Source organism: Tasmannia lanceolata, unplaced genomic scaffold (genome assembly GCF_043159265.1).
Source record: "Tasmannia lanceolata isolate RefF3 unplaced genomic scaffold, GAP_Taslan_0.1 ptg000002l, whole genome shotgun sequence".
Lineage (NCBI taxonomy): Eukaryota > Viridiplantae > Streptophyta > Magnoliopsida > Canellales > Winteraceae > Tasmannia > Tasmannia lanceolata.
This window is the reverse complement of record NW_027518679.1, coordinates 47,241,507-47,382,433: the sequence shown is the minus strand read 5'-3', so window position 1 is coordinate 47,382,433 and position 140,927 is coordinate 47,241,507. Positions and strand designations below refer to the sequence as shown.

At 38.5% G+C, this 140,927-nt stretch overlaps 16 protein-coding genes across 20 annotated transcripts; all 16 read right to left on the bottom strand.

The window, feature by feature from the left end:
* Positions 1-5,765: 5,765 nt before the first annotated feature.
* LOC143876133 ((-)-germacrene D synthase-like) lies at positions 5,766-10,163 on the bottom strand. The gene is made up of 7 exons (XM_077377805.1): positions 9,954-10,163; positions 9,269-9,530; positions 8,812-9,187; positions 7,876-8,097; positions 7,154-7,292; positions 6,809-7,057; positions 5,766-6,194 (listed from the first exon to the last, which is right to left on the bottom strand). The coding sequence occupies exons 1-7, from the start codon at positions 10,095-10,097 to the stop codon at positions 5,904-5,906; spliced, it is 1,683 nt and encodes a 560-aa protein (XP_077233920.1). The 5' UTR covers positions 10,098-10,163; the 3' UTR covers positions 5,766-5,903.
* Positions 10,164-16,346: 6,183 nt separating this feature from the next.
* On the bottom strand, positions 16,347-16,859 carry LOC143892513 (putative mitochondrial protein AtMg00860). Its single transcript, XM_077397181.1, has one exon. It carries the CDS (start codon positions 16,857-16,859, stop codon positions 16,347-16,349), a length of 513 nt encoding a protein of 170 aa, XP_077253296.1.
* A 4,664-nt stretch (positions 16,860-21,523) lies between these two features.
* LOC143876126 (uncharacterized) lies at positions 21,524-24,549 on the bottom strand. 2 transcript variants are annotated; one of them, XM_077377780.1, is made up of 8 exons: positions 24,411-24,549; positions 23,281-23,454; positions 23,017-23,194; positions 22,711-22,797; positions 22,549-22,629; positions 22,381-22,467; positions 22,009-22,299; positions 21,524-21,928 (listed from the first exon to the last, which is right to left on the bottom strand). In XM_077377780.1, the coding sequence occupies exons 3-8, from the start codon at positions 23,084-23,086 to the stop codon at positions 21,660-21,662; spliced, it is 885 nt and encodes a 294-aa protein (XP_077233895.1). In that variant the 5' UTR covers positions 23,087-23,194; positions 23,281-23,454; positions 24,411-24,549; the 3' UTR covers positions 21,524-21,659. The 2 variants fall into 2 exon arrangements, with proteins under 2 accessions (XP_077233895.1, XP_077233904.1); XM_077377789.1 differs by having other exon boundaries at positions 21,524-21,910.
* Positions 24,550-31,820: 7,271 nt separating this feature from the next.
* LOC143876119 ((-)-germacrene D synthase-like) lies at positions 31,821-36,222 on the bottom strand. Its single transcript, XM_077377767.1, has 7 exons — positions 36,013-36,222; positions 35,326-35,587; positions 34,869-35,244; positions 33,933-34,154; positions 33,211-33,349; positions 32,866-33,114; positions 31,821-32,249 (listed from the first exon to the last, which is right to left on the bottom strand). The coding sequence occupies exons 1-7, from the start codon at positions 36,154-36,156 to the stop codon at positions 31,959-31,961; spliced, it is 1,683 nt and encodes a 560-aa protein (XP_077233882.1). The 5' UTR covers positions 36,157-36,222; the 3' UTR covers positions 31,821-31,958.
* A 6,183-nt stretch (positions 36,223-42,405) lies between these two features.
* On the bottom strand, positions 42,406-42,918 carry LOC143892506 (putative mitochondrial protein AtMg00860). Its single transcript, XM_077397168.1, has one exon. It carries the CDS (start codon positions 42,916-42,918, stop codon positions 42,406-42,408), a length of 513 nt encoding a protein of 170 aa, XP_077253283.1.
* Positions 42,919-47,582: 4,664 nt separating this feature from the next.
* Positions 47,583-50,608, bottom strand: LOC143876105 (uncharacterized). Of its 2 annotated transcripts, none has more exons than XM_077377750.1 (8): positions 50,470-50,608; positions 49,340-49,513; positions 49,076-49,253; positions 48,770-48,856; positions 48,608-48,688; positions 48,440-48,526; positions 48,068-48,358; positions 47,583-47,987 (listed from the first exon to the last, which is right to left on the bottom strand). In XM_077377750.1, the coding sequence occupies exons 3-8, from the start codon at positions 49,143-49,145 to the stop codon at positions 47,719-47,721; spliced, it is 885 nt and encodes a 294-aa protein (XP_077233865.1). In that variant the 5' UTR covers positions 49,146-49,253; positions 49,340-49,513; positions 50,470-50,608; the 3' UTR covers positions 47,583-47,718. The 2 variants fall into 2 exon arrangements, with proteins under 2 accessions (XP_077233865.1, XP_077233872.1); XM_077377757.1 differs by having other exon boundaries at positions 47,583-47,969.
* Positions 50,609-57,879: 7,271 nt separating this feature from the next.
* Positions 57,880-62,276, bottom strand: LOC143876098 ((-)-germacrene D synthase-like). Its single transcript, XM_077377739.1, has 7 exons — positions 62,067-62,276; positions 61,384-61,645; positions 60,926-61,301; positions 59,990-60,211; positions 59,268-59,406; positions 58,923-59,171; positions 57,880-58,308 (listed from the first exon to the last, which is right to left on the bottom strand). The coding sequence occupies exons 1-7, from the start codon at positions 62,208-62,210 to the stop codon at positions 58,018-58,020; spliced, it is 1,683 nt and encodes a 560-aa protein (XP_077233854.1). The 5' UTR covers positions 62,211-62,276; the 3' UTR covers positions 57,880-58,017.
* A 6,183-nt stretch (positions 62,277-68,459) lies between these two features.
* On the bottom strand, positions 68,460-68,972 carry LOC143892500 (putative mitochondrial protein AtMg00860). The gene has a single exon (XM_077397155.1). It carries the CDS (start codon positions 68,970-68,972, stop codon positions 68,460-68,462), a length of 513 nt encoding a protein of 170 aa, XP_077253270.1.
* A 4,664-nt stretch (positions 68,973-73,636) lies between these two features.
* Positions 73,637-76,662, bottom strand: LOC143876087 (uncharacterized). Of its 2 annotated transcripts, none has more exons than XM_077377716.1 (8): positions 76,524-76,662; positions 75,394-75,567; positions 75,130-75,307; positions 74,824-74,910; positions 74,662-74,742; positions 74,494-74,580; positions 74,122-74,412; positions 73,637-74,041 (listed from the first exon to the last, which is right to left on the bottom strand). In XM_077377716.1, the coding sequence occupies exons 3-8, from the start codon at positions 75,197-75,199 to the stop codon at positions 73,773-73,775; spliced, it is 885 nt and encodes a 294-aa protein (XP_077233831.1). In that variant the 5' UTR covers positions 75,200-75,307; positions 75,394-75,567; positions 76,524-76,662; the 3' UTR covers positions 73,637-73,772. The 2 variants fall into 2 exon arrangements, with proteins under 2 accessions (XP_077233831.1, XP_077233841.1); XM_077377726.1 differs by having other exon boundaries at positions 73,637-74,023.
* A 7,271-nt stretch (positions 76,663-83,933) lies between these two features.
* On the bottom strand, positions 83,934-88,345 carry LOC143876080 ((-)-germacrene D synthase-like). The gene is made up of 7 exons (XM_077377703.1): positions 88,136-88,345; positions 87,441-87,702; positions 86,984-87,359; positions 86,048-86,269; positions 85,326-85,464; positions 84,981-85,229; positions 83,934-84,362 (listed from the first exon to the last, which is right to left on the bottom strand). The coding sequence occupies exons 1-7, from the start codon at positions 88,277-88,279 to the stop codon at positions 84,072-84,074; spliced, it is 1,683 nt and encodes a 560-aa protein (XP_077233818.1). The 5' UTR covers positions 88,280-88,345; the 3' UTR covers positions 83,934-84,071.
* Positions 88,346-94,528: 6,183 nt separating this feature from the next.
* On the bottom strand, positions 94,529-95,041 carry LOC143892492 (putative mitochondrial protein AtMg00860). Its single transcript, XM_077397142.1, has one exon. The coding sequence runs from the start codon at positions 95,039-95,041 to the stop codon at positions 94,529-94,531; it is 513 nt and encodes a 170-aa protein (XP_077253257.1).
* A 4,663-nt stretch (positions 95,042-99,704) lies between these two features.
* Positions 99,705-102,730, bottom strand: LOC143876068 (uncharacterized). Of its 2 annotated transcripts, none has more exons than XM_077377683.1 (8): positions 102,592-102,730; positions 101,462-101,635; positions 101,198-101,375; positions 100,892-100,978; positions 100,730-100,810; positions 100,562-100,648; positions 100,190-100,480; positions 99,705-100,109 (listed from the first exon to the last, which is right to left on the bottom strand). In XM_077377683.1, exons 3-8 carry the CDS (start codon positions 101,265-101,267, stop codon positions 99,841-99,843), a joined length of 885 nt encoding a protein of 294 aa, XP_077233798.1. In that variant the 5' UTR covers positions 101,268-101,375; positions 101,462-101,635; positions 102,592-102,730; the 3' UTR covers positions 99,705-99,840. The 2 variants fall into 2 exon arrangements, with proteins under 2 accessions (XP_077233798.1, XP_077233806.1); XM_077377691.1 differs by having other exon boundaries at positions 99,705-100,091.
* Positions 102,731-110,000: 7,270 nt separating this feature from the next.
* On the bottom strand, positions 110,001-114,391 carry LOC143876061 ((-)-germacrene D synthase-like). Its single transcript, XM_077377675.1, has 7 exons — positions 114,182-114,391; positions 113,501-113,762; positions 113,044-113,419; positions 112,108-112,329; positions 111,386-111,524; positions 111,041-111,289; positions 110,001-110,429 (listed from the first exon to the last, which is right to left on the bottom strand). Exons 1-7 carry the CDS (start codon positions 114,323-114,325, stop codon positions 110,139-110,141), a joined length of 1,683 nt encoding a protein of 560 aa, XP_077233790.1. The 5' UTR covers positions 114,326-114,391; the 3' UTR covers positions 110,001-110,138.
* Positions 114,392-120,580: 6,189 nt separating this feature from the next.
* LOC143892484 (putative mitochondrial protein AtMg00860) lies at positions 120,581-121,030 on the bottom strand. The gene has a single exon (XM_077397129.1). The coding sequence runs from the start codon at positions 121,028-121,030 to the stop codon at positions 120,581-120,583; it is 450 nt and encodes a 149-aa protein (XP_077253244.1).
* A 4,858-nt stretch (positions 121,031-125,888) lies between these two features.
* Positions 125,889-128,913, bottom strand: LOC143876053 (uncharacterized). The gene is made up of 8 exons (XM_077377663.1): positions 128,775-128,913; positions 127,645-127,818; positions 127,381-127,558; positions 127,075-127,161; positions 126,913-126,993; positions 126,745-126,831; positions 126,374-126,664; positions 125,889-126,293 (listed from the first exon to the last, which is right to left on the bottom strand). The coding sequence occupies exons 3-8, from the start codon at positions 127,448-127,450 to the stop codon at positions 126,025-126,027; spliced, it is 885 nt and encodes a 294-aa protein (XP_077233778.1). The 5' UTR covers positions 127,451-127,558; positions 127,645-127,818; positions 128,775-128,913; the 3' UTR covers positions 125,889-126,024.
* Positions 128,914-136,183: 7,270 nt separating this feature from the next.
* LOC143876045 ((-)-germacrene D synthase-like) lies at positions 136,184-140,564 on the bottom strand. Its single transcript, XM_077377650.1, has 7 exons — positions 140,355-140,564; positions 139,678-139,939; positions 139,221-139,596; positions 138,285-138,506; positions 137,563-137,701; positions 137,218-137,466; positions 136,184-136,612 (listed from the first exon to the last, which is right to left on the bottom strand). The coding sequence occupies exons 1-7, from the start codon at positions 140,496-140,498 to the stop codon at positions 136,322-136,324; spliced, it is 1,683 nt and encodes a 560-aa protein (XP_077233765.1). The 5' UTR covers positions 140,499-140,564; the 3' UTR covers positions 136,184-136,321.
* Between the last annotated feature and the right edge of the window lie 363 nt (positions 140,565-140,927).

The window sequence follows — 140,927 nt, the reverse complement described above, 5'->3', positions numbered from 1 at the left end:
GGATTCTTGAGACGGGGACGGTTCCAAGAAATTTCCACCTCCAATGGAGTTTGGAGATTTTGCGAGTTCAGCCTCTAGATCTTTTAGGATCGCCATTTTTGTGCGAAGAGAGAAAACCTCATCTGTATTGCTAGTCTTTGCAAGATTTCAGAGCACAAGAAATTTGTCACTAAGATCTTTCTCGTTGTTCAATTTAAACCGGATAAAGTTTGTAAATGTTACCTGTTGATGATCCCCAACATCCAGAGGGATGCAATCCCCGTCTTCACCTTTCTCTTCCTGAGAGATGCAATCCCCTTCTTGACCTACCTCTGCCATCAGATTTCACCTGACCCTAGCGAAGCTATGCCGGAGATTGATCGGGATCCATGGAGGTATCCCGGAAAAAAGATTGGAGAGGTTAGTAATGGAGACTAACGAATGACAATCCGCGTAACTTCAAGCGGCAAATTTACAGGTTGAAGCTAGCAATTTTGTTGATTTTCCTAAACCTAAGGTGGCACGTCAAAAAATAGGCCCAAAAGTGCTTTTCGGATGACCAGCTCCGTAGCCACCATGAGCAACCATTCTTCACATAGGATAAAGCACACTAACCCAATTCTATGTTTGCCCACTAACTCATCATGATGAAAGTAGTGACAAGTGTCCAAAGTATTATGACACTTGTAGCAACTAATTCACACATCAGAAGCTTGGACTTCCCAAATATACAAGAGTAAACTTCTGCTCCAACATAGCACCTGGATCACGATTTTTTTCTCAATGAAAGCTGAAAATTTTCTCCTCAGCCTCCCAATGTAGCAATGTACGTGAACCAGAACCTTGATTTATGACTGTTTGGCAACTAGTGACTATTTTTTTACGTGTGTGTCTGACACTCTCCCGATCCTTAGTCCAAGAAGCCTAGGAGAGGCTTGCATAAGAAAAAGACAACCTTCAATGCTTATAAGGAAGAGTGCCCTTAGTTGATCTTGCTTCTGATGTTGGGAAGGCCAAGTGCATCACATCTTGCTGCCCCTCTTGCCAGGCGAGGCATGGAGGCCCAGGAGGGATAGAACAAATTGGATCTTGATGAGCAGCCGAAGTTTGCAACCGCATCTGCAACTGAGTTTCCCTCTCTGAATTGGGGATTGCAAGTGGAAGACAAAATGCAAAGGAGTGGTTGAATCTCTTTCCAGAGATATTGGATTGCTCAGGATTTGCCCTTTCCCGTCGATGAGATCGATTAGAACTTTGCTATCTGATTCCACGATCATCTTGCTCATATTAAAGGCCTTGCAACAGCGGAGCCCGTCCAAGAGCGCACGAGTTTCCGCAACCATGTTAGTGCCTTTCTCGTAGTAAAGAAAGAAAGCTAAGATAACCGTTGATTTTTCATTTCGAATAACTCCTCCTCCCTCTCCTTCTCCAGGGTTCCCCTTCGAAGCTCCATCTATGTTGAGCTTAAGAGTTCCTTTATGGGGTCTCTTCCATAGAATCCAGCAATCCTTTTGAATCCTTGGACGGCAAGGAGAAATGCCAAGCTGGGACAAAGAAAGAACCTCTAACGCATTCGATCACTTCCCTATATTTCAACTCCAGATAGTCAAGTTCTAAATACTTTCATTGGCACGGTATTCAATGTTTAATGAGCAACCATTCTTCACATAGGATAAAGCACACTAACCCAATTCTATGTTTGCCCACTAACTCATCATGATGAAAGTAGTGACAAGTGTCCACCAAAGTATTATGACACTTGTAGCAACTAATTCACACATCTGTTTTCAACAAGCATGGACATCCGAAATATACAAGAGTAAACTTCTGCTCCAACATAGCACCTGGATCACGATTTTTTTCTCAATGAAATTGTATGGCAGCTGAAAATTTTCTCCTCAGCTTCCCATACGTGAAACAGAACCTTGATTTATGACTGTTTGGCAACTAGTAGAACACCACCGAGCTGCTTAAAGACTATCCAGAACTGAACCGTGGTAATCTAAGTGGAGAATTTTGTGTGGAGCACTATTTCTTCACTTGAAAATCTTTAAACCTGGGATGAATTGGAATTTCTGGCCAGCATCAACATTCCAAGGCCAAAGCATATCAAAAGATTCTTCAAATGAAGTAAAATTATGGCACAAACAACAACCGGATCTTTTCAACTTCAATTTGCCTCTTTCAAAGAAACCTTAATCGAACAAATGAGTTGAACGAAAGGACATTCAAGCTCTGTTACAGTGATGATAGATCCTTGTACAGAGTCAAGGTTTTGGTAAAAATAACCAAGAAGGGCTTGAATTACAAGCTCGAAACTCTCCTTGATCTAGAATCTAGTATCAGGTGTTCAGAATTAAGAATACAACCTCTCATCCTTCTCCCTCTTAAATCGAGTAGTTTCAACAAGCTTTGAGTGTATAATCGTAAAACATATTGAATCCATCCAGATTGACAATAATAATGAGTTTCAGATCCGAATCATCCGATGGATAGTTTCAGAAATTCCAGATCCAGAACTCAGTTTTTTTAACAACTCTCAGAGATTTGTTAAGCAGAGAATGAAGCTTCAATTGGATCTTTACCAAATGATATCAAAGAAAGTACCCGGACGAAGAGTTACTTAAATTGGATCTTTACTGCGATTTTTTTTTTGTTTGACACATACTTCACCATCACCATTAATTGATTCTTGAGCTCTCTCCACCAAATTGCTTCACTTCTCTACAGATCTGCCTTCCAAGAACGGCAAAGATTGAGAGATCTCTGCTGCTGTGCTCTTGATGTGGATCTAGAGAGTGGCAGCGAAAGAGTTTTCACACCAGAAAATTACCGCAGATATACATGATATTTCATGGAGAAAAATTCAAGAACAAGCAGAAAAATGACAGGGAATGATATATTTAATGAGAAAGAAAGGGAATTTGCTTCATTTCTACTATGAACTTCACTAGTAGAGTGGAAAGAACAGAAGAAGACCTACACAATTTCAAGGCTCCCTCTATTCTCCATGAAGAATTTCCCAAGAAACTCCAACAAGAACAAGCAAGAACTAGACCCTAAATTCCCTCCCAAAACGTTTCAAAAGCTCGTACCCTCCCAAAAAACTACCTAAATCCTGTTAGAATATGTGAGATCCACCGTTGGATTAGGTGTAGATCTCACCGTTAGATCTTCTTGTGGGAGATTAGGCAAGTTGGTTAGTGAGGAAACCCATTAGAATAGGCACCTAAATTTAATTAGTAAGTAGATTAGATTAGAAGATTCCATCATTATCTCTTTACATTGTCTGCTTGATCTCTTTCTATGTTTATCATGTATGTGCTCAGTATAAGCACACCTTGAGCTCTATAGTAAATCATCCAAGAATTAGTGAAATATTCTAAAATTCTTCATGGTATCAAAGCAAGAAGATCCAATCCGGGCCTGACCACAACAGTGTTGATTTCGTTCTCCGGCGGACGGTCACTATAGCCGTCGGCCGTCCACCCAGTCTCGTTTGATCTCATTGATTTTTCTTTTAACTTTAATGCAACCATTGCTTTTTTTCCTTATTTTATCCTGCACCCCAAAACACCATCAGCCCTTGTTGACCTCAACAATTCTTCTTTGAATCCCAAACCCAGAAGAGCATGCCCACCAATTCTCTGTCGTAGAGGGCCAAGTGTTGCTAAAAAAAAAAATGGGGAGAAAACAATTGATAGGACTGCCTCTCATGGCATGATCTCTTCCTTCAAGTCCATCTTTCCCCGCCACCATCGTTGCAAACCCTCAAATTTTTTATTTTTTTGAGAAATGATGATATGAGGCATGTGAAAAGAGAAGGGATGGAAATCATTTAGATGCTAAAAAGAATCTGCAACTTCCCACAGAAATGAGTGGGTTTGACAGCTGGTGTTTTCCCTCACAGCTTTTATACAATAAACCTTGATTTGGTGATGGCACCTCCTTCCCTTATCATTTACCTTTTTCCAATCCATATGATTTTGATGGTGGCACCTATTCCAATTCCTTTTCTTTTTCTACTTCCCTCTTGCCTTATCATATGCGAAAAATGCATACCACCATATTTGATATGCACACATCCTCTTGATAAAAAATAAAAAAAAAAATTCCTTCCAATGTCCCAATTTTTCTTTTGCAAAGTTTCATATTTGCCGCGCAAGACATTAATTCCCACCAATCTCTTCTTCTTTTTTTCTCTTCTTTGTTGCCCATTCAGGCATTTGTCCATGGTTCGACATTGGTCCATCGTGACCCATTTCTTGCCCATTCCGGCATTGGTCCATAAGGACCCATTTCGGCATTGGTTCATAGTGACCCATTTCTTGCCCATTCCAGCAATCTTGCCCATTCTGGCATTGATCCATAGTGACCATTTTCTTGCCAATTCTGGCATCGGTCCATAGTGACCCATCATTTCTTGCCCATTCCGGCATCGGTCCATAGTGACCCACCCTTTTCTTGCCCATTCCGGCATCGGTCCATAGTGACCCACAATTTCTTGTCCATTCCGGCATTGGTCCGTAGTGACTCATTATTACTCGCCCATCGAGGCTTGAGTCTTCTCTAGGATCTATAATCCATTGGCTTTTATAAGCCCTCTTGGCGGCATATCAACAAGCGGCGTTTCATCAACAACATCAGGATATTATAACATCAAGGGATATTCATCATCAAAATTCGTCAGTGTGCTCAAATCATAGGATTCTATTTTCCTATGGGAATTTCAAGTGGAGGTTTTTATTTTTCATATTGAGGATTTTTATTGTAATCAAACGTATATTGATTTTCAATCCATATACGTTTGAGGGGGCATGTTAGAATATGCGAGATCCACCGTTGGATTAGGTGTAGATCTCACCGTTAGATCTTCTTGTGGGAGATTAGGCAAGTTGGTTAATGAGGAAACCCACTAGAATAGGCAGCTAGATTTAATTAGGGAGTAGATTAGATTAGAATATTCCATCATTATCTCTTTACATAGTCTGCTTGATCTCTTTCTATGTTTATCATGTATGTGCTCAATATAAGCACACCTTGAGCTCTATTGTAAATCATCCAAGAATTAGTGAAATATTCTAAAATTCTTCAAATCCTACCCCTATGCTCTATTTATAGGGAAAGAGAGTTCTAGAATCTTCCACACGACATATGGCCCACCTCCATGTGGTCCCATGTGATTCTCCAACCACCACTCCACATCATCACCCTCCATCTTCCTCCTAATTACAAATTTATCCTCACTACAAAAAGACCACTCAACATACTACTACTACAAAGAGAAGGCACACTATCAAACTAATACTAAACCCTAAGTGTTTTGACCAGGACCCAGTCCACATCAGCGAGAAATCAGAGAAGGACGGCTGGTCCGCTTCTTCTCTTGTCTCTCATCTAGAATTTTGAAGAAATCGTGGATTCTAACATCCGCATATCCAAACTGCCCCTTAGTTATTGCTGACAATAGTTGGCATTCGTTTAGTTGATTTACTTTATTATTCATTGTAGTCCAGTTGTGACATTTAAGTTAGCTTCTGCAGTTTACTTTTTCTCATGACAGTTGTTATGCTCTGTGTAATGCATGCTTTGAGAGATGCCTTGCATGTTTGCGAACTTGTGCTCATGGACATGTGCCGCTGTTGCCTGCCTGGGCCGGGTCTCTGTTTGGGGCGTGACATATTTTGGTTCAAAACACACATCACGTTCAAAAAACATGGTAAACACGAAGTATTACTAACTCTGTTAAAATATTAACAATCATAAGATGATAAACGACTTAGACATTCAGCCAACAAAGTAAACACAATGTATTATTAACCCAATTACATCACGTTACATAACATTTGATAATAATAAGATGATAAATCTCTTATTCAAACACATCCCAACCATAGGACCGACTTAATAAACCATGTATGTTCTTAAACAGGAATGGGATCAACAAACAACGAGGTTATACGCTCCTTGGTTTTGCCTTCGGAAAAAGTGTATCCATCTTCATATTGGTATAGTACTTCTATCACAACTGCGAGATTGACGATTCGCATAAGGAGAGTAGGGGAGACAGGGAATTCAAGGCATGCTTGATTTATGCCTTTCCATGCAATCATAATCATTTCACGGAGCTTATCGCACGCTTCCTGCTCTGTGGCCCCATGCTCCTTCACATAACTGTCGATAGTTGATGCAACATGTGCTCGTTCTTGTTCAAACTTCAAATGTCAAAGATTCAAAACAATGGTGTTAAAGTTAATATAGAAAATAGTTAGGTATTTTATCATTTTATCCCATGCACAAATAGTTGATGATTGTGTTATGTTGTGGATCTCTCTCTCTCTCTCTCTCTCTCTCTCTCTCTCTCTCTCTCTCTCTCTCTCTCTCTCTCTCTCTCGGGGCACCAAAGCTGACTTTAATGGCTTTTATAAAATCTAGATGATACGGTTAGATTATAAAGAATGTTGTGTTCTCTTTTTGTATCTTCATATTATTTTTTTGAATCTAAGAGTATTCGTAAGGATATACTAAAGCATAGGCCCTTTTTGTTTAAGATTATGACAACTGATTGTGAGTGATAAACTGATTATTGGACTCAAAATTACAATTAAATTTGAGTCCAACAGCAGTCACAATTGGTTGACATAATCTCAAACGAACAGGGCCATAGTAATTAAGGGACGAAAAAGCTTGATTGTTTCCCTACAATAAGAGACGCCGGAATAATAAGGTAGTTTCAAGGTTCCGTCATATTTTTACGTCCACTTAGCCTATTTTATCTTCTCGTTGGGATTCTTTTTTCTCTGTGTTTTCACATGAATCAAGATCATACCTTGTAACCAACGATGTCATCTTGTAGTCGACCAATTATTGATGCATCCACAACAGGCTTAGGCCTTCTGCTTGCCCAATCAAATGCCTCCTTTGTTGCAATTTCACCCATCCCGACGAAACTAGTGATAGTGGCCAGAGGGTAGCCACAACTGATCAATGATACAGTTAAATGCTCATTGAATAGAGGTACATATCCCTTATTAAGCCATTCGGCTTCAGCCAAGTATGCTCTTGTTATACCTTTAATCTATATTAAAAGGAGGTCATTCACCGTTATATTAGGAAATAACTATTATAATAGAGAACAAAAGATAGGGGAAAACAAACATAAGATGTCTCATACTGCTTCTTTTAGGTATTGTACACGATAGGAGTTTCCTTCAACAACAAGTTCTTCTTCTATTTCTCTGACAGTATTCAGGAGCGCTAGATAACACACTTTTATATATTTTGGAAGTAGATCTATGGCCTCAAAATCCCACCTGAAATTAATTTGACATTAAATTCTCAGATTTTCAGCAACTGATGATTATTCCTAAATGGAATTAAGAAGTGATTTTCCTACTAGAAATTGCCTTGGAACTATTTATTTTGAATTTCCAAAATTTGAAGGGTAATTTTTAAAACCCATGCCATCAATTTCCTCGATGAATAAGAAGATTACCTCTAGTGAGTGTACGTACATGTCGTAAAAGTCATCGATCATGGATGTTGTATGTAATACTTTTCCCATTCCTATTCTAGCAGAGTATCATCCTCCATTCTAACTTGGGTGATAGACACTCTCCTGAATTCTAGCAGAGTATCATCCTCCATTCATTTAGTTCCTATCTAAATGAATGGAGGATGCACATGAGAGAGAGAGATGATTTGAGAGTTCAAAAAGCAATATCACTCTATTAGATTGAATCATGTGATGAAAGTCTCATCTGAGTAGAGAATTAACTTAACTTCTTTCTATGATGTGCCACTACTTACAGTCAATTTCCATATTAAGTGAAATACTACAATTCAGTAATATCTAATAAAAGCATTAGAAAGAAAAGATACATGTAAATCAAGTACCTATCGATGGCATCAGTGAATATTCGTAATTCCTCAATTGTACCGTGTACATCATAAATATCATCAATCACTGATATAAAGGATATAATTTTGGCATTTATTATTCTAGCTCGAGAGTATTGTGGTTCAAAGTACACTGCATTCGACCAAATGAAGTATAATTCCACTATTCGGTCCCGAGCAAAAGGCAAGTTTCCTATTAGATCCATGTCCTTCCACCACCTGTCAGAGATATCAATATAAACCACGTTAATTAGTAAGGGGTTAATCCCATTGTAATCCTGTAATTTTCCTTTCTCATTTTGGAAGATCACATTAACACCTTTTCATGTAGGCCTTTATATGGAACCACAGAAATTGTCTTTTTTATCTGATGCCCACTGTGTCATTGTTTTATATTGCCTATGAACGTGGTTATTAATCACATTTTTGTCTGTCCATTTTCTACAGTATGTAAACATTTATATTAGTAATTGTTATCGAAAATATGTAATATAAGATATTTAATAGAAATTAATAGCAATATTTTTTTGGTAGGTAAGTTTTGATAGAACCTGCGACCTCAAGGTTTGAGATACAATGCCTCAACCATTGAGCTACTACAGACCCAACCCCAATTTTCATAGCTATATGTACCTTGCAGATACATATAGCCCTATTTTTCCCCATTATAGAAAAAATAGATAATATAATGATGATAAAGAACTCATTTTAAGATATTCAATAGGAATTATTAGCAATATGCACCTTTCACAAACGCAAGAAGATAACCATAATGTTTTCACATTATATCTAGAATAGAAAATGTGATGATAATAAAGTACTCATCTATTTTACATATAGAACCACCAGCCTTGATAGTTTTGTCCAGATCTCAACAGTGGAAATTTTAATAATCCTATTGAAAATAATCTTTACATAGTTAAAGAAACTTACTTCGTAAGATCCTTTAACTCTCTTTGGTGCAACGATTGTAAGAGATTGAAATCCAACATTGCAAGCTCTAGCAACAAATCATTCCGTTCCTTTTCTTGTTGGTATATCGAGATGTAGTACCTATGCTCTAGCCTTGGTAAACTCCTACACAAGGGTAGTTCTAAGGCGTGTTCTATCTGTATTGCAAGAAGCACACAATCAGGGTTGTTTATGCCAGACTTCAGATGTTCTCGAGTGAAACTAATGGCTTCATCTAATACATCTTCTCCTTGTGTACTGAGATGTGCCGCTTCATACAAGCTTAATAGGCCTCTCATATCACTAATTAAGGCTGCATTGAACTTTCCGTGCTCGTCTTTGAACTTGTTAAATACATCTGTATAAAATTCAGCCATGTCATGACATGCATAATTTCCATTGATAAAACTAGTGAGAGTAGAAATGAAAAAGGATTTACCAGAAGACACATTAAACCCATGTTGTCTTAGTAATCGAAATCGGAGAGCAACGACAAATAGATCATTGTCAGTAGCATATGTATGGGATTCAAATATTTGATGTAGTGCCTCGTTGATCTCCTTTTCAAAATGATATGCCACTCCCAGACGTTGAAGCACGTCAATCAAATCGATTTCTTGCTTTGATCCCTTGGAAATGCTTAGCATTCTCTTCACTTCTTCCTTCAACTCTTCAACCTGCTTAGTCCATAAATCTAACTTCTGCATGGTACCATTTAGAAGCACAAATAAATTAGCTATGTTAATTATGAAAGGATATAATTCAACTTAAATGATCTCTTTCTCCCTTTCTCTCCCTCTCTTACTTCCCTACTATAAACATAAACCTGCAATTTTATATTCTGCTAAATTTTCTAACATGACCCTTCTTGCTTCTTTTCTAATCGAAACAATATAAATAGCAACAATAGAAAGGAAAAAGAGGTGAGTATACCAAAAAAAATAAAAATAAAATATTGAACAGAGCATTTCCTATCATCATGTGTTCTATCAAGAGGCATGAGCCACACAACTTTGGCTATCCATCAACAATCATAATGAAAGTTAATAATTGAATCTCTCTCTCTCTCTCTCTCTCTCTCTCTCTCTCTCTCTCTCTCTCTCTCTCTCTCTCTCTCTCCTTACAATTTGGTCATGAGAGTAGGAGAGGAAGTGATCGCCCCAAACGCTTGGGTGAAACACGCTTGAGTTGCGATTGATTTGCGGCTTCCCATCTTCTAGTGAATCGACGATGGAACCAAAAGAAGGGGTTGAAGTTATAAGATCCATAGTAATCTCAAGGTTGGGATATCAAACGAAGGAATATAAGGGCAGTAATGTATTTTGTAATGGAAGTGTCACAAGAATCGGTATTTATAGGCAGCAAATGGAGAGCCGGTATAATTAAAAATCAAAATTATTAGGGTGGTAGGAAAATAAATTAATAACATCTAGCTAATATTAACACATCAAGTGACATAGAACTTATATGATGTGTGGCCGTGAGAATAGGAGAAGTCTAGAAAGTATGGTACGCCAACAACAGAGAATTAATAAGAGAGATAGTCAGCATGGATCATTACCAACAACTAATTATTTTCTACATACTTTATTTGATTCCTTGTATACTCTGGCACGTAACTCCGTTCTTCGTACAATTAAGGTAGGAGACCAAAAACACGATTCATATGAAAAGATACGTACAACCACTTGATATACCGAGAAATTATACGGTGGCCGTGCAAACACGTGATTTTTAAAAAGTGCGGTAAGGCCCACTCCATACAATGATCCAAACCGTCAATTTGTTGGGCCATAACGTAAATAGGTTGTGCCCCAAAAATTATTTCCATAGGATGATCCTTACCCTTCGATCATAAGCATGGAAAAAATTCTATAGTGCAGGCCATGAAACACTTGCATGGCCCAAAATGTAAATTAATCGTTGATCAATAGCATTCTCTTTTTTGGTACACACAGCACAGAAGCTGTTGAACAAAAATGGCGCTAAATGCATCTAACATTTACTTAATCATTGTACTAAAATTTGTCTAATTGTCTTCAAACTTGTCTGAGTTGACCCCACTCAATCAACAGTTGACTCAAGTCGTTATGCGACTACCCGAGTATATTTGTTTTCTTAGGAACTTGACCTAGTCGAGTTGAAAAAACTAGATCGTTCTTCCCGAGTAGATGATCGTTGAATATTTCTGACTTGCTAAGTATAAACCTATTACTTTTTTCTAGAGAGACCCAAACGTACAAAATGAGAAATAAAGGGGAGAGGGACTGAATGAAAATATAGGAAGAAAATTCTTGCATAATGGTTTAAGAGTGACATCAGATCTATCGATCTAGGATTATCATACGGAAGATTTGAAATCAAGGGGAAAAAGTGAAGGACTATGTTTTTAGTGAATTTACGTCTTGTTTTTGTAGACGGTTTGTGAATTTATCATTAAGAAAAATATTACAAAATATTTTGATAAAATAGAAGATGTAAATAACCAGTAGATAATCCAATATATTGGAGATCTTTTCGAAGTGATTTTGCATTTCAAACTGTGTTTCAAACTATTTTCAAAACCAGCCTTGAGACCCATTTGTATTTCATGGAAAACATCACTCACAAGTCTCAAAATGTATTTTGAAACCTTGGGCAAAATTCTGAAGACCATGGCCCAAGTCTTTAAGGTTTTTCAAAATTAAACCAGTTTTCAAAACAGGGCCGGTCGAATGGGCAACTTGGGCGACCGCGGCAATGGTGCTGGAAACCCAGCACCCGACCAGAAAGCTTGGGGCGAGCGACCGGGGTAAGTCTGGTCGACCGTAGATGGGATACTGGATATTCTAGAATCCATCCAGCATGGCAACCACCATGGCCCGGTTAATCATGTTCCATCGGGATTCAAAAATAAAAAGGGTCAGCACACCAGGCGCGATTGATCGACCCTCCATGGGCAACCGAGTGTGTGCGGAAAAGTAGCCGTTGGAGCTCAAATGGCTAGTTAATTTTTTGACCATTTTGACTCTTTTTCTTCCCATTTCCCCCCAAACGGTCATAAATCATATGAGGCTATATATATGTGATATAATATTTCAATATTTAATAATTTTTGGACCTATAATCTCATTTGAGCTTAAACTTTGAAACCCATTTTGATTTCTTCAAAGAGCTTTGAACTTGCACATCTACTTGAAAAAAATCTCCATTAGGCTTTCATTGTATTATTATTTGGAGAGTTTTGTGAGCTTTATCATTGTTATATCGAGCCTTTTAAGAGGCTAAAAGAGAGTTCTTCCTTGAGAAAGGCGAATCCGGTTTGTAAAGAGGGTCTTATCCCTCATTGGTGGTGATTGTACATCGCCCTCCGACTCGGGCTTTGTGTGGCGTCGGATTTAGAAGAGAAAAATCTCAAGGAGAACCAACTTAGGGAGTGGAGTAGGTCTTCAAGGTGGAAGACCGAGCCACGATAAATCTTTTATGTCGTCTCCTTTTTCGTATTTGTCTCTCTTTCTCTATATTATCTCCCTGTATGGATGTATTGTAAATACCCAAAATATCCCTCCCTCTAAAAAATTCGTCCCCTTGTGAATCAAGGGTAATTTTGTCATTTGACTTAGATTAGAATTATGGCTTCTTTAGAAAAAGCCTATAAATTGCCTCTCAAGGAGAACTGCACAACCATTAAGAAACCCTAATCTCTTCTACAGCCCTAAAAGAAAGAGAAAATCCAATTGAAGGAGAAGAAGATCAAGACCAATAAATCGGAGAAGCAATCGTAGAGCCTTCGACCGCAAATCCGGGAAAGAACTTTGAGTATTCTTCGTTTGATACGAACTAAAAAACAAGATTGATGGATTTTGATAAAGTTTAAATCAATTAGAACTTGATGTTTGATTGATCTAAGGGAAGAATTAATGGATCCCTAAGGGAACTTTGATTTTAGAACTGTAATTAGGGTTTAGATCGATCCCTAAAAAGTTTGATTAATTTTTGGTAATTAGATCTGAGAATTTTTTAGCTGAAATTAATTATATGGATTCCTCTTATTAATACGAGTCCAACGGATCCAACCACGCACGAATTGGATGTCAAACGAATGAGTTATGGCCGTTTTAGTGTCAAAACCAGTGAAAAATCGCGTTTCGGGAAAAACTGGGTCCGCGTGGGGGCAGACATCCTACTGAAATCTGTCAGGCAAACTGAAAGTTTCCCGGACGTCCGGAAAAGTTCCCAAATGTCCAGCGTGACAGTTTTTCCCCCAGCAGTTCAAACTTCAGAAATTTATAACTTCTTCGTTTCTTGTCTGTTTTCGACGCTCTTGTACTCTACGGATATGCCGGAAACGCGTTTTTTCTTTTAAAAATAGTTTCAAAAAGTTTGTGAAAACTTTATATGGATGATAATTTCAAAATACTAAAAAGAACACTAGGACGATTTGCCGATTCTTTCTCGAAGAGGCACCAAAGGGTATATTGTAGGTGATTATGGAAAGGGAAACAGTTCGATATTAAGGTATGTAATTTCGTACTACTTTAGTATTGCGATTTACTATTCGATATCATATCTTTCGATCATAGTTTCCTAACATCTTTTGAACATATGAACCTTTGAATAGAATTTCAGATCTTTACTTGGGTCTTGCATGCTTTACCCCTCTCTTTGAATGAACTCTATTGAATCTTGTTTTTTGATATAATGCTAGAGGCATTACTTTGGACTTATGGAACCCCTATCAGTTTTCCTAACTATATGAACCTTTGGAATATTGTATACTCTCTATTATATGAAACCATTATGGAACTCATGTGAGACACTCACTTCGAATCTTGAACACCTTTTGAACTATGTGAACTTTGAACACCTATTGAGAGGCTTAGATTATGTGAACTCTGAAAAGACCCCCGCCAGTGGGGCATAGGCATTAGCCTATATGTGAATAAGAACTGTGATCCCGCCAATGGGGGATAAACGTTGGCCCTGTCGACAAGTATGTGAACCTAAGAACCAGTTCTGACACCGTGGGCGGTCGGTGTAAGCAATAATTCGCTTTGTGGACCCGTGGGCAGTCGGGGTGAAAATAACTTGCTTTTTAGACCAAACCGATGACCTCAGGGTGGTATTGTACCCATATTGATTACCTTCAGTGATCCTTTGAATATTGTGACCTTTGATGTGATACTTGACTTGTGCCCTTATGAACCTTTGCTCCCTCCTTATTGAGCTTGTGTTAATCACTTATGGCTTATACCTTTTATTCAGTTGTGAACCTTCAATGATCCCACTTTTGTAGTGCGTTTTTATGGACTGAGCTTTTCAGCTGACTGTGGCTATATTAACATTTTCAGAGTTTGATCCTCGTGGAGTCGGCGAGGAGGCACAGAAGTGATCTCTGATTTCTGATTATCATTACTTTCCAGTACTTTTACATTCGTTAGATAGTGAGTATTGTTTAGGATTTATTGAGACTATGTCATTTGATTACGTACTTTGATTTTATGGGATTATAGGTTAGATGAGAGATTTGGAAAGTGATTGAGATTTGATTATTGGATTAATGTAAGACATTTAGATTTGGCTATTTAGACTATTGCAGATGGTTTTGATATTTGCTTTGCTAGCCTTGTATGCTTGTGAAGCTTGCTTTACAGGTGTGCGGCATTGTCGCACCGTTAAGCCTTGTGTTGTGGTTATGTGTGTATGTGTATGGCTTGGGGGCGTGACATGTATGTAGGTTGCTCTTCAAATGACAGTTCTTCTCTCAAATTCAAAGGTTCCAATTCAATCACATGGTTCGGATCCAGAATATACTTTCGTAACATAGACACATGAAACATATTGTGTACTCCAGATAATGATGGAGGTAAAGCCAATCGATAAGCCACTTTTCCAATCTTTTCTAATATTTCATAAGGTTCTACAAATCTCGGGCTGAGTTTCCTCTAACCCCAAACCACATCACTCCCTTGATGGGTGATACTTTCAAAAGTACCTTATCTCCGATCTGAAATTCTAGTTCTCTTCGTCTGACATCTGCATGGCTCTTTTGTCGGCTTTGTGCCGCGCAAAGATACTCTTTAATCAACTGAATTTTATCCATGGCTTGTTGAACCAAATCTGGGCCTAAGAGTCTTCTTTCACCTACATCATCCCAACATATGAGTGATCTACATCTCCTTCCATAAAGGGCCTCAAAAGGTACCATCTGAATACTAGCTTGATAACTATTGTTGTAAGAGAATTCAATCAAGGGAAGATGATCGTCCCAAGATCATTTCAAATCCATTACACAAGCCTTGAGCATATCTTCTAAAATTTGGATGGTTCTTTCATATTGTCCATCTGTTTGAGGATAAAATGGTGTACTGAACTTAAGGGAAGACAATATTGCTGAATGTAAGCTATTCCAAAATTAGGATGTAAACCAGGTGTCTCTATCAAATACAATGGCTTTAAGCACACCATGATATTTAACTATCTGTTCAACATATAATCTAGCCAACCTTTTAGGCGTCAGGCCGGTTCTAAGGGGTATAAAGTGAGTTATCTTTGTCAATCCGTCTACAATTACCCATGCGGAATCATTGCCTGAGGGAGTACGATGTAAAGCCGACACAAAGTCCATCGTAATCTCTTCCCACTTCCATTTTGGGATAGGAAGCGGTTGCAGTGTTCTGGGCGGTCTCTGATGTTCTGCCTTAATCACCTGACACGTTAAGCATTGGGATACATACTGAGCTATTTCCCTCTTCATATTATTCCACCAGAAATTTCCTTTCAAGCACTTGTACATTTTCGTACCTCCAGGGTGTAGAGAATAACGCCAATTGTGCGGTTCCTTCATAATTTTATTTTTCAAAACAGAGTCATTCGGAACACAAATGCGGTTACCAAACATCAAGGTACCGTCATTGTGAATTCAGAATTCAGATTCAAATCCTTCTTCTAAGTTATTTCTGATTTTACAAAGTTCTGGGTCGAATTCCTGAGCTATCCTTATTCTTTCCTGCAATGTGGGCCGAACTTGGAGTGCTATCATTAGTACCCCAAAGTTTGGACCACGAATTTCTATTTCTGATCTTCGGAGGTCTTCCAAAATATACTTCTGAGAAGTAATCAAAATTGTCAGATTTGCAGACGACTTCCAACTTAGAGCATCAGCTACCACGTTAGCCTTTCCGGGGTGATAGCTTATGGTTAAGTCGTAGTCCTTCAATAGTTCTAACCAATGCCTATGTCTCATGTTAAGTTCTTTCTGAGTAAATATATACATCAAACTCTTATGATCAGTAAAGATTTCACATGGTTCTCCATACAGATAATGCCTTCAAATTTTCAAAGCAAACACGACGGCTGCCAATTCCAAATCATGAGTCGGATAGTTTTCTTCATAAAGTCTCAACCGGCGCTGCATACGCAATCACTTTGTCATTCTGCATTAACAAACAGCCTAAGCTTTTCTTCGAGGCATCACTGTAAATTCCAAATCCCATTCCGCTAACAGGCAAAGTTAGGATGGGAGCGAAAACTAACAATTACTTCAATTCCTGAAAGCTCTTTTCACAATCCTCAGACCAAACAAATTTTGTCTCTTTCCGTGTCAAACGGGTCAAAGGGGCAGCTATACGCGAAAAGTCTTCAACAAAATGGCGGTAGTATCCCGCCAAACCCAGAAAATTACGAATTTCAAGAACATTATTCGGTCTATTCCACAACATTACTGTCTCAATCTTCTTTGGGTCTACGGATACTCCGTCTTTAGAGACCATATGTCCCAAAAAGGAGATTGAGTCGAACCAGAATTCACACTTCTTCAGTTCTCCATATAGCTGCTCTTTTCTTAAAGTTTCTAAGACAACTCTCAAATGACTCTCATGCCGAAGGTTTCTTTTGGAAGTCCCAAGGCCTCGGACTGGGTTTTTCGGGAGAATTTCAAATTCGTCCCGAAAACTTCTCCCGAAAACTTCAAAAGGCCATAACTTCTTCGTTATAGTTCTGATTGGCGCGTGGTTGGATTCGTTGGACTCGTATCGACGAGAGGAATCCATTTCATCCAATTTCACGCTCCAAAAATCTCAGATTTATTTATCATAATTAATCTAACCTTTTAGGGCATAAACCAACCCTCGATTCTTAAAGTTCCAGAACTAAATTCTTAGTTTATTAGGGATATTTAAATTCATTACTAAATTCTTATGCAATTTTTACGCAAAACCGACATAAATCTCACCTTAATTCACGGCTTCGACTCTGAAATCGCGATCTCCTTGATTTTCTTCCTCTCTTTCTCTAATTTATTTCTCCAGGGCTGAACAAAAAGTTTAAAGTTTGTTTTAGCCACGAAGCAATGTACTTATAGGCTTTCTTAGGAAGCCCTAACCAAATCTAATTCCCAAAGACAAAAACGCACTCTTTACAAGAGAGGGACGAATTTTTGTAAAGGGAGTTTTTTTGGGTATTTACAGCCCCGCTAAACCCGCAGAAAGCCAAGTCCCCACTAAACCTATGGGAGATCTTGTTCTCACTAAACCTGTGACGGACCACATCCTCACTAACCCGTAAGAGAACTCATCCCCGCTAAATATGTGGAGGATAACTGCTCGCTAACTTACGAGAAATCTTATCCCTGCTAAACTTGCAGAAGATAACTTCCCGCTAACCTGCAAGATATCTCTGTCCTTGCTAAAACTGCTAGAGATTATGTAACGGTGGCTTCAACCAAGACACTGTGTAAATTAGAGTGTTCCACATGTATACTGCTGATCCATCCGAATCCATGAATATCCCATAGGGATGTCTACTATTTTATACTAATATCGGACACACCCATGTCCCACTGTATTTCTCTGACTAATCAACATCAACACTGGCATAAACATTTGATTTGATAATTCCATAACTGGAAATATTTCAAAGAAAAATAATGGTGGACAAGGCTACAGGTCATGAAATATCGTTCAATATATCATAACAAAGATTCTATTTGCAATCCAAAATATCGTTCAATATATCATAACAAAGATTCTATTTGCAATCCAAAAACTTACTGTTTAATCAAAATAATCATAGCATATGCTCAACTTGCATAAAAATCATATATTAGATGAAAACAACTAGAAATAGAACAAGTCTTCTCACTGAAATACCAATCAAGGGTTTTATCACACCCAAGACCTTAACCAAAGTTTTCCAACTTTCCACTAAAGTCACCTAAAATTCATATTACCCCAAATTAGGATCTAAATAACATTTTTAGGGAGTTTGTGAGACTTATACAGATTCCAAAAGCCCTTCCGAGGGTCGTAAACCAAATCGGCGGAGCCAACCCGAGCCATGCACCAGAGAAACTTGTCGGCCGTCCGACCCCTACTCGGTCGGCTGTCTCGGTTGACCGACTAGTACCTTAGTTAGCCGTCCTAGTTCGGTTCAGTCAGCAGAGAGTGCGTGTTGGCAGGGGCGGAGGCACATATAGCATGAGGTTTTCCCGGTCACTTCACCCTCATCTCCACTTGGAGACACCAATTTATCATGGAAAAAACAATCATGGTAGCCAAACCAAACGTGCCCTAAATGTCCATGGTTCCCCCCTTTTGTAGGACCCAAATATTGTCTTTTACCGTTGATCCTAAAACTCCGTGTGTAATCGTTATCAGTCTGTTTTTTTGTGGGCATAACAGCGACAGTGCAAGAGGCAGCTGATCCCATACACCAATAATGCGAGTAAAGGAAGAGGTAATAATGGGGCATCATCTCGATAACCGGAAAGGGTGAAAAAGGTTAGGTTTTGGGTTGCCAAAAGCTAGGTCCTGGGTTCCCATTTTTGGTTCTAAGGGTAGTAATGCACTCAGACTATCATTAAATGCACCCCTGGTCACCCCACTCGAGATTTCACTTTATATGAGATACCTAAAATGCCCCAAATACAGGCCCACAACCCCCCATGTGATGTACCAAACCTTCTTTTCGTCTTTATTATGGCTCTAATCTTTGCACGGAGGCATCTTTTTTATCATTATTTTTTGAGAAAAGTAGGGAATGGGGGGCTGATGTTTGGAGTAATTACGGATTACGGGTACCTTTTAAAACAAGAACAAAAAAGGGCTAATCTTCAAAATTGGGTGTTCAAAAGACCCTGATACCCTTCTGACATCAACAAAGTCCTCCTTTTTCATTACTACTTATTAAATTGGCACGCTTCACGAGGATTCTTTTTGTTCGTTTGAATGGATATTTGAACCGAAAGAACCTTGGGTTCGTTTCTGTCATTGCCATCGGAAATAACTAGAGACGGATGGATACTTGACACATGTTGGAAAACTTAAACTTTTTGGAATGCTTACGTTATTGAATACTTTAGTGAGCAGCGTTATCTTTTCTCACTTCTCTTTTGGCTTAGAACGGTAACGTTATTGAATACATCTCTTTTAGCTTAGAATATTTTCCCTTCTCTTTTGGTCATCATTTTTAACGCCAGCTTACCCCATTATTTAACGCCGGCTTCCCCATTAATTACGCCGGTGTACCCATGTATTCCGCCGGCGTACACCCTATTTCCGCTTACACCCTATTTTCGCAGGCGTACCCCATTATTTACGCCAGCGTACCCGTTATTTCTGCCAAGGTACTCATTAATTCTCTTTTGGCTTAGAATCTTTTTCGTTCTCTTTTGGTCCTCATTATTTACGCCGGCTTACCCCATTATTTACGCTTTCCGTCGGCGTACTCCATTATTTTCTCCGCCGTACCCATTCTTTCTCTTTTGGCTTAGAATCTTTTCCCTTCCCTTTTGGTCCTCATTATTTACGCCGGCGTACCCCATTATTTCCGCCGGCGTACCCATGAATTCCGCCAACGTACACCCTATTTCTCTTTTGGCTTAGAATCTTTTCCCTTCTCTTTTTGTCCTCATTATTTACGCCGGCTTACCCCATTATTTACGCTTCCGCTGGCGTACCCCATTATTTCCATCGGCGTACCCATGAATTCCGCCGGCGTACACCCTATTTCTCTTTTGGCTTAGAATCTTTTCCCTTCTCTTTTGGTCCTCATTATTTACGCCGACTTACCCATTATTTACGTTTTCCGCCGGCGTACCCCTTTATTTCCGCCGGCGTACATCCTATTTCTGTCGGCGTACTCCTAAATCCGGCGGCGTTCTCAACCAAAAGATACGTGAGAAATAATAAAATATTCAATAAAGTCGTCGTTCTAAGCCAAAAGAGGCGTATTCAATAACGTTACTGAATAAACCAAAACAGAAGTGAAGACCAAAAGAGAAGTGAAAAGATAGAAACGAACCTAAAGCCAAAATAGACGTATTCAATAACGTTACCGTTCTAAACCAAAAGAGAAGTGAGAAAAGATAATGATTGACTTTGGATTGTCAGCATTCCAAAAAGTTTTTCAACACATGTCAAACATCCATCCGTCTCTATATTTCCGACACGAACCCAAGGTTCTTTCGGTTCAAATATGCATTCATACGAACCAAAAGAAGCCTCGTGAAGCGTGCCAATTTAATAGGCAGTAATGAAAAATGAAGTTGAATGACGTTTCTGTCGATGTCAGAAGGGGATCAGGGTCTTTTTCCGACCCGATTTTGAAGATTACCCCGTTTTTTGTTCTTGTTTTAAAAGGTGCCCACAATCCGTAATTACTCCAAACACCAGCCACATTCCGTACTTTTCTCTTATTTCTTGCTCTCTCTGTCTTTTGCATGGTCTTTCCACGAATTATTGCAAGGAGACCTATTTTTGTTGTTTAGTTAAGAGTCTTCCTTCAAGCCCAGTTATCCCTTATGCTTATCTTAACTCTGAGCAAACAAAGCTTTTACTACCGAATGGAATAGGGACCCTTCTATCACAAGCCATTATTCACCCATTTCTATCAGTACTGACATTAGTTTCTGGAGGCATCTACTGCACTGGCAATACCGGTACATGGATTGATATCTACTACAGTTTTGTTTTAGTGTCGATACACATGTAAGGGGATGCTTTTGGTGCCACCTCATAGAATGACTTGTGAGAAACTGACACCATAAAGACTGCATAAGGTGAAGTAGCAAGCCTAGGTAGTTTGATGCATGACATTAGGGAAATGAAATTTTATGCTGTGATGTCACTGTGATTATTTGTTACGGTTACCCAATTCAGCAGTTTCCCAAACATTTGTGCATTAAATATTTGCAAATTTCTTCAAAAAATTAAAAAAGGAGACGTTCACAAATTAAAAGACAAGTTCTTTTTGGGAAATGATAAATGCACCCCTTTTCATCACTTGGGACACCCAGCTGCACTGTACGTGGCAATCAGGTCGTTCACTCCTTCAAATGTGAAGTACATCAGCCGATTTGCAGTCATAGATACACCGTAGCTGGGTGTCCCAAGTAATGAAAAGGGACACATTTATCATTTCCCTTCTTTTTACATCACAAGAATTTTCCAACATAATAAAATGAGTTGCTAGAAGCTCTTGATTTGGATAGACGATCAGCCAAATCTAAATCGTTCGCGCTTCTAAGAATGAGTGAAAAAAGAGACACACATACTGTTTTATTACATGAGATTAGTGAGTCTCCACAGACTGTCCCTGATCCTTTTAGCCTACGAGAGACTGCTAGAGGAGTCGCTTTCAAGTTCTAATCTGCCTTCTAATAGTTCTATAGAGAGCAATAAACCTTTTCATCATACATGGAAAAAAGTCCAAGTGGTCGACCGGAAACACCATAACTATAGAATATTTCTCAGGCCCATTTAGAAAAATAGACTGTGAATGCTACAATCGTCTGGGTCAATTTTTTCGAAATGCTTACAAATCTATCATGGGTATTTGAGCAACTAAGGAAATTAGCTTGATGACATCAAAATGAGTGATTTGACAACTGAAGCCTCAATGTCTTTTGTCTGATCCTTCATACTTGATTGATTCACGTCCTCGAGTTTCTCGGAAACACGCTGAGTAACATCATCACCTTGGGTGGTGGAAAAATTCTCAGTTGATCGCTCTTCATCATTGGGTGCTGAATTATCACCCATATTGACGCCACCAAATTCCTTCAAGTTGAACTTCTCCATATGTGTAGACTTCCCAGCTGCATCTGATAAAGCGTGCGAATCTGTAGATATAACAAATAAGTTCGCTAAATGTATTAAGTAAAATCAGAGGAGAGGAGAGGAGATACATTAAATAGTTCACCTTGTGTCTGATCGTGCTTGGTCCTGTTCATTTTCACTTGCAAACTCGCCATAATTGAATCCATATCGTCTGCTATCTGATCATATATACTTGATTGATTCATGTCCTCGAGTTTCATGCAACAGCACTGAGTAACATCAGCACTTGGGGCTGGGGTGGGAAAATTCTCAGTTGATCTCTCTTCAGAATTTGTTACCAATATGTCACCCATATTGATGTCATCAAATTTTTTCAAATCGAATTTCTCCACATATAAAGAATTCCCCACTGCATTGGACGAGGTGTACGAATCTGTAGCCATACCAAATGAGTTCACAAAATGTTTCAAGTAAAATCAAAAGAAGGCAGAGAAAGATGCATCAAATAGTTCACATTGTGTCTGGTCCTGCTTGGTTTCCTTCAAATCGAATTTCTCCACATCTATAGAATTCCCAGCTGCATTGGACGAGGCATGTGAATCTGCAGCCGTACCAAATGAGTTCACAAAATGTTTCAAGTAAAATCAAAAGAGGGTAGAGAAAGATGCATCAAATAGTTCACCTTGTGCCTGATCCTGCTTGGTTTCCTTCAAATCAAATTTCTCCACATATATAGACTTCCCAGCTGCATTGGATGAGGAATCTGTAGCCATACCAAATGAGTTCACTAAATGTTTCAAGTAAAATCAAAAGAGGGCAGATAAAGATGCATCAAATAGTTCACCTTGTGCCTGATCCTGCTTGGTTTCCTTCAAATTGAATTTCTCCACATATATAGACTTCCCAGCTGCATTGGACGAGGCGCGCAAATCTGTAGCCATACCAAAAGTTCACCAAGTGTTTAAGTAAAATCCAAAGAGAGCATAGAAAGATACATTAAGGCCCTGTTTGTTTCAGATTATGACAACTGATTGTCAGCCCGAAACCTATTGGTGGACTCAAATTTAAATATAATTTCCAGTCCAATAATAGGTTTTGGACTTGTAATCGGTTGTCATAATCTCAAGCCAACAGGCCACAAATAGTTCACCTTGTGCCGGATCCTGCTCGATTTTCTCCATCTCAATCTTCATCTTGGCAAGTTCGAGTTCATACTTCATGGAAGATAGTGCTGCTTCTGACTCGATCCATAAATTCTTTTATAATAGAGTTCGAGGATGATTCTCTCCCTCATCACTCATATTTTCCTTCATAACCTTCTTTACAGCCTGTAGGTTAGAGTGTCCATATAAATTTGATGAATGAACAAGGAACTAGCCAGAGTAGGTTATATGCAGAGAAGTCCAAATCATACCTGTGTAATCCCATTATCTTTCTGCAGATCCATATCAGCACTTGCAGAAACAAAATCATGGGACCGATTTTCTTTCTTACTAGACATACTAGAACACAACTTTTCCTCGATATGTTGACTCAAATCATCATCAGCCTCTATTCCCAGAACCAAAGACCTGCCAGAAGCAGATCCCTAGAGAAAAAACTTTTCAGTCTCAAAATAACATGTTAAAGTAAAATGTCAAAATAACATGTTAAAAGTAAAATGTGATAACATGCCAAAGAAGAACGAAGTGAAATGCAATGAGTTAAAGGTACACCAATACATGGAGCATGTGAGACGAATCTTGAAAAAATGCAGATAAAAGCAATGCAATTTGAAAACCTTGCACCATTTTGAGATGGATTCTTGAGACAAAATAGTATCATGAAAATGTCTCATCATCACAGCCACCAAACAAAATACTTGAGAGAAGGAAAAAGTGGGATAATACACTGCTGACAAAACTTACTTTACCGACGATGGCATGTATATATTGTAATCACGTAATTAACTGATTCAAAAGGTCTCCTGCAAAAAAATATACTGTAGGCCTAACAATACCATCAACATTAGAATGACAAGGCATGCACAGAAAGATGCCACAACATTTCATAAACAAAAAAAATCCATTATTTCTCAAAAACAGTAAAACTTTTTATTAAAAAAATTGCTAATGTATCACAAGATGTTTAGAAAATTTAAATTTCACTTTGAAAGAGTCAAGCGTATTATTGGCCTTTACCTGAATAAAGGGTGGCTTTTAGTCCATCAGAAATTGAAAATAGGGCATCAATAGGAATCACGACATGTAAAATGTAAAAAGAATCCGAATAGATACATAAATCACCCCTATCTTTATTTAACAGGTTGCCATTTTTCTAAAGAGCTTCACAACTGGAATTTAGACGCATGGCCCATGTAACTCTTCAATAAAGCTAAACCATATCTTGAAATTAACTACATTTTTCAGTTTCAAATTAGAAAGGCACAAATTTTCTTCTTACATCTCATCTCAATTCAATTTAAGGATGCTAGCAGTAACTTGAAGAGCGCTACCCAAAAAAAAAATCAGGATACATGATGTGTTTAGAGGCAAAATATCATACCTTGTGAAGATCAGTTGGCTTCCTAAAAGAATAAGAACTGCCCAACTCAGGAAATGATCCGGGCATCGCTCTCATTAACCCGACCTTCTTGGCGACACATGCATAAAGATTTCCAATTACAAGCCGAAGAACATCATAGTCCTGTTCTTTCAATGAATTTACCTTACTATAATTACTGCAAAGGTGCAATTCTGAGAGATGATGAATTGTCTTAACCAGCAAACACGCATTATTGTTTGGAAGTGAATGGTCACTTGAAATATCAGATGCTCCATTATGTTCAGTAAACTCAGTGGAAACACTAACTCCATTATTTTCAACAGCTTGCTCAAATCCAAATGAAGGATTCTGAGAAGCTGAGGCTCCTTTCCAACAAGGTGAATCCACAGCCGGGTTATATTCATCAAATGTCTGAGAAGAACTCTGCAGAAAGGCATTAAGAATGCTCAAGGTGGGGATTTTAAGTTTAGATTTTTCCATTGGAGACTGACCCGAGTGATCTCCGGAGACTGATTTGTGGTTTAAGGACAAATCTTTTTTTGTCAGAGTGGAATCTACAAAACTATGATCCTTTCTTTTCATGCCAGTACCACCAACTCTGCCAGGGTTCGCACAATCCCCACTGACATTGCTGGAATCTACGGGTTGATCACCACAATTTGCATTTTTTGACATTGGCCCTAAGCCTTGGACCACAGAAGAATATGATGGAGATGAATCAAGATTTGTAACGAATCTATCTTGTGAAGTGTTTAGATTAATGGGATCCCAGATTTTTCTTAAAGATTCTGTGTTTGGTATCAGTGAATAAGGGAGTACTGGACTCGAACCAAAAACTGATGTTCCAGACATGTCATAAGGGATGATGACATTCTCCTCAGAGATATATGGGCATTTCGTATCTTCCCATCCTGAACCAATGCATTTTGATCCAATAGAGCTTTCACCAGCAAGACTTCCTGCACAGTAACAAAATAAAAAAAGCATAATATGAAGAATGGATGTCATATAGCTTAGAGGAAATGCAAATCTCCGGCCTCCCTATTACGTACAATAAGATTGAAAAATTCACACAGTTTTTTTTTTAAATCTTTGAATTCATTGACATGTTATTAATGTTTCCGCAAATCTTGATAGGTAAAAATGTAAAATAACAGAATTATTTCGAACTTGATTCTTGGTCTGGTCAATATTTTCTTGGGAGCACACATAAGTTATCTCTAATAAATTATTCTAGCGGGCTTTTCTTTAGAAAAATCAGGATCAAGCATTTGTGTAAAAACTGCTTTTGAGAGATATTAACACATGTTTTGAATAAATGAGATTACCGTAGAATGGTTTTGATCTGGTATTGATATTAACACATGTTTTGAATAAATGAGATTACCGTAGATTACCGTACATATTAACACGGAAGGAACAGACGGGAGGAGATGAAGCAAAACCAGAAAAAACAGAACCCTTTTTCAGTGCCTAATTTAATCTCAGAAACATTGTCGTTGCCTTCGTTTTCCCTAGCATCCTTAACTGAGGTTTCTCTAGATAGGGATGCTCTATCATTCTCAACTGGAGAGTGTCTTACTTCAAGGTTACTGGTTTGGGGTATCTGGTTTTTACTGGCAGACCTCTCAATTGATGAGGAGCTGGATTCTTGAGACGGGGACGGTTCCAAGAAATTTCCACCTCCAATGGAGTTTGGAGATTTTGCGAGTTCAGCCTCTAGATCTTTTAGGATCGCCATTTTTGTGCGAAGAGAGAAAACCTCATCTGTATTGCTAGTCTTTGCAAGATTTCAGAGCACAAGAAATTTGTCACTAAGATCTTTCTCGTTGTTCAATTTAAACCGGATAAAGTTTGTAAATGTTACCTGTTGATGATCCCCAACATCCAGAGGGATGCAATCCCCGTCTTCACCTTTCTCTTCCTGAGAGATGCAATCCCCTTCTTGACCTACCTCTGCCATCAGATTTCACCTGACCCTAGCGAAGCTATGCCGGAGATTGATCGGGATCCATGGAGGTATCCCGGAAAAAAGATTGGAGAGGTTAGTAATGGAGACTAACGAATGACAATCCGCGTAACTTCAAGCGGCAAATTTACAGGTTGAAGCTAGCAATTTTGTTGATTTTCCTAAACCTAAGGTGGCACGTCAAAAAATAGGCCCAAAAGTGCTTTTCGGATGACCAGCTCCGTAGCCACCATGAGCAACCATTCTTCACATAGGATAAAGCACACTAACCCAATTCTATGTTTGCCCACTAACTCATCATGATGAAAGTAGTGACAAGTGTCCAAAGTATTATGACACTTGTAGCAACTAATTCACACATCAGAAGCTTGGACTTCCCAAATATACAAGAGTAAACTTCTGCTCCAACATAGCACCTGGATCACGATTTTTTTCTCAATGAAAGCTGAAAATTTTCTCCTCAGCCTCCCAATGTAGCAATGTACGTGAACCAGAACCTTGATTTATGACTGTTTGGCAACTAGTGACTATTTTTTTACGTGTGTGTCTGACACTCTCCCGATCCTTAGTCCAAGAAGCCTAGGAGAGGCTTGCATAAGAAAAAGACAACCTTCAATGCTTATAAGGAAGAGTGCCCTTAGTTGATCTTGCTTCTGATGTTGGGAAGGCCAAGTGCATCACATCTTGCTGCCCCTCTTGCCAGGCGAGGCATGGAGGCCCAGGAGGGATAGAACAAATTGGATCTTGATGAGCAGCCGAAGTTTGCAACCGCATCTGCAACTGAGTTTCCCTCTCTGAATTGGGGATTGCAAGTGGAAGACAAAATGCAAAGGAGTGGTTGAATCTCTTTCCAGAGATATTGGATTGCTCAGGATTTGCCCTTTCCCGTCGATGAGATCGATTAGAACTTTGCTATCTGATTCCACGATCATCTTGCTCATATTAAAGGCCTTGCAACAGCGGAGCCCGTCCAAGAGCGCACGAGTTTCCGCAACCATGTTAGTGCCTTTCTCGTAGTAAAGAAAGAAAGCTAAGATAACCGTTGATTTTTCATTTCGAATAACTCCTCCTCCCTCTCCTTCTCCAGGGTTCCCCTTCGAAGCTCCATCTATGTTGAGCTTAAGAGTTCCTTTATGGGGTCTCTTCCATAGAATCCAGCAATCCTTTTGAATCCTTGGACGGCAAGGAGAAATGCCAAGCTGGGACAAAGAAAGAACCTCTAACGCATTCGATCACTTCCCTATATTTCAACTCCAGATAGTCAAGTTCTAAATACTTTCATTGGCACGGTATTCAATGTTTAATGAGCAACCATTCTTCACATAGGATAAAGCACACTAACCCAATTCTATGTTTGCCCACTAACTCATCATGATGAAAGTAGTGACAAGTGTCCACCAAAGTATTATGACACTTGTAGCAACTAATTCACACATCTGTTTTCAACAAGCATGGACATCCGAAATATACAAGAGTAAACTTCTGCTCCAACATAGCACCTGGATCACGATTTTTTTCTCAATGAAATTGTATGGCAGCTGAAAATTTTCTCCTCAGCTTCCCATACGTGAAACAGAACCTTGATTTATGACTGTTTGGCAACTAGTAGAACACCACCGAGCTGCTTAAAGACTATCCAGAACTGAACCGTGGTAATCTAAGTGGAGAATTTTGTGTGGAGCACTATTTCTTCACTTGAAAATCTTTAAACCTGGGATGAATTGGAATTTCTGGCCAGCATCAACATTCCAAGGCCAAAGCATATCAAAAGATTCTTCAAATGAAGTAAAATTATGGCACAAACAACAACCGGATCTTTTCAACTTCAATTTGCCTCTTTCAAAGAAACCTTAATCGAACAAATGAGTTGAACGAAAGGACATTCAAGCTCTGTTACAGTGATGATAGATCCTTGTACAGAGTCAAGGTTTTGGTAAAAATAACCAAGAAGGGCTTGAATTACAAGCTCGAAACTCTCCTTGATCTAGAATCTAGTATCAGGTGTTCAGAATTAAGAATACAACCTCTCATCCTTCTCCCTCTTAAATCGAGTAGTTTCAACAAGCTTTGAGTGTATAATCGTAAAACATATTGAATCCATCCAGATTGACAATAATAATGAGTTTCAGATCCGAATCATCCGATGGATAGTTTCAGAAATTCCAGATCCAGAACTCAGTTTTTTTAACAACTCTCAGAGATTTGTTAAGCAGAGAATGAAGCTTCAATTGGATCTTTACCAAATGATATCAAAGAAAGTACCCGGACGAAGAGTTACTTAAATTGGATCTTTACTGCGATTTTTTTTTTGTTTGACACATACTTCACCATCACCATTAATTGATTCTTGAGCTCTCTCCACCAAATTGCTTCACTTCTCTACAGATCTGCCTTCCAAGAACGGCAAAGATTGAGAGATCTCTGCTGCTGTGCTCTTGATGTGGATCTAGAGAGTGGCAGCGAAAGAGTTTTCACACCAGAAAATTACCGCAGATATACATGATATTTCATGGAGAAAAATTCAAGAACAAGCAGAAAAATGACAGGGAATGATATATTTAATGAGAAAGAAAGGGAATTTGCTTCATTTCTACTATGAACTTCACTAGTAGAGTGGAAAGAACAGAAGAAGACCTACACAATTTCAAGGCTCCCTCTATTCTCCATGAAGAATTTCCCAAGAAACTCCAACAAGAACAAGCAAGAACTAGACCCTAAATTCCCTCCCAAAACGTTTCAAAAGCTCGTACCCTCCCAAAAAACTACCTAAATCCTGTTAGAATATGTGAGATCCACCGTTGGATTAGGTGTAGATCTCACCGTTAGATCTTCTTGTGGGAGATTAGGCAAGTTGGTTAGTGAGGAAACCCATTAGAATAGGCACCTAAATTTAATTAGTAAGTAGATTAGATTAGAAGATTCCATCATTATCTCTTTACATTGTCTGCTTGATCTCTTTCTATGTTTATCATGTATGTGCTCAGTATAAGCACACCTTGAGCTCTATAGTAAATCATCCAAGAATTAGTGAAATATTCTAAAATTCTTCATGGTATCAAAGCAAGAAGATCCAATCCGGGCCTGACCACAACAGTGTTGATTTCGTTCTCCGGCGGACGGTCACTATAGCCGTCGGCCGTCCACCCAGTCTCGTTTGATCTCATTGATTTTTCTTTTAACTTTAATGCAACCATTGCTTTTTTTCCTTATTTTATCCTGCACCCCAAAACACCATCAGCCCTTGTTGACCTCAACAATTCTTCTTTGAATCCCAAACCCAGAAGAGCATGCCCACCAATTCTCTGTCGTAGAGGGCCAAGTGTTGCTAAAAAAAAAAATGGGGAGAAAACAATTGATAGGACTGCCTCTCATGGCATGATCTCTTCCTTCAAGTCCATCTTTCCCCGCCACCATCGTTGCAAACCCTCAAATTTTTTATTTTTTTGAGAAATGATGATATGAGGCATGTGAAAAGAGAAGGGATGGAAATCATTTAGATGCTAAAAAGAATCTGCAACTTCCCACAGAAATGAGTGGGTTTGACAGCTGGTGTTTTCCCTCACAGCTTTTATACAATAAACCTTGATTTGGTGATGGCACCTCCTTCCCTTATCATTTACCTTTTTCCAATCCATATGATTTTGATGGTGGCACCTATTCCAATTCCTTTTCTTTTTCTACTTCCCTCTTGCCTTATCATATGCGAAAAATGCATACCACCATATTTGATATGCACACATCCTCTTGATAAAAAATAAAAAAAAAAATTCCTTCCAATGTCCCAATTTTTCTTTTGCAAAGTTTCATATTTGCCGCGCAAGACATTAATTCCCACCAATCTCTTCTTCTTTTTTTCTCTTCTTTGTTGCCCATTCAGGCATTTGTCCATGGTTCGACATTGGTCCATCGTGACCCATTTCTTGCCCATTCCGGCATTGGTCCATAAGGACCCATTTCGGCATTGGTTCATAGTGACCCATTTCTTGCCCATTCCAGCAATCTTGCCCATTCTGGCATTGATCCATAGTGACCATTTTCTTGCCAATTCTGGCATCGGTCCATAGTGACCCATCATTTCTTGCCCATTCCGGCATCGGTCCATAGTGACCCACCCTTTTCTTGCCCATTCCGGCATCGGTCCATAGTGACCCACAATTTCTTGTCCATTCCGGCATTGGTCCGTAGTGACTCATTATTACTCGCCCATCGAGGCTTGAGTCTTCTCTAGGATCTATAATCCATTGGCTTTTATAAGCCCTCTTGGCGGCATATCAACAAGCGGCGTTTCATCAACAACATCAGGATATTATAACATCAAGGGATATTCATCATCAAAATTCGTCAGTGTGCTCAAATCATAGGATTCTATTTTCCTATGGGAATTTCAAGTGGAGGTTTTTATTTTTCATATTGAGGATTTTTATTGTAATCAAACGTATATTGATTTTCAATCCATATACGTTTGAGGGGGCATGTTAGAATATGCGAGATCCACCGTTGGATTAGGTGTAGATCTCACCGTTAGATCTTCTTGTGGGAGATTAGGCAAGTTGGTTAATGAGGAAACCCACTAGAATAGGCAGCTAGATTTAATTAGGGAGTAGATTAGATTAGAATATTCCATCATTATCTCTTTACATAGTCTGCTTGATCTCTTTCTATGTTTATCATGTATGTGCTCAATATAAGCACACCTTGAGCTCTATTGTAAATCATCCAAGAATTAGTGAAATATTCTAAAATTCTTCAAATCCTACCCCTATGCTCTATTTATAGGGAAAGAGAGTTCTAGAATCTTCCACACGACATATGGCCCACCTCCATGTGGTCCCATGTGATTCTCCAACCACCACTCCACATCATCACCCTCCATCTTCCTCCTAATTACAAATTTATCCTCACTACAAAAAGACCACTCAACATACTACTACTACAAAGAGAAGGCACACTATCAAACTAATACTAAACCCTAAGTGTTTTGACCAGGACCCAGTCCACATCAGCGAGAAATCAGAGAAGGACGGCTGGTCCGCTTCTTCTCTTGTCTCTCATCTAGAATTTTGAAGAAATCGTGGATTCTAACATCCGCATATCCAAACTGCCCCTTAGTTATTGCTGACAATAGTTGGCATTCGTTTAGTTGATTTACTTTATTATTCATTGTAGTCCAGTTGTGACATTTAAGTTAGCTTCTGCAGTTTACTTTTTCTCATGACAGTTGTTATGCTCTGTGTAATGCATGCTTTGAGAGATGCCTTGCATGTTTGCGAACTTGTGCTCATGGACATGTGCCGCTGTTGCCTGCCTGGGCCGGGTCTCTGTTTGGGGCGTGACATATTTTGGTTCAAAACACACATCACGTTCAAAAAACATGGTAAACACGAAGTATTACTAACTCTGTTAAAATATTAACAATCATAAGATGATAAACGACTTAGACATTCAGCCAACAAAGTAAACACAATGTATTATTAACCCAATTACATCACGTTACATAACATTTGATAATAATAAGATGATAAATCTCTTATTCAAACACATCCCAACCATAGGACCGACTTAATAAACCATGTATGTTCTTAAACAGGAATGGGATCAACAAACAACGAGGTTATACGCTCCTTGGTTTTGCCTTCGGAAAAAGTGTATCCATCTTCATATTGGTATAGTACTTCTATCACAACTGCGAGATTGACGATTCGCATAAGGAGAGTAGGGGAGACAGGGAATTCAAGGCATGCTTGATTTATGCCTTTCCATGCAATCATAATCATTTCACGGAGCTTATCGCACGCTTCCTGCTCTGTGGCCCCATGCTCCTTCACATAACTGTCGATAGTTGATGCAACATGTGCTCGTTCTTGTTCAAACTTCAAATGTCAAAGATTCAAAACAATGGTGTTAAAGTTAATATAGAAAATAGTTAGGTATTTTATCATTTTATCCCATGCACAAATAGTTGATGATTGTGTTATGTTGTGGATCTCTCTCTCTCTCTCTCTCTCTCTCTCTCTCTCTCTCTCTCTCTCTCTCTCTCTCTCTCTCTCTCTCGGGGCACCAAAGCTGACTTTAATGGCTTTTATAAAATCTAGATGATACGGTTAGATTATAAAGAATGTTGTGTTCTCTTTTTGTATCTTCATATTATTTTTTTGAATCTAAGAGTATTCGTAAGGATATACTAAAGCATAGGCCCTTTTTGTTTAAGATTATGACAACTGATTGTGAGTGATAAACTGATTATTGGACTCAAAATTACAATTAAATTTGAGTCCAACAGCAGTCACAATTGGTTGACATAATCTCAAACGAACAGGGCCATAGTAATTAAGGGACGAAAAAGCTTGATTGTTTCCCTACAATAAGAGACGCCGGAATAATAAGGTAGTTTCAAGGTTCCGTCATATTTTTACGTCCACTTAGCCTATTTTATCTTCTCGTTGGGATTCTTTTTTCTCTGTGTTTTCACATGAATCAAGATCATACCTTGTAACCAACGATGTCATCTTGTAGTCGACCAATTATTGATGCATCCACAACAGGCTTAGGCCTTCTGCTTGCCCAATCAAATGCCTCCTTTGTTGCAATTTCACCCATCCCGACGAAACTAGTGATAGTGGCCAGAGGGTAGCCACAACTGATCAATGATACAGTTAAATGCTCATTGAATAGAGGTACATATCCCTTATTAAGCCATTCGGCTTCAGCCAAGTATGCTCTTGTTATACCTTTAATCTATATTAAAAGGAGGTCATTCACCGTTATATTAGGAAATAACTATTATAATAGAGAACAAAAGATAGGGGAAAACAAACATAAGATGTCTCATACTGCTTCTTTTAGGTATTGTACACGATAGGAGTTTCCTTCAACAACAAGTTCTTCTTCTATTTCTCTGACAGTATTCAGGAGCGCTAGATAACACACTTTTATATATTTTGGAAGTAGATCTATGGCCTCAAAATCCCACCTGAAATTAATTTGACATTAAATTCTCAGATTTTCAGCAACTGATGATTATTCCTAAATGGAATTAAGAAGTGATTTTCCTACTAGAAATTGCCTTGGAACTATTTATTTTGAATTTCCAAAATTTGAAGGGTAATTTTTAAAACCCATGCCATCAATTTCCTCGATGAATAAGAAGATTACCTCTAGTGAGTGTACGTACATGTCGTAAAAGTCATCGATCATGGATGTTGTATGTAATACTTTTCCCATTCCTATTCTAGCAGAGTATCATCCTCCATTCTAACTTGGGTGATAGACACTCTCCTGAATTCTAGCAGAGTATCATCCTCCATTCATTTAGTTCCTATCTAAATGAATGGAGGATGCACATGAGAGAGAGAGATGATTTGAGAGTTCAAAAAGCAATATCACTCTATTAGATTGAATCATGTGATGAAAGTCTCATCTGAGTAGAGAATTAACTTAACTTCTTTCTATGATGTGCCACTACTTACAGTCAATTTCCATATTAAGTGAAATACTACAATTCAGTAATATCTAATAAAAGCATTAGAAAGAAAAGATACATGTAAATCAAGTACCTATCGATGGCATCAGTGAATATTCGTAATTCCTCAATTGTACCGTGTACATCATAAATATCATCAATCACTGATATAAAGGATATAATTTTGGCATTTATTATTCTAGCTCGAGAGTATTGTGGTTCAAAGTACACTGCATTCGACCAAATGAAGTATAATTCCACTATTCGGTCCCGAGCAAAAGGCAAGTTTCCTATTAGATCCATGTCCTTCCACCACCTGTCAGAGATATCAATATAAACCACGTTAATTAGTAAGGGGTTAATCCCATTGTAATCCTGTAATTTTCCTTTCTCATTTTGGAAGATCACATTAACACCTTTTCATGTAGGCCTTTATATGGAACCACAGAAATTGTCTTTTTTATCTGATGCCCACTGTGTCATTGTTTTATATTGCCTATGAACGTGGTTATTAATCACATTTTTGTCTGTCCATTTTCTACAGTATGTAAACATTTATATTAGTAATTGTTATCGAAAATATGTAATATAAGATATTTAATAGAAATTAATAGCAATATTTTTTTGGTAGGTAAGTTTTGATAGAACCTGCGACCTCAAGGTTTGAGATACAATGCCTCAACCATTGAGCTACTACAGACCCAACCCCAATTTTCATAGCTATATGTACCTTGCAGATACATATAGCCCTATTTTTCCCCATTATAGAAAAAATAGATAATATAATGATGATAAAGAACTCATTTTAAGATATTCAATAGGAATTATTAGCAATATGCACCTTTCACAAACGCAAGAAGATAACCATAATGTTTTCACATTATATCTAGAATAGAAAATGTGATGATAATAAAGTACTCATCTATTTTACATATAGAACCACCAGCCTTGATAGTTTTGTCCAGATCTCAACAGTGGAAATTTTAATAATCCTATTGAAAATAATCTTTACATAGTTAAAGAAACTTACTTCGTAAGATCCTTTAACTCTCTTTGGTGCAACGATTGTAAGAGATTGAAATCCAACATTGCAAGCTCTAGCAACAAATCATTCCGTTCCTTTTCTTGTTGGTATATCGAGATGTAGTACCTATGCTCTAGCCTTGGTAAACTCCTACACAAGGGTAGTTCTAAGGCGTGTTCTATCTGTATTGCAAGAAGCACACAATCAGGGTTGTTTATGCCAGACTTCAGATGTTCTCGAGTGAAACTAATGGCTTCATCTAATACATCTTCTCCTTGTGTACTGAGATGTGCCGCTTCATACAAGCTTAATAGGCCTCTCATATCACTAATTAAGGCTGCATTGAACTTTCCGTGCTCGTCTTTGAACTTGTTAAATACATCTGTATAAAATTCAGCCATGTCATGACATGCATAATTTCCATTGATAAAACTAGTGAGAGTAGAAATGAAAAAGGATTTACCAGAAGACACATTAAACCCATGTTGTCTTAGTAATCGAAATCGGAGAGCAACGACAAATAGATCATTGTCAGTAGCATATGTATGGGATTCAAATATTTGATGTAGTGCCTCGTTGATCTCCTTTTCAAAATGATATGCCACTCCCAGACGTTGAAGCACGTCAATCAAATCGATTTCTTGCTTTGATCCCTTGGAAATGCTTAGCATTCTCTTCACTTCTTCCTTCAACTCTTCAACCTGCTTAGTCCATAAATCTAACTTCTGCATGGTACCATTTAGAAGCACAAATAAATTAGCTATGTTAATTATGAAAGGATATAATTCAACTTAAATGATCTCTTTCTCCCTTTCTCTCCCTCTCTTACTTCCCTACTATAAACATAAACCTGCAATTTTATATTCTGCTAAATTTTCTAACATGACCCTTCTTGCTTCTTTTCTAATCGAAACAATATAAATAGCAACAATAGAAAGGAAAAAGAGGTGAGTATACCAAAAAAAATAAAAATAAAATATTGAACAGAGCATTTCCTATCATCATGTGTTCTATCAAGAGGCATGAGCCACACAACTTTGGCTATCCATCAACAATCATAATGAAAGTTAATAATTGAATCTCTCTCTCTCTCTCTCTCTCTCTCTCTCTCTCTCTCTCTCTCTCTCTCTCTCTCTCTCTCTCTCCTTACAATTTGGTCATGAGAGTAGGAGAGGAAGTGATCGCCCCAAACGCTTGGGTGAAACACGCTTGAGTTGCGATTGATTTGCGGCTTCCCATCTTCTAGTGAATCGACGATGGAACCAAAAGAAGGGGTTGAAGTTATAAGATCCATAGTAATCTCAAGGTTGGGATATCAAACGAAGGAATATAAGGGCAGTAATGTATTTTGTAATGGAAGTGTCACAAGAATCGGTATTTATAGGCAGCAAATGGAGAGCCGGTATAATTAAAAATCAAAATTATTAGGGTGGTAGGAAAATAAATTAATAACATCTAGCTAATATTAACACATCAAGTGACATAGAACTTATATGATGTGTGGCCGTGAGAATAGGAGAAGTCTAGAAAGTATGGTACGCCAACAACAGAGAATTAATAAGAGAGATAGTCAGCATGGATCATTACCAACAACTAATTATTTTCTACATACTTTATTTGATTCCTTGTATACTCTGGCACGTAACTCCGTTCTTCGTACAATTAAGGTAGGAGACCAAAAACACGATTCATATGAAAAGATACGTACAACCACTTGATATACCGAGAAATTATACGGTGGCCGTGCAAACACGTGATTTTTAAAAAGTGCGGTAAGGCCCACTCCATACAATGATCCAAACCGTCAATTTGTTGGGCCATAACGTAAATAGGTTGTGCCCCAAAAATTATTTCCATAGGATGATCCTTACCCTTCGATCATAAGCATGGAAAAAATTCTATAGTGCAGGCCATGAAACACTTGCATGGCCCAAAATGTAAATTAATCGTTGATCAATAGCATTCTCTTTTTTGGTACACACAGCACAGAAGCTGTTGAACAAAAATGGCGCTAAATGCATCTAACATTTACTTAATCATTGTACTAAAATTTGTCTAATTGTCTTCAAACTTGTCTGAGTTGACCCCACTCAATCAACAGTTGACTCAAGTCGTTATGCGACTACCCGAGTATATTTGTTTTCTTAGGAACTTGACCTAGTCGAGTTGAAAAAACTAGATCGTTCTTCCCGAGTAGATGATCGTTGAATATTTCTGACTTGCTAAGTATAAACCTATTACTTTTTTCTAGAGAGACCCAAACGTACAAAATGAGAAATAAAGGGGAGAGGGACTGAATGAAAATATAGGAAGAAAATTCTTGCATAATGGTTTAAGAGTGACATCAGATCTATCGATCTAGGATTATCATACGGAAGATTTGAAATCAAGGGGAAAAAGTGAAGGACTATGTTTTTAGTGAATTTACGTCTTGTTTTTGTAGACGGTTTGTGAATTTATCATTAAGAAAAATATTACAAAATATTTTGATAAAATAGAAGATGTAAATAACCAGTAGATAATCCAATATATTGGAGATCTTTTCGAAGTGATTTTGCATTTCAAACTGTGTTTCAAACTATTTTCAAAACCAGCCTTGAGACCCATTTGTATTTCATGGAAAACATCACTCACAAGTCTCAAAATGTATTTTGAAACCTTGGGCAAAATTCTGAAGACCATGGCCCAAGTCTTTAAGGTTTTTCAAAATTAAACCAGTTTTCAAAACAGGGCCGGTCGAATGGGCAACTTGGGCGACCGCGGCAATGGTGCTGGAAACCCAGCACCCGACCAGAAAGCTTGGGGCGAGCGACCGGGGTAAGTCTGGTCGACCGTAGATGGGATACTGGATATTCTAGAATCCATCCAGCATGGCAACCACCATGGCCCGGTTAATCATGTTCCATCGGGATTCAAAAATAAAAAGGGTCAGCACACCAGGCGCGATTGATCGACCCTCCATGGGCAACCGAGTGTGTGCGGAAAAGTAGCCGTTGGAGCTCAAATGGCTAGTTAATTTTTTGACCATTTTGACTCTTTTTCTTCCCATTTCCCCCCAAACGGTCATAAATCATATGAGGCTATATATATGTGATATAATATTTCAATATTTAATAATTTTTGGACCTATAATCTCATTTGAGCTTAAACTTTGAAACCCATTTTGATTTCTTCAAAGAGCTTTGAACTTGCACATCTACTTGAAAAAAATCTCCATTAGGCTTTCATTGTATTATTATTTGGAGAGTTTTGTGAGCTTTATCATTGTTATATCGAGCCTTTTAAGAGGCTAAAAGAGAGTTCTTCCTTGAGAAAGGCGAATCCGGTTTGTAAAGAGGGTCTTATCCCTCATTGGTGGTGATTGTACATCGCCCTCCGACTCGGGCTTTGTGTGGCGTCGGATTTAGAAGAGAAAAATCTCAAGGAGAACCAACTTAGGGAGTGGAGTAGGTCTTCAAGGTGGAAGACCGAGCCACGATAAATCTTTTATGTCGTCTCCTTTTTCGTATTTGTCTCTCTTTCTCTATATTATCTCCCTGTATGGATGTATTGTAAATACCCAAAATATCCCTCCCTCTAAAAAATTCGTCCCCTTGTGAATCAAGGGTAATTTTGTCATTTGACTTAGATTAGAATTATGGCTTCTTTAGAAAAAGCCTATAAATTGCCTCTCAAGGAGAACTGCACAACCATTAAGAAACCCTAATCTCTTCTACAGCCCTAAAAGAAAGAGAAAATCCAATTGAAGGAGAAGAAGATCAAGACCAATAAATCGGAGAAGCAATCGTAGAGCCTTCGACCGCAAATCCGGGAAAGAACTTTGAGTATTCTTCGTTTGATACGAACTAAAAAACAAGATTGATGGATTTTGATAAAGTTTAAATCAATTAGAACTTGATGTTTGATTGATCTAAGGGAAGAATTAATGGATCCCTAAGGGAACTTTGATTTTAGAACTGTAATTAGGGTTTAGATCGATCCCTAAAAAGTTTGATTAATTTTTGGTAATTAGATCTGAGAATTTTTTAGCTGAAATTAATTATATGGATTCCTCTTATTAATACGAGTCCAACGGATCCAACCACGCACGAATTGGATGTCAAACGAATGAGTTATGGCCGTTTTAGTGTCAAAACCAGTGAAAAATCGCGTTTCGGGAAAAACTGGGTCCGCGTGGGGGCAGACATCCTACTGAAATCTGTCAGGCAAACTGAAAGTTTCCCGGACGTCCGGAAAAGTTCCCAAATGTCCAGCGTGACAGTTTTTCCCCCAGCAGTTCAAACTTCAGAAATTTATAACTTCTTCGTTTCTTGTCTGTTTTCGACGCTCTTGTACTCTACGGATATGCCGGAAACGCGTTTTTTCTTTTAAAAATAGTTTCAAAAAGTTTGTGAAAACTTTATATGGATGATAATTTCAAAATACTAAAAAGAACACTAGGACGATTTGCCGATTCTTTCTCGAAGAGGCACCAAAGGGTATATTGTAGGTGATTATGGAAAGGGAAACAGTTCGATATTAAGGTATGTAATTTCGTACTACTTTAGTATTGCGATTTACTATTCGATATCATATCTTTCGATCATAGTTTCCTAACATCTTTTGAACATATGAACCTTTGAATAGAATTTCAGATCTTTACTTGGGTCTTGCATGCTTTACCCCTCTCTTTGAATGAACTCTATTGAATCTTGTTTTTTGATATAATGCTAGAGGCATTACTTTGGACTTATGGAACCCCTATCAGTTTTCCTAACTATATGAACCTTTGGAATATTGTATACTCTCTATTATATGAAACCATTATGGAACTCATGTGAGACACTCACTTCGAATCTTGAACACCTTTTGAACTATGTGAACTTTGAACACCTATTGAGAGGCTTAGATTATGTGAACTCTGAAAAGACCCCCGCCAGTGGGGCATAGGCATTAGCCTATATGTGAATAAGAACTGTGATCCCGCCAATGGGGGATAAACGTTGGCCCTGTCGACAAGTATGTGAACCTAAGAACCAGTTCTGACACCGTGGGCGGTCGGTGTAAGCAATAATTCGCTTTGTGGACCCGTGGGCAGTCGGGGTGAAAATAACTTGCTTTTTAGACCAAACCGATGACCTCAGGGTGGTATTGTACCCATATTGATTACCTTCAGTGATCCTTTGAATATTGTGACCTTTGATGTGATACTTGACTTGTGCCCTTATGAACCTTTGCTCCCTCCTTATTGAGCTTGTGTTAATCACTTATGGCTTATACCTTTTATTCAGTTGTGAACCTTCAATGATCCCACTTTTGTAGTGCGTTTTTATGGACTGAGCTTTTCAGCTGACTGTGGCTATATTAACATTTTCAGAGTTTGATCCTCGTGGAGTCGGCGAGGAGGCACAGAAGTGATCTCTGATTTCTGATTATCATTACTTTCCAGTACTTTTACATTCGTTAGATAGTGAGTATTGTTTAGGATTTATTGAGACTATGTCATTTGATTACGTACTTTGATTTTATGGGATTATAGGTTAGATGAGAGATTTGGAAAGTGATTGAGATTTGATTATTGGATTAATGTAAGACATTTAGATTTGGCTATTTAGACTATTGCAGATGGTTTTGATATTTGCTTTGCTAGCCTTGTATGCTTGTGAAGCTTGCTTTACAGGTGTGCGGCATTGTCGCACCGTTAAGCCTTGTGTTGTGGTTATGTGTGTATGTGTATGGCTTGGGGGCGTGACATGTATGTAGGTTGCTCTTCAAATGACAGTTCTTCTCTCAAATTCAAAGGTTCCAATTCAATCACATGGTTCGGATCCAGAATATACTTTCGTAACATAGACACATGAAACATATTGTGTACTCCAGATAATGATGGAGGTAAAGCCAATCGATAAGCCACTTTTCCAATCTTTTCTAATATTTCATAAGGTTCTACAAATCTCGGGCTGAGTTTCCTCTAACCCCAAACCACATCACTCCCTTGATGGGTGATACTTTCAAAAGTACCTTATCTCCGATCTGAAATTCTAGTTCTCTTCGTCTGACATCTGCATGGCTCTTTTGTCGGCTTTGTGCCGCGCAAAGATACTCTTTAATCAACTGAATTTTATCCATGGCTTGTTGAACCAAATCTGGGCCTAAGAGTCTTCTTTCACCTACATCATCCCAACATATGAGTGATCTACATCTCCTTCCATAAAGGGCCTCAAAAGGTACCATCTGAATACTAGCTTGATAACTATTGTTGTAAGAGAATTCAATCAAGGGAAGATGATCGTCCCAAGATCATTTCAAATCCATTACACAAGCCTTGAGCATATCTTCTAAAATTTGGATGGTTCTTTCATATTGTCCATCTGTTTGAGGATAAAATGGTGTACTGAACTTAAGGGAAGACAATATTGCTGAATGTAAGCTATTCCAAAATTAGGATGTAAACCAGGTGTCTCTATCAAATACAATGGCTTTAAGCACACCATGATATTTAACTATCTGTTCAACATATAATCTAGCCAACCTTTTAGGCGTCAGGCCGGTTCTAAGGGGTATAAAGTGAGTTATCTTTGTCAATCCGTCTACAATTACCCATGCGGAATCATTGCCTGAGGGAGTACGATGTAAAGCCGACACAAAGTCCATCGTAATCTCTTCCCACTTCCATTTTGGGATAGGAAGCGGTTGCAGTGTTCTGGGCGGTCTCTGATGTTCTGCCTTAATCACCTGACACGTTAAGCATTGGGATACATACTGAGCTATTTCCCTCTTCATATTATTCCACCAGAAATTTCCTTTCAAGCACTTGTACATTTTCGTACCTCCAGGGTGTAGAGAATAACGCCAATTGTGCGGTTCCTTCATAATTTTATTTTTCAAAACAGAGTCATTCGGAACACAAATGCGGTTACCAAACATCAAGGTACCGTCATTGTGAATTCAGAATTCAGATTCAAATCCTTCTTCTAAGTTATTTCTGATTTTACAAAGTTCTGGGTCGAATTCCTGAGCTATCCTTATTCTTTCCTGCAATGTGGGCCGAACTTGGAGTGCTATCATTAGTACCCCAAAGTTTGGACCACGAATTTCTATTTCTGATCTTCGGAGGTCTTCCAAAATATACTTCTGAGAAGTAATCAAAATTGTCAGATTTGCAGACGACTTCCAACTTAGAGCATCAGCTACCACGTTAGCCTTTCCGGGGTGATAGCTTATGGTTAAGTCGTAGTCCTTCAATAGTTCTAACCAATGCCTATGTCTCATGTTAAGTTCTTTCTGAGTAAATATATACATCAAACTCTTATGATCAGTAAAGATTTCACATGGTTCTCCATACAGATAATGCCTTCAAATTTTCAAAGCAAACACGACGGCTGCCAATTCCAAATCATGAGTCGGATAGTTTTCTTCATAAAGTCTCAACCGGCGCTGCATACGCAATCACTTTGTCATTCTGCATTAACAAACAGCCTAAGCTTTTCTTCGAGGCATCACTGTAAATTCCAAATCCCATTCCGCTAACAGGCAAAGTTAGGATGGGAGCGAAAACTAACAATTACTTCAATTCCTGAAAGCTCTTTTCACAATCCTCAGACCAAACAAATTTTGTCTCTTTCCGTGTCAAACGGGTCAAAGGGGCAGCTATACGCGAAAAGTCTTCAACAAAATGGCGGTAGTATCCCGCCAAACCCAGAAAATTACGAATTTCAAGAACATTATTCGGTCTATTCCACAACATTACTGTCTCAATCTTCTTTGGGTCTACGGATACTCCGTCTTTAGAGACCATATGTCCCAAAAAGGAGATTGAGTCGAACCAGAATTCACACTTCTTCAGTTCTCCATATAGCTGCTCTTTTCTTAAAGTTTCTAAGACAACTCTCAAATGACTCTCATGCCGAAGGTTTCTTTTGGAAGTCCCAAGGCCTCGGACTGGGTTTTTCGGGAGAATTTCAAATTCGTCCCGAAAACTTCTCCCGAAAACTTCAAAAGGCCATAACTTCTTCGTTATAGTTCTGATTGGCGCGTGGTTGGATTCGTTGGACTCGTATCGACGAGAGGAATCCATTTCATCCAATTTCACGCTCCAAAAATCTCAGATTTATTTATCATAATTAATCTAACCTTTTAGGGCATAAACCAACCCTCGATTCTTAAAGTTCCAGAACTAAATTCTTAGTTTATTAGGGATATTTAAATTCATTACTAAATTCTTATGCAATTTTTACGCAAAACCGACATAAATCTCACCTTAATTCACGGCTTCGACTCTGAAATCGCGATCTCCTTGATTTTCTTCCTCTCTTTCTCTAATTTATTTCTCCAGGGCTGAACAAAAAGTTTAAAGTTTGTTTTAGCCACGAAGCAATGTACTTATAGGCTTTCTTAGGAAGCCCTAACCAAATCTAATTCCCAAAGACAAAAACGCACTCTTTACAAGAGAGGGACGAATTTTTGTAAAGGGAGTTTTTTTGGGTATTTACAGCCCCGCTAAACCCGCAGAAAGCCAAGTCCCCACTAAACCTATGGGAGATCTTGTTCTCACTAAACCTGTGACGGACCACATCCTCACTAACCCGTAAGAGAACTCATCCCCGCTAAATATGTGGAGGATAACTGCTCGCTAACTTACGAGAAATCTTATCCCTGCTAAACTTGCAGAAGATAACTTCCCGCTAACCTGCAAGATATCTCTGTCCTTGCTAAAACTGCTAGAGATTATGTAACGGTGGCTTCAACCAAGACACTGTGTAAATTAGAGTGTTCCACATGTATACTGCTGATCCATCCGAATCCATGAATATCCCATAGGGATGTCTACTATTTTATACTAATATCGGACACACCCATGTCCCACTGTATTTCTCTGACTAATCAACATCAACACTGGCATAAACATTTGATTTGATAATTCCATAACTGGAAATATTTCAAAGAAAAATAATGGTGGACAAGGCTACAGGTCATGAAATATCGTTCAATATATCATAACAAAGATTCTATTTGCAATCCAAAATATCGTTCAATATATCATAACAAAGATTCTATTTGCAATCCAAAAACTTACTGTTTAATCAAAATAATCATAGCATATGCTCAACTTGCATAAAAATCATATATTAGATGAAAACAACTAGAAATAGAACAAGTCTTCTCACTGAAATACCAATCAAGGGTTTTATCACACCCAAGACCTTAACCAAAGTTTTCCAACTTTCCACTAAAGTCACCTAAAATTCATATTACCCCAAATTAGGATCTAAATAACATTTTTAGGGAGTTTGTGAGACTTATACAGATTCCAAAAGCCCTTCCGAGGGTCGTAAACCAAATCGGCGGAGCCAACCCGAGCCATGCACCAGAGAAACTTGTCGGCCGTCCGACCCCTACTCGGTCGGCTGTCTCGGTTGACCGACTAGTACCTTAGTTAGCCGTCCTAGTTCGGTTCAGTCAGCAGAGAGTGCGTGTTGGCAGGGGCGGAGGCACATATAGCATGAGGTTTTCCCGGTCACTTCACCCTCATCTCCACTTGGAGACACCAATTTATCATGGAAAAAACAATCATGGTAGCCAAACCAAACGTGCCCTAAATGTCCATGGTTCCCCCCTTTTGTAGGACCCAAATATTGTCTTTTACCGTTGATCCTAAAACTCCGTGTGTAATCGTTATCAGTCTGTTTTTTTGTGGGCATAACAGCGACAGTGCAAGAGGCAGCTGATCCCATACACCAATAATGCGAGTAAAGGAAGAGGTAATAATGGGGCATCATCTCGATAACCGGAAAGGGTGAAAAAGGTTAGGTTTTGGGTTGCCAAAAGCTAGGTCCTGGGTTCCCATTTTTGGTTCTAAGGGTAGTAATGCACTCAGACTATCATTAAATGCACCCCTGGTCACCCCACTCGAGATTTCACTTTATATGAGATACCTAAAATGCCCCAAATACAGGCCCACAACCCCCCATGTGATGTACCAAACCTTCTTTTCGTCTTTATTATGGCTCTAATCTTTGCACGGAGGCATCTTTTGTATCATTATTTTTTGAGAAAAGTAGGGAATGGGGGGCTGATGTTTGGAGTAATTACGGATTACGGGTACCTTTTAAAACAAGAACAAAAAAGGGCTAATCTTCAAAATTGGGTGTTCAAAAGACCCTGATACCCTTCTGACATCAACAAAGTCCTCCTTTTTCATTACTACTTATTAAATTGGCACGCTTCACGAGGATTCTTTTTGTTCGTTTGAATGGATATTTGAACCGAAAGAACCTTGGGTTCGTTTCTGTCATTGCCATCGGAAATAACTAGAGACGGATGGATACTTGACACATGTTGGAAAACTTAAACTTTTTGGAATGCTTACGTTATTGAATACTTTAGTGAGCAGCGTTATCTTTTCTCACTTCTCTTTTGGCTTAGAACGGTAACGTTATTGAATACATCTCTTTTAGCTTAGAATATTTTCCCTTCTCTTTTGGTCATCATTTTTAACGCCAGCTTACCCCATTATTTAACGCCGGCTTCCCCATTAATTACGCCGGTGTACCCATGTATTCCGCCGGCGTACACCCTATTTCCGCTTACACCCTATTTTCGCAGGCGTACCCCATTATTTACGCCAGCGTACCCGTTATTTCTGCCAAGGTACTCATTAATTCTCTTTTGGCTTAGAATCTTTTTCGTTCTCTTTTGGTCCTCATTATTTACGCCGGCTTACCCCATTATTTACGCTTTCCGTCGGCGTACTCCATTATTTTCTCCGCCGTACCCATTCTTTCTCTTTTGGCTTAGAATCTTTTCCCTTCCCTTTTGGTCCTCATTATTTACGCCGGCGTACCCCATTATTTCCGCCGGCGTACCCATGAATTCCGCCAACGTACACCCTATTTCTCTTTTGGCTTAGAATCTTTTCCCTTCTCTTTTTGTCCTCATTATTTACGCCGGCTTACCCCATTATTTACGCTTCCGCTGGCGTACCCCATTATTTCCATCGGCGTACCCATGAATTCCGCCGGCGTACACCCTATTTCTCTTTTGGCTTAGAATCTTTTCCCTTCTCTTTTGGTCCTCATTATTTACGCCGACTTACCCATTATTTACGTTTTCCGCCGGCGTACCCCTTTATTTCCGCCGGCGTACATCCTATTTCTGTCGGCGTACTCCTAAATCCGGCGGCGTTCTCAACCAAAAGATACGTGAGAAATAATAAAATATTCAATAAAGTCGTCGTTCTAAGCCAAAAGAGGCGTATTCAATAACGTTACTGAATAAACCAAAACAGAAGTGAAGACCAAAAGAGAAGTGAAAAGATAGAAACGAACCTAAAGCCAAAATAGACGTATTCAATAATGTTACCGTTCTAAACCAAAAGAGAAGTGAGAAAAGATAATGATTGACTTTGGATTGTCAGCATTCCAAAAAGTTTTTCAACACATGTCAAACATCCATCCGTCTCTATATTTCCGACACGAACCCAAGGTTCTTTCGGTTCAAATATGCATTCATACGAACCAAAAGAAGCCTCGTGAAGCGTGCCAATTTAATAGGCAGTAATGAAAAATGAAGTTGAATGACGTTTCTGTCGATGTCAGAAGGGGATCAGGGTCTTTTTCCGACCCGATTTTGAAGATTACCCCGTTTTTTGTTCTTGTTTTAAAAGGTGCCCACAATCCGTAATTACTCCAAACACCAGCCACATTCCGTACTTTTCTCTTATTTCTTGCTCTCTCTGTCTTTTGCATGGTCTTTCCACGAATTATTGCAAGGAGACCTATTTTTGTTGTTTAGTTAAGAGTCTTCCTTCAAGCCCAGTTATCCCTTATGCTTATCTTAACTCTGAGCAAACAAAGCTTTTACTACCGAATGGAATAGGGACCCTTCTATCACAAGCCATTATTCACCCATTTCTATCAGTACTGACATTAGTTTCTGGAGGCATCTACTGCACTGGCAATACCGGTACATGGATTGATATCTACTACAGTTTTGTTTTAGTGTCGATACACATGTAAGGGGATGCTTTTGGTGCCACCTCATAGAATGACTTGTGAGAAACTGACACCATAAAGACTGCATAAGGTGAAGTAGCAAGCCTAGGTAGTTTGATGCATGACATTAGGGAAATGAAATTTTATGCTGTGATGTCACTGTGATTATTTGTTACGGTTACCCAATTCAGCAGTTTCCCAAACATTTGTGCATTAAATATTTGCAAATTTCTTCAAAAAATTAAAAAAGGAGACGTTCACAAATTAAAAGACAAGTTCTTTTTGGGAAATGATAAATGCACCCCTTTTCATCACTTGGGACACCCAGCTGCACTGTACGTGGCAATCAGGTCGTTCACTCCTTCAAATGTGAAGTACATCAGCCGATTTGCAGTCATAGATACACCGTAGCTGGGTGTCCCAAGTAATGAAAAGGGACACATTTATCATTTCCCTTCTTTTTACATCACAAGAATTTTCCAACATAATAAAATGAGTTGCTAGAAGCTCTTGATTTGGATAGACGATCAGCCAAATCTAAATCGTTCGCGCTTCTAAGAATGAGTGAAAAAAGAGACACACATACTGTTTTATTACATGAGATTAGTGAGTCTCCACAGACTGTCCCTGATCCTTTTAGCCTACGAGAGACTGCTAGAGGAGTCGCTTTCAAGTTCTAATCTGCCTTCTAATAGTTCTATAGAGAGCAATAAACCTTTTCATCATACATGGAAAAAAGTCCAAGTGGTCGACCGGAAACACCATAACTATAGAATATTTCTCAGGCCCATTTAGAAAAATAGACTGTGAATGCTACAATCGTCTGGGTCAATTTTTTCGAAATGCTTACAAATCTATCATGGGTATTTGAGCAACTAAGGAAATTAGCTTGATGACATCAAAATGAGTGATTTGACAACTGAAGCCTCAATGTCTTTTGTCTGATCCTTCATACTTGATTGATTCACGTCCTCGAGTTTCTCGGAAACACGCTGAGTAACATCATCACCTTGGGTGGTGGAAAAATTCTCAGTTGATCGCTCTTCATCATTGGGTGCTGAATTATCACCCATATTGACGCCACCAAATTCCTTCAAGTTGAACTTCTCCATATGTGTAGACTTCCCAGCTGCATCTGATAAAGCGTGCGAATCTGTAGATATAACAAATAAGTTCGCTAAATGTATTAAGTAAAATCAGAGGAGAGGAGAGGAGATACATTAAATAGTTCACCTTGTGTCTGATCGTGCTTGGTCCTGTTCATTTTCACTTGCAAACTCGCCATAATTGAATCCATATCGTCTGCTATCTGATCATATATACTTGATTGATTCATGTCCTCGAGTTTCATGCAACAGCACTGAGTAACATCAGCACTTGGGGCTGGGGTGGGAAAATTCTCAGTTGATCTCTCTTCAGAATTTGTTACCAATATGTCACCCATATTGATGTCATCAAATTTTTTCAAATCGAATTTCTCCACATATAAAGAATTCCCCACTGCATTGGACGAGGTGTACGAATCTGTAGCCATACCAAATGAGTTCACAAAATGTTTCAAGTAAAATCAAAAGAAGGCAGAGAAAGATGCATCAAATAGTTCACATTGTGTCTGGTCCTGCTTGGTTTCCTTCAAATCGAATTTCTCCACATCTATAGAATTCCCAGCTGCATTGGACGAGGCATGTGAATCTGCAGCCGTACCAAATGAGTTCACAAAATGTTTCAAGTAAAATCAAAAGAGGGTAGAGAAAGATGCATCAAATAGTTCACCTTGTGCCTGATCCTGCTTGGTTTCCTTCAAATCAAATTTCTCCACATATATAGACTTCCCAGCTGCATTGGATGAGGAATCTGTAGCCATACCAAATGAGTTCACTAAATGTTTCAAGTAAAATCAAAAGAGGGCAGATAAAGATGCATCAAATAGTTCACCTTGTGCCTGATCCTGCTTGGTTTCCTTCAAATTGAATTTCTCCACATATATAGACTTCCCAGCTGCATTGGACGAGGCGCGCAAATCTGTAGCCATACCAAAAGTTCACCAAGTGTTTAAGTAAAATCCAAAGAGAGCATAGAAAGATACATTAAGGCCCTGTTTGTTTCAGATTATGACAACTGATTGTCAGCCCGAAACCTATTGGTGGACTCAAATTTAAATATAATTTCCAGTCCAATAATAGGTTTTGGACTTGTAATCGGTTGTCATAATCTCAAGCCAACAGGCCACAAATAGTTCACCTTGTGCCGGATCCTGCTCGATTTTCTCCATCTCAATCTTCATCTTGGCAAGTTCGAGTTCATACTTCATGGAAGATAGTGCTGCTTCTGACTCGATCCATAAATTCTTTTATAATAGAGTTCGAGGATGATTCTCTCCCTCATCACTCATATTTTCCTTCATAACCTTCTTTACAGCCTGTAGGTTAGAGTGTCCATATAAATTTGATGAATGAACAAGGAACTAGCCAGAGTAGGTTATATGCAGAGAAGTCCAAATCATACCTGTGTAATCCCATTATCTTTCTGCAGATCCATATCAGCACTTGCAGAAACAAAATCATGGGACCGATTTTCTTTCTTACTAGACATACTAGAACACAACTTTTCCTCGATATGTTGACTCAAATCATCATCAGCCTCTATTCCCAGAACCAAAGACCTGCCAGAAGCAGATCCCTAGAGAAAAAACTTTTCAGTCTCAAAATAACATGTTAAAGTAAAATGTCAAAATAACATGTTAAAAGTAAAATGTGATAACATGCCAAAGAAGAACGAAGTGAAATGCAATGAGTTAAAGGTACACCAATACATGGAGCATGTGAGACGAATCTTGAAAAAATGCAGATAAAAGCAATGCAATTTGAAAACCTTGCACCATTTTGAGATGGATTCTTGAGACAAAATAGTATCATGAAAATGTCTCATCATCACAGCCACCAAACAAAATACTTGAGAGAAGGAAAAAGTGGGATAATACACTGCTGACAAAACTTACTTTACCGACGATGGCATGTATATATTGTAATCACGTAATTAACTGATTCAAAAGGTCTCCTGCAAAAAAATATACTGTAGGCCTAACAATACCATCAACATTAGAATGACAAGGCATGCACAGAAAGATGCCACAACATTTCATAAACAAAAAAAATCCATTATTTCTCAAAAACAGTAAAACTTTTTATTAAAAAAATTGCTAATGTATCACAAGATGTTTAGAAAATTTAAATTTCACTTTGAAAGAGTCAAGCGTATTATTGGCCTTTACCTGAATAAAGGGTGGCTTTTAGTCCATCAGAAATTGAAAATAGGGCATCAATAGGAATCACGACATGTAAAATGTAAAAAGAATCCGAATAGATACATAAATCACCCCTATCTTTATTTAACAGGTTGCCATTTTTCTAAAGAGCTTCACAACTGGAATTTAGACGCATGGCCCATGTAACTCTTCAATAAAGCTAAACCATATCTTGAAATTAACTACATTTTTCAGTTTCAAATTAGAAAGGCACAAATTTTCTTCTTACATCTCATCTCAATTCAATTTAAGGATGCTAGCAGTAACTTGAAGAGCGCTACCCAAAAAAAAAATCAGGATACATGATGTGTTTAGAGGCAAAATATCATACCTTGTGAAGATCAGTTGGCTTCCTAAAAGAATAAGAACTGCCCAACTCAGGAAATGATCCGGGCATCGCTCTCATTAACCCGACCTTCTTGGCGACACATGCATAAAGATTTCCAATTACAAGCCGAAGAACATCATAGTCCTGTTCTTTCAATGAATTTACCTTACTATAATTACTGCAAAGGTGCAATTCTGAGAGATGATGAATTGTCTTAACCAGCAAACACGCATTATTGTTTGGAAGTGAATGGTCACTTGAAATATCAGATGCTCCATTATGTTCAGTAAACTCAGTGGAAACACTAACTCCATTATTTTCAACAGCTTGCTCAAATCCAAATGAAGGATTCTGAGAAGCTGAGGCTCCTTTCCAACAAGGTGAATCCACAGCCGGGTTATATTCATCAAATGTCTGAGAAGAACTCTGCAGAAAGGCATTAAGAATGCTCAAGGTGGGGATTTTAAGTTTAGATTTTTCCATTGGAGACTGACCCGAGTGATCTCCGGAGACTGATTTGTGGTTTAAGGACAAATCTTTTTTTGTCAGAGTGGAATCTACAAAACTATGATCCTTTCTTTTCATGCCAGTACCACCAACTCTGCCAGGGTTCGCACAATCCCCACTGACATTGCTGGAATCTACGGGTTGATCACCACAATTTGCATTTTTTGACATTGGCCCTAAGCCTTGGACCACAGAAGAATATGATGGAGATGAATCAAGATTTGTAACGAATCTATCTTGTGAAGTGTTTAGATTAATGGGATCCCAGATTTTTCTTAAAGATTCTGTGTTTGGTATCAGTGAATAAGGGAGTACTGGACTCGAACCAAAAACTGATGTTCCAGACATGTCATAAGGGATGATGACATTCTCCTCAGAGATATATGGGCATTTCGTATCTTCCCATCCTGAACCAATGCATTTTGATCCAATAGAGCTTTCACCAGCAAGACTTCCTGCACAGTAACAAAATAAAAAAAGCATAATATGAAGAATGGATGTCATATAGCTTAGAGGAAATGCAAATCTCCGGCCTCCCTATTACGTACAATAAGATTGAAAAATTCACACAGTTTTTTTTTTAAATCTTTGAATTCATTGACATGTTATTAATGTTTCCGCAAATCTTGATAGGTAAAAATGTAAAATAACAGAATTATTTCGAACTTGATTCTTGGTCTGGCCAATATTTTCTTGGGAGCACACATAAGTTATCTCTAATAAATTATTCTAGCGGGCTTTTCTTTAGAAAAATCAGGATCAAGCATTTGTGTAAAAACTGCTTTTGAGAGATATTAACACATGTTTTGAATAAATGAGATTACCGTAGAATGGTTTTGATCTGGTATTGATATTAACACATGTTTTGAATAAATGAGATTACCGTAGATTACCGTAGATATTAACACGGAAGGAACAGACGGGAGGAGATGAAGCAAAACCAGAAAAAACAGAACCCTTTTTCAGTGCCTAATTTAATCTCAGAAACATTGTCGTTGCCTTCGTTTTCCCTAGCATCCTTAACTGAGGTTTCTCTAGATAGGGATGCTCTATCATTCTCAACTGGAGAGTGTCTTACTTCAAGGTTACTGGTTTGGGGTATCTGGTTTTTACTGGCAGACCTCTCAATTGATGAGGAGCTGGATTCTTGAGACGGGGACGGTTCCAAGAAATTTCCACCTCCAATGGAGTTTGGAGATTTTGCGAGTTCAGCCTCTAGATCTTTTAGGATCGCCATTTTTGTGCGAAGAGAGAAAACCTCATCTGTATTGCTAGTCTTTGCAAGATTTCAGAGCACAAGAAATTTGTCACTAAGATCTTTCTCGTTGTTCAATTTAAACCGGATAAAGTTTGTAAATGTTACCTGTTGATGATCCCCAACATCCAGAGGGATGCAATCCCCGTCTTCACCTTTCTCTTCCTGAGAGATGCAATCCCCTTCTTGACCTACCTCTGCCATCAGATTTCACCTGACCCTAGCGAAGCTATGCCGGAGATTGATCGGGATCCATGGAGGTATCCCGGAAAAAAGATTGGAGAGGTTAGTAATGGAGACTAACGAATGACAATCCGCGTAACTTCAAGCGGCAAATTTACAGGTTGAAGCTAGCAATTTTGTTGATTTTCCTAAACCTAAGGTGGCACGTCAAAAAATAGGCCCAAAAGTGCTTTTCGGATGACCAGCTCCGTAGCCACCATGAGCAACCATTCTTCACATAGGATAAAGCACACTAACCCAATTCTATGTTTGCCCACTAACTCATCATGATGAAAGTAGTGACAAGTGTCCAAAGTATTATGACACTTGTAGCAACTAATTCACACATCAGAAGCTTGGACTTCCCAAATATACAAGAGTAAACTTCTGCTCCAACATAGCACCTGGATCACGATTTTTTTCTCAATGAAAGCTGAAAATTTTCTCCTCAGCCTCCCAATGTAGCAATGTACGTGAACCAGAACCTTGATTTATGACTGTTTGGCAACTAGTGACTATTTTTTTACGTGTGTGTCTGACACTCTCCCGATCCTTAGTCCAAGAAGCCTAGGAGAGGCTTGCATAAGAAAAAGACAACCTTCAATGCTTATAAGGAAGAGTGCCCTTAGTTGATCTTGCTTCTGATGTTGGGAAGGCCAAGTGCATCACATCTTGCTGCCCCTCTTGCCAGGCGAGGCATGGAGGCCCAGGAGGGATAGAACAAATTGGATCTTGATGAGCAGCCGAAGTTTGCAACCGCATCTGCAACTGAGTTTCCCTCTCTGAATTGGGGATTGCAAGTGGAAGACAAAATGCAAAGGAGTGGTTGAATCTCTTTCCAGAGATATTGGATTGCTCAGGATTTGCCCTTTCCCGTCGATGAGATCGATTAGAACTTTGCTATCTGATTCCACGATCATCTTGCTCATATTAAAGGCCTTGCAACAGCGGAGCCCGTCCAAGAGCGCACGAGTTTCCGCAACCATGTTAGTGCCTTTCTCGTAGTAAAGAAAGAAAGCTAAGATAACCGTTGATTTTTCATTTCGAATAACTCCTCCTCCCTCTCCTTCTCCAGGGTTCCCCTTCGAAGCTCCATCTATGTTGAGCTTAAGAGTTCCTTTATGGGGTCTCTTCCATAGAATCCAGCAATCCTTTTGAATCCTTGGACGGCAAGGAGAAATGCCAAGCTGGGACAAAGAAAGAACCTCTAACGCATTCGATCACTTCCCTATATTTCAACTCCAGATAGTCAAGTTCTAAATACTTTCATTGGCACGGTATTCAATGTTTAATGAGCAACCATTCTTCACATAGGATAAAGCACACTAACCCAATTCTATGTTTGCCCACTAACTCATCATGATGAAAGTAGTGACAAGTGTCCACCAAAGTATTATGACACTTGTAGCAACTAATTCACACATCTGTTTTCAACAAGCATGGACATCCGAAATATACAAGAGTAAACTTCTGCTCCAACATAGCACCTGGATCACGATTTTTTTCTCAATGAAATTGTATGGCAGCTGAAAATTTTCTCCTCAGCTTCCCATACGTGAAACAGAACCTTGATTTATGACTGTTTGGCAACTAGTAGAACACCACCGAGCTGCTTAAAGACTATCCAGAACTGAACCGTGGTAATCTAAGTGGAGAATTTTGTGTGGAGCACTATTTCTTCACTTGAAAATCTTTAAACCTGGGATGAATTGGAATTTCTGGCCAGCATCAACATTCCAAGGCCAAAGCATATCAAAAGATTCTTCAAATGAAGTAAAATTATGGCACAAACAACAACCGGATCTTTTCAACTTCAATTTGCCTCTTTCAAAGAAACCTTAATCGAACAAATGAGTTGAACGAAAGGACATTCAAGCTCTGTTACAGTGATGATAGATCCTTGTACAGAGTCAAGGTTTTGGTAAAAATAACCAAGAAGGGCTTGAATTACAAGCTCGAAACTCTCCTTGATCTAGAATCTAGTATCAGGTGTTCAGAATTAAGAATACAACCTCTCATCCTTCTCCCTCTTAAATCGAGTAGTTTCAACAAGCTTTGAGTGTATAATCGTAAAACATATTGAATCCATCCAGATTGACAATAATAATGAGTTTCAGATCCGAATCATCCGATGGATAGTTTCAGAAATTCCAGATCCAGAACTCAGTTTTTTTAACAACTCTCAGAGATTTGTTAAGCAGAGAATGAAGCTTCAATTGGATCTTTACCAAATGATATCAAAGAAAGTACCCGGACGAAGAGTTACTTAAATTGGATCTTTACTGCGATTTTTTTTTTGTTTGACACATACTTCACCATCACCATTAATTGATTCTTGAGCTCTCTCCACCAAATTGCTTCACTTCTCTACAGATCTGCCTTCCAAGAACGGCAAAGATTGAGAGATCTCTGCTGCTGTGCTCTTGATGTGGATCTAGAGAGTGGCAGCGAAAGAGTTTTCACACCAGAAAATTACCGCAGATATACATGATATTTCATGGAGAAAAATTCAAGAACAAGCAGAAAAATGACAGGGAATGATATATTTAATGAGAAAGAAAGGGAATTTGCTTCATTTCTACTATGAACTTCACTAGTAGAGTGGAAAGAACAGAAGAAGACCTACACAATTTCAAGGCTCCCTCTATTCTCCATGAAGAATTTCCCAAGAAACTCCAACAAGAACAAGCAAGAACTAGACCCTAAATTCCCTCCCAAAACGTTTCAAAAGCTCGTACCCTCCCAAAAAACTACCTAAATCCTGTTAGAATATGTGAGATCCACCGTTGGATTAGGTGTAGATCTCACCGTTAGATCTTCTTGTGGGAGATTAGGCAAGTTGGTTAGTGAGGAAACCCATTAGAATAGGCACCTAAATTTAATTAGTAAGTAGATTAGATTAGAAGATTCCATCATTATCTCTTTACATTGTCTGCTTGATCTCTTTCTATGTTTATCATGTATGTGCTCAGTATAAGCACACCTTGAGCTCTATAGTAAATCATCCAAGAATTAGTGAAATATTCTAAAATTCTTCATGGTATCAAAGCAAGAAGATCCAATCCGGGCCTGACCACAACAGTGTTGATTTCGTTCTCCGGCGGACGGTCACTATAGCCGTCGGCCGTCCACCCAGTCTCGTTTGATCTCATTGATTTTTCTTTTAACTTTAATGCAACCATTGCTTTTTTTCCTTATTTTATCCTGCACCCCAAAACACCATCAGCCCTTGTTGACCTCAACAATTCTTCTTTGAATCCCAAACCCAGAAGAGCATGCCCACCAATTCTCTGTCGTAGAGGGCCAAGTGTTGCTAAAAAAAAAAATGGGGAGAAAACAATTGATAGGACTGCCTCTCATGGCATGATCTCTTCCTTCAAGTCCATCTTTCCCCGCCACCATCGTTGCAAACCCTCAAATTTTTTATTTTTTTGAGAAATGATGATATGAGGCATGTGAAAAGAGAAGGGATGGAAATCATTTAGATGCTAAAAAGAATCTGCAACTTCCCACAGAAATGAGTGGGTTTGACAGCTGGTGTTTTCCCTCACAGCTTTTATACAATAAACCTTGATTTGGTGATGGCACCTCCTTCCCTTATCATTTACCTTTTTCCAATCCATATGATTTTGATGGTGGCACCTATTCCAATTCCTTTTCTTTTTCTACTTCCCTCTTGCCTTATCATATGCGAAAAATGCATACCACCATATTTGATATGCACACATCCTCTTGATAAAAAATAAAAAAAAAAATTCCTTCCAATGTCCCAATTTTTCTTTTGCAAAGTTTCATATTTGCCGCGCAAGACATTAATTCCCACCAATCTCTTCTTCTTTTTTTCTCTTCTTTGTTGCCCATTCAGGCATTTGTCCATGGTTCGACATTGGTCCATCGTGACCCATTTCTTGCCCATTCCGGCATTGGTCCATAAGGACCCATTTCGGCATTGGTTCATAGTGACCCATTTCTTGCCCATTCCAGCAATCTTGCCCATTCTGGCATTGATCCATAGTGACCATTTTCTTGCCAATTCTGGCATCGGTCCATAGTGACCCATCATTTCTTGCCCATTCCGGCATCGGTCCATAGTGACCCACCCTTTTCTTGCCCATTCCGGCATCGGTCCATAGTGACCCACAATTTCTTGTCCATTCCGGCATTGGTCCGTAGTGACTCATTATTACTCGCCCATCGAGGCTTGAGTCTTCTCTAGGATCTATAATCCATTGGCTTTTATAAGCCCTCTTGGCGGCATATCAACAAGCGGCGTTTCATCAACAACATCAGGATATTATAACATCAAGGGATATTCATCATCAAAATTCGTCAGTGTGCTCAAATCATAGGATTCTATTTTCCTATGGGAATTTCAAGTGGAGGTTTTTATTTTTCATATTGAGGATTTTTATTGTAATCAAACGTATATTGATTTTCAATCCATATACGTTTGAGGGGGCATGTTAGAATATGCGAGATCCACCGTTGGATTAGGTGTAGATCTCACCGTTAGATCTTCTTGTGGGAGATTAGGCAAGTTGGTTAATGAGGAAACCCACTAGAATAGGCAGCTAGATTTAATTAGGGAGTAGATTAGATTAGAATATTCCATCATTATCTCTTTACATAGTCTGCTTGATCTCTTTCTATGTTTATCATGTATGTGCTCAATATAAGCACACCTTGAGCTCTATTGTAAATCATCCAAGAATTAGTGAAATATTCTAAAATTCTTCAAATCCTACCCCTATGCTCTATTTATAGGGAAAGAGAGTTCTAGAATCTTCCACACGACATATGGCCCACCTCCATGTGGTCCCATGTGATTCTCCAACCACCACTCCACATCATCACCCTCCATCTTCCTCCTAATTACAAATTTATCCTCACTACAAAAAGACCACTCAACATACTACTACTACAAAGAGAAGGCACACTATCAAACTAATACTAAACCCTAAGTGTTTTGACCAGGACCCAGTCCACATCAGCGAGAAATCAGAGAAGGACGGCTGGTCCGCTTCTTCTCTTGTCTCTCATCTAGAATTTTGAAGAAATCGTGGATTCTAACATCCGCATATCCAAACTGCCCCTTAGTTATTGCTGACAATAGTTGGCATTCGTTTAGTTGATTTACTTTATTATTCATTGTAGTCCAGTTGTGACATTTAAGTTAGCTTCTGCAGTTTACTTTTTCTCATGACAGTTGTTATGCTCTGTGTAATGCATGCTTTGAGAGATGCCTTGCATGTTTGCGAACTTGTGCTCATGGACATGTGCCGCTGTTGCCTGCCTGGGCCGGGTCTCTGTTTGGGGCGTGACATATTTTGGTTCAAAACACACATCACGTTCAAAAAACATGGTAAACACGAAGTATTACTAACTCTGTTAAAATATTAACAATCATAAGATGATAAACGACTTAGACATTCAGCCAACAAAGTAAACACAATGTATTATTAACCCAATTACATCACGTTACATAACATTTGATAATAATAAGATGATAAATCTCTTATTCAAACACATCCCAACCATAGGACCGACTTAATAAACCATGTATGTTCTTAAACAGGAATGGGATCAACAAACAACGAGGTTATACGCTCCTTGGTTTTGCCTTCGGAAAAAGTGTATCCATCTTCATATTGGTATAGTACTTCTATCACAACTGCGAGATTGACGATTCGCATAAGGAGAGTAGGGGAGACAGGGAATTCAAGGCATGCTTGATTTATGCCTTTCCATGCAATCATAATCATTTCACGGAGCTTATCGCACGCTTCCTGCTCTGTGGCCCCATGCTCCTTCACATAACTGTCGATAGTTGATGCAACATGTGCTCGTTCTTGTTCAAACTTCAAATGTCAAAGATTCAAAACAATGGTGTTAAAGTTAATATAGAAAATAGTTAGGTATTTTATCATTTTATCCCATGCACAAATAGTTGATGATTGTGTTATGTTGTGGATCTCTCTCTCTCTCTCTCTCTCTCTCTCTCTCTCTCTCTCTCTCTCTCTCTCTCTCTCTCTCTCTCGGGGCACCAAAGCTGACTTTAATGGCTTTTATAAAATCTAGATGATACGGTTAGATTATAAAGAATGTTGTGTTCTCTTTTTGTATCTTCATATTATTTTTTTGAATCTAAGAGTATTCGTAAGGATATACTAAAGCATAGGCCCTTTTTGTTTAAGATTATGACAACTGATTGTGAGTGATAAACTGATTATTGGACTCAAAATTACAATTAAATTTGAGTCCAACAGCAGTCACAATTGGTTGACATAATCTCAAACGAACAGGGCCATAGTAATTAAGGGACGAAAAAGCTTGATTGTTTCCCTACAATAAGAGACGCCGGAATAATAAGGTAGTTTCAAGGTTCCGTCATATTTTTACGTCCACTTAGCCTATTTTATCTTCTCGTTGGGATTCTTTTTTCTCTGTGTTTTCACATGAATCAAGATCATACCTTGTAACCAACGATGTCATCTTGTAGTCGACCAATTATTGATGCATCCACAACAGGCTTAGGCCTTCTGCTTGCCCAATCAAATGCCTCCTTTGTTGCAATTTCACCCATCCCGACGAAACTAGTGATAGTGGCCAGAGGGTAGCCACAACTGATCAATGATACAGTTAAATGCTCATTGAATAGAGGTACATATCCCTTATTAAGCCATTCGGCTTCAGCCAAGTATGCTCTTGTTATACCTTTAATCTATATTAAAAGGAGGTCATTCACCGTTATATTAGGAAATAACTATTATAATAGAGAACAAAAGATAGGGGAAAACAAACATAAGATGTCTCATACTGCTTCTTTTAGGTATTGTACACGATAGGAGTTTCCTTCAACAACAAGTTCTTCTTCTATTTCTCTGACAGTATTCAGGAGCGCTAGATAACACACTTTTATATATTTTGGAAGTAGATCTATGGCCTCAAAATCCCACCTGAAATTAATTTGACATTAAATTCTCAGATTTTCAGCAACTGATGATTATTCCTAAATGGAATTAAGAAGTGATTTTCCTACTAGAAATTGCCTTGGAACTATTTATTTTGAATTTCCAAAATTTGAAGGGTAATTTTTAAAACCCATGCCATCAATTTCCTCGATGAATAAGAAGATTACCTCTAGTGAGTGTACGTACATGTCGTAAAAGTCATCGATCATGGATGTTGTATGTAATACTTTTCCCATTCCTATTCTAGCAGAGTATCATCCTCCATTCTAACTTGGGTGATAGACACTCTCCTGAATTCTAGCAGAGTATCATCCTCCATTCATTTAGTTCCTATCTAAATGAATGGAGGATGCACATGAGAGAGAGAGATGATTTGAGAGTTCAAAAAGCAATATCACTCTATTAGATTGAATCATGTGATGAAAGTCTCATCTGAGTAGAGAATTAACTTAACTTCTTTCTATGATGTGCCACTACTTACAGTCAATTTCCATATTAAGTGAAATACTACAATTCAGTAATATCTAATAAAAGCATTAGAAAGAAAAGATACATGTAAATCAAGTACCTATCGATGGCATCAGTGAATATTCGTAATTCCTCAATTGTACCGTGTACATCATAAATATCATCAATCACTGATATAAAGGATATAATTTTGGCATTTATTATTCTAGCTCGAGAGTATTGTGGTTCAAAGTACACTGCATTCGACCAAATGAAGTATAATTCCACTATTCGGTCCCGAGCAAAAGGCAAGTTTCCTATTAGATCCATGTCCTTCCACCACCTGTCAGAGATATCAATATAAACCACGTTAATTAGTAAGGGGTTAATCCCATTGTAATCCTGTAATTTTCCTTTCTCATTTTGGAAGATCACATTAACACCTTTTCATGTAGGCCTTTATATGGAACCACAGAAATTGTCTTTTTTATCTGATGCCCACTGTGTCATTGTTTTATATTGCCTATGAACGTGGTTATTAATCACATTTTTGTCTGTCCATTTTCTACAGTATGTAAACATTTATATTAGTAATTGTTATCGAAAATATGTAATATAAGATATTTAATAGAAATTAATAGCAATATTTTTTTGGTAGGTAAGTTTTGATAGAACCTGCGACCTCAAGGTTTGAGATACAATGCCTCAACCATTGAGCTACTACAGACCCAACCCCAATTTTCATAGCTATATGTACCTTGCAGATACATATAGCCCTATTTTTCCCCATTATAGAAAAAATAGATAATATAATGATGATAAAGAACTCATTTTAAGATATTCAATAGGAATTATTAGCAATATGCACCTTTCACAAACGCAAGAAGATAACCATAATGTTTTCACATTATATCTAGAATAGAAAATGTGATGATAATAAAGTACTCATCTATTTTACATATAGAACCACCAGCCTTGATAGTTTTGTCCAGATCTCAACAGTGGAAATTTTAATAATCCTATTGAAAATAATCTTTACATAGTTAAAGAAACTTACTTCGTAAGATCCTTTAACTCTCTTTGGTGCAACGATTGTAAGAGATTGAAATCCAACATTGCAAGCTCTAGCAACAAATCATTCCGTTCCTTTTCTTGTTGGTATATCGAGATGTAGTACCTATGCTCTAGCCTTGGTAAACTCCTACACAAGGGTAGTTCTAAGGCGTGTTCTATCTGTATTGCAAGAAGCACACAATCAGGGTTGTTTATGCCAGACTTCAGATGTTCTCGAGTGAAACTAATGGCTTCATCTAATACATCTTCTCCTTGTGTACTGAGATGTGCCGCTTCATACAAGCTTAATAGGCCTCTCATATCACTAATTAAGGCTGCATTGAACTTTCCGTGCTCGTCTTTGAACTTGTTAAATACATCTGTATAAAATTCAGCCATGTCATGACATGCATAATTTCCATTGATAAAACTAGGTGAGAGTAGAAATGAAAAAGGATTTACCAGAAGACACATTAAACCCATGTTGTCTTAGTAATCGAAATCGGAGAGCAACGACAAATAGATCATTGTCAGTAGCATATGTATGGGATTCAAATATTTGATGTAGTGCCTCGTTGATCTCCTTTTCAAAATGATATGCCACTCCCAGACGTTGAAGCACGTCAATCAAATCGATTTCTTGCTTTGATCCCTTGGAAATGCTTAGCATTCTCTTCACTTCTTCCTTCAACTCTTCAACCTGCTTAGTCCATAAATCTAACTTCTGCATGGTACCATTTAGAAGCACAAATAAATTAGCTATGTTAATTATGAAAGGATATAATTCAACTTAAATGATCTCTTTCTCCCTTTCTCTCCCTCTCTTACTTCCCTACTATAAACATAAACCTGCAATTTTATATTCTGCTAAATTTTCTAACATGACCCTTCTTGCTTCTTTTCTAATCGAAACAATATAAATAGCAACAATAGAAAGGAAAAAGAGGTGAGTATACCAAAAAAAATAAAAATAAAATATTGAACAGAGCATTTCCTATCATCATGTGTTCTATCAAGAGGCATGAGCCACACAACTTTGGCTATCCATCAACAATCATAATGAAAGTTAATAATTGAATCTCTCTCTCTCTCTCTCTCTCTCTCTCTCTCTCTCTCTCTCTCTCTCTCTCTCTCTCTCTCCTTACAATTTGGTCATGAGAGTAGGAGAGGAAGTGATCGCCCCAAACGCTTGGGTGAAACACGCTTGAGTTGCGATTGATTTGCGGCTTCCCATCTTCTAGTGAATCGACGATGGAACCAAAAGAAGGGGTTGAAGTTATAAGATCCATAGTAATCTCAAGGTTGGGATATCAAACGAAGGAATATAAGGGCAGTAATGTATTTTGTAATGGAAGTGTCACAAGAATCGGTATTTATAGGCAGCAAATGGAGAGCCGGTATAATTAAAAATCAAAATTATTAGGGTGGTAGGAAAATAAATTAATAACATCTAGCTAATATTAACACATCAAGTGACATAGAACTTATATGATGTGTGGCCGTGAGAATAGGAGAAGTCTAGAAAGTATGGTACGCCAACAACAGAGAATTAATAAGAGAGATAGTCAGCATGGATCATTACCAACAACTAATTATTTTCTACATACTTTATTTGATTCCTTGTATACTCTGGCACGTAACTCCGTTCTTCGTACAATTAAGGTAGGAGACCAAAAACACGATTCATATGAAAAGATACGTACAACCACTTGATATACCGAGAAATTATACGGTGGCCGTGCAAACACGTGATTTTTAAAAAGTGCGGTAAGGCCCACTCCATACAATGATCCAAACCGTCAATTTGTTGGGCCATAACGTAAATAGGTTGTGCCCCAAAAATTATTTCCATAGGATGATCCTTACCCTTCGATCATAAGCATGGAAAAAATTCTATAGTGCAGGCCATGAAACACTTGCATGGCCCAAAATGTAAATTAATCGTTGATCAATAGCATTCTCTTTTTTGGTACACACAGCACAGAAGCTGTTGAACAAAAATGGCGCTAAATGCATCTAACATTTACTTAATCATTGTACTAAAATTTGTCTAATTGTCTTCAAACTTGTCTGAGTTGACCCCACTCAATCAACAGTTGACTCAAGTCGTTATGCGACTACCCGAGTATATTTGTTTTCTTAGGAACTTGACCTAGTCGAGTTGAAAAAACTAGATCGTTCTTCCCGAGTAGATGATCGTTGAATATTTCTGACTTGCTAAGTATAAACCTATTACTTTTTTCTAGAGAGACCCAAACGTACAAAATGAGAAATAAAGGGGAGAGGGACTGAATGAAAATATAGGAAGAAAATTCTTGCATAATGGTTTAAGAGTGACATCAGATCTATCGATCTAGGATTATCATACGGAAGATTTGAAATCAAGGGGAAAAAGTGAAGGACTATGTTTTTAGTGAATTTACGTCTTGTTTTTGTAGACGGTTTGTGAATTTATCATTAAGAAAAATATTACAAAATATTTTGATAAAATAGAAGATGTAAATAACCAGTAGATAATCCAATATATTGGAGATCTTTTCGAAGTGATTTTGCATTTCAAACTGTGTTTCAAACTATTTTCAAAACCAGCCTTGAGACCCATTTGTATTTCATGGAAAACATCACTCACAAGTCTCAAAATGTATTTTGAAACCTTGGGCAAAATTCTGAAGACCATGGCCCAAGTCTTTAAGGTTTTTCAAAATTAAACCAGTTTTCAAAACAGGGCCGGTCGAATGGGCAACTTGGGCGACCGCGGCAATGGTGCTGGAAACCCAGCACCCGACCAGAAAGCTTGGGGCGAGCGACCGGGGTAAGTCTGGTCGACCGTAGATGGGATACTGGATATTCTAGAATCCATCCAGCATGGCAACCACCATGGCCCGGTTAATCATGTTCCATCGGGATTCAAAAATAAAAAGGGTCAGCACACCAGGCGCGATTGATCGACCCTCCATGGGCAACCGAGTGTGTGCGGAAAAGTAGCCGTTGGAGCTCAAATGGCTAGTTAATTTTTTGACCATTTTGACTCTTTTTCTTCCCATTTCCCCCCAAACGGTCATAAATCATATGAGGCTATATATATGTGATATAATATTTCAATATTTAATAATTTTTGGACCTATAATCTCATTTGAGCTTAAACTTTGAAACCCATTTTGATTTCTTCAAAGAGCTTTGAACTTGCACATCTACTTGAAAAAAATCTCCATTAGGCTTTCATTGTATTATTATTTGGAGAGTTTTGTGAGCTTTATCATTGTTATATCGAGCCTTTTAAGAGGCTAAAAGAGAGTTCTTCCTTGAGAAAGGCGAATCCGGTTTGTAAAGAGGGTCTTATCCCTCATTGGTGGTGATTGTACATCGCCCTCCGACTCGGGCTTTGTGTGGCGTCGGATTTAGAAGAGAAAAATCTCAAGGAGAACCAACTTAGGGAGTGGAGTAGGTCTTCAAGGTGGAAGACCGAGCCACGATAAATCTTTTATGTCGTCTCCTTTTTCGTATTTGTCTCTCTTTCTCTATATTATCTCCCTGTATGGATGTATTGTAAATACCCAAAATATCCCTCCCTCTAAAAAATTCGTCCCCTTGTGAATCAAGGGTAATTTTGTCATTTGACTTAGATTAGAATTATGGCTTCTTTAGAAAAAGCCTATAAATTGCCTCTCAAGGAGAACTGCACAACCATTAAGAAACCCTAATCTCTTCTACAGCCCTAAAAGAAAGAGAAAATCCAATTGAAGGAGAAGAAGATCAAGACCAATAAATCGGAGAAGCAATCGTAGAGCCTTCGACCGCAAATCCGGGAAAGAACTTTGAGTATTCTTCGTTTGATACGAACTAAAAAACAAGATTGATGGATTTTGATAAAGTTTAAATCAATTAGAACTTGATGTTTGATTGATCTAAGGGAAGAATTAATGGATCCCTAAGGGAACTTTGATTTTAGAACTGTAATTAGGGTTTAGATCGATCCCTAAAAAGTTTGATTAATTTTTGGTAATTAGATCTGAGAATTTTTTAGCTGAAATTAATTACATGGATTCCTCTTATTAATACGAGTCCAACGGATCCAACCACGCACGAATTGGATGTCAAACGAATGAGTTATGGCCGTTTTAGTGTCAAAACCAGTGAAAAATCGCGTTTCGGGAAAAACTGGGTCCGCGTGGGGGCAGACATCCTACTGAAATCTGTCAGGCAAACTGAAAGTTTCCCGGACGTCCGGAAAAGTTCCCAAATGTCCAGCGTGACAGTTTTTCCCCCAGCAGTTCAAACTTCAGAAATTTATAACTTCTTCGTTTCTTGTCTGTTTTCGACGCTCTTGTACTCTACGGATATGCCGGAAACGCGTTTTTTCTTTTAAAAATAGTTTCAAAAAGTTTGTGAAAACTTTATATGGATGATAATTTCAAAATACTAAAAAGAACACTAGGACGATTTGCCGATTCTTTCTCGAAGAGGCACCAAAGGGTATATTGTAGGTGATTATGGAAAGGGAAACAGTTCGATATTAAGGTATGTAATTTCGTACTACTTTAGTATTGCGATTTACTATTCGATATCATATCTTTCGATCATAGTTTCCTAACATCTTTTGAACATATGAACCTTTGAATAGAATTTCAGATCTTTACTTGGGTCTTGCATGCTTTACCCCTCTCTTTGAATGAACTCTATTGAATCTTGTTTTTTGATATAATGCTAGAGGCATTACTTTGGACTTATGGAACCCCTATCAGTTTTCCTAACTATATGAACCTTTGGAATATTGTATACTCTCTATTATATGAAACCATTATGGAACTCATGTGAGACACTCACTTCGAATCTTGAACACCTTTTGAACTATGTGAACTTTGAACACCTATTGAGAGGCTTAGATTATGTGAACTCTGAAAAGACCCCCGCCAGTGGGGCATAGGCATTAGCCTATATGTGAATAAGAACTGTGATCCCGCCAATGGGGGATAAACGTTGGCCCTGTCGACAAGTATGTGAACCTAAGAACCAGTTCTGACACCGTGGGCGGTCGGTGTAAGCAATAATTCGCTTTGTGGACCCGTGGGCAGTCGGGGTGAAAATAACTTGCTTTTTAGACCAAACCGATGACCTCAGGGTGGTATTGTACCCATATTGATTACCTTCAGTGATCCTTTGAATATTGTGACCTTTGATGTGATACTTGACTTGTGCCCTTATGAACCTTTGCTCCCTCCTTATTGAGCTTGTGTTAATCACTTATGGCTTATACCTTTTATTCAGTTGTGAACCTTCAATGATCCCACTTTTGTAGTGCGTTTTTATGGACTGAGCTTTTCAGCTGACTGTGGCTATATTAACATTTTCAGAGTTTGATCCTCGTGGAGTCGGCGAGGAGGCACAGAAGTGATCTCTGATTTCTGATTATCATTACTTTCCAGTACTTTTACATTCGTTAGATAGTGAGTATTGTTTAGGATTTATTGAGACTATGTCATTTGATTACGTACTTTGATTTTATGGGATTATAGGTTAGATGAGAGATTTGGAAAGTGATTGAGATTTGATTATTGGATTAATGTAAGACATTTAGATTTGGCTATTTAGACTATTGCAGATGGTTTTGATATTTGCTTTGCTAGCCTTGTATGCTTGTGAAGCTTGCTTTACAGGTGTGCGGCATTGTCGCACCGTTAAGCCTTGTGTTGTGGTTATGTGTGTATGTGTATGGCTTGGGGGCGTGACATGTATGTAGGTTGCTCTTCAAATGACAGTTCTTCTCTCAAATTCAAAGGTTCCAATTCAATCACATGGTTCGGATCCAGAATATACTTTCGTAACATAGACACATGAAACATATTGTGTACTCCAGATAATGATGGAGGTAAAGCCAATCGATAAGCCACTTTTCCAATCTTTTCTAATATTTCATAAGGTTCTACAAATCTCGGGCTGAGTTTCCTCTAACCCCAAACCACATCACTCCCTTGATGGGTGATACTTTCAAAAGTACCTTATCTCCGATCTGAAATTCTAGTTCTCTTCGTCTGACATCTGCATGGCTCTTTTGTCGGCTTTGTGCCGCGCAAAGATACTCTTTAATCAACTGAATTTTATCCATGGCTTGTTGAACCAAATCTGGGCCTAAGAGTCTTCTTTCACCTACATCATCCCAACATATGAGTGATCTACATCTCCTTCCATAAAGGGCCTCAAAAGGTACCATCTGAATACTAGCTTGATAACTATTGTTGTAAGAGAATTCAATCAAGGGAAGATGATCGTCCCAAGATCATTTCAAATCCATTACACAAGCCTTGAGCATATCTTCTAAAATTTGGATGGTTCTTTCATATTGTCCATCTGTTTGAGGATAAAATGGTGTACTGAACTTAAGGGAAGACAATATTGCTGAATGTAAGCTATTCCAAAATTAGGATGTAAACCAGGTGTCTCTATCAAATACAATGGCTTTAAGCACACCATGATATTTAACTATCTGTTCAACATATAATCTAGCCAACCTTTTAGGCGTCAGGCCGGTTCTAAGGGGTATAAAGTGAGTTATCTTTGTCAATCTGTCTACAATTACCCATGCGGAATCATTGCCTGAGGGAGTACGATGTAAAGCCGACACAAAGTCCATCGTAATCTCTTCCCACTTCCATTTTGGGATAGGAAGCGGTTGCAGTGTTCTGGGCGGTCTCTGATGTTCTGCCTTAATCACCTGACACGTTAAGCATTTGGATACATACTGAGCTATTTCCCTCTTCATATTATTCCACCAGAAATTTCCTTTCAAGCACTTGTACATTTTCGTACCTCCAGGGTGTAGAGAATAACGCCAATTGTGCGGTTCCTTCATAATTTTATTTTTCAAAACAGAGTCATTCGGAACACAAATGCGGTTACCAAACATCAAGGTACCGTCATTGTGAATTCAGAATTCAGATTCAAATCCTTCTTCTAAGTTATTTCTGATTTTACAAAGTTCTGGGTCGAATTCCTGAGCTATCCTTATTCTTTCCTGCAATGTGGGCCGAACTTGGAGTGCTATCATTAGTACCCCAAAGTTTGGACCACGAATTTCTATTTCTGATCTTCGGAGGTCTTCCAAAATATACTTCTGAGAAGTAATCAAAGTTGTCAGATTTGCAGACGACTTCCAACTTAGAGCATCAGCTACCACGTTAGCCTTTCCGGGGTGATAGCTTATGGTTAAGTCGTAGTCCTTCAATAGTTCTAACCAATGCCTATGTCTCATGTTAAGTTCTTTCTGAGTAAATATATACATCAAACTCTTATGATCAGTAAAGATTTCACATGGTTCTCCATACAGATAATGCCTTCAAATTTTCAAAGCAAACACGACGGCTGCCAATTCCAAATCATGAGTCGGATAGTTTTCTTCATAAAGTCTCAACCGGCGCTGCATACGCAATCACTTTGTCATTCTGCATTAACAAACAGCCTAAGCTTTTCTTCGAGGCATCACTGTAAATTCCAAATCCCATTCCGCTAACAGGCAAAGTTAGGATGGGAGCGAAAACTAACAATTACTTCAATTCCTGAAAGCTCTTTTCACAATCCTCAGACCAAACAAATTTTGTCTCTTTCCGTGTCAAACGGGTCAAAGGGGCAGCTATACGCGAAAAGTCTTCAACAAAATGGCGGTAGTATCCCGCCAAACCCAGAAAATTACGAATTTCAAGAACATTATTCGGTCTATTCCACAACATTACTGTCTCAATCTTCTTTGGGTCTACGGATACTCCGTCTTTAGAGACCATATGTCCCAAAAAGGAGATTGAGTCGAACCAGAATTCACACTTCTTCAGTTCTCCATATAGCTGCTCTTTTCTTAAAGTTTCTAAGACAACTCTCAAATGACTCTCATGCCGAAGGTTTCTTTTGGAAGTCCCAAGGCCTCGGACTGGGTTTTTCGGGAGAATTTCAAATTCGTCCCGAAAACTTCTCCCGAAAACTTCAAAAGGCCATAACTTCTTCGTTATAGTTCTGATTGGCGCGTGGTTGGATTCGTTGGACTCGTATCGACGAGAGGAATCCATTTCATCCAATTTCACGCTCCAAAAATCTCAGATTTATTTATCATAATTAATCTAACCTTTTAGGGCATAAACCAACCCTCGATTCTTAAAGTTCCAGAACTAAATTCTTAGTTTATTAGGGATATTTAAATTCATTACTAAATTCTTATGCAATTTTTACGCAAAACCGACATAAATCTCACCTTAATTCACGGCTTCGACTCTGAAATCGCGATCTCCTTGATTTTCTTCCTCTCTTTCTCTAATTTATTTCTCCAGGGCTGAACAAAAAGTTTAAAGTTTGTTTTAGCCACGAAGCAATGTACTTATAGGCTTTCTTAGGAAGCCCTAACCAAATCTAATTCCCAAAGACAAAAACGCACTCTTTACAAGAGAGGGACGAATTTTTGTAAAGGGAGTTTTTTTGGGTATTTACAGCCCCGCTAAACCCGCAGAAAGCCAAGTCCCCACTAAACCTATGGGAGATCTTGTTCTCACTAAACCTGTGACGGACCACATCCTCACTAACCCGTAAGAGAACTCATCCCCGCTAAATATGTGGAGGATAACTGCTCGCTAACTTACGAGAAATCTTATCCCTGCTAAACTTGCAGAAGATAACTTCCCGCTAACCTGCAAGATATCTCTGTCCTTGCTAAAACTGCTAGAGATTATGTAACGGTGGCTTCAACCAAGACACTGTGTAAATTAGAGTGTTCCACATGTATACTGCTGATCCATCCGAATCCATGAATATCCCATAGGGATGTCTACTATTTTATACTAATATCGGACACACCCATGTCCCACTGTATTTCTCTGACTAATCAACATCAACACTGGCATAAACATTTGATTTGATAATTCCATAACTGGAAATATTTCAAAGAAAAATAATGGTGGACAAGGCTACAGGTCATGAAATATCGTTCAATATATCATAACAAAGATTCTATTTGCAATCCAAAATATCGTTCAATATATCATAACAAAGATTCTATTTGCAATCCAAAAACTTACTGTTTAATCAAAATAATCATAGCATATGCTCAACTTGCATAAAAATCATATATTAGATGAAAACAACTAGAAATAGAACAAGTCTTCTCACTGAAATACCAATCAAGGGTTTTATCACACCCAAGACCTTAACCAAAGTTTTCCAACTTTCCACTAAAGTCACCTAAAATTCATATTACCCCAAATTAGGATCTAAATAACATTTTTAGGGAGTTTGTGAGACTTATACAGATTCCAAAAGCCCTTCCGAGGGTCGTAAACCAAATCGGCGGAGCCAACCCGAGCCATGCACCAGAGAAACTTGTCGGCCGTCCGACCCCTACTCGGTCGGCTGTCTCAGTTGACCGACTAGTACCTTAGTTAGCCGTCCTAGTTCGGTTCAGTCAGCAGAGAGTGCGTGTTGGCAGGGGCGGAGGCACATATAGCATGAGGTTTTCCCGGTCACTTCACCCTCATCTCCACTTGGAGACACCAATTTATCATGGAAAAAACAATCATGGTAGCCAAACCAAACGTGCCCTAAATGTCCATGGTTCCCCCCTTTTGTAGGACCCAAATATTGTCTTTTACCGTTGATCCTAAAACTCCGTGTGTAATCGTTATCAGTCTGTTTTTTTGTGGGCATAACAGCGACAGTGCAAGAGGCAGCTGATCCCATACACCAATAATGCGAGTAAAGGAAGAGGTAATAATGGGGCATCATCTCGATAACCGGAAAGGGTGAAAAAGGTTAGGTTTTGGGTTGCCAAAAGCTAGGTCCTGGGTTCCCATTTTTGGTTCTAAGGGTAGTAATGCACTCAGACTATCATTAAATGCACCCCTGGTCACCCCACTCGAGATTTCACTTTATATGAGATACCTAAAATGCCCCAAATACAGGCCCACAACCCCCCATGTGATGTACCAAACCTTCTTTTCGTCTTTATTATGGCTCTAATCTTTGCACGGAGGCATCTTTTTTATCATTATTTTTTGAGAAAAGTAGGGAATGGGGGGCTGATGTTTGGAGTAATTACGGATTACGGGTACCTTTTAAAACAAGAACAAAAAAGGGCTAATCTTCAAAATTGGGTGTTCAAAAGACCCTGATACTTTTCTGACATCAACAAAGTCCTCCTTTTTCATTACTACTTATTAAATTGGCACGCTTCACGAGGATTCTTTTTGTTCGTTTGAATGGATATTTGAACCGAAAGAACCTTGGGTTCGTTTCTGTCATTGCCATCGGAAATAACTAGAGACGGATGGATACTTGACACATGTTGGAAAACTTAAACTTTTTGGAATGCTTACGTTATTGAATACTTTAGTGAGCAGCGTTATCTTTTCTCACTTCTCTTTTGGCTTAGAACGGTAACGTTATTGAATACATCTCTTTTAGCTTAGAATATTTTCCCTTCTCTTTTGGTCATCATTTTTAACGCCAGCTTACCCCATTATTTAACGCCGGCTTCCCCATTAATTACGCCGGTGTACCCATGTATTCCGCCGGCGTACACCCTATTTCCGCTTACACCCTATTTTCGCAGGCGTACCCCATTATTTACGCCAGCGTACCCGTTATTTCTGCCAAGGTACTCATTAATTCTCTTTTGGCTTAGAATCTTTTTCGTTCTCTTTTGGTCCTCATTATTTACGCCGGCTTACCCCATTATTTACGCTTTCCGTCGGCGTACTCCATTATTTTCTCCGCCGTACCCATTCTTTCTCTTTTGGCTTAGAATCTTTTCCCTTCCCTTTTGGTCCTCATTATTTACGCCGGCGTACCCCATTATTTCCGCCGGCGTACCCATGAATTCCGCCAACGTACACCCTATTTCTCTTTTGGCTTAGAATCTTTTCCCTTCTCTTTTTGTCCTCATTATTTACGCCGGCTTACCCCATTATTTACGCTTCCGCTGGCGTACCCCATTATTTCCATCGGCGTACCCATGAATTCCGCCGGCGTACACCCTATTTCTCTTTTGGCTTAGAATCTTTTCCCTTCTCTTTTGGTCCTCATTATTTACGCCGACTTACCCATTATTTACGTTTTCCGCCGGCGTACCCCTTTATTTCCGCCGGCGTACATCCTATTTCTGTCGGCGTACTCCTAAATCCGGCGGCGTTCTCAACCAAAAGATACGTGAGAAATAATAAAATATTCAATAAAGTCGTCGTTCTAAGCCAAAAGAGGCGTATTCAATAACGTTACTGAATAAACCAAAACAGAAGTGAAGACCAAAAGAGAAGTGAAAAGATAGAAACGAACCTAAAGCCAAAATAGACGTATTCAATAACGTTACCGTTCTAAACCAAAAGAGAAGTGAGAAAAGATAATGATTGACTTTGGATTGTCAGCATTCCAAAAAGTTTTTCAACACATGTCAAACATCCATCCGTCTCTATATTTCCGACACGAACCCAAGGTTCTTTCGGTTCAAATATGCATTCATACGAACCAAAAGAAGCCTCGTGAAGCGTGCCAATTTAATAGGCAGTAATGAAAAATGAAGTTGAATGACGTTTCTGTCGATGTCAGAAGGGGATCAGGGTCTTTTTCCGACCCGATTTTGAAGATTACCCCGTTTTTTGTTCTTGTTTTAAAAGGTGCCCACAATCCGTAATTACTCCAAACACCAGCCACATTCCGTACTTTTCTCTTATTTCTTGCTCTCTCTGTCTTTTGCATGGTCTTTCCACGAATTATTGCAAGGAGACCTATTTTTGTTGTTTAGTTAAGAGTCTTCCTTCAAGCCCAGTTATCCCTTATGCTTATCTTAACTCTGAGCAAACAAAGCTTTTACTACCGAATGGAATAGGGACCCTTCTATCACAAGCCATTATTCACCCATTTCTATCAGTACTGACATTAGTTTCTGGAGGCATCTACTGCACTGGCAATACCGGTACATGGATTGATATCTACTACAGTTTTGTTTTAGTGTCGATACACATGTAAGGGGATGCTTTTGGTGCCACCTCATAGAATGACTTGTGAGAAACTGACACCATAAAGACTGCATAAGGTGAAGTAGCAAGCCTAGGTAGTTTGATGCATGACATTAGGGAAATGAAATTTTATGCTGTGATGTCACTGTGATTATTTGTTACGGTTACCCAATTCAGCAGTTTCCCAAACATTTGTGCATTAAATATTTGCAAATTTCTTCAAAAAATTAAAAAAGGAGACGTTCACAAATTAAAAGACAAGTTCTTTTTGGGAAATGATAAATGCACCCCTTTTCATCACTTGGGACACCCAGCTGCACTGTACGTGGCAATCAGGTCGTTCACTCCTTCAAATGTGAAGTACATCAGCCGATTTGCAGTCATAGATACACCGTAGCTGGGTGTCCCAAGTAATGAAAAGGGACACATTTATCATTTCCCTTCTTTTTACATCACAAGAATTTTCCAACATAATAAAATGAGTTGCTAGAAGCTCTTGATTTGGATAGACGATCAGCCAAATCTAAATCGTTCGCGCTTCTAAGAATGAGTGAAAAAAGAGACACACATACTGTTTTATTACATGAGATTAGTGAGTCTCCACAGACTGTCCCTGATCCTTTTAGCCTACGAGAGACTGCTAGAGGAGTCGCTTTCAAGTTCTAATCTGCCTTCTAATAGTTCTATAGAGAGCAATAAACCTTTTCATCATACATGGAAAAAAGTCCAAGTGGTCGACCGGAAACACCATAACTATAGAATATTTCTCAGGCCCATTTAGAAAAATAGACTGTGAATGCTACAATCGTCTGGGTCAATTTTTTCGAAATGCTTACAAATCTATCATGGGTATTTGAGCAACTAAGGAAATTAGCTTGATGACATCAAAATGAGTGATTTGACAACTGAAGCCTCAATGTCTTTTGTCTGATCCTTCATACTTGATTGATTCACGTCCTCGAGTTTCTCGGAAACACGCTGAGTAACATCATCACCTTGGGTGGTGGAAAAATTCTCAGTTGATCGCTCTTCATCATTGGGTGCTGAATTATCACCCATATTGACGCCACCAAATTCCTTCAAGTTGAACTTCTCCATATGTGTAGACTTCCCAGCTGCATCTGATAAAGCGTGCGAATCTGTAGATATAACAAATAAGTTCGCTAAATGTATTAAGTAAAATCAGAGGAGAGGAGAGGAGATACATTAAATAGTTCACCTTGTGTCTGATCGTGCTTGGTCCTGTTCATTTTCACTTGCAAACTCGCCATAATTGAATCCATATCGTCTGCTATCTGATCATATATACTTGATTGATTCATGTCCTCGAGTTTCATGCAACAGCACTGAGTAACATCAGCACTTGGGGCTGGGGTGGGAAAATTCTCAGTTGATCTCTCTTCAGAATTTGTTACCAATATGTCACCCATATTGATGTCATCAAATTTTTTCAAATCGAATTTCTCCACATATAAAGAATTCCCCACTGCATTGGACGAGGTGTACGAATCTGTAGCCATACCAAATGAGTTCACAAAATGTTTCAAGTAAAATCAAAAGAAGGCAGAGAAAGATGCATCAAATAGTTCACATTGTGTCTGGTCCTGCTTGGTTTCCTTCAAATCGAATTTCTCCACATCTATAGAATTCCCAGCTGCATTGGACGAGGCATGTGAATCTGCAGCCGTACCAAATGAGTTCACAAAATGTTTCAAGTAAAATCAAAAGAGGGTAGAGAAAGATGCATCAAATAGTTCACCTTGTGCCTGATCCTGCTTGGTTTCCTTCAAATCAAATTTCTCCACATATATAGACTTCCCAGCTGCATTGGATGAGGAATCTGTAGCCATACCAAATGAGTTCACTAAATGTTTCAAGTAAAATCAAAAGAGGGCAGATAAAGATGCATCAAATAGTTCACCTTGTGCCTGATCCTGCTTGGTTTCCTTCAAATTGAATTTCTCCACATATATAGACTTCCCAGCTGCATTGGACGAGGCGCGCAAATCTGTAGCCATACCAAAAGTTCACCAAGTGTTTAAGTAAAATCCAAAGAGAGCATAGAAAGATACATTAAGGCCCTGTTTGTTTCAGATTATGACAACTGATTGTCAGCCCGAAACCTATTGGTGGACTCAAATTTAAATATAATTTCCAGTCCAATAATAGGTTTTGGACTTGTAATCGGTTGTCATAATCTCAAGCCAACAGGCCACAAATAGTTCACCTTGTGCCGGATCCTGCTCGATTTTCTCCATCTCAATCTTCATCTTGGCAAGTTCGAGTTCATACTTCATGGAAGATAGTGCTGCTTCTGACTCGATCCATAAATTCTTTTATAATAGAGTTCGAGGATGATTCTCTCCCTCATCACTCATATTTTCCTTCATAACCTTCTTTACAGCCTGTAGGTTAGAGTGTCCATATAAATTTGATGAATGAACAAGGAACTAGCCAGAGTAGGTTATATGCAGAGAAGTCCAAATCATACCTGTGTAATCCCATTATCTTTCTGCAGATCCATATCAGCACTTGCAGAAACAAAATCATGGGACCGATTTTCTTTCTTACTAGACATACTAGAACACAACTTTTCCTCGATATGTTGACTCAAATCATCATCAGCCTCTATTCCCAGAACCAAAGACCTGCCAGAAGCAGATCCCTAGAGAAAAAACTTTTCAGTCTCAAAATAACATGTTAAAGTAAAATGTCAAAATAACATGTTAAAAGTAAAATGTGATAACATGCCAAAGAAGAACGAAGTGAAATGCAATGAGTTAAAGGTACACCAATACATGGAGCATGTGAGACGAATCTTGAAAAAATGCAGATAAAAGCAATGCAATTTGAAAACCTTGCACCATTTTGAGATGGATTCTTGAGACAAAATAGTATCATGAAAATGTCTCATCATCACAGCCACCAAACAAAATACTTGAGAGAAGGAAAAAGTGGGATAATACACTGCTGACAAAACTTACTTTACCGACGATGGCATGTATATATTGTAATCACGTAATTAACTGATTCAAAAGGTCTCCTGCAAAAAAATATACTGTAGGCCTAACAATACCATCAACATTAGAATGACAAGGCATGCACAGAAAGATGCCACAACATTTCATAAACAAAAAAAATCCATTATTTCTCAAAAACAGTAAAACTTTTTATTAAAAAAATTGCTAATGTATCACAAGATGTTTAGAAAATTTAAATTTCACTTTGAAAGAGTCAAGCGTATTATTGGCCTTTACCTGAATAAAGGGTGGCTTTTAGTCCATCAGAAATTGAAAATAGGGCATCAATAGGAATCACGACATGTAAAATGTAAAAAGAATCCGAATAGATACATAAATCACCCCTATCTTTATTTAACAGGTTGCCATTTTTCTAAAGAGCTTCACAACTGGAATTTAGACGCATGGCCCATGTAACTCTTCAATAAAGCTAAACCATATCTTGAAATTAACTACATTTTTCAGTTTCAAATTAGAAAGGCACAAATTTTCTTCTTACATCTCATCTCAATTCAATTTAAGGATGCTAGCAGTAACTTGAAGAGCGCTACCCAAAAAAAAAATCAGGATACATGATGTGTTTAGAGGCAAAATATCATACCTTGTGAAGATCAGTTGGCTTCCTAAAAGAATAAGAACTGCCCAACTCAGGAAATGATCCGGGCATCGCTCTCATTAACCCGACCTTCTTGGCGACACATGCATAAAGATTTCCAATTACAAGCCGAAGAACATCATAGTCCTGTTCTTTCAATGAATTTACCTTACTATAATTACTGCAAAGGTGCAATTCTGAGAGATGATGAATTGTCTTAACCAGCAAACACGCATTATTGTTTGGAAGTGAATGGTCACTTGAAATATCAGATGCTCCATTATGTTCAGTAAACTCAGTGGAAACACTAACTCCATTATTTTCAACAGCTTGCTCAAATCCAAATGAAGGATTCTGAGAAGCTGAGGCTCCTTTCCAACAAGGTGAATCCACAGCCGGGTTATATTCATCAAATGTCTGAGAAGAACTCTGCAGAAAGGCATTAAGAATGCTCAAGGTGGGGATTTTAAGTTTAGATTTTTCCATTGGAGACTGACCCGAGTGATCTCCGGAGACTGATTTGTGGTTTAAGGACAAATCTTTTTTTGTCAGAGTGGAATCTACAAAACTATGATCCTTTCTTTTCATGCCAGTACCACCAACTCTGCCAGGGTTCGCACAATCCCCACTGACATTGCTGGAATCTACGGGTTGATCACCACAATTTGCATTTTTTGACATTGGCCCTAAGCCTTGGACCACAGAAGAATATGATGGAGATGAATCAAGATTTGTAACGAATCTATCTTGTGAAGTGTTTAGATTAATGGGATCCCAGATTTTTCTTAAAGATTCTGTGTTTGGTATCAGTGAATAAGGGAGTACTGGACTCGAACCAAAAACTGATGTTCCAGACATGTCATAAGGGATGATGACATTCTCCTCAGAGATATATGGGCATTTCGTATCTTCCCATCCTGAACCAATGCATTTTGATCCAATAGAGCTTTCACCAGCAAGACTTCCTGCACAGTAACAAAATAAAAAAAGCATAATATGAAGAATGGATGTCATATAGCTTAGAGGAAATGCAAATCTCCGGCCTCCCTATTACGTACAATAAGATTGAAAAATTCACACAGTTTTTTTTTTAAATCTTTGAATTCATTGACATGTTATTAATGTTTCCGCAAATCTTGATAGGTAAAAATGTAAAATAACAGAATTATTTCGAACTTGATTCTTGGTCTGGTCAATATTTTCTTGGGAGCACACATAAGTTATCTCTAATAAATTATTCTAGCGGGCTTTTCTTTAGAAAAATCAGGATCAAGCATTTGTGTAAAAACTGCTTTTGAGAGATATTAACACATGTTTTGAATAAATGAGATTACCGTAGAATGGTTTTGATCTGGTATTGATATTAACACATGTTTTGAATAAATGAGATTACCGTAGATTACCGTAGATATTAACACGGAAGGAACAGACGGGAGGAGATGAAGCAAAACCAGAAAAAACAGAACCCTTTTTCAGTGCCTAATTTAATCTCAGAAACATTGTCGTTGCCTTCGTTTTCCCTAGCATCCTTAACTGAGGTTTCTCTAGATAGGGATGCTCTATCATTCTCAACTGGAGAGTGTCTTACTTCAAGGTTACTGGTTTGGGGTATCTGGTTTTTACTGGCAGACCTCTCAATTGATGAGGAGCTGGATTCTTGAGACGGGGACGGTTCCAAGAAATTTCCACCTCCAATGGAGTTTGGAGATTTTGCGAGTTCAGCCTCTAGATCTTTTAGGATCGCCATTTTTGTGCGAAGAGAGAAAACCTCATCTGTATTGCTAGTCTTTGCAAGATTTCAGAGCACAAGAAATTTGTCACTAAGATCTTTCTCGTTGTTCAATTTAAACCGGATAAAGTTTGTAAATGTTACCTGTTGATGATCCCCAACATCCAGAGGGATGCAATCCCCGTCTTCACCTTTCTCTTCCTGAGAGATGCAATCCCCTTCTTGACCTACCTCTGCCATCAGATTTCACCTGACCCTAGCGAAGCTATGCCGGAGATTGATCGGGATCCATGGAGGTATCCCGGAAAAAAGATTGGAGAGGTTAGTAATGGAGACTAACGAATGACAATCCGCGTAACTTCAAGCGGCAAATTTACAGGTTGAAGCTAGCAATTTTGTTGATTTTCCTAAACCTAAGGTGGCACGTCAAAAAATAGGCCCAAAAGTGCTTTTCGGATGACCAGCTCCGTAGCCACCATGAGCAACCATTCTTCACATAGGATAAAGCACACTAACCCAATTCTATGTTTGCCCACTAACTCATCATGATGAAAGTAGTGACAAGTGTCCAAAGTATTATGACACTTGTAGCAACTAATTCACACATCAGAAGCTTGGACTTCCCAAATATACAAGAGTAAACTTCTGCTCCAACATAGCACCTGGATCACGATTTTTTTCTCAATGAAAGCTGAAAATTTTCTCCTCAGCCTCCCAATGTAGCAATGTACGTGAACCAGAACCTTGATTTATGACTGTTTGGCAACTAGTGACTATTTTTTTACGTGTGTGTCTGACACTCTCCCGATCCTTAGTCCAAGAAGCCTAGGAGAGGCTTGCATAAGAAAAAGACAACCTTCAATGCTTATAAGGAAGAGTGCCCTTAGTTGATCTTGCTTCTGATGTTGGGAAGGCCAAGTGCATCACATCTTGCTGCCCCTCTTGCCAGGCGAGGCATGGAGGCCCAGGAGGGATAGAACAAATTGGATCTTGATGAGCAGCCGAAGTTTGCAACCGCATCTGCAACTGAGTTTCCCTCTCTGAATTGGGGATTGCAAGTGGAAGACAAAATGCAAAGGAGTGGTTGAATCTCTTTCCAGAGATATTGGATTGCTCAGGATTTGCCCTTTCCCGTCGATGAGATCGATTAGAACTTTGCTATCTGATTCCACGATCATCTTGCTCATATTAAAGGCCTTGCAACAGCGGAGCCCGTCCAAGAGCGCACGAGTTTCCGCAACCATGTTAGTGCCTTTCTCGTAGTAAAGAAAGAAAGCTAAGATAACCGTTGATTTTTCATTTCGAATAACTCCTCCTCCCTCTCCTTCTCCAGGGTTCCCCTTCGAAGCTCCATCTATGTTGAGCTTAAGAGTTCCTTTATGGGGTCTCTTCCATAGAATCCAGCAATCCTTTTGAATCCTTGGACGGCAAGGAGAAATGCCAAGCTGGGACAAAGAAAGAACCTCTAACGCATTCGATCACTTCCCTATATTTCAACTCCAGATAGTCAAGTTCTAAATACTTTCATTGGCACGGTATTCAATGTTTAATGAGCAACCATTCTTCACATAGGATAAAGCACACTAACCCAATTCTATGTTTGCCCACTAACTCATCATGATGAAAGTAGTGACAAGTGTCCACCAAAGTATTATGACACTTGTAGCAACTAATTCACACATCTGTTTTCAACAAGCATGGACATCCGAAATATACAAGAGTAAACTTCTGCTCCAACATAGCACCTGGATCACGATTTTTTTCTCAATGAAATTGTATGGCAGCTGAAAATTTTCTCCTCAGCTTCCCATACGTGAAACAGAACCTTGATTTATGACTGTTTGGCAACTAGTAGAACACCACCGAGCTGCTTAAAGACTATCCAGAACTGAACCGTGGTAATCTAAGTGGAGAATTTTGTGTGGAGCACTATTTCTTCACTTGAAAATCTTTAAACCTGGGATGAATTGGAATTTCTGGCCAGCATCAACATTCCAAGGCCAAAGCATATCAAAAGATTCTTCAAATGAAGTAAAATTATGGCACAAACAACAACCGGATCTTTTCAACTTCAATTTGCCTCTTTCAAAGAAACCTTAATCGAACAAATGAGTTGAACGAAAGGACATTCAAGCTCTGTTACAGTGATGATAGATCCTTGTACAGAGTCAAGGTTTTGGTAAAAATAACCAAGAAGGGCTTGAATTACAAGCTCGAAACTCTCCTTGATCTAGAATCTAGTATCAGGTGTTCAGAATTAAGAATACAACCTCTCATCCTTCTCCCTCTTAAATCGAGTAGTTTCAACAAGCTTTGAGTGTATAATCGTAAAACATATTGAATCCATCCAGATTGACAATAATAATGAGTTTCAGATCCGAATCATCCGATGGATAGTTTCAGAAATTCCAGATCCAGAACTCAGTTTTTTTAACAACTCTCAGAGATTTGTTAAGCAGAGAATGAAGCTTCAATTGGATCTTTACCAAATGATATCAAAGAAAGTACCCGGACGAAGAGTTACTTAAATTGGATCTTTACTGCGATTTTTTTTTTGTTTGACACATACTTCACCATCACCATTAATTGATTCTTGAGCTCTCTCCACCAAATTGCTTCACTTCTCTACAGATCTGCCTTCCAAGAACGGCAAAGATTGAGAGATCTCTGCTGCTGTGCTCTTGATGTGGATCTAGAGAGTGGCAGCGAAAGAGTTTTCACACCAGAAAATTACCGCAGATATACATGATATTTCATGGAGAAAAATTCAAGAACAAGCAGAAAAATGACAGGGAATGATATATTTAATGAGAAAGAAAGGGAATTTGCTTCATTTCTACTATGAACTTCACTAGTAGAGTGGAAAGAACAGAAGAAGACCTACACAATTTCAAGGCTCCCTCTATTCTCCATGAAGAATTTCCCAAGAAACTCCAACAAGAACAAGCAAGAACTAGACCCTAAATTCCCTCCCAAAACGTTTCAAAAGCTCGTACCCTCCCAAAAAACTACCTAAATCCTGTTAGAATATGTGAGATCCACCGTTGGATTAGGTGTAGATCTCACCGTTAGATCTTCTTGTGGGAGATTAGGCAAGTTGGTTAGTGAGGAAACCCATTAGAATAGGCACCTAAATTTAATTAGTAAGTAGATTAGATTAGAAGATTCCATCATTATCTCTTTACATTGTCTGCTTGATCTCTTTCTATGTTTATCATGTATGTGCTCAGTATAAGCACACCTTGAGCTCTATAGTAAATCATCCAAGAATTAGTGAAATATTCTAAAATTCTTCATGGTATCAAAGCAAGAAGATCCAATCCGGGCCTGACCACAACAGTGTTGATTTCGTTCTCCGGCGGACGGTCACTATAGCCGTCGGCCGTCCACCCAGTCTCGTTTGATCTCATTGATTTTTCTTTTAACTTTAATGCAACCATTGCTTTTTTTCCTTATTTTATCCTGCACCCCAAAACACCATCAGCCCTTGTTGACCTCAACAATTCTTCTTTGAATCCCAAACCCAGAAGAGCATGCCCACCAATTCTCTGTCGTAGAGGGCCAAGTGTTGCTAAAAAAAAAAATGGGGAGAAAACAATTGATAGGACTGCCTCTCATGGCATGATCTCTTCCTTCAAGTCCATCTTTCCCCGCCACCATCGTTGCAAACCCTCAAATTTTTTATTTTTTTGAGAAATGATGATATGAGGCATGTGAAAAGAGAAGGGATGGAAATCATTTAGATGCTAAAAAGAATCTGCAACTTCCCACAGAAATGAGTGGGTTTGACAGCTGGTGTTTTCCCTCACAGCTTTTATACAATAAACCTTGATTTGGTGATGGCACCTCCTTCCCTTATCATTTACCTTTTTCCAATCCATATGATTTTGATGGTGGCACCTATTCCAATTCCTTTTCTTTTTCTACTTCCCTCTTGCCTTATCATATGCGAAAAATGCATACCACCATATTTGATATGCACACATCCTCTTGATAAAAAATAAAAAAAAAAATTCCTTCCAATGTCCCAATTTTTCTTTTGCAAAGTTTCATATTTGCCGCGCAAGACATTAATTCCCACCAATCTCTTCTTCTTTTTTTCTCTTCTTTGTTGCCCATTCAGGCATTTGTCCATGGTTCGACATTGGTCCATCGTGACCCATTTCTTGCCCATTCCGGCATTGGTCCATAAGGACCCATTTCGGCATTGGTTCATAGTGACCCATTTCTTGCCCATTCCAGCAATCTTGCCCATTCTGGCATTGATCCATAGTGACCATTTTCTTGCCAATTCTGGCATCGGTCCATAGTGACCCATCATTTCTTGCCCATTCCGGCATCGGTCCATAGTGACCCACCCTTTTCTTGCCCATTCCGGCATCGGTCCATAGTGACCCACAATTTCTTGTCCATTCCGGCATTGGTCCGTAGTGACTCATTATTACTCGCCCATCGAGGCTTGAGTCTTCTCTAGGATCTATAATCCATTGGCTTTTATAAGCCCTCTTGGCGGCATATCAACAAGCGGCGTTTCATCAACAACATCAGGATATTATAACATCAAGGGATATTCATCATCAAAATTCGTCAGTGTGCTCAAATCATAGGATTCTATTTTCCTATGGGAATTTCAAGTGGAGGTTTTTATTTTTCATATTGAGGATTTTTATTGTAATCAAACGTATATTGATTTTCAATCCATATACGTTTGAGGGGGCATGTTAGAATATGCGAGATCCACCGTTGGATTAGGTGTAGATCTCACCGTTAGATCTTCTTGTGGGAGATTAGGCAAGTTGGTTAATGAGGAAACCCACTAGAATAGGCGGCTAGATTTAATTAGGGAGTAGATTAGATTAGAATATTCCATCATTATCTCTTTACATAGTCTGCTTGATCTCTTTCTATGTTTATCATGTATGTGCTCAATATAAGCACACCTTGAGCTCTATTGTAAATCATCCAAGAATTAGTGAAATATTCTAAAATTCTTCAAATCCTACCCCTATGCTCTATTTATAGGGAAAGAGAGTTCTAGAATCTTCCACACGACATATGGCCCACCTCCATGTGGTCCCATGTGATTCTCCAACCACCACTCCACATCATCACCCTCCATCTTCCTCCTAATTACAAATTTATCCTCACTACAAAAAGACCACTCAACATACTACTACTACAAAGAGAAGGCACACTATCAAACTAATACTAAACCCTAAGTGTTTTGACCAGGACCCAGTCCACATCAGCGAGAAATCAGAGAAGGACGGCTGGTCCGCTTCTTCTCTTGTCTCTCATCTAGAATTTTGAAGAAATCGTGGATTCTAACATCCGCATATCCAAACTGCCCCTTAGTTATTGCTGACAATAGTTGGCATTCGTTTAGTTGATTTACTTTATTATTCATTGTAGTCCAGTTGTGACATTTAAGTTAGCTTCTGCAGTTTACTTTTTCTCATGACAGTTGTTATGCTCTGTGTAATGCATGCTTTGAGAGATGCCTTGCATGTTTGCGAACTTGTGCTCATGGACATGTGCCGCTGTTGCCTGCCTGGGCCGGGTCTCTGTTTGGGGCGTGACATATTTTGGTTCAAAACACACATCACGTTCAAAAAACATGGTAAACACGAAGTATTACTAACTCTGTTAAAATATTAACAATCATAAGATGATAAACGACTTAGACATTCAGCCAACAAAGTAAACACAATGTATTATTAACCCAATTACATCACGTTACATAACATTTGATAATAATAAGATGATAAATCTCTTATTCAAACACATCCCAACCATAGGACCGACTTAATAAACCATGTATGTTCTTAAACAGGAATGGGATCAACAAACAACGAGGTTATACGCTCCTTGGTTTTGCCTTCGGAAAAAGTGTATCCATCTTCATATTGGTATAGTACTTCTATCACAACTGCGAGATTGACGATTCGCATAAGGAGAGTAGGGGAGACAGGGAATTCAAGGCATGCTTGATTTATGCCTTTCCATGCAATCATAATCATTTCACGGAGCTTATCGCACGCTTCCTGCTCTGTGGCCCCATGCTCCTTCACATAACTGTCGATAGTTGATGCAACATGTGCTCGTTCTTGTTCAAACTTCAAATGTCAAAGATTCAAAACAATGGTGTTAAAGTTAATATAGAAAATAGTTAGGTATTTTATCATTTTATCCCATGCACAAATAGTTGATGATTGTGTTATGTTGTGGATCTCTCTCTCTCTCTCTCTCTCTCTCTCTCTCTCTCTCTCTCTCTCTCTCTCTCTCTCTCTCTCTCTCTCGGGGCACCAAAGCTGACTTTAATGGCTTTTATAAAATCTAGATGATACGGTTAGATTATAAAGAATGTTGTGTTCTCTTTTTGTATCTTCATATTATTTTTTTGAATCTAAGAGTATTCGTAAGGATATACTAAAGCATAGGCCCTTTTTGTTTAAGATTATGACAACTGATTGTGAGTGATAAACTGATTATTGGACTCAAAATTACAATTAAATTTGAGTCCAACAGCAGTCACAATTGGTTGACATAATCTCAAACGAACAGGGCCATAGTAATTAAGGGACGAAAAAGCTTGATTGTTTCCCTACAATAAGAGACGCCGGAATAATAAGGTAGTTTCAAGGTTCCGTCATATTTTTACGTCCACTTAGCCTATTTTATCTTCTCGTTGGGATTCTTTTTTCTCTGTGTTTTCACATGAATCAAGATCATACCTTGTAACCAACGATGTCATCTTGTAGTCGACCAATTATTGATGCATCCACAACAGGCTTAGGCCTTCTGCTTGCCCAATCAAATGCCTCCTTTGTTGCAATTTCACCCATCCCGACGAAACTAGTGATAGTGGCCAGAGGGTAGCCACAACTGATCAATGATACAGTTAAATGCTCATTGAATAGAGGTACATATCCCTTATTAAGCCATTCGGCTTCAGCCAAGTATGCTCTTGTTATACCTTTAATCTATATTAAAAGGAGGTCATTCACCGTTATATTAGGAAATAACTATTATAATAGAGAACAAAAGATAGGGGAAAACAAACATAAGATGTCTCATACTGCTTCTTTTAGGTATTGTACACGATAGGAGTTTCCTTCAACAACAAGTTCTTCTTCTATTTCTCTGACAGTATTCAGGAGCGCTAGATAACACACTTTTATATATTTTGGAAGTAGATCTATGGCCTCAAAATCCCACCTGAAATTAATTTGACATTAAATTCTCAGATTTTCAGCAACTGATGATTATTCCTAAATGGAATTAAGAAGTGATTTTCCTACTAGAAATTGCCTTGGAACTATTTATTTTGAATTTCCAAAATTTGAAGGGTAATTTTTAAAACCCATGCCATCAATTTCCTCGATGAATAAGAAGATTACCTCTAGTGAGTGTACGTACATGTCGTAAAAGTCATCGATCATGGATGTTGTATGTAATACTTTTCCCATTCCTATTCTAGCAGAGTATCATCCTCCATTCTAACTTGGGTGATAGACACTCTCCTGAATTCTAGCAGAGTATCATCCTCCATTCATTTAGTTCCTATCTAAATGAATGGAGGATGCACATGAGAGAGAGAGATGATTTGAGAGTTCAAAAAGCAATATCACTCTATTAGATTGAATCATGTGATGAAAGTCTCATCTGAGTAGAGAATTAACTTAACTTCTTTCTATGATGTGCCACTACTTACAGTCAATTTCCATATTAAGTGAAATACTACAATTCAGTAATATCTAATAAAAGCATTAGAAAGAAAAGATACATGTAAATCAAGTACCTATCGATGGCATCAGTGAATATTCGTAATTCCTCAATTGTACCGTGTACATCATAAATATCATCAATCACTGATATAAAGGATATAATTTTGGCATTTATTATTCTAGCTCGAGAGTATTGTGGTTCAAAGTACACTGCATTCGACCAAATGAAGTATAATTCCACTATTCGGTCCCGAGCAAAAGGCAAGTTTCCTATTAGATCCATGTCCTTCCACCACCTGTCAGAGATATCAATATAAACCACGTTAATTAGTAAGGGGTTAATCCCATTGTAATCCTGTAATTTTCCTTTCTCATTTTGGAAGATCACATTAACACCTTTTCATGTAGGCCTTTATATGGAACCACAGAAATTGTCTTTTTTATCTGATGCCCACTGTGTCATTGTTTTATATTGCCTATGAACGTGGTTATTAATCACATTTTTGTCTGTCCATTTTCTACAGTATGTAAACATTTATATTAGTAATTGTTATCGAAAATATGTAATATAAGATATTTAATAGAAATTAATAGCAATATTTTTTTGGTAGGTAAGTTTTGATAGAACCTGCGACCTCAAGGTTTGAGATACAATGCCTCAACCATTGAGCTACTACAGACCCAACCCCAATTTTCATAGCTATATGTACCTTGCAGATACATATAGCCCTATTTTTCCCCATTATAGAAAAAATAGATAATATAATGATGATAAAGAACTCATTTTAAGATATTCAATAGGAATTATTAGCAATATGCACCTTTCACAAACGCAAGAAGATAACCATAATGTTTTCACATTATATCTAGAATAGAAAATGTGATGATAATAAAGTACTCATCTATTTTACATATAGAACCACCAGCCTTGATAGTTTTGTCCAGATCTCAACAGTGGAAATTTTAATAATCCTATTGAAAATAATCTTTACATAGTTAAAGAAACTTACTTCGTAAGATCCTTTAACTCTCTTTGGTGCAACGATTGTAAGAGATTGAAATCCAACATTGCAAGCTCTAGCAACAAATCATTCCGTTCCTTTTCTTGTTGGTATATCGAGATGTAGTACCTATGCTCTAGCCTTGGTAAACTCCTACACAAGGGTAGTTCTAAGGCGTGTTCTATCTGTATTGCAAGAAGCACACAATCAGGGTTGTTTATGCCAGACTTCAGATGTTCTCGAGTGAAACTAATGGCTTCATCTAATACATCTTCTCCTTGTGTACTGAGATGTGCCGCTTCATACAAGCTTAATAGGCCTCTCATATCACTAATTAAGGCTGCATTGAACTTTCCGTGCTCGTCTTTGAACTTGTTAAATACATCTGTATAAAATTCAGCCATGTCATGACATGCATAATTTCCATTGATAAAACTAGTGAGAGTAGAAATGAAAAAGGATTTACCAGAAGACACATTAAACCCATGTTGTCTTAGTAATCGAAATCGGAGAGCAACGACAAATAGATCATTGTCAGTAGCATATGTATGGGATTCAAATATTTGATGTAGTGCCTCGTTGATCTCCTTTTCAAAATGATATGCCACTCCCAGACGTTGAAGCACGTCAATCAAATCGATTTCTTGCTTTGATCCCTTGGAAATGCTTAGCATTCTCTTCACTTCTTCCTTCAACTCTTCAACCTGCTTACTCCATAAATCTAACTTCTGCATGGTACCATTTAGAAGCACAAATAAATTAGCTATGTTAATTATGAAAGGATATAATTCAACTTAAATGATCTCTTTCTCCCTTTCTCTCCCTCTCTTACTTCCCTACTATAAACATAAACCTGCAATTTTATATTCTGCTAAATTTTCTAACATGACCCTTCTTGCTTCTTTTCTAATCGAAACAATATAAATAGCAACAATAGAAAGGAAAAAGAGGTGAGTATACCAAAAAAAATAAAAATAAAATATTGAACAGAGCATTTCCTATCATCATGTGTTCTATCAAGAGGCATGAGCCACACAACTTTGGCTATCCATCAACAATCATAATGAAAGTTAATAATTGAATCTCTCTCTCTCTCTCTCTCTCTCTCTCTCTCTCTCTCTCTCTCTCTCTCTCTCTCTCTCTCTCTCTCTCTCTCCTTACAATTTGGTCATGAGAGTAGGAGAGGAAGTGATCGCCCCAAACGCTTGGGTGAAACACGCTTGAGTTGCGATTGATTTGCGGCTTCCCATCTTCTAGTGAATCGACGATGGAACCAAAAGAAGGGGTTGAAGTTATAAGATCCATAGTAATCTCAAGGTTGGGATATCAAACGAAGGAATATAAGGGCAGTAATGTATTTTGTAATGGAAGTGTCACAAGAATCGGTATTTATAGGCAGCAAATGGAGAGCCGGTATAATTAAAAATCAAAATTATTAGGGTGGTAGGAAAATAAATTAATAACATCTAGCTAATATTAACACATCAAGTGACATAGAACTTATATGATGTGTGGCCGTGAGAATAGGAGAAGTCTAGAAAGTATGGTACGCCAACAACAGAGAATTAATAAGAGAGATAGTCAGCATGGATCATTACCAACAACTAATTATTTTCTACATACTTTATTTGATTCCTTGTATACTCTGGCACGTAACTCCGTTCTTCGTACAATTAAGGTAGGAGACCAAAAACACGATTCATATGAAAAGATACGTACAACCACTTGATATACCGAGAAATTATACGGTGGCCGTGCAAACACGTGATTTTTAAAAAGTGCGGTAAGGCCCACTCCATACAATGATCCAAACCGTCAATTTGTTGGGCCATAACGTAAATAGGTTGTGCCCCAAAAATTATTTCCATAGGATGATCCTTACCCTTCGATCATAAGCATGGAAAAAATTCTATAGTGCAGGCCATGAAACACTTGCATGGCCCAAAATGTAAATTAATCGTTGATCAATAGCATTCTCTTTTTTGGTACACACAGCACAGAAGCTGTTGAACAAAAATGGCGCTAAATGCATCTAACATTTACTTAATCATTGTACTAAAATTTGTCTAATTGTCTTCAAACTTGTCTGAGTTGACCCCACTCAATCAACAGTTGACTCAAGTCGTTATGCGACTACCCGAGTATATTTGTTTTCTTAGGAACTTGACCTAGTCGAGTTGAAAAAACTAGATCGTTCTTCCCGAGTAGATGATCGTTGAATATTTCTGACTTGCTAAGTATAAACCTATTACTTTTTTCTAGAGAGACCCAAACGTACAAAATGAGAAATAAAGGGGAGAGGGACTGAATGAAAATATAGGAAGAAAATTCTTGCATAATGGTTTAAGAGTGACATCAGATCTATCGATCTAGGATTATCATACGGAAGATTTGAAATCAAGGGGAAAAAGTGAAGGACTATGTTTTTAGTGAATTTACGTCTTGTTTTTGTAGACGGTTTGTGAATTTATCATTAAGAAAAATATTACAAAATATTTTGATAAAATAGAAGATGTAAATAACCAGTAGATAATCCAATATATTGGAGATCTTTTCGAAGTGATTTTGCATTTCAAACTGTGTTTCAAACTATTTTCAAAACCAGCCTTGAGACCCATTTGTATTTCATGGAAAACATCACTCACAAGTCTCAAAATGTATTTTGAAACCTTGGGCAAAATTCTGAAGACCATGGCCCAAGTCTTTAAGGTTTTTCAAAATTAAACCAGTTTTCAAAACAGGGCCGGTCGAATGGGCAACTTGGGCGACCGCGGCAATGGTGCTGGAAACCCAGCACCCGACCAGAAAGCTTGGGGCGAGCGACCGGGGTAAGTCTGGTCGACCGTAGATGGGATACTGGATATTCTAGAATCCATCCAGCATGGCAACCACCATGGCCCGGTTAATCATGTTCCATCGGGATTCAAAAATAAAAAGGGTCAGCACACCAGGCGCGATTGATCGACCCTCCATGGGCAACCGAGTGTGTGCGGAAAAGTAGCCGTTGGAGCTCAAATGGCTAGTTAATTTTTTGACCATTTTGACTCTTTTTCTTCCCATTTCCCCCCAAACGGTCATAAATCATATGAGGCTATATATATGTGATATAATATTTCAATATTTAATAATTTTTGGACCTATAATCTCATTTGAGCTTAAACTTTGAAACCCATTTTGATTTCTTCAAAGAGCTTTGAACTTGCACATCTACTTGAAAAAAATCTCCATTAGGCTTTCATTGTATTATTATTTGGAGAGTTTTGTGAGCTTTATCATTGTTATATCGAGCCTTTTAAGAGGCTAAAAGAGAGTTCTTCCTTGAGAAAGGCGAATCCGGTTTGTAAAGAGGGTCTTATCCCTCATTGGTGGTGATTGTACATCGCCCTCCGACTCGGGCTTTGTGTGGCGTCGGATTTAGAAGAGAAAAATCTCAAGGAGAACCAACTTAGGGAGTGGAGTAGGTCTTCAAGGTGGAAGACCGAGCCACGATAAATCTTTTATGTCGTCTCCTTTTTCGTATTTGTCTCTCTTTCTCTATATTATCTCCCTGTATGGATGTATTGTAAATACCCAAAATATCCCTCCCTCTAAAAAATTCGTCCCCTTGTGAATCAAGGGTAATTTTGTCATTTGACTTAGATTAGAATTATGGCTTCTTTAGAAAAAGCCTATAAATTGCCTCTCAAGGAGAACTGCACAACCATTAAGAAACCCTAATCTCTTCTACAGCCCTAAAAGAAAGAGAAAATCCAATTGAAGGAGAAGAAGATCAAGACCAATAAATCGGAGAAGCAATCGTAGAGCCTTCGACCGCAAATCCGGGAAAGAACTTTGAGTATTCTTCGTTTGATACGAACTAAAAAACAAGATTGATGGATTTTGATAAAGTTTAAATCAATTAGAACTTGATGTTTGATTGATCTAAGGGAAGAATTAATGGATCCCTAAGGGAACTTTGATTTTAGAACTGTAATTAGGGTTTAGATCGATCCCTAAAAAGTTTGATTAATTTTTGGTAATTAGATCTGAGAATTTTTTAGCTGAAATTAATTATATGGATTCCTCTTATTAATACGAGTCCAACGGATCCAACCACGCACGAATTGGATGTCAAACGAATGAGTTATGGCCGTTTTAGTGTCAAAACCAGTGAAAAATCGCGTTTCGGGAAAAACTGGGTCCGCGTGGGGGCAGACATCCTACTGAAATCTGTCAGGCAAACTGAAAGTTTCCCGGACGTCCGGAAAAGTTCCCAAATGTCCAGCGTGACAGTTTTTCCCCCAGCAGTTCAAACTTCAGAAATTTATAACTTCTTCGTTTCTTGTCTGTTTTCGACGCTCTTGTACTCTACGGATATGCCGGAAACGCGTTTTTTCTTTTAAAAATAGTTTCAAAAAGTTTGTGAAAACTTTATATGGATGATAATTTCAAAATACTAAAAAGAACACTAGGACGATTTGCCGATTCTTTCTCGAAGAGGCACCAAAGGGTATATTGTAGGTGATTATGGAAAGGGAAACAGTTCGATATTAAGGTATGTAATTTCGTACTACTTTAGTATTGCGATTTACTATTCGATATCATATCTTTCGATCATAGTTTCCTAACATCTTTTGAACATATGAACCTTTGAATAGAATTTCAGATCTTTACTTGGGTCTTGCATGCTTTACCCCTCTCTTTGAATGAACTCTATTGAATCTTGTTTTTTGATATAATGCTAGAGGCATTACTTTGGACTTATGGAACCCCTATCAGTTTTCCTAACTATATGAACCTTTGGAATATTGTATACTCTCTATTATATGAAACCATTATGGAACTCATGTGAGACACTCACTTCGAATCTTGAACACCTTTTGAACTATGTGAACTTTGAACACCTATTGAGAGGCTTAGATTATGTGAACTCTGAAAAGACCCCCGCCAGTGGGGCATAGGCATTAGCCTATATGTGAATAAGAACTGTGATCCCGCCAATGGGGGATAAACGTTGGCCCTGTCGACAAGTATGTGAACCTAAGAACCAGTTCTGACACCGTGGGCGGTCGGTGTAAGCAATAATTCGCTTTGTGGACCCGTGGGCAGTCGGGGTGAAAATAACTTGCTTTTTAGACCAAACCGATGACCTCAGGGTGGTATTGTACCCATATTGATTACCTTCAGTGATCCTTTGAATATTGTGACCTTTGATGTGATACTTGACTTGTGCCCTTATGAACCTTTGCTCCCTCCTTATTGAGCTTGTGTTAATCACTTATGGCTTATACCTTTTATTCAGTTGTGAACCTTCAATGATCCCACTTTTGTAGTGCGTTTTTATGGACTGAGCTTTTCAGCTGACTGTGGCTATATTAACATTTTCAGAGTTTGATCCTCGTGGAGTCGGCGAGGAGGCACAGAAGTGATCTCTGATTTCTGATTATCATTACTTTCCAGTACTTTTACATTCGTTAGATAGTGAGTATTGTTTAGGATTTATTGAGACTATGTCATTTGATTACGTACTTTGATTTTATGGGATTATAGGTTAGATGAGAGATTTGGAAAGTGATTGAGATTTGATTATTGGATTAATGTAAGACATTTAGATTTGGCTATTTAGACTATTGCAGATGGTTTTGATATTTGCTTTGCTAGCCTTGTATGCTTGTGAAGCTTGCTTTACAGGTGTGCGGCATTGTCGCACCGTTAAGCCTTGTGTTGTGGTTATGTGTGTATGTGTATGGCTTGGGGGCGTGACATGTATGTAGGTTGCTCTTCAAATGACAGTTCTTCTCTCAAATTCAAAGGTTCCAATTCAATCACATGGTTCGGATCCAGAATATACTTTCGTAACATAGACACATGAAACATATTGTGTACTCCAGATAATGATGGAGGTAAAGCCAATCGATAAGCCACTTTTCCAATCTTTTCTAATATTTCATAAGGTTCTACAAATCTCGGGCTGAGTTTCCTCTAACCCCAAACCACATCACTCCCTTGATGGGTGATACTTTCAAAAGTACCTTATCTCCGATCTGAAATTCTAGTTCTCTTCGTCTGACATCTGCATGGCTCTTTTGTCGGCTTTGTGCCGCGCAAAGATACTCTTTAATCAACTGAATTTTATCCATGGCTTGTTGAACCAAATCTGGGCCTAAGAGTCTTCTTTCACCTACATCATCCCAACATATGAGTGATCTACATCTCCTTCCATAAAGGGCCTCAAAAGGTACCATCTGAATACTAGCTTGATAACTATTGTTGTAAGAGAATTCAATCAAGGGAAGATGATCGTCCCAAGATCATTTCAAATCCATTACACAAGCCTTGAGCATATCTTCTAAAATTTGGATGGTTCTTTCATATTGTCCATCTGTTTGAGGATAAAATGGTGTACTGAACTTAAGGGAAGACAATATTGCTGAATGTAAGCTATTCCAAAATTAGGATGTAAACCAGGTGTCTCTATCAAATACAATGGCTTTAAGCACACCATGATATTTAACTATCTGTTCAACATATAATCTAGCCAACCTTTTAGGCGTCAGGCCGGTTCTAAGGGGTATAAAGTGAGTTATCTTTGTCAATCTGTCTACAATTACCCATGCGGAATCATTGCCTGAGGGAGTACGATGTAAAGCCGACACAAAGTCCATCGTAATCTCTTCCCACTTCCATTTTGGGATAGGAAGCGGTTGCAGTGTTCTGGGCGGTCTCTGATGTTCTGCCTTAATCACCTGACACGTTAAGCATTGGGATACATACTGAGCTATTTCCCTCTTCATATTATTCCACCAGAAATTTCCTTTCAAGCACTTGTACATTTTCGTACCTCCAGGGTGTAGAGAATAACGCCAATTGTGCGGTTCCTTCATAATTTTATTTTTCAAAACAGAGTCATTCGGAACACAAATGCGGTTACCAAACATCAAGGTACCGTCATTGTGAATTCAGAATTCAGATTCAAATCCTTCTTCTAAGTTATTTCTGATTTTACAAAGTTCTGGGTCGAATTCCTGAGCTATCCTTATTCTTTCCTGCAATGTGGGCCGAACTTGGAGTGCTATCATTAGTACCCCAAAGTTTGGACCACGAATTTCTATTTCTGATCTTCGGAGGTCTTCCAAAATATACTTCTGAGAAGTAATCAAAGTTGTCAGATTTGCAGACGACTTCCAACTTAGAGCATCAGCTACCACGTTAGCCTTTCCGGGGTGATAGCTTATGGTTAAGTCGTAGTCCTTCAATAGTTCTAACCAATGCCTATGTCTCATGTTAAGTTCTTTCTGAGTAAATATATACATCAAACTCTTATGATCAGTAAAGATTTCACATGGTTCTCCATACAGATAATGCCTTCAAATTTTCAAAGCAAACACGACGGCTGCCAATTCCAAATCATGAGTCGGATAGTTTTCTTCATAAAGTCTCAACCGGCGCTGCATACGCAATCACTTTGTCATTCTGCATTAACAAACAGCCTAAGCTTTTCTTCGAGGCATCACTGTAAATTCCAAATCCCATTCCGCTAACAGGCAAAGTTAGGATGGGAGCGAAAACTAACAATTACTTCAATTCCTGAAAGCTCTTTTCACAATCCTCAGACCAAACAAATTTTGTCTCTTTCCGTGTCAAACGGGTCAAAGGGGCAGCTATACGCGAAAAGTCTTCAACAAAATGGCGGTAGTATCCCGCCAAACCCAGAAAATTACGAATTTCAAGAACATTATTCGGTCTATTCCACAACATTACTGTCTCAATCTTCTTTGGGTCTACGGATACTCCGTCTTTAGAGACCATATGTCCCAAAAAGGAGATTGAGTCGAACCAGAATTCACACTTCTTCAGTTCTCCATATAGCTGCTCTTTTCTTAAAGTTTCTAAGACAACTCTCAAATGACTCTCATGCCGAAGGTTTCTTTTGGAAGTCCCAAGGCCTCGGACTGGGTTTTTCGGGAGAATTTCAAATTCGTCCCGAAAACTTCTCCCGAAAACTTCAAAAGGCCATAACTTCTTCGTTATAGTTCTGATTGGCGCGTGGTTGGATTCGTTGGACTCGTATCGACGAGAGGAATCCATTTCATCCAATTTCACGCTCCAAAAATCTCAGATTTATTTATCATAATTAATCTAACCTTTTAGGGCATAAACCAACCCTCGATTCTTAAAGTTCCAGAACTAAATTCTTAGTTTATTAGGGATATTTAAATTCATTACTAAATTCTTATGCAATTTTTACGCAAAACCGACATAAATCTCACCTTAATTCACGGCTTCGACTCTGAAATCGCGATCTCCTTGATTTTCTTCCTCTCTTTCTCTAATTTATTTCTCCAGGGCTGAACAAAAAGTTTAAAGTTTGTTTTAGCCACGAAGCAATGTACTTATAGGCTTTCTTAGGAAGCCCTAACCAAATCTAATTCCCAAAGACAAAAACGCACTCTTTACAAGAGAGGGACGAATTTTTGTAAAGGGAGTTTTTTTGGGTATTTACAGCCCCGCTAAACCCGCAGAAAGCCAAGTCCCCACTAAACCTATGGGAGATCTTGTTCTCACTAAACCTGTGACGGACCACATCCTCACTAACCCGTAAGAGAACTCATCCCCGCTAAATATGTGGAGGATAACTGCTCGCTAACTTACGAGAAATCTTATCCCTGCTAAACTTGCAGAAGATAACTTCCCGCTAACCTGCAAGATATCTCTGTCCTTGCTAAAACTGCTAGAGATTATGTAACGGTGGCTTCAACCAAGACACTGTGTAAATTAGAGTGTTCCACATGTATACTGCTGATCCATCCGAATCCATGAATATCCCATAGGGATGTCTACTATTTTATACTAATATCGGACACACCCATGTCCCACTGTATTTCTCTGACTAATCAACATCAACACTGGCATAAACATTTGATTTGATAATTCCATAACTGGAAATATTTCAAAGAAAAATAATGGTGGACAAGGCTACAGGTCATGAAATATCGTTCAATATATCATAACAAAGATTCTATTTGCAATCCAAAATATCGTTCAATATATCATAACAAAGATTCTATTTGCAATCCAAAAACTTACTGTTTAATCAAAATAATCATAGCATATGCTCAACTTGCATAAAAATCATATATTAGATGAAAACAACTAGAAATAGAACAAGTCTTCTCACTGAAATACCAATCAAGGGTTTTATCACACCCAAGACCTTAACCAAAGTTTTCCAACTTTCCACTAAAGTCACCTAAAATTCATATTACCCCAAATTAGGATCTAAATAACATTTTTAGGGAGTTTGTGAGACTTATACAGATTCCAAAAGCCCTTCCGAGGGTCGTAAACCAAATCGGCGGAGCCAACCCGAGCCATGCACCAGAGAAACTTGTCGGCCGTCCGACCCCTACTCGGTCGGCTGTCTCGGTTGACCGACTAGTACCTTAGTTAGCCGTCCTAGTTCGGTTCAGTCAGCAGAGAGTGCGTGTTGGCAGGGGCGGAGGCACATATAGCATGAGGTTTTCCCGGTCACTTCACCCTCATCTCCACTTGGAGACACCAATTTATCATGGAAAAAACAATCATGGTAGCCAAACCAAACGTGCCCTAAATGTCCATGGTTCCCCCCTTTTGTAGGACCCAAATATTGTCTTTTACCGTTGATCCTAAAACTCCGTGTGTAATCGTTATCAGTCTGTTTTTTTGTGGGCATAACAGCGACAGTGCAAGAGGCAGCTGATCCCATACACCAATAATGCGAGTAAAGGAAGAGGTAATAATGGGGCATCATCTCGATAACCGGAAAGGGTGAAAAAGGTTAGGTTTTGGGTTGCCAAAAGCTAGGTCTGGGTTCCCATTTTTGGTTCTAAGGGTAGTAATGCACTCAGACTATCATTAAATGCACCCCTGGTCACCCCACTCGAGATTTCACTTTATATGAGATACCTAAAATGCCCCAAATACAGGCCCACAACCCCCCATGTGATGTACCAAACCTTCTTTTCGTCTTTATTATGGCTCTAATCTTTGCACGGAGGCATCTTTTTTATCATTATTTTTTGAGAAAAGTAGGGAATGGGGGGCTGATGTTTGGAGTAATTACGGATTACGGGTACCTTTTAAAACAAGAACAAAAAAGGGCTAATCTTCAAAATTGGGTGTTCAAAAGACCCTGATACCCTTCTGACATCAACAAAGTCCTCCTTTTTCATTACTACTTATTAAATTGGCACGCTTCACGAGGATTCTTTTTGTTCGTTTGAATGGATATTTGAACCGAAAGAACCTTGGGTTCGTTTCTGTCATTGCCATCGGAAATAACTAGAGACGGATGGATACTTGACACATGTTGGAAAACTTAAACTTTTTGGAATGCTTACGTTATTGAATACTTTAGTGAGCAGCGTTATCTTTTCTCACTTCTCTTTTGGCTTAGAACGGTAACGTTATTGAATACATCTCTTTTAGCTTAGAATATTTTCCCTTCTCTTTTGGTCATCATTTTTAACGCCAGCTTACCCCATTATTTAACGCCGGCTTCCCCATTAATTACGCCGGTGTACCCATGTATTCCGCCGGCGTACACCCTATTTCCGCTTACACCCTATTTTCGCAGGCGTACCCCATTATTTACGCCAGCGTACCCGTTATTTCTGCCAAGGTACTCATTAATTCTCTTTTGGCTTAGAATCTTTTTCGTTCTCTTTTGGTCCTCATTATTTACGCCGGCTTACCCCATTATTTACGCTTTCCGTCGGCGTACTCCATTATTTTCTCCGCCGTACCCATTCTTTCTCTTTTGGCTTAGAATCTTTTCCCTTCCCTTTTGGTCCTCATTATTTACGCCGGCGTACCCCATTATTTCCGCCGGCGTACCCATGAATTCCGCCAACGTACACCCTATTTCTCTTTTGGCTTAGAATCTTTTCCCTTCTCTTTTTGTCCTCATTATTTACGCCGGCTTACCCCATTATTTACGCTTCCGCTGGCGTACCCCATTATTTCCATCGGCGTACCCATGAATTCCGCCGGCGTACACCCTATTTCTCTTTTGGCTTAGAATCTTTTCCCTTCTCTTTTGGTCCTCATTATTTACGCCGACTTACCCATTATTTACGTTTTCCGCCGGCGTACCCCTTTATTTCCGCCGGCGTACATCCTATTTCTGTCGGCGTACTCCTAAATCCGGCGGCGTTCTCAACCAAAAGATACGTGAGAAATAATAAAATATTCAATAAAGTCGTCGTTCTAAGCCAAAAGAGGCGTATTCAATAACGTTACTGAATAAACCAAAACAGAAGTGAAGACCAAAAGAGAAGTGAAAAGATAGAAACGAACCTAAAGCCAAAATAGACGTATTCAATAATGTTACCGTTCTAAACCAAAAGAGAAGTGAGAAAAGATAATGATTGACTTTGGATTGTCAGCATTCCAAAAAGTTTTTCAACACATGTCAAACATCCATCCGTCTCTATATTTCCGACACGAACCCAAGGTTCTTTCGGTTCAAATATGCATTCATACGAACCAAAAGAAGCCTCGTGAAGCGTGCCAATTTAATAGGCAGTAATGAAAAATGAAGTTGAATGACGTTTCTGTCGATGTCAGAAGGGGATCAGGGTCTTTTTCCGACCCGATTTTGAAGATTACCCCGTTTTTTGTTCTTGTTTTAAAAGGTGCCCACAATCCGTAATTACTCCAAACACCAGCCACATTCCGTACTTTTCTCTTATTTCTTGCTCTCTCTGTCTTTTGCATGGTCTTTCCACGAATTATTGCAAGGAGACCTATTTTTGTTGTTTAGTTAAGAGTCTTCCTTCAAGCCCAGTTATCCCTTATGCTTATCTTAACTCTGAGCAAACAAAGCTTTTACTACCGAATGGAATAGGGACCCTTCTATCACAAGCCATTATTCACCCATTTCTATCAGTACTGACATTAGTTTCTGGAGGCATCTACTGCACTGGCAATACCGGTACATGGATTGATATCTACTACAGTTTTGTTTTAGTGTCGATACACATGTAAGGGGATGCTTTTGGTGCCACCTCATAGAATGACTTGTGAGAAACTGACACCATAAAGACTGCATAAGGTGAAGTAGCAAGCCTAGGTAGTTTGATGCATGACATTAGGGAAATGAAATTTTATGCTGTGATGTCACTGTGATTATTTGTTACGGTTACCCAATTCAGCAGTTTCCCAAACATTTGTGCATTAAATATTTGCAAATTTCTTCAAAAAATTAAAAAAGGAGACGTTCACAAATTAAAAGACAAGTTCTTTTTGGGAAATGATAAATGCACCCCTTTTCATCACTTGGGACACCCAGCTGCACTGTACGTGGCAATCAGGTCGTTCACTCCTTCAAATGTGAAGTACATCAGCCGATTTGCAGTCATAGATACACCGTAGCTGGGTGTCCCAAGTAATGAAAAGGGACACATTTATCATTTCCCTTCTTTTTACATCACAAGAATTTTCCAACATAATAAAATGAGTTGCTAGAAGCTCTTGATTTGGATAGACGATCAGCCAAATCTAAATCGTTCGCGCTTCTAAGAATGAGTGAAAAAAGAGACACACATACTGTTTTATTACATGAGATTAGTGAGTCTCCACAGACTGTCCCTGATCCTTTTAGCCTACGAGAGACTGCTAGAGGAGTCGCTTTCAAGTTCTAATCTGCCTTCTAATAGTTCTATAGAGAGCAATAAACCTTTTCATCATACATGGAAAAAAGTCCAAGTGGTCGACCGGAAACACCATAACTATAGAATATTTCTCAGGCCCATTTAGAAAAATAGACTGTGAATGCTACAATCGTCTGGGTCAATTTTTTCGAAATGCTTACAAATCTATCATGGGTATTTGAGCAACTAAGGAAATTAGCTTGATGACATCAAAATGAGTGATTTGACAACTGAAGCCTCAATGTCTTTTGTCTGATCCTTCATACTTGATTGATTCACGTCCTCGAGTTTCTCGGAAACACGCTGAGTAACATCATCACCTTGGGTGGTGGAAAAATTCTCAGTTGATCGCTCTTCATCATTGGGTGCTGAATTATCACCCATATTGACGCCACCAAATTCCTTCAAGTTGAACTTCTCCATATGTGTAGACTTCCCAGCTGCATCTGATAAAGCGTGCGAATCTGTAGATATAACAAATAAGTTCGCTAAATGTATTAAGTAAAATCAGAGGAGAGGAGAGGAGATACATTAAATAGTTCACCTTGTGTCTGATCGTGCTTGGTCCTGTTCATTTTCACTTGCAAACTCGCCATAATTGAATCCATATCGTCTGCTATCTGATCATATATACTTGATTGATTCATGTCCTCGAGTTTCATGCAACAGCACTGAGTAACATCAGCACTTGGGGCTGGGGTGGGAAAATTCTCAGTTGATCTCTCTTCAGAATTTGTTACCAATATGTCACCCATATTGATGTCATCAAATTTTTTCAAATCGAATTTCTCCACATATAAAGAATTCCCCACTGCATTGGACGAGGTGTACGAATCTGTAGCCATACCAAATGAGTTCACAAAATGTTTCAAGTAAAATCAAAAGAAGGCAGAGAAAGATGCATCAAATAGTTCACATTGTGTCTGGTCCTGCTTGGTTTCCTTCAAATCGAATTTCTCCACATCTATAGAATTCCCAGCTGCATTGGACGAGGCATGTGAATCTGCAGCCGTACCAAATGAGTTCACAAAATGTTTCAAGTAAAATCAAAAGAGGGTAGAGAAAGATGCATCAAATAGTTCACCTTGTGCCTGATCCTGCTTGGTTTCCTTCAAATCAAATTTCTCCACATATATAGACTTCCCAGCTGCATTGGATGAGGAATCTGTAGCCATACCAAATGAGTTCACTAAATGTTTCAAGTAAAATCAAAAGAGGGCAGATAAAGATGCATCAAATAGTTCACCTTGTGCCTGATCCTGCTTGGTTTCCTTCAAATTGAATTTCTCCACATATATAGACTTCCCAGCTGCATTGGACGAGGCGCGCAAATCTGTAGCCATACCAAAAGTTCACCAAGTGTTTAAGTAAAATCCAAAGAGAGCATAGAAAGATACATTAAGGCCCTGTTTGTTTCAGATTATGACAACTGATTGTCAGCCCGAAACCTATTGGTGGACTCAAATTTAAATATAATTTCCAGTCCAATAATAGGTTTTGGACTTGTAATCGGTTGTCATAATCTCAAGCCAACAGGCCACAAATAGTTCACCTTGTGCCGGATCCTGCTCGATTTTCTCCATCTCAATCTTCATCTTGGCAAGTTCGAGTTCATACTTCATGGAAGATAGTGCTGCTTCTGACTCGATCCATAAATTCTTTTATAATAGAGTTCGAGGATGATTCTCTCCCTCATCACTCATATTTTCCTTCATAACCTTCTTTACAGCCTGTAGGTTAGAGTGTCCATATAAATTTGATGAATGAACAAGGAACTAGCCAGAGTAGGTTATATGCAGAGAAGTCCAAATCATACCTGTGTAATCCCATTATCTTTCTGCAGATCCATATCAGCACTTGCAGAAACAAAATCATGGGACCGATTTTCTTTCTTACTAGACATACTAGAACACAACTTTTCCTCGATATGTTGACTCAAATCATCATCAGCCTCTATTCCCAGAACCAAAGACCTGCCAGAAGCAGATCCCTAGAGAAAAAACTTTTCAGTCTCAAAATAACATGTTAAAGTAAAATGTCAAAATAACATGTTAAAAGTAAAATGTGATAACATGCCAAAGAAGAACGAAGTGAAATGCAATGAGTTAAAGGTACACCAATACATGGAGCATGTGAGACGAATCTTGAAAAAATGCAGATAAAAGCAATGCAATTTGAAAACCTTGCACCATTTTGAGATGGATTCTTGAGACAAAATAGTATCATGAAAATGTCTCATCATCACAGCCACCAAACAAAATACTTGAGAGAAGGAAAAAGTGGGATAATACACTGCTGACAAAACTTACTTTACCGACGATGGCATGTATATATTGTAATCACGTAATTAACTGATTCAAAAGGTCTCCTGCAAAAAAATATACTGTAGGCCTAACAATACCATCAACATTAGAATGACAAGGCATGCACAGAAAGATGCCACAACATTTCATAAACAAAAAAAATCCATTATTTCTCAAAAACAGTAAAACTTTTTATTAAAAAAATTGCTAATGTATCACAAGATGTTTAGAAAATTTAAATTTCACTTTGAAAGAGTCAAGCGTATTATTGGCCTTTACCTGAATAAAGGGTGGCTTTTAGTCCATCAGAAATTGAAAATAGGGCATCAATAGGAATCACGACATGTAAAATGTAAAAAGAATCCGAATAGATACATAAATCACCCCTATCTTTATTTAACAGGTTGCCATTTTTCTAAAGAGCTTCACAACTGGAATTTAGACGCATGGCCCATGTAACTCTTCAATAAAGCTAAACCATATCTTGAAATTAACTACATTTTTCAGTTTCAAATTAGAAAGGCACAAATTTTCTTCTTACATCTCATCTCAATTCAATTTAAGGATGCTAGCAGTAACTTGAAGAGCGCTACCCAAAAAAAAAATCAGGATACATGATGTGTTTAGAGGCAAAATATCATACCTTGTGAAGATCAGTTGGCTTCCTAAAAGAATAAGAACTGCCCAACTCAGGAAATGATCCGGGCATCGCTCTCATTAACCCGACCTTCTTGGCGACACATGCATAAAGATTTCCAATTACAAGCCGAAGAACATCATAGTCCTGTTCTTTCAATGAATTTACCTTACTATAATTACTGCAAAGGTGCAATTCTGAGAGATGATGAATTGTCTTAACCAGCAAACACGCATTATTGTTTGGAAGTGAATGGTCACTTGAAATATCAGATGCTCCATTATGTTCAGTAAACTCAGTGGAAACACTAACTCCATTATTTTCAACAGCTTGCTCAAATCCAAATGAAGGATTCTGAGAAGCTGAGGCTCCTTTCCAACAAGGTGAATCCACAGCCGGGTTATATTCATCAAATGTCTGAGAAGAACTCTGCAGAAAGGCATTAAGAATGCTCAAGGTGGGGATTTTAAGTTTAGATTTTTCCATTGGAGACTGACCCGAGTGATCTCCGGAGACTGATTTGTGGTTTAAGGACAAATCTTTTTTTGTCAGAGTGGAATCTACAAAACTATGATCCTTTCTTTTCATGCCAGTACCACCAACTCTGCCAGGGTTCGCACAATCCCCACTGACATTGCTGGAATCTACGGGTTGATCACCACAATTTGCATTTTTTGACATTGGCCCTAAGCCTTGGACCACAGAAGAATATGATGGAGATGAATCAAGATTTGTAACGAATCTATCTTGTGAAGTGTTTAGATTAATGGGATCCCAGATTTTTCTTAAAGATTCTGTGTTTGGTATCAGTGAATAAGGGAGTACTGGACTCGAACCAAAAACTGATGTTCCAGACATGTCATAAGGGATGATGACATTCTCCTCAGAGATATATGGGCATTTCGTATCTTCCCATCCTGAACCAATGCATTTTGATCCAATAGAGCTTTCACCAGCAAGACTTCCTGCACAGTAACAAAATAAAAAAAGCATAATATGAAGAATGGATGTCATATAGCTTAGAGGAAATGCAAATCTCCGGCCTCCCTATTACGTACAATAAGATTGAAAAATTCACACAGTTTTTTTTTTAAATCTTTGAATTCATTGACATGTTATTAATGTTTCCGCAAATCTTGATAGGTAAAAATGTAAAATAACAGAATTATTTCGAACTTGATTCTTGGTCTGGTCAATATTTTCTTGGGAGCACACATAAGTTATCTCTAATAAATTATTCTAGCGGGCTTTTCTTTAGAAAAATCAGGATCAAGCATTTGTGTAAAAACTGCTTTTGAGAGATATTAACACATGTTTTGAATAAATGAGATTACCGTAGAATGGTTTTGATCTGGTATTGATATTAACACATGTTTTGAATAAATGAGATTACCGTAGATTACCGTAGATATTAACACGGAAGGAACAGACGGGAGGAGATGAAGCAAAACCAGAAAAAACAGAACCCTTTTTCAGTGCCTAATTTAATCTCAGAAACATTGTCGTTGCCTTCGTTTTCCCTAGCATCCTTAACTGAGGTTTCTCTAGATAGGGATGCTCTATCATTCTCAACTGGAGAGTGTCTTACTTCAAGGTTACTGGTTTGGGGTATCTGGTTTTTACTGGCAGACCTCTCAATTGATGAGGAGCTGGATTCTTGAGACGGGGACGGTTCCAAGAAATTTCCACCTCCAATGGAGTTTGGAGATTTTGCGAGTTCAGCCTCTAGATCTTTTAGGATCGCCATTTTTGTGCGAAGAGAGAAAACCTCATCTGTATTGCTAGTCTTTGCAAGATTTCAGAGCACAAGAAATTTGTCACTAAGATCTTTCTCGTTGTTCAATTTAAACCGGATAAAGTTTGTAAATGTTACCTGTTGATGATCCCCAACATCCAGAGGGATGCAATCCCCGTCTTCACCTTTCTCTTCCTGAGAGATGCAATCCCCTTCTTGACCTACCTCTGCCATCAGATTTCACCTGACCCTAGCGAAGCTATGCCGGAGATTGATCGGGATCCATGGAGGTATCCCGGAAAAAAGATTGGAGAGGTTAGTAATGGAGACTAACGAATGACAATCCGCGTAACTTCAAGCGGCAAATTTACAGGTTGAAGCTAGCAATTTTGTTGATTTTCCTAAACCTAAGGTGGCACGTCAAAAAATAGGCCCAAAAGTGCTTTTCGGATGACCAGCTCCGTAGCCACCATGAGCAACCATTCTTCACATAGGATAAAGCACACTAACCCAATTCTATGTTTGCCCACTAACTCATCATGATGAAAGTAGTGACAAGTGTCCAAAGTATTATGACACTTGTAGCAACTAATTCACACATCAGAAGCTTGGACTTCCCAAATATACAAGAGTAAACTTCTGCTCCAACATAGCACCTGGATCACGATTTTTTTCTCAGTGAAAGCTGAAAATTTTCTCCTCAGCCTCCCAATGTAGCAATGTACGTGAACCAGAACCTTGATTTATGACTGTTTGGCAACTAGTGACTATTTTTTTACGTGTGTGTCTGACACTCTCCCGATCCTTAGTCCAAGAAGCCTAGGAGAAGCTTGCATAAGAAAAAGACAACCTTCAATGCTTATAAGGAAGAGTGCCCTTAGTTGATCTTGCTTCTGATGTTGGGAAGGCCAAGTGCATCACATCTTGCTGCCCCTCTTGCCAGGCGAGGCATGGAGGCCCAGGAGGGATAGAACAAATTGGATCTTGATGAGCAGCCGAAGTTTGCAACCGCATCTGCAACTGAGTTTCCCTCTCTGAATTGGGGATTGCAAGTGGGAGACAAAATGCAAAGGAGTGGTTGAATCTCTTTCCAGAGATATTGGATTGCTCAGGATTTGCCCTTTCCCGTCGATGAGATCAATTAGAACTTTGCTATCTGATTCCACGATCATCTTGCTCATATTAAAGGCCTTGCAACAGCGGAGCCCGTCCAAGAGCGCATGAGTTTCCGCAACCATGTTAGTGCCTTTCTCGTAGTAAAGAAAGAAAGCTAAGATAACCGTTGATTTTTCATTTCGAATAACTCCTCCTCCCTCTCCTTCTCCAGGGTTCCCCTTCGAAGCTCCATCTATGTTGAGCTTAAGAGTTCCTTTATGGGGTCTCTTCCATAGAATCCAGCAATCCTTTTGAATCCTTGGACGGCAAGGAGAAATGCCAAGCTGGGACAAAGAAAGAACCTCTAACGCATTCGATCACTTCCCTATATTTCAACTCCAGATAGTCAAGTTCTAAATACTTTCATTGGCACGGTATTCAATGTTTAATGAGCAACCATTCTTCACATAGGATAAAGCACACTAACCCAATTCTATGTTTGCCCACTAACTCATCATGATGAAAGTAGTGACAAGTGTCCACCAAAGTATTATGACACTTGTAGCAACTAATTCACACATCTGTTTTCAACAAGCATGGACATCCGAAATATACAAGAGTAAACTTCTGCTCCAACATAGCACCTGGATCACGATTTTTTTCTCAATGAAATTGTATGGCAGCTGAAAATTTTCTCCTCAGCTTCCCATACGTGAAACAGAACCTTGATTTATGACTGTTTGGCAACTAGTAGAACACCACCGAGCTGCTTAAAGACTATCCAGAACTGAACCGTGGTAATCTAAGTGGAGAATTTTGTGTGGAGCACTATTTCTTCACTTGAAAATCTTTAAACCTGGGATGAATTGGAATTTCTGGCCAGCATCAACATTCCAAGGCCAAAGCATATCAAAAGATTCTTCAAATGAAGTAAAATTATGGCACAAACAACAACCGGATCTTTTCAACTTCAATTTGCCTCTTTCAAAGAAACCTTAATCGAACAAATGAGTTGAACGAAAGGACATTCAAGCTCTGTTACAGTGATGATAGATCCTTGTACAGAGTCAAGGTTTTGGTAAAAATAACCAAGAAGGGCTTGAATTACAAGCTCGAAACTCTCCTTGATCTAGAATCTAGTATCAGGTGTTCAGAATTAAGAATACAACCTCTCATCCTTCTCCCTCTTAAATCGAGTAGTTTCAACAAGCTTTGAGTGTATAATCGTAAAACATATTGAATCCATCCAGATTGACAATAATAATGAGTTTCAGATCCGAATCATCCGATGGATAGTTTCAGAAATTCCAGATCCAGAACTCAGTTTTTTTAACAACTCTCAGAGATTTGTTAAGCAGAGAATGAAGCTTCAATTGGATCTTTACCAAATGATATCAAAGAAAGTACCTGGACGAAGAGTTACTTAAATTGGATCTTTACTGCGATTTTTTTTTTGTTTGACACATACTTCACCATCACCATTAATTGATTCTTGAGCTCTCTCCACCAAATTGCTTCACTTCTCTACAGATCTGCCTTCCAAGAACGGCAAAGATTGAGAGATCTCTGCTGCTGTGCTCTTGATGTGGATCTAGAGAGTGGCAGCGAAAGAGTTTTCACACCAGAAAATTACCGCAGATATACATGATATTTCATGGAGAAAAATTCAAGAACAAGCAGAAAAATGACAGGGAATGATATATTTAATGAGAAAGAAAGGGAATTTGCTTCATTTCTACTATGAACTTCACTAGTAGAGTGGAAAGAACAGAAGAAGACCTACACAATTTCAAGGCTCCCTCTATTCTCCATGAAGAATTTCCCAAGAAACTCCAACAAGAACAAGCAAGAACTAGACCCTAAATTCCCTCCCAAAACGTTTCAAAAGCTCGTACCCTCCCAAAAAACTACCTAAATCCTGTTAGAATATGTGAGATCCACCGTTGGATTAGGTGTAGATCTCACCGTTAGATCTTCTTGTGGGAGATTAGGCAAGTTGGTTAGTGAGGAAACCCATTAGAATAGGCACCTAAATTTAATTAGTAAGTAGATTAGATTAGAAGATTCCATCATTATCTCTTTACATTGTCTGCTTGATCTCTTTCTATGTTTATCATGTATGTGCTCAGTATAAGCACACCTTGAGCTCTATAGTAAATCATCCAAGAATTAGTGAAATATTCTAAAATTCTTCATGGTATCAAAGCAAGAAGATCCAATCCGGGCCTGACCACAACAGTGTTGATTTCGTTCTCCGGCGGACGGTCACTATAGCCGTCGGCCGTCCACCCAGTCTCGTTTGATCTCATTGATTTTTCTTTTAACTTTAATGCAACCATTGCTTTTTTTCCTTATTTTATCCTGCACCCCAAAACACCATCAGCCCTTGTTGACCTCAACAATTCTTCTTTGAATCCCAAACCCAGAAGAGCATGCCCACCAATTCTCTGTCGTAGAGGGCCAAGTGTTGCTAAAAAAAAAAAAATGGGGAGAAAACAATTGATAGGACTGCCTCTCATGGCATGATCTCTTCCTTCAAGTCCATCTTTCCCCGCCACCATCGTTGCAAACCCTCAAATTTTTTATTTTTTTGAGAAATGATGATATGAGGCATGTGAAAAGAGAAGGGATGGAAATCATTTAGATGCTAAAAAAAATCTGCAACTTCCCACAGAAATGAGTGGGTTTGACAGCTGGTGTTTTCCCTCACAGCTTTTATACAATAAACCTTGATTTGGTGATGGCACCTCCTTCCCTTATCATTTACCTTTTTCCAATCCATATGATTTTGATGGTGGCACCTATTCCAATTCCTTTTCTTTTTCTACTTCCCTCTTGCCTTATCATATGCGAAAAATGCATACCACCATATTTGATATGCACACATCCTCTTGATAAAAAATAAAAAAAAAATTCCTTCCAATGTCCCAATTTTTCTTTTGCAAAGTTTCATATTTGCCGCAAGACATTAATTCCCACCAATCTCTTCTTCTTTTTTTCTCTTCTTTGTTGCCCATTCAGGCATTTGTCCATGGTTCGACATTGGTCCATCGTGACCCATTTCTTGCCCATTCCGGCATTGGTCCATAAGGACCCATTTCGGCATTGGTTCATAGTGACCCATTTCTTGCCCATTCCAGCAATCTTGCCCATTCTGGCATTGATCCATAGTGACCATTTTCTTGCCAATTCTGGCATCGGTCCATAGTGACCCATCATTTCTTGCCCATTCCGGCATCGGTCCATAGTGACCCACCCTTTTCTTGCCCATTCCGGCATCGGTCCATAGTGACCCACAATTTCTTGTCCATTCCGGCATTGGTCCGTAGTGACTCATTATTACTCGCCCATCGAGGCTTGAGTCTTCTCTAGGATCTATAATCCATTGGCTTTTATAAGCCCTCTTGGCGGCATATCAACAAGCGGCGTTTCATCAACAACATCAGGATATTATAACATCAAGGGATATTCATCATCAAAATTCGTCAGTGTGCTCAAATCATAGGATTCTATTTTCCTATGGGAATTTCAAGTGGAGGTTTTTATTTTTCATATTGAGGATTTTTATTGTAATCAAACGTATATTGATTTTCAATCCATATACGTTTGAGGGGGCATGTTAGAATATGCGAGATCCACCGTTGGATTAGGTGTAGATCTCACCGTTAGATCTTCTTGTGGGAGATTAGGCAAGTTGGTTAATGAGGAAACCCACTAGAATAGGCAGCTAGATTTAATTAGGGAGTAGATTAGATTAGAATATTCCATCATTATCTCTTTACATAGTCTGCTTGATCTCTTTCTATGTTTATCATGTATGTGCTCAATATAAGCACACCTTGAGCTCTATTGTAAATCATCCAAGAATTAGTGAAATATTCTAAAATTCTTCAAATCCTACCCCTATGCTCTATTTATAGGGAAAGAGAGTTCTAGAATCTTCCACACGACATATGGCCCACCTCCATGTGGTCCCATGTGATTCTCCAACCACCACTCCACATCATCACCCTCCATCTTCCTCCTAATTACAAATTTATCCTCACTACAAAAAGACCACTCAACATACTACTACTACAAAGAGAAGGCACACTATCAAACTAATACTAAACCCTAAGTGTTTTGACCAGGACCCAGTCCACATCAGCGAGAAATCAGAGAAGGACGGCTGGTCCGCTTCTTCTCTTGTCTCTCATCTAGAATTTTGAAGAAATCGTGGATTCTAACATCCGCATATCCAAACTGCCCCTTAGTTATTGCTGACAATAGTTGGCATTCGTTTAGTTGATTTACTTTATTATTCATTGTAGTCCAGTTGTGACATTTAAGTTAGCTTCTGCAGTTTACTTTTTCTCATGACAGTTGTTATGCTCTGTGTAATGCATGCTTTGAGAGATGCCCTGCATGTTTGCGAACTTGTGCTCATGGACATGTGCCGCTGTTGCCTGCCTGGGCCGGGTCTCTGTTTGGGGCGTGACATATTTTGGTTCAAAACACACATCACGTTCAAAAAACATGGTAAACACGAAGTATTACTAACTCTGTTAAAATATTAACAATCATAAGATGATAAACGACTTAGACATTCAGCCAACAAAGTAAACACAATGTATTATTAACCCAATTACATCACGTTACATAACATTTGATAATAATAAGATGATAAATCTCTTATTCAAACACATCCCAACCATAGGACCGACTTAATAAACCATGTATGTTCTTAAACAGGAATGGGATCAACAAACAACGAGGTTATACGCTCCTTGGTTTTGCCTTCGGAAAAAGTGTATCCATCTTCATATTGGTATAGTACTTCTATCACAACTGCGAGATTGACGATTCGCATAAGGAGAGTAGGGGAGACAGGGAATTCAAGGCATGCTTGATTTATGCCTTTCCATGCAATCATAATCATTTCACGGAGCTTATCGCACGCTTCCTGCTCTGTGGCCCCATGCTCCTTCACATAACTGTCGATAGTTGATGCAACATGTGCTCGTTCTTGTTCAAACTTCAAATGTCAAAGATTCAAAACAATGGTGTTAAAGTTAATATAGAAAATAGTTAGGTATTTTATCATTTTATCCCATGCACAAATAGTTGATGATTGTGTTATGTTGTGGATCTCTCTCTCTCTCTCTCTCTCTCTCTCTCTCTCTCTCTCTCTCTCTCTCTCTCTCTCTCTCTCGGGGCACCAAAGCTGACTTTAATGGCTTTTATAAAATCTAGATGATAGGTTAGATTATAAAGAATGTTGTGTTCTCTTTTTGTATCTTCATATTATTTTTTTGAATCTAAGAGTATTCGTAAGGATATACTAAAGCATAGGCCCTTTTTGTTTAAGATTATGACAACTGATTGTGAGTGATAAACTGATTATTGGACTCAAAATTACAATTAAATTTGAGTCCAACAGCAGTCACAATTGGTTGACATAATCTCAAACGAACAGGGCCATAGTAATTAAGGGACGAAAAAGCTTGATTGTTTCCCTACAATAAGAGACGCCGGAATAATAAGGTAGTTTCAAGGTTCCGTCATATTTTTACGTCCACTTAGCCTATTTTATCTTCTCGTTGGGATTCTTTTTTCTCTGTGTTTTCACATGAATCAAGATCATACCTTGTAACCAACGATGTCATCTTGTAGTCGACCAATTATTGATGCATCCACAACAGGCTTAGGCCTTCTGCTTGCCCAATCAAATGCCTCCTTTGTTGCAATTTCACCCATCCCGACGAAACTAGTGATAGTGGCCAGAGGGTAGCCACAACTGATCAATGATACAGTTAAATGCTCATTGAATAGAGGTACATATCCCTTATTAAGCCATTCGGCTTCAGCCAAGTATGCTCTTGTTATACCTTTAATCTATATTAAAAGGAGGTCATTCACCGTTATATTAGGAAATAACTATTATAATAGAGAACAAAAGATAGGGGAAAACAAACATAAGATGTCTCATACTGCTTCTTTTAGGTATTGTACACGATAGGAGTTTCCTTCAACAACAAGTTCTTCTTCTATTTCTCTGACAGTATTCAGGAGCGCTAGATAACACACTTTTATATATTTTGGAAGTAGATCTATGGCCTCAAAATCCCACCTGAAATTAATTTGACATTAAATTCTCAGATTTTCAGCAACTGATGATTATTCCTAAATGGAATTAATAAGTGATTTTCCTACTAGAAATTGCCTTGGAACTATTTATTTTGAATTTCCAAAATTTGAAGGGTAATTTTTAAAACCCATGCCATCAATTTCCTCGATGAATAAGAAGATTACCTCTAGTGAGTGTACGTACATGTCGTAAAAGTCATCGATCATGGATGTTGTATGTAATACTTTTCCCATTCCTATTCTAGCAGAGTATCATCCTCCATTCTAACTTGGGTGATAGACACTCTCCTGAATTCTAGCAGAGTATCATCCTCCATTCATTTAGTTCCTATCTAAATGAATGGAGGATGCACATGAGAGAGAGAGATGATTTGAGAGTTCAAAAAGCAATATCACTCTATTAGATTGAATCATGTGATGAAAGTCTCATCTGAGTAAAGAATTAACTTAACTTCTTTCTATGATGTGCCACTACTTACAGTCAATTTCCATATTAAGTGAAATACTACAATTCAGTAATATCTAATAAAAGCATTAGAAAGAAAAGATACATGTAAATCAAGTACCTATCGATGGCATCAGTGAATATTCGTAATTCCTCAATTGTACCGTGTACATCATAAATATCATCAATCACTGATATAAAGGATATAATTTTGGCATTTATTATTCTAGCTCGAGAGTATTGTGGTTCAAAGTACACTGCATTCGACCAAATGAAGTATAATTCCACTATTCGGTCCCGAGCAAAAGGCAAGTTTCCTATTAGATCCATGTCCTTCCACCACCTGTCAGAGATATCAATATAAACCACGTTAATTAGTAAGGGGTTAATCCCATTGTAATCCTGTAATTTTCCTTTCTCATTTTGGAAGATCACATTAACACCTTTTCATGTAGGCCTTTATATGGAACCACAGAAATTGTCTTTTTTATCTGATGCCCACTGTGTCATTGTTTTATATTGCCTATGAACGTGGTTATTAATCACATTTTTGTCTGTCCATTTTCTACAGTATGTAAACATTTATATTAGTAATTGTTATCGAAAATATGTAATATAAGATATTTAATAGAAATTAATAGCAATATTTTTTTGGTACGTAAGTTTTGATAGAACCTGCGACCTCAAGGTTTGAGATACAATGCCTCAACCATTGAGCTACTACAGACCCAACCCCAATTTTCATAGCTATATGTACCTTGCAGATACATATAGCCCTATTTTTCCCCATTATAGAAAAAATAGATAATATAATGATGATAAAGAACTCATTTTAAGATATTCAATAGGAATTATTAGCAATATGCACCTTTCACAAACGCAAGAAGATAACCATAATGTTTTCACATTATATCTAGAATAGAAAATGTGATGATAATAAAGTACTCATCTATTTTACATATAGAACCACCAGCCTTGATAGTTTTGTCCAGATCTCAACAGTGGAAATTTTAATAATCCTATTGAAAATAATCTTTACATAGTTAAAGAAACTTACTTCGTAAGATCCTTTAACTCTCTTTGGTGCAACGATTGTAAGAGATTGAAATCCAACATTGCAAGCTCTAGCAACAAATCATTCCGTTCCTTTTCTTGTTGGTATATCGAGATGTAGTACCTATGCTCTAGCCTTGGTAAACTCCTACACAAGGGTAGTTCTAAGGCGTGTTCTATCTGTATTGCAAGAAGCACACAATCAGGGTTGTTTATGCCAGACTTCAGATGTTCTCGAGTGAAACTAATGGCTTCATCTAATACATCTTCTCCTTGTGTACTGAGATGTGCCGCTTCATACAAGCTTAATAGGCCTCTCATATCACTAATTAAGGCTGCATTGAACTTTCCGTGCTCGTCTTTGAACTTGTTAAATACATCTGTATAAAATTCAGCCATGTCATGACATGCATAATTTCCATTGATAAAACTAGTGAGAGTAGAAATGAAAAAGGATTTACCAGAAGACACATTAAACCCATGTTGTCTTAGTAATCGAAATCGGAGAGCAACGACAAATAGATCATTGTCAGTAGCATATGTATGGGATTCAAATATTTGATGTAGTGCCTCGTTGATCTCCTTTTCAAAATGATATGCCACTCCCAGACGTTGAAGCACGTCAATCAAATCGATTTCTTGCTTTGATCCCTTGGAAATGCTTAGCATTCTCTTCACTTCTTCCTTCAACTCTTCAACCTGCTTACTCCATAAATCTAACTTCTGCATGGTACCATTTAGAAGCACAAATAAATTAGCTATGTTAATTATGAAAGGATATAATTCAACTTAAATGATCTCTTTCTCCCTTTCTCTCCCTCTCTTACTTCCCTACTATAAACATAAACCTGCAATTTTATATTCTGCTAAATTTTCTAACATGACCCTTCTTGCTTCTTTTCTAATCGAAACAATATAAATAGCAACAATAGAAAGGAAAAAGAGGTGAGTATACCAAAAAAAATAAAAATAAAATATTGAACAGAGCATTTCCTATCATCATGTGTTCTATCAAGAGGCATGAGCCACACAACTTTGGCTATCCATCAACAATCATAATGAAAGTTAATAATTGAATCTCTCTCTCTCTCTCTCTCTCTCTCTCTCTCTCTCTCTCTCTCTCTCTCTCTCTCTCTCCTTACAATTTGGTCATGAGAGTAGGAGAGGAAGTGATCGCCCCAAACGCTTGGGTGAAACACGCTTGAGTTGCGATTGATTTGCGGCTTCCCATCTTCTAGTGAATCGACGATGGAACCAAAAGAAGGGGTTGAAGTTATAAGATCCATAGTAATCTCAAGGTTGGGATATCAAACGAAGGAATATAAGGGCAGTAATGTATTTTGTAATGGAAGTGTCACAAGAATCGGTATTTATAGGCAGCAAATGGAGAGCCGGTATAATTAAAAATCAAAATTATTAGGGTGGTAGGAAAATAAATTAATAACATCTAGCTAATATTAACACATCAAGTGACATAGAACTTATATGATGTGTGGCCGTGAGAATAGGAGAAGTCTAGAAAGTATGGTACGCCAACAACAGAGAATTAATAAGAGAGATAGTCAGCATGGATCATTACCAACAACTAATTATTTTCTACATACTTTATTTGATTCCTTGTATACTCTGGCACGTAACTCCGTTCTTCGTACAATTAAGGTAGGAGACCAAAAACACGATTCATATGAAAAGATACGTACAACCACTTGATATACCGAGAAATTATACGGTGGCCGTGCAAACACGTGATTTTTAAAAAGTGCGGTAAGGCCCACTCCATACAATGATCCAAACCGTCAATTTGTTGGGCCATAACGTAAATAGGTTGTGCCCCAAAAATTATTTCCATAGGATGATCCTTACCCTTCGATCATAAGCATGGAAAAAATTCTATAGTGCAGGCCATGAAACACTTGCATGGCCCAAAATGTAAATTAATCGTTGATCAATAGCAATCTCTTTTTTGGTACACACAGCACAGAAGCTGTTGAACAAAAATGGCGCTAAATGCACCTAACATTTACATAATCATTGTACTAAAATTTGTCTAATTGTCTTCAAACTTGTCTGAGTTGACCCCACTCAATCAACAGTTGACTCAAGTCGTTATGCAACTACCCGAGTTATATTTGTTTTCTTAGGAACTTGACCTAGTCGAGTTGAAAAAACTAGATCGTTCTTCCCGAGTAGATGATCGTTGAATATTTCTGACTTGCTAAGTATAAACCTATTACTTTTTTCTAGAGAGACCCAAACGTACAAAATGAGAAATAAAGGGGAGAGGGACTGAATGAAAATATAGGAAGAAAATTCTTGCATAATGGTTTAAGAGTGACATCAGATCTATCGATCTAGGATTATCATACGGAAGATTTGAAATCAAGGGGAAAAAGTGAAGGACTATGTTTTTAGTGAATTTACGTCTTGTTTTTGTAGAGGGTTTGTGAATTTATCATTAAGAAAAATATTACAAAATATTTTGATAAAATAGAAGATGTAAATAACCAGTAGATAATCCAATATATTGGAGATCTTTTCGAAGTGATTTTGCATTTCAAACTGTGTTTCAAACTATTTTCAAAACCAGCCTTGAGACCCATTTGTATTTCATGGAAAACATCACTCACAAGTCTCAAAATGTATTTTGAAACCTTGGGCAAAATTCTGAAGACCATGGCCCAAGTCTTTAAGGTTTTTCAAAATTAAACAAGTTTTCAAAACAGGGCCGGTCGAATGGGCAACTTGGGCAACCGCGGCAATGGTGTTGGAAACCCAGCACCCGACCAGAAAGCTTGGGGCGAGCGACCGGGGTAAGTCTGGTCGACCGTAGATGGGATACTGGATATTCTAGAATCCATCTAGCATGGCAACCACCATGGCCCGGTTAATCATGTGCCATCGGGATTCAAAAATAAAAAGGGTCAGCACACCAGGCGCGATTGATCGACCCTCCATGGGCAACCGAGTGTGTGCGGAAAAGTAGCCGTTGGAGCTCAAATGGCTAGTTAATTTTTTGACCATTTTGACTCTTTTTCTTCCCATTTCCCCCCAAATGGTCATAAATCATATGAGGCTATATATATGTGATATAATATTTCAATATTTAATAATTTTTGGACCTATTGAAAATCTCATTTGAGCTTAAACTTTGAAACCCATTTTGATTTCTTCAAAGAGCTTTGAACTTGCACATCTACTTGAAAAAAATCTCCATTAGGCTTTCATTGTATTATTATTTGGAGAGTTTTGTGAGCTTTATCAATGTTATATCGAGCCTTTTAAGAGGCTAAAAGAGAGTTCTTCCTTGAGAAAGGCGAATCCGGTTTGTAAAGAGGGTCTTATCCCTCATTGGTGGTGATTGTACATCGCCCTCCGACTCGGGCTTTGTGTGGCGTCGGATTTAGAAGAGAAAAATCTCAAGGAGAACCAACTTAGGGAGTGGAGTAGGTCTTCAAGGTGGAAGACCGAGCCACGATAAATCTTTTATGTCGTCTCCTTTTTCGTATTTGTCTCTCTTTCTCTATATTATCTCCCTGTATGGATGTATTGTAAATACCCAAAATATCCCTCCCTCTAAAAAATTCGTCCCCTTGTGAATCAAGGGTAATTTTGTCATTTGACTTAGATTAGAATTATGGCTTCTTTAGAAAAAGCCTATAAATTGCCTCTCAAGGAGAACTGCACAACCATTAAGAAACCCTAATCTCTTCTACAGCCCTAAAAGAAAGAGAAAATCCAATTGAAGGAGAAGAAGATCAAGACCAATAAATCGGAGAAGCAATCGTAGAGCCTTCGACCGCAAATTCGGGAAAGAACTTTGAGTATTCTTCGTTTGATACGAACTAAAAAACAAGATTGATGGATTTTGATAAAGTTTAAATCAATTAGAACTTGATGTTTGATTGATCTAAGGGAAGAATTAATGGATCCCTAAGGGAACTTTGATTTTAGAACTGTAATTAGGGTTTAGATCGATCCCTAAAAAGTTTGATTAATTTTTGGTAATTAGATCTGAGAATTTTTTAGCTGAAATTAGATTATATGGATTCCTCTTATTGATACGAGTCCAACGGATCCAACCACGCACAAATTGGATGTCAAACGAATGAGTTATGGTCGTTTTAGTGTCAAAACCAGTGAAAAATCGCGTTTCGGGAAAAACTGGGTCCGCGTGGGGGCAGACATCCTACTGAAATCTGTCAGGCAAACTGAAAGTTTCCCGGACGTCCGGAAAAGTTCCCAAATGTCCAGCGCGACAGTTTTTCCCCCAGCAATTCAAACTTCAGAAATTTATAACTTCTTCGTTTCTTGTCCGTTTTCGACGCTCTTGTACTCTACGGATATGCCGGAAATGCGTTTTTTCTTTTAAAAATAGTTTCAAAAAGTTTGTGAAAACTTTATATGGATGATAATTTCAAAATACTAAAAAGAACACTAGGACGATTTGCCGATTCTTTCTCGAAGAGGCACCAAAGGGTATATTGTAGGTGATTATGGAAAGGGAAACAGTTCGATATTAAGGTATGTAATTTCGTACTACTTTAGTATTGCGATTTACTATTCGATATCATATCTTTCGATCATAGTTTCCTAACATCTTTTGAACATATGAACCTTTGAATAGAATTTCAGATCTTTACTTGGGTCTTGCATGCTTTACCCCTCTCTTTGAATGAACTCTATTGAATCTTGTTTTTTGATATAATGCTAGAGGCATTACTTTGGACTTATGGAACCCCTATCAGTTTTCCTAACTATATGAACCTTTGGAATATTGTATACTCTCTATTATATGAAACCATTATGGAACTCATGTGAGACACTCACTTCGAATCTTGAACACTTTTTGAACTATGTGAACTTTGAACACCTATTGAGAGGCTTAGGTTATGTGAACTCTGAAAAGACCCCCGCCAGTGGGGCATAGGCATTAGCCTATATGTGAATAAGAACTGTGATCCCCCCAATGGGGGATAAACGTTGGCCCTGTCGACAAGTATGTGAACCTAAGAACCAGTTCTGACACCGTGGGCGGTCGGTGTAAGCAATAATTCGCTTTGTGGACCCGTGGGCAGTCGGGGTGAAAATAACTTGCTTTTTAGACCAAACCGATGACCTCAGGGTGGTATTGTACCCATATTGATTACCTTCAGTGATCCTTTGAATATTGTGACCTTTGATGTGATACTTGACTTGTGCCCTTATGAACCTTTGCTCCCTCCTTATTGAGCTTGTGTTAATCACTTATGGCTTATACCTTTTATTCAGTTGTGAACCTTCAATGATCCCACTTTTGTAGTGCGTTTTTATGTACTGAGCTTTTCAGCTGACTGTGGCTATATTAACATTTTCAGAGTTTGATCCTCGTGGAGTCGGCGAGGATGCACAGAAGTGATCTCTGATTTCTGATTATCATTACTTTCCAGTACTTTTACATTCGTTAGATAGTGAGTATTGTTTAGGATTTATTGAGACTATGTCATTTGATTACGTACTTTGATTTTATGGGATTATGGGTTAGATGAGAGATTTGGAAAGTGATTGAGATTTGATTATTGGATTAATGTAAGACATTTAGATTTGGCTATTTAGACTATTGCAGATGGTTTTGATATTTGCTTTGCTAGCCTTGTATGCTTGTGAAGCTTGCTTTACAGGTGTGCGGCATTGTCGCACTGTTAAGCCTTGTGTTGTGGTTATGTGTGTATGTGTATGGCTTGGGGGCGTGACATGTATGTAGGTTGCTCTTCAAATGACAGTTCTTCTCTCAAATTCAAAGGTTCCAATTCAATCACATGGTTCGGATCCGGAATATACTTTCATAACATAGACACATGAAACATATTGTGTACTCCAGATAATGATGGAGGTAAAGCCAATCGATAAGCCACTTTTCCAATCTTTTCTAATATTTCATAAGGTTCTACAAATCTCGGGCTGAGTTTCCTCTAACCCCAAACCACATCACTCCCTTGATGGGTGATACTTTCAAAAGTACCTTATCTCCGATCTGAAATTCTAGTTCTCTTCGTCTGACATCTGCATGGCTCTTTTGTCGGCTTTGTGCCGCGTAAAGATACTCTTTAATCAACTGAATTTTATCCATGGCTTGTTGAACCAAATCTGGGCCTAAGAGTCTTCTTTCACCTACATCATCCCAACATATGGGTGATCTACATCTCCTTCCATAAAGGGCCTCAAAAGGTACCATCTGAATACTAGCTTGATAACTATTGTTGTAAGAGAATTCAATCAAGGGAAGATGATCGTCCCAAGATCATTTCAAATCCATTACACAAGCCTTGAGCATATCTTCTAAAATTTGGATGGTTCTTTCAGATTGTCCATCTGTTTGAGGATAAAATGTTGTACTGAACTTAAGGGAAGACAATATTGCTGAATGTAAGCTATTCCAAAATTAGGATGTAAATCAGGTGTCTCTATCAAATACAATGGCTTTAAGCACACCATGATATTTAACTATCTGTTCAACATATAATCTAGCCAACCTTTCAGGCGTCAGGCCGGTTCTAAGGGGTATAAAGTGAGTTGTCTTTGTCAATCTGTCTACAATTACCCATGCGGAATCATTGCCTGAGGGAGTACGATGTAAAGCCGACACAAAGTCCAACGTAATCTCTTCCCACTTCCATTTTGGGATAGGAAGCGGTTGCAGTGTTCCGGGCGGTCTCTGATGTTCTGCCTTAATCACCTGACACGTTAAGCATTGGGATACATACTGAGCTATTTCCTTCTTCATATTATTCCACCAGAAATTTCCTTTCAAGCACTTGTACATTTTCGTACCTCCAGGGTGTAGAGAATAACGCAAATTGTGTGCTTCCTTCAAAATTTTATTTTTCAAAACAGAGTCATTCGGAACACAAATGCGGTTACCAAACATCAAGGTACCGTCATTGTGAATTCAGAATTCAGATTCAGATCCTTCTTCTAAGTTATTTCTGATTTTACAAAGTTCTGGGTCGAATTCCTGAGCTATCCTTATTCTTTCCTGCAATGTGGGCCGAACTTGGAGTGCTATCATTAGTACCCCAAAGTTTGGACCACGAATTTCTATTTCTGATCTTCGGAGGTCTTCCAAAATATACTTCTGAGAAGTAATCAAAGTTGTCAGATTTGCAGACGACTTCCAACTTAGAGCATCAGCTACCACGTTAGCCTTTCCGGGGTGATAGCTTATGGTTAAGTCGTAGTCCTTCAATAGTTCTAACCAATGCCTATGTCTCATGTTAAGTTCTTTCTGAGTAAATATATACATCAAACTCTTATGATCAGTAAAGATTTCACATGGTTCTCCATACAGATAATGCCTTCAAATTTTCAAAGCAAACACGACAGCTGCCAATTCCAAATCATGAGTCGGATAGTTTTCTTCATAAAGTCTCAACTGGCGCTGCATACGCAATCACTTTGTCATTCTGCATTAACAAACAGCCTAAGCTTTTCTTCGAGGCATCACTGTAAATTACAAATCCCATTCCGCTAACAGGCAAAGTTAGGATGGGAGCGAAAACTAACAATTACTTCAATTCCTGAAAGCTCTTTTCACAATCCTCAGACCAAACAAATTTTGTCTCTTTCCGTGTCAAACGGGTCAAAGGGGCAGCTATACGCGAAAAGTCTTCAACAAAATGGCGGTAGTATCCCGCCAAACCCAGAAAATTACGAATTTCAAGAACATTATTCGGTCTATTCCACAACATTACTGTCTCAATCTTCTTTGGGTCTACGGATACTCCGTCTTTAGAGACCATATGTCCCAAAAAGGAGATTGAGTCGAACCAAAATTCACACTTCTTCAGTTGTCCATATAGCTGCTCTTTTCTTAAAGTTTCTAAGACAACTCTCAAATGACTCTCATGCCGAAGGTTTCTTTTGGAAGTCCCAAGGCCTCGGACTGGGTTTTTCGGGAGAATTTCAAATTCGTCCCGAAAACTTCTCCCGAAAACTTCAAAAGGCCATAACTTCATCGTTATAGTTCTGATTGGCGCGTGGTTGGATTCGTTGGACTCGTATCGACGAGAGGAATCCATTTCATCCAATTTCACACTCCAAAAATCTCAGATTTATTTATCATAATTAATCTAAGCTTTTAGGGCATAAACCAACCCTCGATTCTTAAAGTTCCAGAACTAAATTCTTAGTTTATTAGGGATATTTAAATTCATTACTAAATTCTTATACAATTTTTACGCAAACCGACATAAATCTCACCTTAATTCACGGCTTCGACTCTGAAATCGCGATCTCCTTGATTTTCTTCCTCTCTTTCTCTGATTTATTTCTCCAGGGCTGAACAAAAAGTTTAGAGTTTGTTTTAGCCACGAAGCAATGTACTTATAGGCTTTCTTAGGAAGCCCTAACCAAATCTAATTCCCAAAGACAAAAACGCACTCTTTACAAGAGAGGGACGAATTTTTGTAAAGGGAGTTTTTTTGGGTATTTACAGCCCCGCTAAACCCGCAGAAAGCCAAGTCCCCACTAAACCTATGGGAGATCTTGTTCTCACTAAACCTGTGACGGACCACATCCTCACTAACCCATAAGAGAACTCTCACTAAACCTGTGACGGACCACATCCTCACTAACCCATAAGAGAACTCATCCCCGCTAAATATGTGGAGGATAACTGCTCGCTAACTTGCGAGAAATCTTATCCCTGCTAAACTTGCAGAAGATAACTTCCCGCTAACCTGCAAGATATCTCTGTCCTTGCTAAAACTGCTAGAGATTATGTAACGGTGGCTTCTACCAAGACACTGTGTAAATTAGAGTGTTCCACATGTATACTGCTGATCCATCCGAATCCATGAATATCCCATAGGGATGTCTACTATTTTATACTAATATCGGACACACCCATTTCCCACTGTATTTCTCTGACTAATCAACATCAACACTGGAATAAACATTTGATTTGATAATTCCATAACTGGAAATATTTCAAAGAAAAATAATGGTGGACAAGGCTACAGGTCATGAAATATCGTTCAATTTATCATAACAAAGATTCTATTTGCAATCCAAAAACTTACTGTTTAATCAAAATAATCATAGCATATGCTCAACTTGCATAAAAATCATCTATTAGATGAAAACAACTAGAAATAGAACAAGTCTTCTCACTGAAATACCAATCCAGGGTTTTATCACACCCAAGACCTTAACCAAAGTTTTCCAACTTTCCACTAAAGTCACCTAAAATTCATATTACCCCAAATTAGGATCTAAATAACATTTTTAGGGAGTTTGTGAGACTTATACAGATTCCAAAAGCCCTTCCGAGGGTCGTAAACCAAATCGGCGGAGCCAACCCGAGCCATGCACCAGAGAAACTTGTCGGCCGTCCGACCCCTACTCGGTCGGCTGTCTCGGTTGACCGACTAGTACCTTAGTTAGCCGTCCTAGTTCGGTTCAGTCAGCAGAGAGTGCGTGGTTGCAGGGGCGGAGGCACATATAGCATGAGGTTTTCCCGGTCACTTCACCCTCATCTCCACTTGGAGACACCAATTTATCATGGAAAAAACAATCATGGTAGCCAAACCAAACGTGCCCTAAATGTCCATGGTTCCCCCCTTTTGTAGGACCCAAATATTATCTTTTACCGTTGATCCTAAAACCCAGTGTGTAATCGCTATCAGTCTGTTTTTTTGTGGGCATAACAGCGACAGTGCAAGAGGCAGCTGATCCCTTACACCAATAATGCGAGTAAAGGAAGAAGTAATAACGGGGCATCATCTCGATAACCGGAAAGGGTGAAAAAGGTTAGGTTTTGGGTTGCCAAAAGCTAGGTCCTGGGTTCACATTTTTGGTTCTAAGGGTAGTAATGCACTCAGACTATCATTCAATGTACCCCTGGTCACCCCACTCGAGATTTCACTTTATATGAGATACCTAAAATGCCCCAAATACAGGCCTACAACCCCCCATGTGATGTACCAAACCTTCTTTTCGTCTTTATTATGGCTCTAATCTTTGCACGGAGGCATCTTTTTTATCATTATTTTTTGAGAAAAGTAGGGAATGGGGGGCTGATGTTTGGAGTAATTACGGATTACGGGCACCTTTTAAAACAAGAACAAAAAATGGCTAATCTTCAAAATCGGGTGTTCAAAAGACCCTTTCAAAATTGGGTGTTCAAAAGACCCTGGTACCCTTCTGACATCGACAAAGTCCTCCTTTTTCATTACTGCCTATTAAATTGGCACGCTTCACGAGGATTCTTTTGGTTCGTTTGAATGGGTATTTGAACCGAAAGAACCTTGGGTTCGTTTCTGTCTTGGCCATCGGAAATAACTAGAGATGGATGGATGCTTGACACGAGTTGGAAAACTTAAACTTTTTGGAATGCTAACATTATTGGATACTTTAGTGAGCAGCGTTATCTTTTCTCACTTCTCTTTTGGCTTAGAACGGTAACGTTATTGAATACATCTCTTTTGGCTTAGAATCTTTTTCCTTATCTTTTGGTCCTCATTTTTAACACCGGCTTACCCCATTATTTAATGCCGGCTTACCCATTAATTACGCCAGTGTACCCATTAATTCCGCCGGCGTACACCCTATTTCCGCTTACACCCTATTTTTGCAGGCGTACCCCATTATTTACACCGGTGTACCCATTATTTCCGCTAGGGTACCGATTAATTCTCTTTTGGCTTAGAATATTTTCCGTTCTCTTTTGGTCCTCATTATTTACGCCGGCTTACCCCCATTATTTACGCTTTCCGTCGGCGTACTCCATTATTTTCTCCGGCGTACCCATTATTTCTCTTTTGGCTTAGAATCTTTTCCCTTCCCTTTTGGTCCTCATTATTTACGCCGGTGTACCCCATTATTTCCGCCGGCGTACCCATGAATTCCGCCAGCGTACACCCTATTTCTCTTTTGGCTTAGAATCTTTTCCCTTCTCTTTTGGTCCTCATTATTTACACCAGCTTACCCCATTATTTCCACCGACGTACCCATGAATTCCGCCGGCGTACACCCTATTTCTCTTTTGGCTTAGAATCTTTTCCCTTCACTTTTGGTCCTCATTATTTACGCCGACTTACCCATTATTTACGTTTTCCGCCGGCGTACCCCTTTAATTCCGCCAGCGTACACCCTATTTATGTCGGCGTTCTCAACTAAAAGAGACGTGAGAAATAATAAAATATTCAATAACATCGTCGTTCTAAGCCAAAAGAGGCGTATTCAATAACGTTACCGTATAAACCAAAACAGAAGTGAAGACCAAAAGAGAAGTGAAAAGATAGAAACGAACCTAAAGTCAAAAGAGACGTATTCAATAACGTTACCGTTCTAAACCAAAAGAGAAGTGGGAAAAGATAATGATTGACTTTGGATTGTTAGCGTTCCAAAAAGTTTTTCAACACGTGTCAAACATCCATCCGTCTCTATATATCCAACGGCCAAGATAGAAACGAACCCAAGGTTCTGTCGGTTCAAATATGCATTCATACGAACCAAAAGAAGCCTCGTGAAGCGCGCCAATTTAATAGGCAGTAATGAAAAATGAAGTTGAATGACATTTCTGTCGATGTCAGAAGGGTATCAGGGTCTTTTTCCAACCCGATTTTGAAGATTACCCCGTTTTTTGTTCTTGTTTTAAAAGGTGCCCACAATCCGTAATTACTCCAAACACCAGCCACATTCCGTACTTTTCTCTTATTTTTTGCTCTTTCCGTCTTTTGCATGGCCTTTCCACGAATTAGTGCAAGGAGACCTATTTTTGTTGTCTAGTTAAGAGTCTTCCTTCAAGCCCAGTTATCCCTTATGCTTATCTTTACTCTCTTCTAATCTATTTAAACTTATATTGGTTCTATGGGGCTCTTTAGGCTTTATCTGAGCAAACAAAGCTTTTACTACCGAATGGAATAGGGACCCTTCTATCACAAGCCATTATTCACCCATTTCTATCAGTACTGACATTAGTTTCTAGAGGCATCTACTGCGGTGGCAATACCGGTACATGGATTGATATCTACTACAGTTTTGTTTTAGCCTATTAGTAACCTTGTAGTGTATTGCCATCCATCCAAAAGGCTCCATGGGTCGTGACTCGTGTTTGAGTTTCGATACACATGTAAGGGGATGCTTTTGGTGCCACCTCATAGAATGACTTGTTAGAACTACTGACACCATAAAGACTGCATAAGGTGAAGTAGCAAGCCTAGGTAGTTTGATGCATGAGAGATGCATGACATTAGGGAAATGAAATTTTATGCTGTGATGTCACTGTGATTATTTGTTACGGTTACCCAATTCAGCAGTTTCCCAAACATTTGTGCATTAAATATTTGCAAATTTCTTCAAAAAATAAAAAAAGGAGATGTTCACAAATTAAAAGACAGTTCTTTTTGGGAAATGATAAATGCACCCCTTTTCATCACTTGGGACACCCAGCTGCACTGTACGTGGCAATTAGGTCGTTCACTCCTTCAAATGTGAAGTACATCAGCCGATTTGCAGTCATAGATACACCGTAGCTGGGTGTCCCAAGTAATGAAAAGGGACACATTTATCATTTCCCTTCTTTTTACATCACAAGAATTTTCCAACATAATAAAATGAGTTGCTAGAAGCTCTTGATTTGGATAGACGATCAGCCAAATCTAAATCGTTCGCGCTTCTAAGAATGAGTGAAAAAAGAGACACACATACTGTTTTATTACATGAGATTAGTGAGTCTCCACAGACTGTCCCTGATCCTTTTAGCCTACGAGAGACTGCTAGAGGAGTCGCTTTCAAGTTCTAATCTGCCTTCTAATAGTTCTATAGAGAGCAATAAACCTTTTCATCATACATGGAAAAAAGTCCAAGTGGTCGACCGGAAACACCATAACTATAGAATATTTCTCAGGCCCATTTAGAAAAATAGACTGTGAATGCTACAATCGTCTGGGTCAATTTTTTCGAAATGCTTACAAATCTATCATGGGTATTTGAGCAACTAAGGAAATTAGCTTGATGACATCAAAATGAGTGATTTGACAACTGAAGCCTCAATGTCTTTTGTCTGATCCTTCATACTTGATTGATTCACGTCCTCGAGTTTCTCGGAAACACGCTGAGTAACATCATCACCTTGGGTGGTGGAAAAATTCTCAGTTGATCGCTCTTCATCATTGGGTGCTGAATTATCACCCATATTGACGCCACCAAATTCCTTCAAGTTGAACTTCTCCATATGTGTAGACTTCCCAGCTGCATCTGATAAAGCATGCGAATCTGTAGATATAACAAATAAGTTCGCTAAATGTATTAAGTAAAATCAGAGGAGAGGAGAGGAGATACATTAAATAGTTCACCTTGTGTCTGATCGTGCTTGGTCCTGTTCATTTTCACTTGCAAACTCGCCATAATTGAATCCATATCGTCTGCTATCTGATCATATATACTTGATTGATTCATGTCCTCGAGTTTCATGCAACAGCACTGAGTAACATCAGCACTTGGGGCTGGGGTGGGAAAATTCTCAGTTGATCTCTCTTCAGAATTTGTTACCAATATGTCACCCATATTGATGTCATCAAATTTTTTCAAATCGAATTTCTCCACATATAAAGAATTCCCCACTGCATTGGACGAGGTGTACGAATCTGTAGCCATACCAAATGAGTTCACAAAATGTTTCAAGTAAAATCAAAGAAGGCAGAGAAAGATGCATCAAATAGTTCACATTGTGTCTGGTCCTGCTTGGTTTCCTTCAAATCGAATTTCTCCACATCTATAGAATTCCCAGCTGCATTGGACGAGGCATGTGAATCTGCAGCCGTACCAAATGAGTTCACAAAATGTTTCAAGTAAAATCAAAAGAGGGTAGAGAAAGATGCATCAAATAGTTCACCTTGTGCCTGATCCTGCTTGGTTTCCTTCAAATCAAATTTCTCCACATATATAGACTTCCCAGCTGCATTGGATGAGGAATCTGTAGCCATACCAAATGAGTTCACTAAATGTTTCAAGTAAAATCAAAAGAGGGCAGATAAAGATGCATCAAATAGTTCACCTTGTGCCTGATCCTGCTTGGTTTCCTTCAAATTGAATTTCTCCACATATATAGACTTCCCAGCTGCATTGGACGAGGCGCGCAAATCTGTAGCCATACCAAAAGTTCACCAAGTGTTTAAGTAAAATCCAAAGAGAGCATAGAAAGATACATTAAGGCCCTGTTTGTTTCAGATTATGACAACTGATTGTCAGCCCGAAACCTATTGGTGGACTCAAATTTAAATATAATTTCCAGTCCAATAATAGGTTTTGGACTTGTAATCGGTTGTCATAATCTCAAGCCAACAGGCCACAAATAGTTCACCTTGTGCCGGATCCTGCTCGATTTTCTCCATCTCAATCTTCATCTTGGCAAGTTCGAGTTCATACTTCATGGAAGATAGTGCTGCTTCTGACTCGATCCATAAATTCTTTTATAATAGAGTTCGAGGATGATTCTCTCCCTCATCACTCATATTTTCCTTCATAACCTTCTTTACAGCCTGTAGGTTAGAGTGTCCATATAAATTTGATGAATGAACAAGGAACTAGCCAGAGTAGGTTATATGCAGAGAAGTCCAAATCATACCTGTGTAATCCCATTATCTTTCTGCAGATCCATATCAGCACTTGCAGAAACAAAATCATGGGACCGATTTTCTTTCTTACTAGACATACTAGAACACAACTTTTCCTCGATATGTTGACTCAAATCATCATCAGCCTCTATTCCCAGAACCAAAGACCTGCCAGAAGCAGATCCCTAGAGAAAAAACTTTTCAGTCTCAAAATAACATGTTAAAGTAAAATGTCAAAATAACATGTTAAAAGTAAAATGTGATAACATGCCAAAGAAGAACGAAGTGAAATGCAATGAGTTAAAGGTACACCAATACATGGAGCATGTGAGACGAATCTTGAAAAAATGCAGATAAAAGCAATGCAATTTGAAAACCTTGCACCATTTTGAGATGGATTCTTGAGACAAAATAGTATCATGAAAATGTCCCATCATCACAGCCACCAAACAAAATACTTGAGAGAAGGAAAAAGTGGGATAATACACTGCTGACAAAACTTACTTTACCGACGATGGCATGTATATATTGTAATCACGTAATTAACTGATTCAAAAGGTCTCCTGCAAAAAAATATACTGTAGGCCTAACAATACCATCAACATTAGAATGACAAGGCATGCACAGAAAGATGCCACAACATTTCATAAACAAAAAAAATCCATTATTTCTCAAAAACAGTAAAACTTTTTATTAAAAAAATTGCTAATGTATCACAAGATGTTTAGAAAATTTAAATTTCACTTTGAAAGAGTCAAGCGTATTATTGGCCTTTACCTGAATAAAGGGTGGCTTTTAGTCCATCAGAAATTGAAAATAGGGCATCAATAGGAATCACGACATGTAAAATGTAAAAAGAATCCGAATAGATACATAAATCACCCCTATCTTTATTTAACAGGTTGCCATTTTTCTAAAGAGCTTCACAACTGGAATTTAGACGCATGGCCCATGTAACTCTTCAATAAAGCTAAACCATATCTTGAAATTAACTACATTTTTCAGTTTCAAATTAGAAAGGCACAAATTTTCTTCTTACATCTCATCTCAATTCAATTTAAGGATGCTAGCAGTAACTTGAAGAGCGCTACCCAAAAAAAAAATCAGGATACATGATGTGTTTAGAGGCAAAATATCATACCTTGTGAAGATCAGTTGGCTTCCTAAAAGAATAAGAACTGCCCAACTCAGGAAATGATCCGGGCATCGCTCTCATTAACCCGACCTTCTTGGCGACACATGCATAAAGATTTCCAATTACAAGCCGAAGAACATCATAGTCCTGTTCTTTCAATGAATTTACCTTACTATAATTACTGCAAAGGTGCAATTCTGAGAGATGATGAATTGTCTTAACCAGCAAACACGCATTATTGTTTGGAAGTGAATGGTCACTTGAAATATCAGATGCTCCATTATGTTCAGTAAACTCAGTGGAAACACTAACTCCATTATTTTCAACAGCTTGCTCAAATCCAAATGAAGGATTCTGAGAAGCTGAGGCTCCTTTCCAACAAGGTGAATCCACAGCCGGGTTATATTCATCAAATGTCTGAGAAGAACTCTGCAGAAAGGCATTAAGAATGCTCAAGGTGGGGATTTTAAGTTTAGATTTTTCCATTGGAGACTGACCCGAGTGATCTCCGGAGACTGATTTGTGGTTTAAGGACAAATCTTTTTTTGTCAGAGTGGAATCTACAAAACTATGATCCTTTCTTTTCATGCCAGTACCACCAACTCTGCCAGGGTTCGCACAATCCCCACTGACATTGCTGGAATCTACGGGTTGATCACCACAATTTGCATTTTTTGACATTGGCCCTAAGCCTTGGACCACAGAAGAATATGATGGAGATGGATCAAGATTTGTAACGAATCTATCTTGTGAAGTGTTTAGATTAATGGGATCCCAGATTTTTCTTAAAGATTCTGTGTTTGGTATCAGTGAATAAGGGAGTACTGGACTCGAACCAAAAACTGATGTTCCAGACATGTCATAAGGGATGATGACATTCTCCTCAGAGATATATGGGCATTTCGTATCTTCCCATCCTGAACCAATGCATTTTGATCCAATAGAGCTTTCACCAGCAAGACTTCCTGCACAGTAACAAAATAAAAAAAGCATAATATGAAGAATGGATGTCATATAGCTTAGAGGAAATGCAAATCTCCGGCCTCCCTATTACGTACAATAAGATTGAAAAATTCACACAGTTTTTTTTTTAAATCTTTGAATTCATTGACATGTTATTAATGTTTCCGCAAATCTTGATAGGTAAAAATGTAAAATAACAGAATTATTTCGAACTTGATTCTTGGTCTGGTCAATATTTTCTTGGGAGCACACATAAGTTATCTCTAATAAATTATTCTAGCGGGCTTTTCTTTAGAAAAATCAGGATCAAGCATTTGTGTAAAAACTGCTTTTGAGAGATATTAACACATGTTTTGAATAAATGAGATTACCGTAGAATGGTTTTGATCTGGTATTGATATTAACACATGTTTTGAATAAATGAGATTACCGTAGATTACCGTAGATATTAACACGGAAGGAACAGACGGGAGGAGATGAAGCAAAACCAGAAAAAACAGAACCCTTTTTCAGTGCCTAATTTAATCTCAGAAACATTGTCGTTGCCTTCGTTTTCCCTAGCATCCTTAACTGAGGTTTCTCTAGATAGGGATGCTCTATCATTCTCAACTGGAGAGTGTCTTACTTCAAGGTTACTGGTTTGGGGTATCTGGTTTTTACTGGCAGACCTCTCAATTGATGAGGAGCTGGATTCTTGAGACGGGGACGGTTCCAAGAAATTTCCACCTCCAATGGAGTTTGGAGATTTTGCGAGTTCAGCCTCTAGATCTTTTAGGATCGCCATTTTTGTGCGAAGAGAGAAAACCTCATCTGTATTGCTAGTCTTTGCAAGATTTCAGAGCACAAGAAATTTGTCACTAAGATCTTTCTCGTTGTTCAATTTAAACCGGATAAAGTTTGTAAATGTTACCTGTTGATGATCCCCAACATCCAGAGGGATGCAATCCCCGTCTTCACCTTTCTCTTCCTGAGAGATGCAATCCCCTTCTTGACCTACCTCTGCCATCAGATTTCACCTGACCCTAGCGAAGCTATGCCGGAGATTGATCGGGATCCATGGAGGTATCCCGGAAAAAAGATTGGAGAGGTTAGTAATGGAGACTAACGAATGACAATCCGCGTAACTTCAAGCGGCAAATTTACAGGTTGAAGCTAGCAATTTTGTTGATTTTCCTAAACCTAAGGTGGCACGTCAAAAAATAGGCCCAAAAGTGCTTTTCGGATGACCAGCTCCGTAGCCACCATGAGCAACCATTCTTCACATAGGATAAAGCACACTAACCCAATTCTATGTTTGCCCACTAACTCATCATGATGAAAGTAGTGACAAGTGTCCAAAGTATTATGACACTTGTAGCAACTAATTCACACATCAGAAGCTTGGACTTCCCAAATATACAAGAGTAAACTTCTGCTCCAACATAGCACCTGGATCACGATTTTTTTCTCAGTGAAAGCTGAAAATTTTCTCCTCAGCCTCCCAATGTAGCAATGTACGTGAACCAGAACCTTGATTTATGACTGTTTGGCAACTAGTGACTATTTTTTTACGTGTGTGTCTGACACTCTCCCGATCCTTAGTCCAAGAAGCCTAGGAGAAGCTTGCATAAGAAAAAGACAACCTTCAATGCTTATAAGGAAGAGTGCCCTTAGTTGATCTTGCTTCTGATGTTGGGAAGGCCAAGTGCATCACATCTTGCTGCCCCTCTTGCCAGGCGAGGCATGGAGGCCCAGGAGGGATAGAACAAATTGGATCTTGATGAGCAGCCGAAGTTTGCAACCGCATCTGCAACTGAGTTTCCCTCTCTGAATTGGGGATTGCAAGTGGGAGACAAAATGCAAAGGAGTGGTTGAATCTCTTTCCAGAGATATTGGATTGCTCAGGATTTGCCCTTTCCCGTCGATGAGATCAATTAGAACTTTGCTATCTGATTCCACGATCATCTTGCTCATATTAAAGGCCTTGCAACAGCGGAGCCCGTCCAAGAGCGCACGAGTTTCCGCAACCATGTTAGTGCCTTTCTCGTAGTAAAGAAAGAAAGCTAAGATAACCGTTGATTTTTCATTTCGAATAACTCCTCCTCCCTCTCCTTCTCCAGGGTTCCCCTTCGAAGCTCCATCTATGTTGAGCTTAAGAGTTCATTTATGGGGTCTCTTCCATAGAATCCAGCAATCCTTTTGAATCCTTGGACGGCAAGGAGAAATGCCAAGCTGGGACAAAGAAAGAACCTCTAACGCATTCGATCACTTCCCTATATTTCAACTCCAGATAGTTAAGTTCTAAATACTTTCATTGGCACGGTATTCAATGTTTAATGAGCAACCATTCTTCACATAGGATAAAGCACACTAACCCAATTCTATGTTTGCCCACTAACTCATCATGATGAAAGTAGTGACAAGTGTCCACCAAAGTATTATGACACTTGTAGCAACTAATTCACACATCTGTTTTCAACAAGCATGGACATCCGAAATATACAAGAGTAAACTTCTGCTCCAACATAGCACCTGGATCACGATTTTTTTCTCAATGAAATTGTATGGCAGCTGAAAATTTTCTCCTCAGCTTCCCATACGTGAAACAGAACCTTGATTTATGACTGTTTGGCAACTAGTAGAACACCACCGAGCTGCTTAAAGACTATCCAGAACTGAACCGTGGTAATCTAAGTGGAGAATTTTGTGTGGAGCACTATTTCTTCACTTGAAAATCTTTAAACCTGGGATGAATTGGAATTTCTGGCCAGCATCAACATTCCAAGGCCAAAGCATATCAAAAGATTCTTCAAATGAAGTAAAATTATGGCACAAACAACAACCGGATCTTTTCAACTTCAATTTGCCTCTTTCAAAGAAACCTTAATCGAACAAATGAGTTGAACGAAAGGACATTCAAGCTCTGTTACAGTGATGATAGATCCTTGTACAGAGTCAAGGTTTTGGTAAAAATAACCAAGAAGGGCTTGAATTACAAGCTCGAAACTCTCCTTGATCTAGAATCTAGTATCAGGTGTTCAGAATTAAGAATACAACCTCTCATCCTTCTCCCTCTTAAATCGAGTAGTTTCAACAAGCTTTGAGTGTATAATCGTAAAACATATTGAATCCATCCAGATTGACAATAATAATGAGTTTCAGATCCGAATCATCCGATGGATAGTTTCAGAAATTCCAGATCCAGAACTCAGTTTTTTTAACAACTCTCAGAGATTTGTTAAGCAGAGAATGAAGCTTCAATTGGATCTTTACCAAATGATATCAAAGAAAGTACCTGGACGAAGAGTTACTTAAATTGGATCTTTACTGCGATTTTTTTTTTGTTTGACACATACTTCACCATCACCATTAATTGATTCTTGAGCTCTCTCCACCAAATTGCTTCACTTCTCTACAGATCTGCCTTCCAAGAACGGCAAAGATTGAGAGATCTCTGCTGCTGTGCTCTTGATGTGGATCTAGAGAGTGGCAGCGAAAGAGTTTTCACACCAGAAAATTACCGCAGATATACATGATATTTCATGGAGAAAAATTCAAGAACAAGCAGAAAAATGACAGGGAATGATATATTTAATGAGAAAGAAAGGGAATTTGCTTCATTTCTACTATGAACTTCACTAGTAGAGTGGAAAGAACAGAAGAAGACCTACACAATTTCAAGGCTCCCTCTATTCTCCATGAAGAATTTCCCAAGAAACTCCAACAAGAACAAGCAAGAACTAGACCCTAAATTCCCTCCCAAAACGTTTCAAAAGCTCGTACCCTCCCAAAAAACTACCTAAATCCTGTTAGAATATGTGAGATCCACCGTTGGATTAGGTGTAGATCTCACCGTTAGATCTTCTTGTGGGAGATTAGGCAAGTTGGTTAGTGAGGAAACCCATTAGAATAGGCACCTAAATTTAATTAGTAAGTAGATTAGATTAGAAGATTCCATCATTATCTCTTTACATTGTCTGCTTGATCTCTTTCTATGTTTATCATGTATGTGCTCAGTATAAGCACACCTTGAGCTCTATAGTAAATCATCCAAGAATTAGTGAAATATTCTAAAATTCTTCATGGTATCAAAGCAAGAAGATCCAATCCGGGCCTGACCACAACAGTGTTGATTTCGTTCTCCGGCGGACGGTCACTATAGCCGTCGGCCGTCCACCCAGTCTCGTTTGATCTCATTGATTTTTCTTTTAACTTTAATGCAACCATTGCTTTTTTTCCTTATTTTATCCTGCACCCCAAAACACCATCAGCCCTTGTTGACCTCAACAATTCTTCTTTGAATCCCAAACCCAGAAGAGCATGCCCACCAATTCTCTGTCGTAGAGGGCCAAGTGTTGCTAAAAAAAAAAAAATGGGGAGAAAACAATTGATAGGACTGCCTCTCATGGCATGATCTCTTCCTTCAAGTCCATCTTTCCCCGCCACCATCGTTGCAAACCCTCAAATTTTTTATTTTTTTGAGAAATGATGATATGAGGCATGTGAAAAGAGAAGGGATGGAAATCATTTAGATGCTAAAAAAAATCTGCAACTTCCCACAGAAATGAGTGGGTTTGACAGCTGGTGTTTTCCCTCACAGCTTTTATACAATAAACCTTGATTTGGTGATGGCACCTCCTTCCCTTATCATTTACCTTTTTCCAATCCATATGATTTTGATGGTGGCACCTATTCCAATTCCTTTTCTTTTTCTACTTCCCTCTTGCCTTATCATATGCGAAAAATGCATACCACCATATTTGATATGCACACATCCTCTTGATAAAAAATAAAAAAAAAATTCCTTCCAATGTCCCAATTTTTCTTTTGCAAAGTTTCATATTTGCCGCAAGACATTAATTCCCACCAATCTCTTCTTCTTTTTTTCTCTTCTTTGTTGCCCATTCAGGCATTTGTCCATGGTTCGACATTGGTCCATCGTGACCCATTTCTTGCCCATTCCGGCATTGGTCCATAAGGACCCATTTCGGCATTGGTTCATAGTGACCCATTTCTTGCCCATTCCAGCAATCTTGCCCATTCTGGCATTGATCCATAGTGACCATTTTCTTGCCAATTCTGGCATCGGTCCATAGTGACCCATCATTTCTTGCCCATTCCGGCATCGGTCCATAGTGACCCACCCTTTTCTTGCCCATTCCGGCATCGGTCCATAGTGACCCACAATTTCTTGTCCATTCCGGCATTGGTCCGTAGTGACTCATTATTACTCGCCCATCGAGGCTTGAGTCTTCTCTAGGATCTATAATCCATTGGCTTTTATAAGCCCTCTTGGCGGCATATCAACAAGCGGCGTTTCATCAACAACATCAGGATATTATAACATCAAGGGATATTCATCATCAAAATTCGTCAGTGTGCTCAAATCATAGGATTCTATTTTCCTACGGGAATTTCAAGTGGAGGTTTTTATTTTTCATATTGAGGATTTTTATTGTAATCAAACGTATATTGATTTTCAATCCATATACGTTTGAGGGGGCATGTTAGAATATGCGAGATCCACCGTTGGATTAGGTGTAGATCTCACCGTTAGATCTTCTTGTGGGAGATTAGGCAAGTTGGTTAATGAGGAAACCCACTAGAATAGGCAGCTAGATTTAATTAGGGAGTAGATTAGATTAGAATATTCCATCATTATCTCTTTACATAGTCTGCTTGATCTCTTTCTATGTTTATCATGTATGTGCTCAATATAAGCACACCTTGAGCTCTATTGTAAATCATCCAAGAATTAGTGAAATATTCTAAAATTCTTCAAATCCTACCCCTATGCTCTATTTATAGGGAAAGAGAGTTCTAGAATCTTCCACACGACATATGGCCCACCTCCATGTGGTCCCATGTGATTCTCCAACCACCACTCCACATCATCACCCTCCATCTTCCTCCTAATTACAAATTTATCCTCACTACAAAAAGACCACTCAACATACTACTACTACAAAGAGAAGGCACACTATCAAACTAATACTAAACCCTAAGTGTTTTGACCAGGACCCAGTCCACATCAGCGAGAAATCAGAGAAGGACGGCTGGTCCGCTTCTTCTCTTGTCTCTCATCTAGAATTTTGAAGAAATCGTGGATTCTAACATCCGCATATCCAAACTGCCCCTTAGTTATTGCTGACAATAGTTGGCATTCGTTTAGTTGATTTACTTTATTATTCATTGTAGTCCAGTTGTGACATTTAAGTTAGCTTCTGCAGTTTACTTTTTCTCATGACAGTTGTTATGCTCTGTGTAATGCATGCTTTGAGAGATGCCTTGCATGTTTGCGAACTTGTGCTCATGGACATGTGCCGCTGTTGCCTGCCTGGGCCGGGTCTCTGTTTGGGGCGTGACATATTTTGGTTCAAAACACACATCACGTTCAAAAAACATGGTAAACACGAAGTATTACTAACTCTGTTAAAATATTAACAATCATAAGATGATAAACGACTTAGACATTCAGCCAACAAAGTAAACACAATGTATTATTAACCCAATTACATCACGTTACATAACATTTGATAATAATAAGATGATAAATCTCTTATTCAAACACATCCCAACCATAGGACCGACTTAATAAACCATGTATGTTCTTAAACAGGAATGGGATCAACAAACAACGAGGTTATACGCTCCTTGGTTTTGCCTTCGGAAAAAGTGTATCCATCTTCATATTGGTATAGTACTTCTATCACAACTGCGAGATTGACGATTCGCATAAGGAGAGTAGGGGAGACAGGGAATTCAAGGCATGCTTGATTTATGCCTTTCCATGCAATCATAATCATTTCACGGAGCTTATCGCACGCTTCCTGCTCTGTGGCCCCATGCTCCTTCACATAACTGTCGATAGTTGATGCAACATGTGCTCGTTCTTGTTCAAACTTCAAATGTCAAAGATTCAAAACAATGGTGTTAAAGTTAATATAGAAAATAGTTAGGTATTTTATCATTTTATCCCATGCACAAATAGTTGATGATTGTGTTATGTTGTGGATCTCTCTCTCTCTCTCTCTCTCTCTCTCTCTCTCTCTCTCTCTCTCTCTCTCTCTCTCGGGGCACCAAAGCTGACTTTAATGGCTTTTATAAAATCTAGATGATAGGTTAGATTATAAAGAATGTTGTGTTCTCTTTTTGTATCTTCATATTATTTTTTTGAATCTAAGAGTATTCGTAAGGATATACTAAAGCATAGGCCCTTTTTGTTTAAGATTATGACAACTGATTGTGAGTGATAAACTGATTATTGGACTCAAAATTACAATTAAATTTGAGTCCAACAGCAGTCACAATTGGTTGACATAATCTCAAACGAACAGGGCCATAGTAATTAAGGGACGAAAAAGCTTGATTGTTTCCCTACAATAAGAGACGCCGGAATAATAAGGTAGTTTCAAGGTTCCGTCATATTTTTACGTCCACTTAGCCTATTTTATCTTCTCGTTGGGATTCTTTTTTCTCTGTGTTTTCACATGAATCAAGATCATACCTTGTAACCAACGATGTCATCTTGTAGTCGACCAATTATTGATGCATCCACAACAGGCTTAGGCCTTCTGCTTGCCCAATCAAATGCCTCCTTTGTTGCAATTTCACCCATCCCGACGAAACTAGTGATAGTGGCCAGAGGGTAGCCACAACTGATCAATGATACAGTTAAATGCTCATTGAATAGAGGTACATATCCCTTATTAAGCCATTCGGCTTCAGCCAAGTATGCTCTTGTTATACCTTTAATCTATATTAAAAGGAGGTCATTCACCGTTATATTAGGAAATAACTATTATAATAGAGAACAAAAGATAGGGGAAAACAAACATAAGATGTCTCATACTGCTTCTTTTAGGTATTGTACACGATAGGAGTTTCCTTCAACAACAAGTTCTTCTTCTATTTCTCTGACAGTATTCAGGAGCGCTAGATAACACACTTTTATATATTTTGGAAGTAGATCTATGGCCTCAAAATCCCACCTGAAATTAATTTGACATTAAATTCTCAGATTTTCAGCAACTGATGATTATTCCTAAATGGAATTAAGAAGTGATTTTCCTACTAGAAATTGCCTTGGAACTATTTATTTTGAATTTCCAAAATTTGAAGGGTAATTTTTAAAACCCATGCCATCAATTTCCTCGATGAATAAGAAGATTACCTCTAGTGAGTGTACGTACATGTCGTAAAAGTCATCGATCATGGATGTTGTATGTAATACTTTTCCCATTCCTATTCTAGCAGAGTATCATCCTCCATTCTAACTTGGGTGATAGACACTCTCCTGAATTCTAGCAGAGTATCATCCTCCATTCATTTAGTTCCTATCTAAATGAATGGAGGATGCACATGAGAGAGAGAGATGATTTGAGAGTTCAAAAAGCAATATCACTCTATTAGATTGAATCATGTGATGAAAGTCTCATCTGAGTAAAGAATTAACTTAACTTCTTTCTATGATGTGCCACTACTTACAGTCAATTTCCATATTAAGTGAAATACTACAATTCAGTAATATCTAATAAAAGCATTAGAAAGAAAAGATACATGTAAATCAAGTACCTATCGATGGCATCAGTGAATATTCGTAATTCCTCAATTGTACCGTGTACATCATAAATATCATCAATCACTGATATAAAGGATATAATTTTGGCATTTATTATTCTAGCTCGAGAGTATTGTGGTTCAAAGTACACTGCATTCGACCAAATGAAGTATAATTCCACTATTCGGTCCCGAGCAAAAGGCAAGTTTCCTATTAGATCCATGTCCTTCCACCACCTGTCAGAGATATCAATATAAACCACGTTAATTAGTAAGGGGTTAATCCCATTGTAATCCTGTAATTTTCCTTTCTCATTTTGGAAGATCACATTAACACCTTTTCATGTAGGCCTTTATATGGAACCACAGAAATTGTCTTTTTTATCTGATGCCCACTGTGTCATTGTTTTATATTGCCTATGAACGTGGTTATTAATCACATTTTTGTCTGTCCATTTTCTACAGTATGTAAACATTTATATTAGTAATTGTTATCGAAAATATGTAATATAAGATATTTAATAGAAATTAATAGCAATATTTTTTTGGTACGTAAGTTTTGATAGAACCTGCGACCTCAAGGTTTGAGATACAATGCCTCAACCATTGAGCTACTACAGACCCAACCCCAATTTTCATAGCTATATGTACCTTGCAGATACATATAGCCCTATTTTTCCCCATTATAGAAAAAATAGATAATATAATGATGATAAAGAACTCATTTTAAGATATTCAATAGGAATTATTAGCAATATGCACCTTTCACAAACGCAAGAAGATAACCATAATGTTTTCACATTATATCTAGAATAGAAAATGTGATGATAATAAAGTACTCATCTATTTTACATATAGAACCACCAGCCTTGATAGTTTTGTCCAGATCTCAACAGTGGAAATTTTAATAATCCTATTGAAAATAATCTTTACATAGTTAAAGAAACTTACTTCGTAAGATCCTTTAACTCTCTTTGGTGCAACGATTGTAAGAGATTGAAATCCAACATTGCAAGCTCTAGCAACAAATCATTCCGTTCCTTTTCTTGTTGGTATATCGAGATGTAGTACCTATGCTCTAGCCTTGGTAAACTCCTACACAAGGGTAGTTCTAAGGCGTGTTCTATCTGTATTGCAAGAAGCACACAATCAGGGTTGTTTATGCCAGACTTCAGATGTTCTCGAGTGAAACTAATGGCTTCATCTAATACATCTTCTCCTTGTGTACTGAGATGTGCCGCTTCATACAAGCTTAATAGGCCTCTCATATCACTAATTAAGGCTGCATTGAACTTTCCGTGCTCGTCTTTGAACTTGTTAAATACATCTGTATAAAATTCAGCCATGTCATGACATGCATAATTTCCATTGATAAAACTAGTGAGAGTAGAAATGAAAAAGGATTTACCAGAAGACACATTAAACCCATGTTGTCTTAGTAATCGAAATCGGAGAGCAACGACAAATAGATCATTGTCAGTAGCATATGTATGGGATTCAAATATTTGATGTAGTGCCTCGTTGATCTCCTTTTCAAAATGATATGCCACTCCCAGACGTTGAAGCACGTCAATCAAATCGATTTCTTGCTTTGATCCCTTGGAAATGCTTAGCATTCTCTTCACTTCTTCCTTCAACTCTTCAACCTGCTTACTCCATAAATCTAACTTCTGCATGGTACCATTTAGAAGCACAAATAAATTAGCTATGTTAATTATGAAAGGATATAATTCAACTTAAATGATCTCTTTCTCCCTTTCTCTCCCTCTCTTACTTCCCTACTATAAACATAAACCTGCAATTTTATATTCTGCTAAATTTTCTAACATGACCCTTCTTGCTTCTTTTCTAATCGAAACAATATAAATAGCAACAATAGAAAGGAAAAAGAGGTGAGTATACCAAAAAAAATAAAAATAAAATATTGAACAGAGCATTTCCTATCATCATGTGTTCTATCAAGAGGCATGAGCCACACAACTTTGGCTATCCATCAACAATCATAATGAAAGTTAATAATTGAATCTCTCTCTCTCTCTCTCTCTCTCTCTCTCTCTCTCTCTCTCTCTCTCTCTCTCTCCTTACAATTTGGTCATGAGAGTAGGAGAGGAAGTGATCGCCCCAAACGCTTGGGTGAAACACGCTTGAGTTGCGATTGATTTGCGGCTTCCCATCTTCTAGTGAATCGACGATGGAACCAAAAGAAGGGGTTGAAGTTATAAGATCCATAGTAATCTCAAGGTTGGGATATCAAACGAAGGAATATAAGGGCAGTAATGTATTTTGTAATGGAAGTGTCACAAGAATCGGTATTTATAGGCAGCAAATGGAGAGCCGGTATAATTAAAAATCAAAATTATTAGGGTGGTAGGAAAATAAATTAATAACATCTAGCTAATATTAACACATCAAGTGACATAGAACTTATATGATGTGTGGCCGTGAGAATAGGAGAAGTCTAGAAAGTATGGTACGCCAACAACAGAGAATTAATAAGAGAGATAGTCAGCATGGATCATTACCAACAACTAATTATTTTCTACATACTTTATTTGATTCCTTGTATACTCTGGCACGTAACTCCGTTCTTCGTACAATTAAGGTAGGAGACCAAAAACACGATTCATATGAAAAGATACGTACAACCACTTGATATAC

Excerpts from the sequence above, each read along its gene's own strand:
- LOC143876080 (XM_077377703.1), bottom strand. The coding sequence starts at position 88,279 with ATGGATCTTATAACTTCAACCCCTTCTTTTGGTTCCATCGTCGATTCA. Across the intron at positions 87,360-87,440 it reads TGGGTTTAATGTGTCTTCTG|ATGTATTTAACAAGTTCAAA; the intron begins GTAAATCCTTTT and ends AATTTTATACAG. Across the intron at positions 84,363-84,980 it reads ATGACATCGTTGGTTACAAG|TTTGAACAAGAACGAGCACA; the intron begins GTATGATCTTGA and ends TGACATTTGAAG.
- LOC143876053 (XM_077377663.1), bottom strand. The coding sequence starts at position 127,450 with ATGAAGTATGAACTCGAACTTGCCAAGATGAAGATTGAGATGGAGAAA. Across the intron at positions 127,162-127,380 it reads CGAGCAGGATCCGGCACAAG|ATTTGCGCGCCTCGTCCAAT; the intron begins GTGAACTATTTG and ends GTATGGCTACAG. Across the intron at positions 126,832-126,912 it reads CAAGCAGGATCAGGCACAAG|ATTCACATGCCTCGTCCAAT; the intron begins GTGAACTATTTG and ends GTACGGCTGCAG.
- LOC143892506 (XM_077397168.1), bottom strand. The coding sequence starts at position 42,918 with ATGGATTCCTCTCGTCGATACGAGTCCAACGAATCCAACCACGCGCCA.
- LOC143876068 (XM_077377683.1), bottom strand. The coding sequence starts at position 101,267 with ATGAAGTATGAACTCGAACTTGCCAAGATGAAGATTGAGATGGAGAAA. Across the intron at positions 100,649-100,729 it reads CAAGCAGGATCAGGCACAAG|ATTCACATGCCTCGTCCAAT; the intron begins GTGAACTATTTG and ends GTACGGCTGCAG. Across the intron at positions 100,481-100,561 it reads CAAGCAGGACCAGACACAAT|ATTCGTACACCTCGTCCAAT; the intron begins GTGAACTATTTG and ends GTATGGCTACAG.
- LOC143892492 (XM_077397142.1), bottom strand. The coding sequence starts at position 95,041 with ATGGATTCCTCTCGTCGATACGAGTCCAACGAATCCAACCACGCGCCA.
- LOC143876098 (XM_077377739.1), bottom strand. The coding sequence starts at position 62,210 with ATGGATCTTATAACTTCAACCCCTTCTTTTGGTTCCATCGTCGATTCA. Across the intron at positions 61,302-61,383 it reads TGGGTTTAATGTGTCTTCTG|ATGTATTTAACAAGTTCAAA; the intron begins GTAAATCCTTTT and ends AATTTTATACAG. Across the intron at positions 59,407-59,989 it reads TTCACTGATGCCATCGATAG|GTGGGATTTTGAGGCCATAG; the intron begins GTACTTGATTTA and ends AATTAATTTCAG.
- LOC143892484 (XM_077397129.1), bottom strand. The coding sequence starts at position 121,030 with ATGAAGTTATGGCCTTTTGAAGTTTTCGGGAGAAGTTTTCGGGACGAA.
- LOC143892513 (XM_077397181.1), bottom strand. The coding sequence starts at position 16,859 with ATGGATTCCTCTCGTCGATACGAGTCCAACGAATCCAACCACGCGCCA.
- LOC143876061 (XM_077377675.1), bottom strand. The coding sequence starts at position 114,325 with ATGGATCTTATAACTTCAACCCCTTCTTTTGGTTCCATCGTCGATTCA. Across the intron at positions 113,420-113,500 it reads TGGGTTTAATGTGTCTTCTG|ATGTATTTAACAAGTTCAAA; the intron begins GTAAATCCTTTT and ends AATTTTATACAG. Across the intron at positions 112,330-113,043 it reads GAGTTAAAGGATCTTACGAA|GTGGTGGAAGGACATGGATC; the intron begins GTAAGTTTCTTT and ends TATCTCTGACAG.
- LOC143892500 (XM_077397155.1), bottom strand. The coding sequence starts at position 68,972 with ATGGATTCCTCTCGTCGATACGAGTCCAACGAATCCAACCACGCGCCA.
- LOC143876119 (XM_077377767.1), bottom strand. The coding sequence starts at position 36,156 with ATGGATCTTATAACTTCAACCCCTTCTTTTGGTTCCATCGTCGATTCA. Across the intron at positions 33,350-33,932 it reads TTCACTGATGCCATCGATAG|GTGGGATTTTGAGGCCATAG; the intron begins GTACTTGATTTA and ends AATTAATTTCAG. Across the intron at positions 33,115-33,210 it reads TACAATACCTAAAAGAAGCA|ATTAAAGGTATAACAAGAGC; the intron begins GTATGAGACATC and ends CTTTTAATATAG.
- LOC143876087 (XM_077377716.1), bottom strand. The coding sequence starts at position 75,199 with ATGAAGTATGAACTCGAACTTGCCAAGATGAAGATTGAGATGGAGAAA. Across the intron at positions 74,581-74,661 it reads CAAGCAGGATCAGGCACAAG|ATTCACATGCCTCGTCCAAT; the intron begins GTGAACTATTTG and ends GTACGGCTGCAG. Across the intron at positions 74,413-74,493 it reads CAAGCAGGACCAGACACAAT|ATTCGTACACCTCGTCCAAT; the intron begins GTGAACTATTTG and ends GTATGGCTACAG.
- LOC143876105 (XM_077377750.1), bottom strand. The coding sequence starts at position 49,145 with ATGAAGTATGAACTCGAACTTGCCAAGATGAAGATTGAGATGGAGAAA. Across the intron at positions 48,857-49,075 it reads CGAGCAGGATCCGGCACAAG|ATTTGCGCGCCTCGTCCAAT; the intron begins GTGAACTATTTG and ends GTATGGCTACAG. Across the intron at positions 48,527-48,607 it reads CAAGCAGGATCAGGCACAAG|ATTCACATGCCTCGTCCAAT; the intron begins GTGAACTATTTG and ends GTACGGCTGCAG.
- LOC143876045 (XM_077377650.1), bottom strand. The coding sequence starts at position 140,498 with ATGGATCTTATAACTTCAACCCCTTCTTTTGGTTCCATCGTCGATTCA. Across the intron at positions 138,507-139,220 it reads GAGTTAAAGGATCTTACGAA|GTGGTGGAAGGACATGGATC; the intron begins GTAAGTTTCTTT and ends TATCTCTGACAG. Across the intron at positions 137,467-137,562 it reads TACAATACCTAAAAGAAGCA|ATTAAAGGTATAACAAGAGC; the intron begins GTATGAGACATC and ends CTTTTAATATAG.
- LOC143876126 (XM_077377780.1), bottom strand. The coding sequence starts at position 23,086 with ATGAAGTATGAACTCGAACTTGCCAAGATGAAGATTGAGATGGAGAAA. Across the intron at positions 22,798-23,016 it reads CGAGCAGGATCCGGCACAAG|ATTTGCGCGCCTCGTCCAAT; the intron begins GTGAACTATTTG and ends GTATGGCTACAG. Across the intron at positions 22,630-22,710 it reads CAAGCAGGATCAGGCACAAG|ATTCCTCATCCAATGCAGCT; the intron begins GTGAACTATTTG and ends GTATGGCTACAG.
- LOC143876133 (XM_077377805.1), bottom strand. The coding sequence starts at position 10,097 with ATGGATCTTATAACTTCAACCCCTTCTTTTGGTTCCATCGTCGATTCA. Across the intron at positions 9,531-9,953 it reads CCTACTCTCATGACCAAATT|AAGTTAGATTTATGGACTAA; the intron begins GTAAGGAGAGAG and ends GGTACCATGCAG. Across the intron at positions 7,058-7,153 it reads TACAATACCTAAAAGAAGCA|ATTAAAGGTATAACAAGAGC; the intron begins GTATGAGACATC and ends CTTTTAATATAG.